General features: G+C 44.0%; 2 protein-coding genes across 8 annotated transcripts; one reads left to right on the top strand and one right to left on the bottom strand.

The window, feature by feature from the left end:
• Positions 1-7,500: 7,500 nt before the first annotated feature.
• ARHGAP17 (Rho GTPase activating protein 17) lies at positions 7,501-86,009 on the top strand. 7 transcript variants are annotated; one of them, XM_058157214.1, is made up of 20 exons: positions 7,502-7,716; positions 41,922-41,961; positions 53,105-53,209; positions 53,887-53,963; positions 55,512-55,623; positions 55,790-55,866; positions 57,896-58,007; positions 63,845-63,913; positions 64,045-64,126; positions 67,258-67,385; positions 68,236-68,347; positions 69,489-69,570; positions 70,095-70,175; positions 70,645-70,758; positions 71,430-71,521; positions 76,043-76,196; positions 80,248-80,490; positions 81,627-81,775; positions 82,890-83,483; positions 85,681-86,009. In XM_058157214.1, exons 1-20 carry the CDS (start codon positions 7,664-7,666, stop codon positions 85,761-85,763), a joined length of 2,559 nt encoding a protein of 852 aa, XP_058013197.1. In that variant the 5' UTR covers positions 7,502-7,663; the 3' UTR covers positions 85,764-86,009. The 7 variants fall into 7 exon arrangements, with proteins under 7 accessions (XP_058013198.1, XP_058013197.1, XP_058013196.1 ...); XM_058157213.1 differs by having other exon boundaries at positions 85,677-86,009; XM_058157216.1 differs by lacking the exon at positions 85,681-86,009 and adding an exon at positions 84,880-84,922.
• Positions 86,010-91,054: 5,045 nt separating this feature from the next.
• On the bottom strand, positions 91,055-97,580 carry LOC131185300 (testis-expressed protein 47-like). Its single transcript, XM_058157715.1, has 7 exons — positions 97,468-97,580; positions 97,311-97,371; positions 97,071-97,174; positions 96,720-96,848; positions 95,155-95,350; positions 94,199-94,358; positions 91,055-91,696 (listed from the first exon to the last, which is right to left on the bottom strand). The coding sequence occupies exons 1-7, from the start codon at positions 97,578-97,580 to the stop codon at positions 91,659-91,661; spliced, it is 801 nt and encodes a 266-aa protein (XP_058013698.1). The 3' UTR covers positions 91,055-91,658.
• Between the last annotated feature and the right edge of the window lie 3,876 nt (positions 97,581-101,456).

Below are 101,456 nucleotides of genomic sequence, written 5' to 3'. Positions count from 1 at the left end.
TGCGCCGGGAATTGTAGTCCTCTTCTGAAAGGGGGCGTGTTTTCTGCTAGAGGACGGAAACAGCCCCTCGGCATTATGGGAATTGCAGTCTTACTCGCGAGCTTCGCGGACTATCGAGAAAGGGAACCAAAGCTCCAAGTATGCCGGGATCCGCGTGTTGCTCGTTTCCCACGATCGGCTGGCCGCTGAAACAATCCCCCATTTTCGTCATCCTGTCACATTTACGTACTATATATAATATTTTGTCGGTGTTTCTCAACCTGAGCAACTTTAAGATGTATGGACTTCAGTTCCCAGAATTCCCCAAGGAGAGCCTGGGAGCTAAAATCCACACATCTTAAAGTTACTCTTATTAAGAAACACTGCATGACAGTACAATGCATACATGAAAGTTCGCTGACAAAGCCATGTTTTAAAGGCTTTAAAAAGGGACGCTCAGGGGCTAGGACGTTGAGCTTGTCGATCGAAAGGTTGGCAGCTCAGTGGTTCGAATCCCTAGTGCTGCCGTTAACGGGGTGAGCTCCCGTGACTTGTCCCAGCTTCTGCCAACCTAGCAGTTCGAAAGCACGTAAAAAATGCAAGTAGAAAAAATAGGGACCACCTTTGGTGGGAAGGTAACAGCGTTCCGTGCACCTTTGGCGTTGAGTCATGCCGGCCACATGACCACGGAGACGTCTTTGGACAGTGCTGGCTCTTCGGCTTTGAAACGGAGATGAGCACCGCCCCCTAGAGTCAGCAACGACTAGCACCTATGTGCGAGGGGAACCTTTACCTTTCCCTAAATAACAGGGTCACGGCTGATAAGCTGGCCCGCAGAGCGGGTGCGGGCATTTAATTATACCTGTCATCAAGTCCATGTCATGTCATCAAGTCCAACAGGAGACCTACGTTGCATGTGCTGTCCATCATTCCATCTGGCAGGAGCAAGATTCTGCCTTTTCTGCTGTGGTTCCCACCTTCTGGAACATCACATCATCCCATCCCACCCCTAGCCCCATTCCCCCTCAACCCATTCCTGTTACTCTTCTGGAAAGCCTGTAAAACATGTTTTTCCAGCAACCTTGTAGATCCATGGGGATCCTTCAGGGTGGCTGCAGATGTTAGGGGACTGTTATTTTCCCACAATCTTTTTGTAACGTGGGAGTAGGAATGGATTTCCAGAGAAAAATTGCAGACTACAGGAACCAGGTGCACCAATCAGGTGACCTTGAGGACACAGATAAACCTCCAAGTGCTTCAACGATCCTCAAAAAGGATGCAAATGTCCAGCTGTCTGCAAGGAATATAAATCCTTCCATTCCTCACTATCCTGTCAGAGCTGAAGAAGCTTCTTGGATGAGAAGGAAAACGTCTTCAAAAGAAAAAAAAAAAACAAAGTCCAGTTGCTTCCTGAAAAAGCATCTTTGGAACAACCACAACCTGGATGACAGAGAATCTCTACAGACTTTTTGTAACATGCTTTTATTTTTATTCATGGGGTGTGATGCTAGTTCACCTCCTCGTGGTGCACCCTGGATAGCAAAGTAGTGTGAACCAAGACTAACAACAAGTGGCAACCAGACTATATTTCCTGGCTCTCTAGGGATAAACAACTATAGGTCTATGTATTTGTCATATGCTAAATAAAAATAAATATTTATTAATGTTCCAGAGTTTTAAAGAGTATACTATTTTAACTGTTATTGTGGTTACACATTGAGATTATTTATTTATTTATTTATTTGTCACAACTATATATAAGCATAAGCATGAAATAACTATACGATATATAAGCATAAATATAATCATAAGTATGTAATAACTATATGAAATTGGATACAATCAAAGGGAACATTAGGACAGGAACGGTAGGCTCGTTGGTGCTTTTTTTTTTTCTCATTGCCATATGTTCTCCACATTTTATTCACAGTTGGATATCTTAGATGTTGTATCTTTCTTCCTTTTTTTTTTTTTTTAGTAAAAAAGTTTTATTTTTACAATCATGTCAAACAACTCATTCAATGTACAGTTATATACATTTAGTCGGGCCTGCCCAGTCACCACCCCCCTTTTTAACACTCTTCCCTCTTCTACCTTCTTTTACTTTCCTGACCTTCCTCTCCTTCTCTTATCTACATCCTCTCCTCCCTCCACCCTACACCTTCCTTCTCCCTCTTCTACCCCTCTTCCTTCCTCTTCTCCTCTTTCCTACCAACGAGTAGTAGGCTCGTTGGTGCTCTTATGCACGCCTCTTATAGACCTCTTAGGAATGGAGTGAGGTCAATAGTAGATAGTTTTTGGTTAAAGCTTTGGGGATTTTGGGAAGAGACCACAGAGTCAGGTAGTGCATTCCAGGCATTAACAACTCTGTTACTGAAGTCATATTTTCTGCAATCAAGATTGTAGCGGTTCACATTAAGTTTAAATATATACTTACAGCCTAGGAAGTGGGGAGCTTCCCATCTGATTCCTTCACTAACTTCATTAGTGCATCTGATCTAACTCTAAATCATGTTGCATCTTATTTATTTTATTTAGTTATTTATTTTGTCACACAGTATATATAAGCATAAGCATGAAATTACTATACAATATATAAGTATATATATAAGAATGAGTATGTAATAACTATATTAATTAGATATAACAAAAGGAAACATTAGGACAGGAACAGTAGGCACGTTTGTGCTCTTATTTATTTATTTATTTTTATATTATGTATTTTATATTTAAATTTAGGCCATATGGAATAAGTTTTTTAAATAGTTTTTATTGTGATATATTGTATTGTTTTACTTGGCTGTTCACCTCCTTGAGTCCTTCGGGAGAAGGGCGGTATAAAAATTAAAATATTATTATTATTATAATATTATTATTATTATTATGCACGCCCCTTACAGACCTCTTAGAAATGGGGTGAGGTCAATAGTAGTTTTTGGTTAAAGCTTTGGGGATTTTGGGAAGAGACCACAGAGTCAGGTAGTGCATTCCAGGCATTAACAACTCTGTTTCTGAAGTCATATTTTCTGCAATCAAGATTGTAGCGGTTCACATTAAGTTTAAATCTATTGTGTGCTCATGTATTGTTGTGATTGAAGCTGAAGTAGTCTTCAACAGGAAGGACGTTGTAACAGATGATTCTATGAGTTAAACTCAGGTCATGTCGAAGGCGGCGGAGTTCTAAATTTTCTAGTCTTTTACAGGAAGGATATTGCAATAGATGATTCTGTGTGTTAAATACAGGTCTTGTCAGAATCGGCGGAGTTCTAAGTTTTCTAAATCCAGGATTTCAAGTCTGGTGGCATAAGGTATTTTGTTGTAATCAGAGGAGTGGAGAACTCTTCTTGTAAAATATTTCTGTACACGCTCAATTGTATTAATGTCTGAAATGAGATATGGTTCCAGACAGGCGAGCTGTATTCAAGAATTGGTCTAGGAAATGTTTTATATGCTCTGGTTAGTAGTGTAATCTTTCTGGAGAAGAAGCTACGCAAAATTAAGTTTACAACTCTTAAAGCCTTTTTGGCGATGTAGTTGCAGTGGGCTTTGGCACTTAGATCGTTTGATACTAAAACTTCAAGGTCTTTGACGGGGTGAGGGTCATCTACAAGTAATGTCCATCAAGCTTGTATTTAGTGTTCTGATTCTTTTTTTCAATGTGTAAGACTGAACATTTGCTGGTTGAGATTTGGAGTTGCCACGTTTTTGATCATTCCAACACAAAGTCAAGGTCTTTTTGAGGGGTAGCTGTATTGTTGGTAAATAGTTTAACATCGTCAGCAAAGAGAACACAATTGCTTATAATATGGTCACAAAGATCATTAATGTATAATATGAAGTGTTGGTCCAAGAACGCTGCCTTGGGGAACGCCGCTATTGACAGGAACAGGATTTGATAGGGCACTGCCTGTTTTGACCACTTGTTGTCTGTTTGACAGGAACGCTGTTATCCAATTGTAGAGGGGTCCGAAGATGCCGTAGGATTTTAGTTTTAGGAGAAGTCTGTCATGTACCACAGAGTCAAAAGCTTTACAGAAGTCTATGTAAATTTCATCTATTGCTTTGCCCTGATCAAGATTTGTAGTCCATATGTTTTTGCAGTGCAGAAATTGTAAATTACAGGGTAATTTTTTTCTGAAACCAAATTGTTTATTAGAGAGTAGGTTGTTTGTTTCTAGATGGAGGATAATGGATTGGTTGGTGATAGATTCCCCTACTTTGCAGGTGACGCAGCATAAAGAGATTGGTCTGTAATTTTCAACTAGGCTGGGGTCTCCTTTTTTGAAGACAGTGATGACCGTGGCTAGTGACCAAAGTTTGGGAAGGGAGCTGGTTGTGAAAGCTTTTTCAAAGATTATGCTTAGGGGTTCTGCTATATTAATGGAAAGCTTTTTTAAGAAGTATGCACATAGGCCATCAGGTCCAATAGATAGAGATGGTTTCAGTTTGCAAAGGGCCTTTTCAACATTATCTTCTGTGAAATCTATTTATGTTAGATCATTGTACTCATTGTTGGTATGACTGGGGAATGTTGGGTGTGAGCCATTACTGTTAAAAAAGACTGAGCCGAAGAATGTGTTAAAGAGGTTTGCTTTAACTGTTTCATCATTATATTCTTTGCCGTTAGATCCTTTTAGTGGTGGGATGGATCTTGTTTCTTTAAGTTTATTGTTCACAAAATTATAAAAAGCATGATTAGATTTTGTGCGCAGAAGGTCTTCTTGTTTGGTGTGGTAATTGGTGCATTCAATTTTTATTTGGTTGCATATATTTTTGTAGCAGTTTCTGAAGTTGGCTACATAGCCAGTTTTGTTTCTTCGCTAGAGGGAATTTTTTTTGGATTGGAGCTTTTTTATTGATATGGGTAATTTGTTTTTTCTGATTTTGGTGGTGATTTGTGGTACGTATAATTTAATGACTCTATTGACTTCAAGTAGGAAAACTCTATAGTGGTCTTCAGCAGTGATACAGGTTGAGAATAGATTTTGCCAGTCAAGAGATGAGAGGTAGGTGTTTATAAGGTTACAGTTGGCTTTTTTGAAATTGTAGTTTGGAATACCATTATGAAGATTTTTGTAAGGGCGTATATTGAGACAAAAGTCTATCATGCTGTGGTCACTGTTGGAAAAGGGTTCTTTTATTTGTAGTCCATAAATTGAGTTTGCGTTGTTGCAGAAGATGAGGTCAAGGCAGTTGTTGAGTCTTGTATTGTTAGTTACTGGTTGATCAAAACCTAGATTTGTAACAGCATTGTACAGGGTAGTATGGATGGGTTCAGTTGTACATTCGTTTGTTATCCAGTTAATAAGAGGTAGATTGAGGTCACCCAGGAAGATGAGAGGATATGGGCAAGAGGTAGCCCATGTTAGTAGTGTGGTTAACATATTCGCATGTGCGATGTCATAGTCAGGGGCTCTGTAGCATAGCAAGAAGCGAAGTGTGATGTTAAGGGACAGTTCGCATACAATAGTTTCAGGAAGAGCGAGTTTATGTGCAACTTGAATATTTTTTAGATTCAGTGACTTTTTGTAAAAGATAGCCACTCCACCTCCTTTGCGGGTTTCGCGATCTGACCAAAAAACATGATACTCTTTGTCTGAAATAATGGAGTCAGGGAGGGATGAGTTCAGCCATGTTTCGCATACAAATATAATGTCAAATGTACCAGTATTTAACAAGAGGAGAAATTCAGGCAATTTGTTTACAATGCTTCTTGCATTTATCAATTTGCATTTAAGATCTGCAGTGTTTGGTGTAGAGGAAATAAGGGGCGTGCGTACCTAGTTTTGGATGACAGTTGGTTGGAGGTTCTGAACGAGGGGTGGTTGGAAGTTTTGTACGACGGATGGTTGGAGGTTGGTTGGTTGAACGATGGGTGGTTGGAGGTTCTGTACGATGGATGGTTGGCAGTTCTGTATGACGGATGGTTGGTGGTTGGTTGGTTGAACGACAGTTGGTTGAAGGTTCTGTATGACAGGTTGACGGTTCTGTACGACAGGTGGTTGGAAGTTCTGTATGGGTGGTTGGAAGTTCTGTACGACGGATGGTTAATTGAACGACGGTTGGTTGAAAGTTCTGTACGACGGATGGTTGGAAGTTTTGAGATGGGCAGCTATGGTTGGCTAAATAAACATTTGCTAAGTAAACATGCTATGGTTGACTGAAAAGGTCCCATGCAACCTGCCTTTGCAAAACCAGCCTGGCTCCCCTCGGATCCCAATTTTTGGGAACATTGCTTAACTGGCTAATAATGACCTAAGTGCAGTGGTGGGATTCAAGTAATTTAACAACCAGTTCTCTGCCCTAATGATTTCTTCCAACAACCAGTTTGCCAAACTGCTCAGAAAGTTAACAACCGGTTCTCCCGAAGTGGTGCGAACTGGCTGAATCCCACCACTGCCTAAGTGCCAAAGCCCATTGCAACTACATAGCAAAAAAGGCTCTAAGAGTTGTAAACCTAATTTTACACAGCTTCGTTTCCAAAAACTCTACACTACTAACCAGAGCATACAAAACATTTGCCAGACCTATCCTTGAATACAGCTCATCCACCTGGAACCCATACCACATCTCTGACATTAATACTATCGAATGCATCCAAAAATATTTTACTAGAAGAGTTCTTCGCTCCTCTGAAAACAACAAAATACCTTATGCTACCAGACTTGAAATCCTGGGATTAGAAAACTTAGAACTCCGCCGACTTTGACAAGACCTGTATTTAACACACAGAATCATCTATTGCAATGTCCTTCCTGTTGAAGACTACTTCAGCTTTAATTGCAATAATACAAGAGCAACCAATAGATTTAAACTTAATGTCAACCGCTTTAATCTAGATTGCAGAAAATATGACTTCTGTAACAGAGTTGCTAATGCTTGGAACGCACTACCTGACTCTGTGGTCTCTTCTCAAAGTCTCCAAAATCTTCAACCAAAAACTGTCTGCTATTGACCTCACCCCATTCCTAAGAGGACTATAAGGGGCGTGCATAAGAGCACAAAAGTGCCTACCGTTCCTGTCCTATTGTTCCCTTTCATTATATCAAATTAACATAGTTGTTGCATGCTTTTGCTTATATATATGTTTTTCTTTCATGATGTGTTGTTGTTTTATGTCGATGTTTATGTATGCTGTTGTGACAAATGAAATAAAATAAATAAATAATGGGGGGTCGGGAAGAAGAGGCAGAACTTTCTCCACGAGACCAGCTCCCCCTCCCCTAGAAAGCTGCGATGCCTCAAGGGCGAGAAAGGGCCGGGGGAGCAGGTGCAAAACCTCGTCCGCCACCTCGATCCGCTGGGCGGCCTTCCCGTCCACCAGAGCAGCAGCGCAATTCCCCCGCCCAAGGGAAAAAGCGCCCCCGGGACTTGGGAGGAATGTGCCGCCGCCCTGCACACTCCTCTACCCTTTCCTAATGCTTCAAAAACCACCGGACGCGGCCTTTCTACCCTCTGGATCTCTATGGTCCTGACGGCATTTCCGGGCGCCGCCCTGTGCTCCGGAGCAGGCAGGCAGGCAGGGCGGGCGGTGACGCACCGGCAGCCGGAAGTCGCGGCGCCTTCCGGTGGGACAGTGAGGTGGAAGCCGGGTCTGCCGCTGCGGGCTCCGCTGGCGAGGCGGGCCGGGTGTCGCGCGCGGGAGGCGCGGTAATAGCGGGGAAGCGACGGCGCCGCCGCCAGCATGAAGAAGCAATTCAACCGCATGAAGCAGCTGGCCAACCAGACGGTGGGCAGGTGAGGGCGCCGGGGCTGCGAGGGCCCTTCTGGGCTGGCCGGCGGGGGGGGTGTCACGGGCCCCGGCTCCGACACCAGGCCCGGGAGGAGGCTTCGTGGCTTCCCGCCGGGGCTCGAGGCGTTGCTGTGGGAAACCCAAGAAGCTGGGGCTTCCCTGCGGAGAGGCCGGTTGGTGGGAGCCCCTGCCTGGCTCACCCACCTGGGCGGCGTTGCCCGTGGGGAGCGAAATGGGAATTCCTCGCTGGGCTTCCAGCAGCCCAGGCTGAATGGGGGTCGGTGTGTCATGCAGGCAGGTTGGAAAGGAGAGCAGTGGGGAAACATCCAGCAGAAGTTATCTTGTCTACCGGGCTGTCCTTCGTTTCTCTGCCTTCCAATTGTGTGTCGAGCAGGTGGTGATTCTGGCAGAAAAGGTCCTTTCTCGCTACTTGTTCACTCAGGGGGGAAAAAGTCATAAATTGCTTGGCTAAATTGTGCTCAGGGTCTTTTAAGATTTTAAATGCACTTGTAGTCTCTTAAATGAAAGACACTAGGCTATTATATAAAGTTGACCCAATAAGGAGATCTTGGGCTATAGTATGAGCCAGTAGTGGTTTTTCAAAGCATGTGCAGAAACTCAACATTGCAACCAACAATTTAAAGGTAATGAGGGCTGGTGTATAGACAGTGGGGCAATTAACAAATGCATTCTATAATTAAGTGCAGTCATTTCATCAGAGCCATCTGCCAAACAGGGCTTTGAACCCACAGAAACCTGTGGTGGTGGATGTTATTGTCAAATATTTCATTTTTATTTCAGAAAACACTTGAGCTGGGTAGCTGGGAGGTAATGCACAACATTCTGCAGTGCTACAGGAAACCGAAGATAGAAATACATCTTCGGTTTCCTGTAGCACTGCAGAATGTTGTGTTTTGCCTCTGTCCAGTATTTCAGCCTGCTGAGTAGAAGGTTAAATACAGAAATCTAAACTAGAGGAAGTGGGAAATGTGTGGACTCAGATGCCTTGAGCTGACCTCATTTAAATGGAGAGAGCCAGACTGGTGTAGAGCTAAAAGCCCCCACTGTAGAAACCAGGAGACTCGGTTCTAATTCTGCATTAGGCACAAAGTCAGCTGGATCCCTCTTGTTTCTGGGTTAGAAAGGAGATACCAGGCAAGCCACTTCCAAAAATGTTGCAAAGAAAACTATAAGACTTCTTCAAATAGTTGCCAAGTGTTGAGTCTGTATTGAAGGCAGACACATACAAATAGACAATGTGCCCATAACAGATAGCACTTGGTTTAGTTTGAAAGAATCAGACCTGATTAGTACTCGCATGGGAGATAATCGGGGAAACCAAGCCATTAGGCCAGATTGGGAACCTAAAGAAAGGAGAGTTTAGAGAGCTGAGCAGCATTTTAAACTTGACAAATAAGCAAAATAATGGCAATCTCTTTCTGTAACGTTACTGAGAAAATTGCATGTAAATCACCTGTTGAAAATAATCAACTTTCCACTGCAGTAATTGCTTTTTAGATAAGCCTTTCTTTCTCAGCCAAATTGAAGATAATATGTAAAGAATTTATATGGCTCCCTAACTCAAACAATGGGACTCTGGGCTGCTTACAAAAGGAAACAAACCAAGATAAAAGCAACAGGAGCAGGAAAGGGAGATGGGGACAATTATTCCAAAGACAAGTGCCTCTACAGAAAAGGCACATCTTCCAGGTCCCAACAGGTTTCAAGGAAGGACCCAAAATTTGTCCACCATATATTACAGCATACATGGGGAGAAGCAATCCCATAGATAACTAGACCCTGGGCCTAAATAGCTTATAAAGTGTATATTGTATTGTATGAAATCATTTCAGTGCTAGGAGTTCCTATATAAATATTTACAATTGGTGTTCAACTTAATCAAAAGTATTTCAACAGTAACAGTCTAATTTGTAAAAAGTTATTAATATAGTAATTTAGAGAGTTTCCAAACAGTAAAATAGCTAGTACAGATAGTCCTCGACTTATAACAGTTATTTAGTGACCATTTGAAATTAGAACAGCACTGTGAAAAGCGACATGAACGTTTTTCACACTTATCATCACTGCAGCATCTCCATGGTCAGGTGATCAAAATTCAGACACTTGGCCACTGGTTCATACTTACGACTGTTGCTGTGTCCCAAGAGCATGTGATCCCCTTTTGCAACCCTCTGACAAGCAAAGTCAATGGGGAAACCAGATTCACATAACAACCATGTTGTTACATAACTTGTAGTGATTCACTTAACAATTGTAGCAAGAAAGGTCGTAAAACGGGGCAAAATTCACCTAGTAAGAAGCAGCAAGATGATTATCCGCACAAAAATGGAAGGATCCTTCGGTTCCCACCATGGACAAATGGCTGCAGAAGCTGAAATGGCAAAATTGACTATTTTGACTAAAGAAAAGAATATTAGTGCTTCCCCAACCCCCACCCCCACGGAGACCGCTTCTGAACCTTGTGCTTGAAGTGGAAAAGAATGAAACTTTGATTTTGAGACTGATAGATGCTTATAGAAATGACTAGTTTCTATTTATATGAAAAAAGCAAAAAGGTGTGGTTTGATGTTAATGCTTTATTCTACTGCAATAGAGAGAGTCAGTTGGAAGTCAATGCTTTGTCTTTTTCCCAAACCTTCCTCACTTTTCTTTCCCCCACTGATTTCCTATTTACTTTTGTATTTTGTATCTTATTTTACAACTCTATAAAATGTTTGCTGACGAAAAGTGCTGGAGGAGGAGCTTGAGGCAGGGACATCCTGCTCCAGACTTCAGTCTCTCGGTCACTTTCCAATTAGTGGAAAAGCTAATTTTACCGTCTGCCTCCTGCCAGTTGTTTTTCTATTTTACAAGTCATATTGTCTAAACTGAGAACCTACCTTGAGAGTTTGAATATAAAATGAAATTTAAATTGAATACATGTCGAAAACATACAAATGCTACAGATACAGTATTCCAGTTGAGCAAAAAAAGTGGAAATCTTGAATGAATGTAGGAAACAAAAGTGAAGTGTATATAACTTAACAACATAACCTTTGATTACTACAGCCTTATGTAATTAAGGTAGGGTTAGAGAACCTTTGCCTGCAGTCATAAAACGCTTCTGTTGTTTTGCGTTTAATTTATTGAAGGCATTTAGTAGGAGGTATCACTTTGCATTCATTTGTATTAACATATCTTGGCCTGGAGAATAGTATGCACTTAAATATCTTTGAATATTCTTATAAATTTGTAAGTAAGCATATTCAGGATTAAAAGAAGACTTACAAAAATTTATTTCAGCTTTAGATGAGAAATTAAGGAGGGGGTTTTATTAGTGTCAGTTTAATTACTAAAACAGGAAGAAGCACTAACCATTCTCCTTTGCCCTCCCACCCATTGGGAGGAAAATCTTCAAATAAACCAACTCTCAAATGTGCCAAATTTGGTGAGTTTGGAATACCTTCAAATGACCTGAATAATTTAGTTTTAAGTGAAGCTTATTTCTACTTATTTATTATGAAGAGATCCCATTGTTTCTTCTCAAATTAAGCGGCTTGAAATAAGTTGACAATGATGTATCCAACAGTATCTCTCCATACCATCTGTAATGACTTTGTTGCTAACTGGGTGTGGAAAATGCAGGGTTCATAAAAATTTTGAACAAAATGAATGAGGGCAGACTGCAGGACAACTTTGCAGAACCTGTTTCACAGCTTCCATGGGTCCTGCAAGGGGTCCTAGAAAGTGGTAATGTCTTTATTGTTACCACAGAAGATGAAAGAGCAAATCCGGACTGTAAACGGTGGGAAAAGGGAGCACTGGGCTTCCTATTTTACAGGAATGTTGTGAGGGATGTGGTGCTAACCCCCTCCTGCTCTTCAACCCCACGTTTGGCTCTAGGAAGTTGGATTGCTGGTGACTTTAGTCATGGATAAGTGAAGTGGGCCTGGTATGTAGAACCAAAGATTTATTATGTGGTGTAGAAAGAATGCTCTCTGAAATGCTCTCTTCTATGTTTTGGGTCTTGTAGCAGCTACAACTCTTAAGGTCTCTGTGTGTGAGGAGGGGATGGGTGGGATGATTCTCAGGAATAAGTTGGCTTTGACCCAGGACTCTACATGTGAGAACATGTTGGGGACTCTAATTATGAACTGCCCACTTTGCTATCTAGAAGATCCCATTGTGACCATGTGATTGTCATTATTAGGCAGGCATTTACCGTCCTTCCAATACAGATTTCAAGATCTGTGGAGGAGCCGGTATTTTTGGCCTTCATTTGCTTTTCCCCATATAATCTCTGGCTTGACCTGTTTTATCTTGTAGTAACTGGCTTGTGATCTCAAAAGACAAAGGGCGCTGCTATTAATCTTTTGCACTTCCTAGTCCCAGTGAGGCTTTCTGCTTCCAGACAGGCGATTAATTACATTGATCCACACCAGACACTTTGTGGAAGTGGGTGAACTCTGATGGGGCTGTGTGGATTTTCCCAGCCATTTGGTAGACAGTCCCATCAGGTTCTCTCTCAAACTTTGGAATTCAGAGACAGCCAGAGACCATGTGATTGCCCCTGAACAAGGTCCTGGAAGTTCTTCAGTGAACTGCATCCCAAGTCCACTTCACTTGTCCATGACCAAAACTCTGTATAAATGCAGTTTTATTAAAACAATCTGATACTGACCGAGAGTACCTGAGACCAAAGTCACCAACAATTTACCTCAACAGATCAACAGAAGGGAAATCAAGAGAAAAAATGGCTGGTGTGCTAGCGGAGGAAGCCTGGTAGTGAATCTGACCGAATGGAATCTTCAACATGTGCAAATATGGCAGCTGGGGCAGTTATGTGTCCCTTTAGGACAAGGGCATGTTAAGCTTCTGCTCCGCAGTCTACATCGGTCACCAGATTGGTCCAATTCACGGTGTCAGTCTTCCCAGACAGAAACAGGGCCAGATGAAGGAATTCTATTTTATTGTAAGGCTACATTAACACAATCTTGCAGGCCTGAAGTTCTCACCTCCATTTTTAACCACAAGATCCTTTAGGGTGGATCCTTCTCCAACTGCTAAGCGACTGGGGGCTCCTGCCTCTCTCTTCTCCAATTGTTTCCTAGGCAGCATCTTTCCCTGTTTCTCCAAGATCAGGCACACATTCCATTATAATGGTGGTGGTTTTTTACCTTTAAAGCCCTACCTGCCTTGAGGCCAGGTTATTTGAAGGACTACCTCTAGTTACGCATATCAGTTCTGGCAGGAATGGCATGTTATGGGTCCCATTTGCTAAAAAAGTACATTTGATGGGATGACCCAGGAGAAGATCCTTTTTTCAGCAGCCCTGAGGATCCCTTGGCAACAAAGAGCCCATAAGATGGTTGCATTCTATGTGAGATTTTGGTACATTCTCCCATTATCTTATTTATATTTTGTTTTGACTGTTATTTAAGATTCGTTTATTGTTTGTATACATACATTTATTTGATCGATAAAGTGCTGTTTTCAGCTCTACTTACTGCAGACAGAACAAGCCTATTCTGAGATGCTCAAGGTCTCCTTCCTATTTGAGCGGCTGAGGGGATGGAGGTGGTGTTTCTCTGCAGCAACCACTTCACTTTGGAATAGTTTCCTTCCAAGGTTTAGTTAACACTTTAATACCATATAAGAAAACTGTAAAAATGATTTATTCCACAGAACTTTTGATTTATAATTGTCCCTATTGAGATTTTTGAACTTATGAGTATTACTATCTAATTTGTTTTGTTTATTAACCAGATTGAGGTTTTTTTTCCCAACATGGCACCAGGAGTTTTTGTTTGTATGAGGACGTTGGAGAGATGTTCAGAGATGCTGCCCTATTAATAGCTGGATGTGAAATTGGGCAGAAGATTTCAGTTGTGATTGTTGCTGCTATAACTGCTTCCTTTCTGCATAGCATCTGCCCTACCTGAGCTCCTCAACTCCAGGGTGGCTTATGGTCTGGGTGACTTCAGTCTGCCTTCTCTGGTAGAGTTGGAACTGGGCACAGGTGTTATGGCCACCCATGACACTCATGGACCGGGCCAAAGACTTTGAGGTCACCACACACAATGATGGTGAAAATTTGGACTTGGTCTTCCTGCCAGGACAGTGGCGACATGATCTGGAGTTGGGGAGATTGTTTTCCCTCCCTATTAGGGTCAGATCACTTTCTAGTGGCCTTCGAGTTTCCCAGGGCTGCTCCCTCGCACAGGGAGGTGGGGTTTATTTGATTGTTGATTGACAGAGGGGCTGAGAGAGATGAAATAGGTTAAGAGATCTTTAGGAGGAGTGAAGCCAGCTGAGCCCAAGGTCGATCTGCTGTTCAGGCCTCCTTCGCGGTGATATCTTTTGCCGCTTTTCCATTTTCATTGCATCTGCCGATAGGTATCCAGCAGGCCCTAGTTTCTCCTTGGAAAGGGGAGCTGGAGACCCATTTGTAGGACCGTTGGGAATGCATTATGTATCTATTGAAGACAGTTAGTTGCTTGGATTTGCTCCAGGATAGCAATAGCAATAGCACTTAGACTTATATCGCATTTCACGGTGCTTTCCGGCCCTCTCTAAGCGGTTTACAGAGTCAGCATTTTGCCCCCAAAAATCTGGGTCTGCATTTTACCAACCTTGGAAGGATGGAAGGCTGAGTCAGCCTTGAGCCGGTCAGGATCGAACTCTCGGAGTGAGCAGTGAGTTAGCCTGCAATACTTCATTCTAACCACTGCACCACCATAGCCAGGATGGGCTCTGGCTTTGAAGTGGGCCCTATGAAGTTGACTAAAGCACAGTCTCACAGTGTTATCTGAGGTTCGTTCTGATGCTCCTGAGGAGTTGGAGGGCATTCTAGGGCTGTGAGTTCAGCCACTGTGTGTGTTACACCCACATGGATTACTGTGGGCCGTCTCTGAAGAACTTGGCCCAGAATGTGACAGCACAAGCAATTATGGGTGTGCCTTGGTTCACCCATATTTCACCCTGTTTGTAAGCTGCAGTGGCTCCCAATAGGCTTGCAGGTACAATTCAAAATGCTAGTTGTTACCTAGAAAGCCCTTCATAGGCCCATCTCTCACCAGTTAGCTGTACCTGCCTCCTCTTGTCCGCAGAAGAGGCAGCTCCAAGTCCCATCTATTACTGTATTTAAAAAGGTTATGTAGGAGGGTCCAGGAAGCATGCTGCCTTTGCACCCACCCCCACCCCACATAAGATTAAAGTGGCCCTAACCCTCCTGGCCTTTCAGAAAGCCCTTAAAACCTGGCTATTCCCTGAGGCATAAGGTCGGGAGAACAGGTAGTCCTAGGGTTATGACACAGTTGGGACCAGGATTGCCCTCGCAAAGCAGTGTGGCCATAAAATGTGGTGTCACATGACCACATTGCTAGGTGACAACAATCCTGGCAGCCCTAGTTGCCATCATAACCCCAAGGCACACAGGTCAGTCGTTAAGCAGGAAGCCAGCATAAGCCCCAGGGATGGGGGGTGGTCTGTGGGGGAGGCGTGACATAGGCCAGGCACCAGAGCACAGGAAGGCTGGGGAAGGCGCCAACAGTGCAGCATGAGAACAGGGAGCCTGGGAGATTTATCAGACGGACTTGTGAGCTTCCCTGCAGGCCACCCCACTGATTTTGTTTGTGGGGAGCCGGCTGGGAAGGCTGCAAATGGCAGTCTTATAACTGTGGGGCACTGCAACCGTTGTGAGATCCAGTTGCCCAGCACCCAAATCGTGATCACGTGACCAAGATTGATCTGTAAAGGCTGAGACCGGTCATAAAATACCACTTGTCACAATTTTGGACAGTCGCTGAACAAGCGGATGGTAAGTTAGGATCACCGGCAGCATGAAGTCGGAGTGGTGTTGCTACTATGGTTGGGTTTTTTTCTTGGTTTCCATCCTTTTTTGCTTTTCTCTTTGTTATATTTGTATCTCTATTTTTTGTTTTACTGATATTTTTAGCTGCATCCATTATCCAGAAGTGAGATGAGCACTCCTATAAATTGAATAAAATATTTTATTGTTAGTTGTATTTGATTATTTTCATACAAGAGTATGAGGACATCCCCCTTCTCCTCCCCCCTCATTTTTCTCTCTCTTTAAAGATCGTTTTGTTAATTGTGTATCCTAAGAATGTAAATTAAAAATTAAATGTTGACTTAAAAAGAATAGAGCTGCAAAATGACAATATAGGTGTTTGTAAAATATAACATCTTTTTGTGAAAAAATCTCAAATGTATTATTGCAGCATTTAGCTAGTGAGAAAGGATAATAAAGGAGCCGTGGTGGCGCAGTGGTTAGAATGCAGTACTGCAGGCTACTTCTGCTGACTGCTGGCTGACTGCCGTTTGGCAGTTCGAATCTCACCAGGCTCAAGGTTGGCTCAGCCTTTCATCCTTCCGAGGTGGATAAAATGAGGACCCAGATTGTTGGGGGCAAGAGGCTGATTCTCTAAACTGCTTAGGGAGGGTTTTAAAGCACTGTGAAGCAGTATATAAGTCTAAATGCTAATGCTATAAACCAGGATTTCAGAAATATATTGTAGCTTCTTGGCAGAGGAAAGGTTGTGCAGCGACACAGAGGTTAATGATGGAAAGAATCTGATGCAGATGTTGGTAAAGGCACGGAAGATGTGACCGAGATTCTTCAGAATATAGAAGCTGTTTGTAGGAAGCTAAGAAGATGGCACCATTTGTGTAACCAGGTATATGAAAAAGAAAACTAAAGGTTGTTGGCTGCTGGCCTCCCTCACAGTTGGTAGCAGTGGAATCAGGAGCGCTCGTGTTTATCTAGACTTTCATGGTCTGGATCAGTCTTTCTCAAGCCTGGCAACTTGAAGATGTGTGGACTTCAACTCCCAGAATTCCTCATGCTGACTTGGGAAATTGCCAAAGGTGAGAAATGCTGAGCCAGATTTTCCACCAACAGCAGCTCATTTGTTGTGACTTAAAAGTTGCTCCCCCCCCCCCACCTGCACAGAGGCTCGATTAACTTTAGTGGACTTAATCCTGAACAGACATAGACATCTCAGCTCTTGGAACAATGTGTGGTAATCTGCCAAACTCCTATAATAGATTTGGTTTTGAGTGAAACGAGTCAATCTAAGTAAATTAATTTAGTAAGAGTGGAGGTTTAATAAAACAAGGTTTCTGTAAATATGCAAATAGTATGTAATTAGGATTTGGAATTAGAAAACTCATCAGATTCAATCCATTTCTCTCTCTCTCTCTCTCTCTCTTTTTATGGAAAGTATAGACCCGTCTAACTCAGAACCAGAAGTCACTGGAGAGAAGTACTGAGATTGGCAAGATGTTTCTTTCTTCCATGCTGTTTCCCCAGATAAAATTGCCTCTTTGCTCTACACATTTAAGTGAAACTTGTTGGGTGCTCAGCTGTTGGGCTTGCACCAGGAGTGCTGAATTCCCCCTTCTGAGAACATTTATTGGGTGACCTTGTGCTAATCACGCTCTTAGTGTAAGCTTTCTAGTTTAATACAGTTAATGAGATTAAAAGTGGCCATGCGCACAAATTTGAACACCTTGCATGAAAGTTTGGATATAAATGCAATCATTACAGAACGTTTTGTGGTCAACCTTTCTCCATTAGGAGACAATGCAAAGAAAAGGAAATAAAACCTTTTCATCTTCTTCACTTACAGTAGCTGTCTCTTACAAATTTAAAGATTGGAGTGTCTGAATATTCAAGTTATCTGGGCTGGAAGATGTTCCAGCAGTTTCAATCCCTCTGCATTTGAGTACCAAGATGAAGAGCTGGTCAGTGGAGTGTTTTATTTAAAGCTTTAAAATACTTCAGATGCCAAGTTATCAGATTTGGCTTAGTGTCAGCTACTTGACTAGTATTCCTTCCCCATTTTGTGTGTGATCTGACAGCTCTATTTGTAATTTGACCAAGGCTTGATTTGGCTTGTCAGGTATTGTTTTTCAAGATTCATACCTGATAACGTAATGACAGATTTTAACTCCTGGCAAATGCCTTGTTTTCGAGCTATGCTTTTATCTCATCCCTTCAAATAATCCATGAAGAAAAAACTGTTAAGCTTCTGTTTCTGGTTGGATTATTTCATTGCACTTCACTGTCTTGTCATGTCTTTTTTTCATGATCTTCCTCTTTCAGGATGAGAAGAATTGACTGACTGTGACTTGTTTAAAGCTTCGCAGAGCAGGAGGAAATGGAAATGAACCTGAACATTTCTATCTTTGAATTTGCTTCTAGAAGAATCTTTGAGTGGTGGGGGATTTGGCAGTCAGTTGATGCTAGAATTGGTTCCTTCCTTCTTTTTAAGCTCTGTGTGTGTGTGTGTGTGTGTGTGTGTGTGTGTGTGTGTGTGTGTGTGTGTGTGTGTGTGTGTGTGTGGCACAGTGAGATGAAGACAATCTGAATCTTACCTAAAAGATGAAACCTGCTTTTATTAGGTGTTCTTCTGGAAATTGAGAGCTGAATAATCACATTTGATTTTAGCTTTTGGGCTTTTCTCCTTCCCACTTAGCTACATCAAAAGGGAACCTACTTTTCCTTCTGTGAGTTATGATGCACCCTCTGATTTTGAAGGGGGACTGGATCAGTTTTTGCAAGTATCAGTCCAAGGTTATTAACTTGAGCCTCAAACATAAAAGCATGTTCTATTAATTTTATGTAGATATTAGTATATCTTTTTCATGTAACTTGGAACAATGTATATTTGTGAAGTTTAGTGATGAATTGTTGATTTTAATATATCCCAGCAAAGTGACTTCAGCAATCCCGAGCTTAGTCACCAGAAACCTTTGTGGAGAAAAATGTCCGGGCAATGAGACTCCGGTAAGCTTGCTCTGTTCCCAAGGAAAGCAGCTGACCATCGGGGGAGAACTGGCTGGGCAGGGAAGAGGATGAGTCGGATGAAGGATGTCCTGGACTGAGTGACCACTGAAAAGAAGCCTCCATTAAGGCAGGGTTTGTTTTAGGTTTTACTTGTGGGGAACACAGTGGAGGCAAATGACCAGCCACAAGATAGGAGCTCCGGCTTCTTAAGGTTTTCTGCCAAAGAAAAGTTGTACTGCTCTGCATCCCTTTAGGCCTGGGAATAAGCCCTGTTAGATGCAGTAGAGCAGGGGCCTCCAAATTTGGCAACTTTAAGCCTTACGGACTTCAGCTCCCAGAATTCCCCAGCCCAGCATGGCTGATTGGGGAATTCTGGGACTTGAAGTTCGTAAGTCTTAAAATTGCCATTTGGAGACCCCTGCAGTTGAACTTATCTGCGCCGGCCTGGGTTAGTTTTTAAATTTATGGGTTTTTAAATGGGTTTTAGTTTTAAATTTTAATTATGGCCAATTTTAATAAGTTTTTTAAGTGTATTTTAAATTGTATTTATATATTGTCTATTTTACTTGGCTGTGAACCGCCCTGAGTCCTTCGGGAGAAGGGCGGTATACAAATTTAATAAATAAATAAATAAATAAATAAATAAATAACTTACCTTGGAGTAGAACAGAAGAGAATTACAGTGTCAATCTTGCTTAGCCAGTTTCTCCATGGTACTTCCCTTTTCTGAAGAACATTTATCATCTTTGTCCATAATGGGGAAGATTGCAGAGCTAATTAGCAAGAATTTCTTTATCAGCCTTTCTAATAAATAATGGTTGTATTTACCGAGAAAAAATTGAAATATTTTGCCTGACTGCTGATTAATTCCATTGTTGGCCTTCTCAATAAATGTTTTTTTAAAGTTAGCTATTTTGTTAGTTCTGATATATTTGAAGCAGCTATCAGTGTAACAGCTAGTAAGCTCAAGAATTTCCTGGAGCCATAGTGTGAGTTTAACAGGTTGTGTGATCTTAGTCAAGTTCCGGTCCTTTGAATAAACAATGCTTAAGTAAACCATGATGATTATAATGATCACATTTGCTTCTGCATTTTAAATATTGGACTAGGACTAGTTTATCATGCGTGATGATAATAAAAATATGCCCATAAATTCTAAGTATTGCTTTTATATTTATATTGTACTGATATTCTGTAAGTAAAAAAAGATAAAGGAATGCCTGCAGATTTTACTCCACTAGTCGTTGCTGACTCTAAGGGGCGGTACTCATTTCTGTTTCAAGGCCATTGAGACAGCGCTATCAGAAGAATTTCCATGGTCATGTGGCCAGCATGATGTTACAGAGCGCTGTTATCTTCCCACTGTAGTGGTACCTATTTATCTAGTCACATTTGCATGCTTTCGAATTGCTAGGTTGGCAGATGCTGAGCTGAGAATGGGAGCTCACCCAGTTGAGTGGCATTTGGATCTCAAACCTGTGCTGCCAGCTTTCCAGCTGAGCAGTCCAGCATCTTAACCACTGAGCCATCGCGCCACCCTATATTATGTAGACCTGTATAATTGGCTTTAATAAAGCATTTGAGAATATAAGACCATTATTATTTAAAGGAGAAGTACTCTATCCTGAGGCTGGATGTGTTCAGCACCATACAAATTCCTTCTGCAGTTTTCCAATTTACTTAGGTTGCTTAGTCTTGAATGCAGGTTTTGCCACAGCCTTACCCAGTTCCAGAGGCTGTCTGGCTCATCCTTGCTAATTTTAACAGTTCAGTTTCTCCTACTACTACAAAGGATGATGCAAGTGCTGTGATTGCAGCCAAAGCCCAGAAAAATCTCCATTTTATTTTAACTCATGGTTTTATCACAGATCCTATTGCTGCCAAGAAACAAAATGATATTTTAAAATCTATTTAATTATTGAAAACAATGAAAGGTAAACACTGATTAACACTGGTAAACACTCAGTTATGCAATTTTACATATTTATGACCGTTGCTATGTCCCTTGGTCATGTGATTCCCTTTTGCGACCTTCTGACAAGCAAAGACAATGGGGCAGCCAGATTCACTTAACAATCGTGTTACTAACTTAACAACCTCAGTAATTCACTTCTGTGGTCATAAAACGGGGCAAAACTCACTTAACAGAAATTTCAAGGTCAATTGTGGTCGTACATCGACAACTGCCTATATTTGTTTTCTGTTCAATTGTGTCTGATTCTCAGAGACTGCCTGAATAAGTTCCTGCAGTTTTCTTGGCAAGGTTTTTTCAGCAGTTGACCATTGCCTCCTTCTTAAGGCTGAGAGAGTGACTGGCCTGAGGTTTGGTTTGTATTCAAGGTCTCCTGGTTTCTAGTCTGGTGCCTTAACTTATGACACTAAACTTATCTTTTTAATATGTTGTCCTGTTGGATAAGCAGCTGAACAAACAACACAGTAAAATTGAAAAAAATATAATTTGGGGAAGGAGCTAGGAATGAAAAAAAAATTGTGTATACTTGTGGGAGGATGTGGTATTCCTTATGTATGAAATTTTTATCAGGCCAATCAGTTACAACTTTTAATCTTTTTAATAAAAAGATACTGTAGATGGGAGGATATAGCAAAGACAAATTAAAACCATCAGGAAAATAAACATTAGGTTAATACCCTTACTTATCAGCCTTGTAAAAGTTGGTAAAACATAGTATTCATACTATTCTATATAAATGTGTGTATAAAATACTGTATAACAACCAAATTATAACAGAATTTATTCACTTCTATAAAATTTGATTTCCTACTGCCATAGAAAACAATTCTCTTTTTATTAAATCTTTTTGTTAAAAAGATTAAAAGTTGTAATTTACTGGCCCTATACAACTTCTTATATAAGGGGGGCCCCTTAGTGTCACTGTTTTATAGTTTGCAGTTTTTCTAAGTTATCACGTAACTTTTTAGTCTTTAAAGCAATTGAGCCAAGTAGCTGGAACTAAATTGTAAACAAAGTGGTATTCTCAAAAGATTTCATGGATTGAGCTTTCATGCTGCAGTAATTCATGGTTTGTTTGGTCAAAACTTGCTAACTAAACTACAGGTGACTGGGCTTATATAGTACACACCGAGCCATCCACCAGTTTAGAAACTCTGATTGCTGAGTTCAGAATTAAACAAGCTTCATTGTGCATTAAAATTAGGACTCTTGAATTGGATTTGAATGAGTAAAGTTTCTATTCTATTACATTTATTGGAGATTAATAAAGGAGAATATTTGTAGCTCAGGGTTGAAAGGAGGCTCTAAGTAAACTCTGGGAGCACCAAGGACTCCTTACTGGAGTTTGGGATAGACTTTTGATATGCACCAAGACAAATTCCTTGTGTGTCCAATCACACTTGGCCAATAAAATTCTATTCTTTTGTCTAAATGCAGACAAGGCTTAAGCCTGTTGTGTTTCCTTGCCTATCCAGGGACCCATTGGGGTAATGGATTATGCTGATGCTGACCTCTGAAATTGGTGTTTACAGCTCTGCCTCCCACAGCAGTTTCATGCTGATGTAGGCAGGTGAGGCAGGTGGACTCTCGGTATCACTGAGAAGTTTGTCTGTCATTAAGAATTACACAACCAAGCAATACTTCATTGAACCATTTGCCTTTCAGGCTGCCTAGCAGGCTTTCTTTAGGGAATTTTCTCACTTGTATATCAGGGGTGTCCTACCTTGGCAACTTTAAATCTTGTGGACTTCAACTCCCAGAATTCCCCACATGCTTTGTCTCCCCTGAGCTGCCCCTTGGTAGCTTTGGGCAGTGCAGCATTTCAGCCTCCTAACGCCATAAATCCAGTGCTGCTTTCACTTGCCCAAAGTGGCCTCAGCTCAGCCAGAACAAGAGCAATTCCCTCCTTTTGGACGAGGGATCCCAGTGGATGATGGCTTAATCTGACACCAAGAGCCTGTTTCTCAGAGCATCTTGAGGTTTCCCTTCAGATCTCAGCCCCTCTGCACTGCAAATCATGGCTATGAAACCAGGTATGACACATAACACTTAACTATGATAAAATGTAGAGGAAGCAAGGCCAGCAGCCAGAAAGGCTCGCCCCGGGCTACAGGTCTTGCTCAAAGATGCTGAAGGGTGATGGGAAGACCTTTAAGATTGGTTTTCCTAGATGGGCCTGTTTTTATAGGAGGGGTCTGCTTCCCCTGAACCTGGGAGTACAGGTAGTCCTCGACTTGCAACCATTTGTTTAGCGAACGTTTGAAGCAGCATTACAAATAAATGACTTAATGACCACTTTTCAGACTTATGAATGTTGCAGCATCCCTAAGAGCACATGATCAAAATTCAGATGCTTGGCAACTGGCATGTACTTACAACAGTTAAGCTGTCCCTGGCTAATGTTATCCCCATTTGTGACTTTTGACAAGCAGAGTCAAGGGGGGAAGCCAGACTCAATAACAGCGTGATTCAATTAACAACTGCAGTGATTCACTTAACAGCTGTGGCAAAAAAGAAAAAGGTTTAAAATGGAGCAGTTCTCACTTAACAATTGCCTCACATTCACAGAACTTTTGGGCTCAATTGTGGTTATACGTTCGTTAGAGTTTGCAGCAATCCAACCATCACCCAAGTAAATAGCTCAGCAGGATTCATGTTTAAAAGAAACTTCTTTGTATACAGTAATATAAAACATGATTCATGTATACAATACCCATGCAGCAGAAGCCAGAACCAGAACTCAGAATAAGCTATATAATACAGAGGCTATATTGCAAGGACAAAACAACTCTTATATACAAATCAGTCAAGCTAAGCCACGCCCAGGCTTCGAGCTGTCTGGGTCACCAAACAGTCCCCATTGGCTGACCTGTTACTACGTCTATTCCAATTCATGAACGCTCATACACTGACAAAGTTGAGGACTACCTAGAAACATGTTTCACATGACTGGGGAGCTGGTTACAGTAATGAAGGTACTATTGTAAGTGAAATGCATTCCACGCCTATTATTTAAAAATTAAATTTTTGCTGCTTTCCGGTATAGTGATTGTTCAAGTCCTTTGATTCCAGGATCATTCACTTGATGGTCAGCCTGGGCCATCTTAAGGCACAACCTCTGTTGTTTGGGAACTGGAAGTAGAGCATACAATTGCACGGATTATTAGAATAGAATAGAATAGAATAGAATAGAATAGAATAGAATAGAATAGAATAGAATAGAATAGAATAGAATAGAATAGAATTTTTTATTGGCCAAATGTGATTGGACACACAAGGAATTTGTCTTGGTGCATATGCTCTTAGTTAGGTGCTATGTGATGCCATAAACCAGCTGTGACATGAAGCTGCTTGCTTTCCTCTCACATTTCATAAGCATAGAGCTAAGAGATTTCAGTTAAGTGACCTCTGCTTTTCTGGAATTTAGGGATAAGACCAGTAGGAAGAGAACAGTAGGAAGGCACTCTAACATGCTTGTAGAATCTGATTTAGAACAATACCAAGAGCTCTTAGAGGTTTTTTTTAAAGTTGTAGGCATGAAGGCAGACAAGGATAAGAGGGGCCTTTGAAAACTTCTTTTTTTCAAAAGATTTTTTATTTTTTTAAAAAACAAGACAAGCAAACATAAAAACATCTTCAATCCAATTACTGTGTGTCGGTGGGGTGGTTACATATCTCTTGTGCACTTTCAACATAAAAATATCCTTGATTCGTCTTGTATTACATTACCTCCATCTAATATCTGATCCTTTAATTAACCAATGGCTATAACCTTTTATACTCTCATTCCATATACATGTCCACAAATAAATATTTTATCTGATAACATCATTCATTCCATCATTCTAAAACCACTCAATTTAATATTTCAGTTAATAATAGTCTTTCTCAGATCTTTACTAACATAACTTTCCTTCTAGCCATTGATAAAATAAATCCCATATCTAAACTTCATGTGACAAGATCTCTGTTGCAAACCGAGCTGAGCTTTTTTCCAGAGCTAGTACTTACTACCCTAGCTCAAACCTGCACCAAGAATAGGAAACAGGAATGGCATCACCCATGAAAAGAATCAGGAAAATTAAGCTTTCTGCAAGAAGTGCCTTGGCAGCAGTTTGACTTTATAGCATTCAGTACAATCAAAGCAGGATGGCTGGCTGTGAATGCTGGCAGAGTGACTAGTTATCCTGAAAATTATTTCCAAAGGCATTCATTTATACAAGTAATAGTTTTGTAAGCTGTGCCCATTTATTTCCTTTGAGAGACAGGTCTGATTCAGTGAACAGGGGAACTAACATAGAACTCGAATAATAGAGCTGGAAGTCTCCAGTCTACAACACAGTCCTTTCAACATTTCCATGAAGGCAGCACACCCATTTGCACTACTCAAGTGACCCTGGCGACACAGATAAACATCCAGGTGGCCTCAACGGCTCTCTAAAGAATGCCAATGACCAGCTGTCTTGCAAGAAATATAACTCCTTCCATTCTCCACTATCCTGTCGGAGCTGAAGCAGCTTTTTGGATGAGAAGCGAAAAATCTTCAAAGAAATAACAGAAAGTCAAGTTGCCTCTTGAAAAAAACACCTTTGGGAGAGCTCGAAGGGACCTTAGAGGTCTTCCAACCCCCTGCTCAAGCAGGAGACCCGATACCATCCCAGACAAATGGCTGTCCAATCTCTTCTTAAAACCGTCCGGTGATGGTACAACCACAACTTCTGAAGGCAAGAGTTCTACTGGTTTATTGTTAATTGCCTTCCTTTGTGGATTTAGAGCTGGAGGCAAATGTGGAACTTTATGAGACAGGACACAGCTAAAGTGATGAGTCAGAGTTGTCTTCCCAAAGTTTTTAAAGGATGTGCATTACAATCCTATGCCATTAGTGCTTCCAGAGGAGGTTACCAGTCATTGGGATACAAGGGAAAGAGTGGGATGTACTAAATTCAAGGGTTGTTCTAGGAATGCGGAGAATGAAGTTCAAGTCCATCTTCCACCTTTGCAAAAATTTGACTCTCAGTTTCGCTTACAAACAATTTTCCCAAACAAAATTCCCATTTTGTTTGGGAAAATTGGTAGAAAGAATGCCGTTGAACCTCTGTGAACTCTTGGAGGGAACACATGCTGGGTGAGCAATTCTAGGAATTGAAGTTGTCACATTTTAAAGGCGCCAGGTTTGAAAAACAGTGTTTTAACTAATAAATGACTATCTGTAACCCTGTTGTGGGGATAACATGAAGGGGGATTCCCCTGAAAGCTGCCTTTTTTTTATTTTATTTTGTCACAATCATACAATCATCAACATAAACAGTAACCCATCATGAGAGAAAAACTATATATAAGTAAAAGTATACATATAATACTATAATGAAGGGAACAATAGGACAGGAACGGAAAGCACTTTTGTGCTCTTATGCACGCCCCTTATAGTCCTCTTAGGAATGGGGTAAGGTCAATAGTAGACAGTTTTTGGTTGAAGATTTTGGGGTTTTGAGTAGAGACTATAGAGTCAGGTAGTGAGTTCCAAGCGTTAGCAACTCTGTTACAAAAGTCATATTTTCTGCAATCAAGTTTGAAGCGGTTGACATTAAGTTTGAATCTATTGTTTGCTCTTGTATTGTTGCGATTGAAGCTGAAGAAATCTTTTACAGGAAGGATATTACAATAGATGATTCTGTGTGTTAAACACAGATCATGTCGGAGTCGGTGGAGTTCTAAGTTTTCTAAGCCCAGGATTTCAAGCCTGGTGTGGTATAAGGTTGTTGTTTTCGGAGGAGCGAAGAACACTTCTAGTAAAATATTTCTGGACGCGTTCGATAGTATTAATGTCAGAGATGTGATATGGGTTCCAGACAGATGAGCTGTATTCAAGAATAGGTCTGGCAAATGTTTTATATGCTCTGGTTAGTAGTGTAGAGTTTTTGGAAAAGAAGCTACGTAAAATTAGGTTTACAACTCTTTGAGCTTTTTTTGCTATGTAGTTGCAGTGGGCTTTGGCATTTAGGTCATTTGATATGAGAACTCCAAGGTCTTTGACAGGGAGGGGGTCGGAAGTAAGGTAATGTTCATCAAGCTTATACTTGATATTTGGGTTCTTTTTACCAATATGTAAGACTGAGCATTTGCTGGTTGATATTTGAAGTTGCCAAGTTTTAGACCAATCGGAAACAAAGTCAAGGTCATTTTGAAGGGTAGAAGTATTGTTAGTGGTATTGAATAGTTTGACATCGTCAGCCTTGAATTCCTGGAGCAGTTTCCATATAAATAAAATCAAATATATAAAGAAGGATGTGTGGGGAAGAAAAAAAACCAAACTCTGGCATTAGCTCTTAAGTTAGCCTGGTAATGAAAACCATTTGGATTTGGGAAGAGCAAAAAAAGGCCTTTTTTCAGGGTGTGTTACATCGCCTCCTGGAAGAGCTGGTGGTGTGACCTTCCTTGAATGTCCATCTGCTGAGGCCTCAGAAAAGCCTCCTGCCTGACTGCCTGACTGCTTTGGTTCCCCCCCCACCCTGCCCCGGGAGTTGCTGTCTATTCCTCTTGAAAGTGTAGCTTGTCTCAAGATGCCATCAGCAGGCTATGGGGGAGGCTTCGCTCTTAGTGAAGAGGAGGTTCCAGGGAAAATGTTTGCAGCAGCAGCTTTCTAAAGCAGGCTCTCAAAGGCATCATGAAATATGCTTTTTCGTCCCCTCCGCCCTTTCTGGAAATCTTGCAGACTTCGGTGTTTCCTTGTCTCCACCCTATTGGTCTCCTTTACTGCCCTCTCCTTGCAGTGTAGTTTCAGCTCCAGTCCTTATTCCTGATCCTGAGAATAAATTCACACATTTTTCTTTTTCTTTTTTTTAATTGAAAAAGTTTTTACAAACAAACAAACAGTTTTCCCCCTTTTCCCCCCTCCCCCCCTCAAAACCCCCTTCACCCCTCCCTTCACCACCCCACCACCCCGTTTCCTGGGTCAATCACAAGGTATTGTTACACATAAACCAAACATAGAGTAAGATTTTCCTTTCTAATCCAATTAACCTCATCCGAGTCTTTTCATTTCCTAACCTCCCCCATAACATTCTAAAATAATACATCCTAATTATTCAAAGGCAATCTGATATCTCTTAATCTGATATCTATTTTGTATATAATCAATCCATTTTTTCCATTCAATTAAATATCTTTCCTGCGTATTGTCTTTCAAAAAGGCTGAGATTTTTGCCATCTCAGCCAAGTTGATAACTTTCAATATCCATCAATATTGTAGGTAATTCTTTTTTCTTCCAATATTGTCCAATCAGCAGCCTTGCTTTTGTTATTAAGTTCAAGATCAATTTAGTCTCAGTCACTGTACAATCCGTTATAATTCCCAAAAGGAAAAATTGCGGCAGGAACTTTATCTTCTTCTTCAGTACATTTTGAATAATCCACCAAATTCTTATCCAAAAGGCCTTAATTTTCTTGCAAGTCCACCAAATATGAAAATATGTAGCATCATCACACTCACATCTCCAACATTTTGCTTGGATATCAGGATACACATTTTTCATTCAACTGATTCTTGCTAGTTTATTCCAGTTTTAAGATGACCAAAAAGATCTTGCTTTAAAATTGATTTGATTAGAGAAGACATTTCCAAATCTCCCTTTTAATTCTTTCTGCATCTCTATCTCTAGAGGCTTTGGGGTTTTTTTAAAGTTATATTTCCAGTTTTGTTTTCATTTCCGCAATAAAATATTCAGTTCATCTGACGTCTGATTAATATTGGGAAATCTAGGAATGGATTTCTTTAAAAGGTGGGGAAAGTGGGTATTTTTTAAAAGATTGTCAGATTTGAAAGGAGTAGAGGCAGTGTTTAATGTTTAGGGGAAAAAAACCATCAAAGGGTTTTTGGGAGAGGAATGGTGGACTGAAAATTTATCTGAAAGCAATACAAAGAACAAAGAGCCAATGAGTAGACTCCGGTAGTTCTTTGGAACCTCTTTGGATAAGGTGGTGAGGACAGGAAATTGCCCACCTTGGTCCAACAGCTGCTGCTCATGAGGAGACGGCAGCACAGGGATCTCCCGTGTGTTTGAGCACTGGGAGACAATGAGAATAGCCATCTTGCTCACAACATCTTTTAAAGGGCACTTAAGTTTGCTAATTTCACCTGCTGTTCAGAACCAGCAATTGATTATTAACTGTTTTAAAGTTATTTGAGACCTTTGGAATGACAAGTTTGAAAATGCCAAGTGACTTTGCCTTCAATCCTGAACAAACAAACAAAAAATTAAATGTAATGTTTCTATGCTAGGAATGGAGGAGGAATAAGCCCTCTCTGTCCGTCTTCTGCCAACTACCGTCACTTGCCTGGTGCAGTTCCTGGTCACAGATTGGTTCTTCCATGCAGGCTGCAGCAGCTCAGTGTAGGGTTGCCGTTGCTGTGGGAATGAAAGCAGCATCATGAGCCTGGATGACTTTAACTAGATTACTTTGCGGAGCTCTGCACTTCACTTTTGGGAGTTTTAATCCAGTTAGAATGATGGGTTTCTGAGAGCTCAGGGATGTGTGTTTGCTGACGGCTTGTCCGAAAGTTGTGTCCTTGTGTGTATCCCTCTTGCTTAGCAAGTCAAAAAACAGGCCGGATCTTGGAGATGCGGAAATGCGGAGTGCAGGGCCTCAAGGAGCAGGCCAGACAAAATGGAATGTTCTGAATAAGATTTCCCCAGTCCTGGCAGAAGCCCTGCTGGAAAGGCGAGCAGCTGGGAACTTTGTATTCTCCCTTGCTGCTTATCTCAGCATTAAAGGGACATTGATTGAATGCCGGATTACTGCCGCCTCCAACGCACTATGATGTTTCCTGGTCATGTCTGTATGTTATCATTCATAAAAATTGTAGTACTAAAAATTAGTGTAGCAAAATCTATAATTTTCTAATCATGTTTCTACAGGATGAAAAGCACGTTAAAAATGCAAGAAATGAAAATGCTAGTAAAAAGCAGACTGTCAATCTACAAGCCATAAAAGCAGTAATATCTGGAACTCTTAGGAAATAAGGATGTATGATTTTTATGCCTTCCTATGGTGCTGAACCAGCTCAACCAAGAGTCTGGAGCCAGAGTCAGGCATGCAGATGCTAGTGCAATGAATACAGGTAGTCCTTGACTTACAACAGTTCGACAATGGCACTGAAAAAGGTGACATGACTGTTTTTTCACACAACTGTTGCAGCATCCCCATGTACACATGATCAAAATTTGGACTCTTGGCAACTGGCTCATATTTATGACGGTTGCAGCTCCCCTGGTCATGTGATCACCTTTTGCAACCTGCTGATAAGCAAAATCAATGGGGATCACTTAGCGACTGTTACTGATTTAACAACAGCAGGAATTAACTTAACAACTGTGGCAAGAAAGGTCATAAAATGAGACAAAGCTCACTTGACAAATGTCTCATTTTTTTTTATTTGCATTTATATCCCGCCCTTCTCCGAAGACTCAGGGTGGCTTACACAGTGTTAAGCAATAGTCTTCATTTGTATATTATATACAAAGTCAACTTTTATTGCCCCCAACAATCTGGGTCCTCATTTTACCTACCTTATAAAGGATGGAAGGCTGAGTCAACCTTGGGCCTGGTGGGACTTGAACCTGCAGTAATTACAAGCAGCTGTGTTAATAACAGACAGACTTAGTCTGCTGAGCCACCAGAGGCCCAATTTAACAACAGAACATTTAGACTCAATTGTGGTCATACATCAAGGACTACCTGTATGTCTTAGAGAAAAGCAATGAATAAAAGAAGCACAAAGGAGAGAACTAACTGCTCAAGGCAATTTATCTCCATCCTTGGTGGGCGATGACCATTGGGGGAGCTGGTCCCAACTCTATAGAAGTATTCCAGGACAAAGGGGCACAACTCCAGCATAGCATATGGTCCCCAAAAGCCTCAGAGATATTCCAAAAGGAACAAGGGAAAGTTTATTAAACACATAAAGGACTATGGATTTTTTAATAACTTATTTCTTTAAACCACACTAAAAACCATGCATGATACCATTTTCTCTTTGAAAAATACCCTGCTGGTATTTTTTTCATGGCCAGCATGAAAAAAAAATCCTTTGGTTTACTCTTGCCTTATCTGGTAACCTGCCTGACCCATGATGCTTGTGGTTGGGGAATAAATGGCTACCTTGACCATGGGTACATGAGCAGCATGGAAGGAGAAAGACTGGCTCTAAATGTCTGCTGGGTCCCAGACATTTACTCCTAAATTAAGATTACAGTGGGAAGTCCACTTGAAGATGGAATTCAATGGAAGATTGAGATGGACAGCCATTGGTCCAGAATGGTATAGGGCAGGGGTCTGCAAACTTGGCTCTTTTAAGACTTGTGGACTTCAACTTCCAGAGTTCCTCAGCCAGCTTTGCTGGCTCTGGGAGTTGAAGTCCACAAGTCTTAAAAGAGCCAAGTTTGCAGACCCCTGGTATAGGGCAGGGATCCCCAACCCTCAGTCAGCACAGTCCCCATGCCAGAAACCCATCTGCACAAGCAAGCAAAACCCCATCCACAGGATGCAGGCAGCATACAGAACCACACTCCCTCTGGTCTGTGGAAAAACTTCTCTCCATGGAACCAGTCCCTGGTGCCCAAAAGGTTGCAGGCCACTGGTATAGGGTCTCCCATTTGAGAAGGGGGTTGGTTAGAAGACCTCTAAAGTCCCTTCCTACCCTGTCGTTCTATGTTCCTTTAGGCACAGTGCCAGATGTTGCAAAAAGCAGAATGGATAAAAGAAGCAGCTGTTGTGGGGGAGCAGCAGCCATAAAGCTTGTCTGGTTAGTGTTCCAGATAGAAGAGGCCAGACAGTTGGATTTTGGCATTCAAATTGGCTGCTGTCTAGCATTGTGATGGTTTCATTTTGCACTCAGCTTCCTGGGCCCTGCTGGTATTTTTAAACTAAATATTGCCTAGTTCCTCTCTTCAATGTACTTAAGATGGGAAATGGAGTTGCTTCCTGAAATAAGACGTCAACCTTCATGCTTGTGTCTTCAACTTGGAGTGCCTCGTTCCCATGTGCATATCTTAGTTTAGGAGGCTGTTGCTTGATGGCCCGTTTTATTCTCTACGTTCCTCCCCAGCCCTGAAAAAAACTAGTGCTCTCAAAAGGATGACATGCCTTCCTCACCCAGTGCCATCAGATTCTGTTCTTGCTCAATTTTATGACCTTTGAGTGACTCAATATACAATTTGGAATTTTTCTCTTTACAGATAGCCCAAATTTTTTTTTACTTTTACCAAGATTTCACAACAGGCTTTGTGAAATTACACTTTCACATTTACTTTTTCTCAGGCATATCCGCTGACTCAGTGCTCTGTTTGCAAAAGCATGCAGTGATTTTTAATTTGATTTCTGTTTTCTAGGTATCATTCAACCCACCAGTTTTACAGCACTGATAACTTTCTGTCCAAATTCATAGACAACCCTGTACTTCCGTTTCATGTGCCATACAGAACTCATCGGCAAAATGCAATTCACTTTAAATTCCAAAAGTGAAGGCATGGACACGCCTCGATTCAGCTCAGTTACAAAGTTTCTTGGGGGCTTCCATACCATGATGTGCTTTTTAATATTGTCTTGATTGACCTTCCTCTTGGAAGAAGACAATGGGGAACAAAAAAGTTAGGGAAATTCTGCTTAGTTACTGCAATAAAATGTATGCAGGGTGTCCTTGAAAACAATATTCACAGACCATTGATTCTAAATACTACATCCAAAACCTTGTATTACATTTGGTTTGTGATACAAATCAAATTGCAGATACGCAAGAGTCTTGAATGATCTTTGTTTTATTATGTTTTTCCCCCCTACATGAGCCTTTTCACTGGTCTTTTTCAGTTTTCTGCTATTTTCAGAATGATGGAAGTTGAACATTGGCCACTTTATTATTATTATTAATAATAATAATAATAATAATAATAATAATAATAATAATAATAATAATAATAATAATAATAATAATAATAATAATATTTGTATACCGCCCATCTCCCGAAGGACTCAGGGCAGTTCACAGCCAATAAAACAACAGAAAAACATATAATACATATAAAACAGCAAAAAGAATAGACAATTAAATTTAAGTTGATGCCTTAAAACTTTTAAATACAAATTTAAAACCCATTTAAACCCCTGATTTAAAAACCCCAATTTAAAACTACGTTCAAGCTAGTCCTGCTCTTCGAAACAGCAACGTCTTCAGCTCGCGGCGGAAGGACCTGAGATCGGGGAGTTGACGAAGCCCCAGAGGGAGCTCGTTCCAGAGGGTAGGGGCCCCCACGGAGCCTGTTATTAAGAACACAAAGCCTGCAATTACTGCAGGTTCAAGCCCGGCCCAAGGTTGACTCAGCCTTCCATCCTTTATAAGGTAGGTAAAATGAGGACCCAGATTGTTGGGGGGGCAATAAGTTGACTTTGTAAAAATATACAAATAGAATGAGACTATTGCCTTATACACTGTAAGCTGCCCTGAGTCTTCGGAGAAGGGCGGGGTATAAATGTAAACAAAAAAAAAAAAAAAGGCCCTCCCCCTGGAGGTCGCCAGCCGACATTGTTTAGCTGACGGTATCCGGAGGAGGCCCTCTCTGTGAGAGCGCACTGGTCGGTGAGAGGCTAATGGTGGCAGTAGGAAAGTCCTAATGGGAAAGTCCCCAACTAGAGGTCTTCTCCATTTCAATCGAGATTTGAAAAGGTTCCTCTTGGAAGTTCTCTTGAGTATATTTTGAAAGTCTGGGTCAAGCCAAAAATTTTCCTATTTTCCCACAATGTTGTTTCTGCGACATTTCTATGCCCTGCTTAGCTGCTGTATTTCCTGCAGTTACTCAATGGATTCTGTAAGGGGAAATAGTTTTAAATCAAGGGAATCGAAGGGACGTTTGAATGCCCAATGTTCAAGATGCTCGTAATTCTCAAGCCGACCTTTGGGTTATTTAGAGTGTAAAGGCTTGCCAATTTGTTGTTCAGAAAATGCAGTGGGTGAAATTATAACTGAAAGACTAAGAAGGGGCCTGTCAGGTGTCTCTCATTGGAGGTGGCAGAATCCCCAGGTTAACATCCTGGATTTTTGAAGCCCTGCAGGGAATGTTGAGCTGTTTGGATGAAGAGGGTCCCACACCCCTTTTTGCTTGGTGCAAAGTTGCCACCCTTTATCTTGGTTTCTGCACAAAGCTTCAGGTGTTTCCATCTCTTCCTGCCTCTCCTCTCTGGCCTGGCAGCAAACCAAGTCATTGTACTGTGGAGAGGAGGGCACCTTCTCCCCTGAAGCCTGGCCTCCCCCGGGGCGGGCGAGAGGGATTTCTGGCCTTCCCATCTAGTAGCTTCACACTCACACTCAGAGAGAGGGGGGGGGGGAGGAATGGGTGAAGGCTTCATATTCCCTGTTTTTGATCATAGATCTTCTGTTTGGGCTTTTAGTCAGTTTTATGTTTTCAACTTGTAACCCCTGCATTGGATGCAGTTTCCTTCAAATCCTTTTCCAATGTGTGCATCCAAGATACACACACATACACACAAACAATAAGAATACGAATTGTGATTAAAAGAGGGGAGGGGAGGAAGCAGGATGCACAGAGAAGGAGGTGGGATCTACTGTTGGTCCATCAATCACCTCCAGCATAATACTTCCCTACTGGATCTCCAGGCTAATCAGCAGAAGTTCAATGGGTTGAGGGCAGATCTCATCTGGAGTGGGGGCAGGATGCTCCAAAGGACCTCCATCATGGCAGAGAAGGCTCTTGTCCTGGACCATCATCACTGGAAGCTTTCAAGAAGAGACTGAACTGCTATCTGTCAGAAATGATGTCTCCTGCTTGGGCTGGGGGTTGGACTAGACGACCTATAAGGTCCCTTCCAACTCTGTTAATCTGTTACCCTGCCATACCCTGCCATACCTTGACTGACAGGATCCACAGCATGCTTCCTCTGCCAGCATGAGTCTGGTCTTCCATTGGGATATCCTGGTGCTCCCTCATCCAAGCACTAACCATGTCATGGCTACTTAAAATGTTGAGATCAATTGTGTGTTGCTACCTAGCTGGGCTTATTGCACTTGGCCATATGAAAACGCTGACTTAAAAAAAAACACCAATTACTCTGGACACCAATAAACTTTCATTTATTCTTCCATCTCAACCAAATTTACTTGCAGTGGTTCCATACAGATGTTAAATAGCAGGGAAAGAGAATCAGTTCCTTTGAGATCCAGCAGGTGAGAGTTCACCAAGTTGTCTTCTTCCTCTATTGCTACCAAATAATGTGCAACCTTAAGTAAGGTGTTGCATAGCAATCTGCTCCAGCCACACGGTTCCAACCTTCAAGACTGCAGATGCAGCCCAGTGGCAACTAATTGAAAGCAGGCTCTTTCCACCTGAGCAGAAAGGAAACTCCCCAAGCAGCAGAGGAAGGAAAGGTGAGCTCCTAATTGACAAGATGATTTTGGAAAAACTGCAAGAGAAGGAAGACCAACTTAAATGTAGCTTGGATTGATTACAAGAAGGTCTTCGACTTCCTGCAATATGATTGAATAATCAAATGCCTAGAAATAACAGGAGTCAATAGAAACATCAGAAGCTTTGTACAAAGATTGATGGCACAATGGAAGACACAGTTGCAGGTCAACAGTGTCAGAATGGAAGAGATTAAGAGAGGAATGTCCTTGACTCACTGTCATCACTACTGTTTGTCATTGCACTGATTCCTCTGCCGCCATTACTGAACAAGTCAGGCCATGGCTAACTATCATAAAAAAAACAAACATCTGGAAGTCTGTTCCATCTCCTTTATATGGACGGTTTGAAGCTGTGTGGACTAAAACCCCCAGAAGTAGAATCATTGCTCATCACTGTCTGTATATACAGCCAGAATATTTCAGTGGAGTTTGGACTGGACAAATGTGCCACCCTCACCATCAACAGAGGAAAAATAGTGAAAATTGAAGGAATCAAGGTTTCCTGTGGAAATAATATCAAACGTCTGGATGAAGACAACCACTATAAATACATGGGCATCCTTCAAGCTGACAAATTCAGACATAATGAAGTCAAGAAGAAGCTTAGAAGTGAATACATGACAAAGTAGCAACAGTGGTAGATTGGAATACCTGCCAGCAATACCATTTACCTGCAAACAAGAACAGGTGGGACCACAAAATAGATAAAGTAATAGAAAATGGAGAAGCTAAAGGGCTCTGGGACTTTAGGGTTCAAACAGACAAGCACCTGTCACATAACACTCCAATTGCCAATAAAACAGAAAAGTCATAACGGTACCTGAAGACAGCAGAAGAGAAGAGAAGAGAAAGAACTGGGGAAAACCACAAAATACAACAGCTAGAATGACTGTAGCAAAGGAAAGCAGAGATGGTTCCAGTAGTGATAGGTGTGCCTTGGGTCCAGTCCCAAAACAACTGGAGCACCACTTTTGAACACCGTCAGCACTGACAAATTCACCACTGGTCAGTGGCAAAAGGCAGCTTTTCTTGGAACAGCTGACCTCATGGGACATACCTGTAGCACTAGGAAGGAGCATATATCTGCCTATATCCAAGGTGCTTGGGAAGGACTCGATGAGTGGATAAAAATGCCAAATCCAGCCTAAACACCTGACTGACTGATGAACCATAATAAAATAATGAGAGCCTGTTTAGTGTGGTGGCTAAGATGCTGGCCTAGAAACCAGGATGTGGTGAATTCTAGGTCTCCCTTGGTCAAGAAAGCCAGTTGGGTGACTTTGAGCCAATTACTCCCTCTCAGCCCAACCCACTTCACAGGGTTGTTTTTGTGGGGGAACTAAGAGGCAGCATTAGGTGTGTTCTCTGCTTTGAATTGACTATACATATAAAAAGAGAGATAAACTAACAGTGGTAGCCATAGTAGTAGCAATATAGTATTACTCAGAACGGGATGCAGCTACAAGTATCTACTATTAAGATCCAAGAGCTGCTGACAGCAAATAAATGAGCAGGGCTGCAAACATGCCCATACCAAAGCTCTACAGTCCTAAAATGAAGACAGGGTTACAAGCAGAGCCTTCCTCATAACCCTTATTCCCTCCCTCTAGCCAACTTCATCTGTGCTAAAAGGAAGGGGAGGACTGCTGGGTCTATGGCGCTCTCCCAGTTGGGTTATTTGGTTGCAGTTGTTTCCTTACCCAACTAGGTAACATCATCAGTGCTAATGAGAGTGGGGTTTGCTCTCGTTGATGTACAAGTGACTTGCCCTATCAGTATGGGTAGGTGTGTTCCTGGTGGTTCCTTGAGTAAGCTGCAAGTTTGCTGTTTGATAGCTTGTCTGAGTTGGTAGCTCCTTGATCGGGGTATCGTTTCCTGCTTGATTGTTGGTCTAGTATTAGCTTTCTGACTGCTTATTTGATTTGATTGCTATTATTACGGTTTCCTGATAAGAAACTCTTTGTTAAGTATCAGTAATCACAATGTTTTATAAAAGTGATTCTTGAATTGCAATACCAACAGCATCATTGATTAGAAGTAAGAGAAATCTGTTTTGTACATTTGGATAAAGCCACGTCTGATGTAAAAGCCTAACTAGACTTAGGTTACTTCTGTAAACTCTTCAGTTAAGACTATTTTTCCAAGACTGAGTTCTGAAGAGATGCAGAATGCATGGCTCTGGGTGAGATGGATTGATATTTTCACTCTTTTAGCATTGGATCAATTCTGGCACATGGCTCTGGCAGCTTGGTTTTGCTTTCTCCCTTTGCCAGATAGTTGCTGACATTCTGGAGTTCTACCAGTCTAGCAGCTGGATGGTTTCTTAACCATGTAAGCAGCTGATCAGTTGGCTTGTCTGTATTTGCAGGGGAAAGCCTCTTAATATTTACAGAAGGGTTCTCTGCATGCTGATAGCGTCTCTTTCTCTTTTGATCTGGCAGCAGGCACACCTTATTTGTACTCTTAGCGATTACAAAAGTATGTGGGGAACTTCCTTGGTGTTTTAACAATTTGTCTGTTTCCAAAACAGCATATTATGGATGCTTGTACAAGTCAACCACTTGTATGATTTTGAGACTGAAAGTTACATGCTTTCCTGGTGAGTCATTCTTGAGGGGAAGAGAATACTTTCTCTTACCATTGCAGTGTAGTCTGTTCTCTTCTTCTTAACATGTTTATTCAGATATCTTCTCCTGGGTTTCAGTGGGATGCTTTCAGGACTCTGTGCTTGTGATTGTATCCTTGGATAACACTTCAAAGTATGCTTCCTACATATAAAAGTAGATCTGTTGGCTTCAGTGACGCTCCTAACTTGTACATCGTGCAACATGTTTTTTGAAAGAATGGTGGTGCTTCCAGAATCGCAAGAGAACTCTGCATTGCCTTGTGAGATTAATCTAAAGAGCTTGGCCACTAGAAAAACTTGTTTTTAATGAACCGCCAGTGAGGTTATTGAGATGTTCTCTTGCTGTCATACAGATGGAAGCAATTTGACGTCTGTATGTCAGTTCTTATAAACATTTTTGTTCCAAAACGGGTTTTACATATTTTTGAAAGAGGTCATTTCTACTAACTCACATTCCAAGTGCCTCATGTGCCAGAGTCTGAGAGAGACGATTTGTGAGCAATTTAACTTTGGGTTAATCCTTCTGGGGAAGAGGAGGACAGTGGATGTCCTTAAAGCCAAGTTCAAGGGTTGCCTTCTTGTATTGAGCTCTGAAGAGACCTAACTTACTTTCCAGAAAACTTACAATAGCTGCATTTCATTCCATCAGAGTCCAGCCAGTGTTGTAACTCAATGGCAGCACTGTATTATTTGATAAGAATCTTTTGCGAGGCTTGCTTCCCTTTTGAGAATTATACTTTCTATAGTCTAATTTTGCATTGCAGGATATTTGCTAACCAATACTCTTGGTGGGGGGAGTAGTGGGAGGTCATAAAATCTAGCAGGCTTGATGGCTGACAGATTTAAGAGTTGTAAGCCTAATCTTGCGTAGCTTCTTCTCCAAAAACACTACACTACTAACCAGAGCATATAAAACATTTGCTAAACCAATTCTTGAATACAGCTCGATTGTTTGGAACCCATACCACATTTCTGATATCAATACAATTGAATGTGTCCAGAAATATTTTACAAGAAGAGTTCTCCACTCCTCTGAATACAACAAAATACCTTATCCCGCCAGACTTGAAATCCTGGGCTTAGAAAATTTAGAACTACGCCGCCTTTGAAATGATCTGAGTTTCTCATAAAATCATCTGTTACAACGTCCTTCCTGTCGAAGACTACTTCAGCTTCAATTGCAATAATACATGAGCACACAATAGATTTAAGCTTAATGTGAACCGCTCCAATCTTGATTGCAGAAAATATGACTTCAGTAACAGAGTTGTTAATACCTGACTCTGTGGTGTCTTCCCAAAATCCCCAAAGCTTCAACCAAAAACTGTCTACTATTGACCTCACCCCATTCCTAAGAGGTCTGTAAGGGGCGTGCATAAGAGCACAAACGTGCCTACCATTCCTGTCCTAATGTTTCCTTTTGTTATATCCAATTAATATAGTTATTACATACTCATATATATGCTTATATATTGTATAGTAATTTCATGCTTATGCTTATATATACTGTGTGACAAAATAAATAACTAAATAAATAAGATGCAGCATGAGTTAGAGTTAGATCAGATGCACTAATGAAGTTAGTGAAGGAATCAGGTGGGAAGCTCCCCACTTCCCAGGCTGTAAGTAACCGAATATGGCAGACAGTTAACACTGTTTTGAGGGAGGGTATCACGTTGCCTGCGGGACGTGGTGGCTCAGTGGCTAAGACCATGAGCTTGTCGATTGAAAGATCTGCAGTTCAGCAGTTTGAATCCCTAATGCCACGTATGGGGTGAGCTCCCATTACCTGTCCCACAGCTTCTGCCAACCTAGCAGTTTGAAAGCACGTAAAAAAAATGCAAATAGAAAAATAGGGACCACCTTTGGTGGGAAGGTAATACCATTCCATGTGCCTTTGGCATTAAGTCATGCCAGCCACATGACCATGGAGATGTCTTCGGACAGCGCTGGCTCTTCGGCTTTGAAACGGAGATGAGCACTGCCCCCTAGAGTCAGCAATGACTAGCACATACTGTATATGCTAGGGGAACCTTTACCTTTATCACGCTGCTTACCTTAAGGGAGGTCTGTTGTGCCCAGTCCTGAAGAAATCCGCCAATGATCTGGCCACTTTCTCCCAATCTTCAGTTTTCCCTTTTTATGGATGATTGTCAAGAAGGTAGCAGGACATTGGCCACAGAGGATGCTAGAACATGTGTATTGTGTAGATTCCTATCAGCCCGGATTCAGGCATGGTTGGGGTATTAAAAGGACAGGATTGCTCTAAGCAATTATTTTTGTCAGGACCTCAATTTTTAGTTGTGTGCAGCATCTGGTCCTATTATACTTCTGAGCAATATTCATAACTATCAACTTCTGGGTCACCGGCAATGGCTGGAGGCTGGAATTTCCATGCCTACCTGAGCAGGCAGTTTCAGTCAGTAGTTACAGGAAGGATAGGCTATAATCCTTGATTTCTCCAGAGGGGTATGGGAGGGGTTCCATACGACTCAGTGCTTCCCCATGTAATTGAACATCTGCATGAACCCTGTTGGGAGGGGTCACCTAGTGGCACAGTGGTTAGAACGCAGTATCGCAGACAAACTGCCCACAGCGCAGAGTTCAATGGTGACAGGGCTCCAGGTTGACTCATCAGCTTTTCATCTTTCCAAGATGGGTAAAATGAGGAGCCAGATTGTTGAGGGCAATATGCAAATAATGCCAAGACTGAACACCACCCAAAGAATGCTGTAAAGCACTACGGGGCGGTATATAAGTCTATAAGTGTTATTGCTATTCTGTTTATATGGGGTATCATTGGTATGCTGATGCCGTCCAGCTATGCGTTGCCAGTCCAGGTCGAACTGGATCTGCTGTAGAAATCCCCAACTGGAGAGTGTCAGGGTCCAAATGGAACTGCTGTGCATCAACCAACATCTCTGCAAACTGATAACAACATCATTCCCTGGAGTTACTCTAGGTAGGGGAGGGGAAAAAATTGGTTCATGACTTGCAGTCCTGCTGGATTTGTGGCTCCCATTCAAGCAACAAGTAGGTTGTAGCCAGGACCTTATGGACTAGCTGAATGAAACTCTCTTCCACAAGAGCATTAATTGCAACAATACAAGAGCAACCAACAGATTTAAACTTAATGTTAACCGCTTTAATCTAGATTGCAGAAAATATGACTTCTGTAACAGAATCATCAGTGCTTGGAATACTTTACCTGACTCTGTGGTCTCTTCCCATAATCCTAAAAGCTTCAACCAAAAACTTTCTACTATTGACCTCACCCCATTCCTAAGAGGACCATAAGGGGCGTGCATAAGCGCACAAACGTGCCTACCGTTCCTGTCCTATTGTTTTTTTTCTTTTCTTCTTCCTATATATATATATTGATGCTTATACCTCCTAATATTTACTCATATATATGTTTATATACTATATAATCCTTTTTATATGATGATGTGACAAAATAAATAAATAAATAAATAAATAAGAGTTTGTTCACAGGTGTTCTGCCACCTTTTTACTACCATGTGCAAGAATTTAGGAATATGGTGCCTTTGAACACAAACCTAGGGCGATGGGTCCTTCCTTCCTTCCTTCCACCAGGAATATCCACCGTTGGTTCTTCTCCAAACTTTCGTGGTTCAGCAGTGAATGTTAGTGAAGGAGTTGATATTAAAACAGTTGGAAACCTGAAACCCATAACCCTTTTATGGGTACCATACATACATTGATCTGATTTGTTTTAATGTAAACTTGAAACTGTACTCAAGTAAAATAAGAGATTCTGCTGTGCTTGATATATATCATTTTAAGGACAGGTTGCTGACATTTTAAAACACTCCCCTGAACCAGAAATACTTTGCTGGAAGCACCATGTTCCCATTTTAAAAGGCAGAAAGATGGAAATACTGAAAAAACTCTAAAGTGCTGATATGGTTGAATTTTTAAATTTAAGTTTCCGTAATGGGCAGTGGAAGAGAGAGAGAGAAAGACACTCTGGCTGGAAACAAGGAGCACAAGTGGAGTTCAGAGGCTTCTGTGAAAATCTACTGGTTCCCAGGGAAATTGCAAATCTGTACATAAACAACTTGAGTTGGAGCCATCTGGAAAGTTAATAGGAAGAAAAATATTGCCCTCACTCTCTTGATTAAGTGACACAAGATAAAGATTTTATAATATCTGTTGCTTATGTATCACCTGTGATAGAAGCACACACTGCTTTCCTAATCAACAAGATTACTATTTCTAGATAAAATCCATGTTTGGTCTACCCTGCTTACCTTATCCTTAATATATGTACAAAAATGCTCAATGGCTTTTTTTCTTCTTTTATAGAGCTGAGAAAACTGAAGTCCTCAGTGATGACCTGCTTCAGGTAATTGATTAATGGTTCTATTTAAATTCCTGTAATAAGGCTGCCTTTGGGGATTTTTATTGCTGCTTTTTCGAAATGTGGAAAGTGGGAAAAGCAAGTATGTAATTTAAAGATAGACGAGGCTTTTTTAAAATTGCATACCAGTGGAAACAGGGTTCAAAAAAGTTAGCTTAGTCTGAAGCTGTCGAGAAAGTGAGAAATAACTGTTTTGAATCTTATTGGCTTATTGTAGAGTGAAATATTTTGGTGCTATTGGAGCATGAAAGTGTCTCTCTACCCATTGGGGGGAAAATGCATTTGCAAATGTATGTCTCAGTGAGATATTTGGAATTTTGTTCTTCAGTATTTTTCCCCTCAAAAAATGTACTTGTGTGTTCTCCAGAGGAGGGTTGTATCGTAAATATTATCTTCCTTTCTCTTTATCCTCTCATTTTACTACTTCTGTTAAGCTGCACCAGGATAATGAACTGGCATTTAAGATGTACACATCTGTAGATGTGAATATTACAATATTCCTTTTTGTGGATAAACAACATTATGTGATATATAGAAAATGAACAAGTAAGTAATAGTGAACCAAAGAAATTATAGGTGGTTTTAACAGTCACTTGCTCAAACTTATATGAGTTGCCATTGTTCATTTTTCCTGTCAAACTCAACTGTTTTGGTTTTGCATACATTAATTCTTGTTCTGACCTAGACTTCCTGAGTCAGTAAACACACGAGTAGTCTCAAAAACCTGTTTTATTTAACAGCTATGAATTCTGCTCATTTACAGATGAGTCCCAAATAGTTGTAAAGAGTGCTTGGGATAAGGCTGATAATCACCCACCTTTATCTCCCTTGACACGCTGCCAAAGGCCTAATTGGCAAAGCCACACAAAGTCCAGAATCAAACAGAGCTTCAGACTTTAAACTGCACAGAATTAACAATGTTGCTTCCTGCAAAGGCCCACGTGCCTTTGCTCCTCTTTTAAGTCTTATGGGAGGGGCCATCATCTCCAAACCCTACTCCCGAGTCGTCCCTTTTGTTTTATCTGATCTTGCCTTCTGGCAGCTCTGCACATGCATGCACTGGGCACAGGCTCCTCCTGTTGCTCTGCCTCGCTGAGGTCTGACTCTGGAGGCTCCGGAGGCAACACATACCTCCAGATGGCCCTTTCTCTGCCTCCGATGCAGAGCCCTTGTCCGAGCCTTCCCCAGACTCCAGGACTGGCCCATGGTCCTCCGCAGCTCCTCATTGTCCGATTCTGCTGCCAGCTCCGCAGACTGCTGGCGGACCATAACAATTATCAGATCTATACCCCTTATTCTATCTAATATTCCCTGCAAATTATTTAGGTCAGGAGTGTCAAACTCACGGTGTCAAGTTGTTGTCACATGACATATCATGACTTTTTCTCCTTTGCTAAAATGGGGGTGGGCGTGGCCAGCACATGACGCATCCAGCCTGCAGGCCGCAAGTTTGACATCTCTGATTTACATCCTCAGTCATAGCATGGGATCAGCTACATACAAGAGTACACACATATTTCCATCCCCAACCAGTGTATTTCTAGTGTTACCATAAGCATGTATTAAAAGTATGTTCTGTCCCCCCTTCGCCTCCGTCCGAGTGATGGCTTAATTAGCCAGCACTATCAGCTCTGGCATCAGAATAGCGAGCATCTGCCAAGTGTCTCTGTTCAATCTCCCTCGACGCCAATGAGTCACCCAGGAACAAACTTCAGCTCTTAGTTAATCAATTGATTTGCCTGCTACGATGAGGCACAGCAGTTTTTGCTGCCTTTATATCCTGTGGGGTGTGGCTCCATGACTCAGCACTTCCTAGGCCTGCCCCACCCCTGCTTCTGTTGTTCCCTCCTCTCCTGCCTACGAAACCTAGGGTCCAACCAAGCCTGATTGCTATCAGCTGGGTCTGAAGGCGTGGCCTGGGGGGGGAAGAGTCAGGGGACGGAGGCCTCATTATCTCTTCCACCTGGCCTGCCTCTGGCTCCTGGAGCTGAGCCAGGGAAGCAGGTGCTTCCGAAGTAAGTCCTGACGGCCCTTCCCCCTCACTTTCCAAGTCACTTTCTGGCAGGAGGCCCGGCTCCAAGTCATTTTCTGGCAGGAGACCCGGCTTGGGGGGCGCAGACACAACAATGTGTTTTTGTAGAATTTATTATAAATCTGTAAATAAATTAAATAACCAAGAGGACATCAGAGATCCTTGCCTTATTCCTTGCTCAGTGCTGAACAATTTTCAAAACATTCCGCTGATTCCCACACACATTTTCTTTCCATCACATTCCATTCTTGCTCCATTCAGCAAAGAACTTTCAACTATATATTTGTTTGAAATATTACATAACTCAACCACATTCAACTTGTTATATGCTCTCTCTAAGTCAGGAAAGGTCTAGTAAACTTTCTTTCGCATACTAGCACTTTTCTCAGCAATTCACCGAAGAGCAAAAATCCACAATATTCTTTCTAAACGTTGCTAATTGCATAAAGATGCAACATTCTTACAACTTTCCTGTTTCAATCACCTCTCATAATCTTTTTTTTTATTACTTTTTTTTTTAACATTACAAACAAAAAAGAAAATACATTATTCCACCCTTGTGCTATACATAAAAAAAGGAAGATTTGGGTCTTCGGATATGTCCTCATGATTGCCAAAATCCACGTTCTCGAGGTACATTATAGATGTAGCTGAACATAATGGTGATAAAATTGGTATAGGATCATTGGACATTTTTAAAGCTTTTGATTCCGTACAATGGGAAGCTATTAAAGTAATTGTGGAGGCTTTAGGCTTTGGTAACAAGTTTATACATGTTATTTCAAAATTGTATCAAAAAAGTAGTGCAAGAGTGAAGGTGAATGGAATATTAACTGAAGAGATAAAATTAGAAGCAGGTACGAGACAAGGATGTCCCTTGTCCCCAACACCTCTCATAATCTTATGATTAGATACATCAGTCTGAGATATTATTCCACATCTAACCTTGCAACCATGCAGATTTGAATAGAATAGAAATGTGAGCTGAAATTCAGAGAATGCAGACACCTTTATCAAGTCCAAGCTTCCATGTTGTCCCTTTCACGCACACGAAAATCTCCAAGATGCATCTAAGGTTCTGCTCAGAATTTTCAGCTAAATCTAGTTGAACTTTGGAAAGGAAGAGTTGATGGGCAGAGCTTCCTTTACAGTCCTGCCTGTTGTGGTTGTGCATAGAGGGGGATTTTCTTTCTTCCCTCAGATGTTGTTGCAGATTCTGGATATTGTCTTTGCTAGCACTCAGGTTTTTCACTGTTTCTTCCAAAAGACAATCAAGGCAGCAACTCCTTCTGGAAAACCTGTCAAGTACTTAACAATCTGGTACCCCTAACCAGAAACGTGAATAAGCATGCATTTATATTTTTCATATTATCCAAATAAAATTGGCACTAGAAGCTGTTCCAGCAGCAGTACCAAATATGTGTGTCAGCCTCTGAAAAGCTGAGACATATATTTGGTAGGATTTTAATTGGGGATTAAAGCATTAGTTACTTCTGTTATATTTCTAAAGTATTTCCATGCAGTAGAAAGAGAAGGTTCCACACTGTCAATTCTCTCCTGTTTATTCTGTGCATTTATAACTTACTAGATTCCATCTTAAAAATTTGGTGATGTTCACTTTATAAGCGTCAAGTGAAAGCGTTAAGCTCTTTTCTTTGAATAATGTTACATTTTAGCTTTCCTTCATGTATTTTTTCACGTATCTTTTCTTTTATGTACACTGAGAGCATATGAACCAAGACAAATTCCTTGTGTGTCCAATCACACTTGGCCAATAAAAAAAAATTCTATTCTATTCTATTCTATTCTATTTAAGTTAGGTTATGGTCTACCCAAATCAGAGGAGCAGGGAAAAGATAACAGATTTGTCAATATCCCTATTTAAATATCTGCATTTTTTTCTCAAGTTTTCCCTGCATTCTCCTATTTTGTTGCCTTGGTAATCCTAAGAAATATTTGGAGGCGTGGAGATGGAAGGAAGCCAGGAATTCTCCTCTCCAACTATTGGCAAAGGCTTTTTGCAGGCATGGCTTTGTTGGCTCTGTGACACCCAGGCGGAATTGCTTATTCATCCACTTGCTGGGCAGAAACTTCCAAGTTTTGTCTTAGGCCCAACCTCACACGCTGTGCCTTTTGCCAAATGTTTCTGTTCTTTGGCATATTCTCCCAAGCGTGTTCATCGTTTCCAAAGTCCTTTCCAACAGAAGGAAGTATGTCATATGTTTCTGTAAATACACTTAAATGGCTTATTGGTCTCAAACATAATATCTGCAAACAGCTCTGACTAAGAGGCGGGATGCACTTTTTGGATTGACAATTTGCTAGTCTGTGATAAGAATTTATTGATGTGGACTGACAAACACCATCCTGCACGATCAAACAAGCACCCGGGTCCAACTGTTTTCCTGTCTTCATTTATTGTGTCTTGCCATCTTTGCTTTGGCCTTCCACACAGGCGTTTGCCGTCTAATGATAATAATATTTGCAATCTATGGCTGTGAAGGTTGGACCATAAGAAAGGCTGAGCGCCAAAGAATTGAGGCCTTTGAACTCTGGTGCTGGAAAAGACTCCTGCGAGTCCCTTGGACCGCAAGGCGATCCAACCGGTCAATCCTAGAGGAGATCAACCCTGACTGCTGTTTAGAAGGCCAGATCCTGAAGAGGAAACTCAAATACTTTGGCCACCTAAGGAGAAGGAGGGAATCACTGGAGAAGAGCCTCATGCTGGGAAAGATTGAGGACAAAAGAAGAAGGGGACGACAGAGAACGAGGTGGCTGGACGGAGTCACTGAAGCAGTAGGCGTGAGCTTAAATGGACTCCAGAGGATGGTAGAGGACAGGAAGGCCTGGAGGAACGTTGTCCATGGGGTCACGATGGGTCGGACAGGACTTCGCAACTAACAACAACAACAAAATAATAATAATAATATGGAAGGAGTCGTGTAGGAAAATAGATTAAAATAAAATCATTTGTTCAGCAATAATTTTAAATTACAGTTGGAAGCCAAAATAACAGAATTAAGTGATTCTTAACCATAGTGGGTTTTTTACATTTATTTATTTTATTTTGTCAAGCATATATAAGATAACAGATAAGAATGTAAACATGATTTTGAATACATGAGAAGGATCCGAGTAATTGTGGAGTTCCTGGTGCTCCCTGAGCTTGCTTACAGATGCTTCATTACCTGACTAGGTATCATCCATGCTAATCAGTGTGAAGAACATGGTTGTGCCCTGTGAAGAGGGACAGTTGTGTGGAAGAATGAGCTGGGTTCACTTTAAGTTTCCTCACCAATGGTGTCCCCTGGTCTTCAACTGAGAGCTGTGGAAGAAGCTGGGCAGGAAGATTCGGTTCTCGCTCCACCTTTGTTGGTGGGGGGGGGATGACTGTGAGCCATTTGCTCCCCAGTTGCAGCATTTGGCTCTACTAGTGGGGGACACACACACACAGCTCCAGTTTGGGAGGAGCCCAGCCCCACCTCACGACCCACAGCGAGTTTCCTCTTCTGCCTGAGCTGCTTCGCTTCACTGGACTATAGCTAGATTCTCCAGAATAGCAATCCCCCTGGGGGTGCTGTCTCCTCCCTCTGCTTCTCAGAAAGGACCTGCTGGCAGATGGCAGGGCTGGGTCTCCCCATCTCAGCATTATCAAGCAAGGGCATCATTTAGCGGGGGTGGGGTGGGCAACTACAGCAATGGCCTGTTGACTCCCAGAATCTCTGAGAACTGCACAAGTCTTTGCCAGGTTTGGAGACCCTGTTATAAGACATTTTTTTTTAAAAAAAGACAGCATTTAAAAGTCTTAAGGAGATTCCTATAGATGCAGCTGAACCGGAGTTTTTCAGGTTTGCTCAAATGAAAATGTTCCGGAAGGCTTCCATTTAATCTTCCCCACTCATAAAAACATAGCAGGAAAATAAAATGAAATTTATATGTGGAGATTCCCAGGCAAACTTGGTGAACGCGCTTTAACTTCTCAGACCTTTGGACAAAAGCTCTTTAAGAGAATGTGCGTTGCTTATCAGTTGTGTCTTGCCAACAGCCTCTCTTTTACAGCACAGGTTCTTCTACACAAAGATTTTGTTGTGTGATTCCTCATTCATATGGTTTTTGGTAGACTCCCATGATAAAGGCCAGATTCATGCATCATGGGAAGCTATAATAACATTGACTGGCATTGATTTTAAAGTAGCATGCTGCAGGAATCCTGCCCTGGGTAACTGTGAAGTGTGAAAACAGTTCAGTAATTCACTAAATTAATATAATATGTGAAACCAGCCGGTCTTTTATTTTGAATCCTTTCCTCTATTACAGCTTCCATTCCCACCCCACCCCCTCAAGGAAAACTAGGCTGCCAGGAGCCATCCATCTGGAAGCGTTCAGTTTCTTAATTAAGAGTTGTATATAGTTTCACCCCCTCACCTGGCAGTTCTCAAAGTTCAAGTTCCCATGTATGTGTATGTTATTTTCCCCTTTTATCTGTGACTTTACGATATTGATACTGTTAGAATAGAATAGAATAGAATAGAATAGAATAGAATAGAATAGAATAGAATAGAATAGAATAGAATAGAATAGAATAGAATTTTTATTGGCCAAGTGTGATTGGACACATAAGGAATTTGTTTTGGTGCATTTGTTTAGTGTCACAGCTGCCAGTTCCCTAGCTGAGGTTGGCCTTCATAGCCATCAAGTTCTTCCCTTCATAGGTTGGCCTTCATAGGTTGGCCTTCATAGCCATCAAGTTCTTCCCAAGAACCTAGGTGTCATGTACCAATGTGCTCTATATGCGGATCCAAGCACTGTGACATTTTGTAATTGAGATTTTGTGGTGATTTTGTCAATGCACGGATGTTCTAAGTGCTGCCTAACATATGGCAAGCCAGAGTGCTGATCGCCACTGGGACCATCGTGGTTGGATTATGCCATATATTTTCAGTTTTGAATACTTTGTGATCTTCAGTTCTCGTATTCTGCTATCCTCTGGTATTGCCACATCAATTGTCCACTTTCTTCTTTTGAATCACACTTAAATCTAATGTGTTATGTAAGTCATTCACAGGTTTTATTGCTATTCACCTTCCCCTCTAACTGTGGTAGAAATTGACCATATAATGCTTTTCCTTCAGATGTTTTGGGATTGCACCTAAGAGCCAGAGCACTTTAGCTTCTCCATTTTCCAGTCATGTTTTTATTATTTCTATGTTCATGTTTTGTTTCCTGTTCATGTTCAGTAAGTTCCAATATTTAACATGCATCATCAATACTTGTCCTTGGCTCTTTTACATGAACAGGGAATGCACGTGTTTCATTCTTTGACTGTTTGACTTGAAGTAAATATCTGCCTCAATTCTGCAAGGGAGGTATTAATCTATCAATATCACTACAGGGACGTCATGCATTGTGAATAGCCTTTAGCTTTCTTCTTTTTTCCTTCTTTTTTTTGGCCCAAACTGTCCAGTTCAGCTTGTGTCCAGTTAATAATTCCAGCAATGTATTGTATGACAGATATGGCTCAGGTATGGTTAACTTTAATGGTGCTTCCACCATTCAATTTTATCTTCAGCACTTTTCCCACTCCTTGGATGTATTCTTTACTAATCACATTTTTAACTTCTTCATACTTGATGTTATCCAACTGTAAAATGCCCAGATACCTCCAGGCTTTGTTCTGATGGATTGGACATTCAGCATTTCAATCCATTAATGTTTGTGACTTTACCCCAATTTATTGCTATTGTAGCACATTTCTTAGACCAAATTTCATTGCTATACCTGTACTTAAAATTATTGCAGTATTATTATACTATATATTATAATAAGTAATATTGTATTGTTATAGTTTGGCACACAGTCAGCCAATGTTTAGACCAGATTTGGGATCTTTATCTACCTATTAAGTCCTTTCCAAGGCCCTGGAATAGGCAGATGTTGTCTGATGGTGTATTGTCACAGGATAGAAACTGTTCCTAGTGAAGTTATGAGCTGTCTTTTGCAATTGATTGATAGTGCTCTTGTCAGTGCCTCTCATAGTCCAAGTGGTGCTCCAGATGTTTAGAATTGCACCCAAGACCAGAACATTTTAGCTTCTCCATTTTCTTCGTCTATTTGTTGATTCTGCGAGTTCTTGCCCGCAAGCAAATGGTATTTCTTGCAGATCTTCCAATGCCCCACTCTGTTGTCCTGCTCTTGTTTGTAGGCAGTCTGTGTGATCTTCTTGTAGCAACTAAGTAGATCACCGATTGTTCAGCTTCTTTGCAGAAGCAGCATTTGCTGTCTGTTGCTGTCTTCTCAGTTCTGGTTTTATATGTTGATAAGGTTTGGTCTTGTGGAATTAGCCCCTCTGTCTCTTTCTTCAGCTTTCCTACTCTTTCCTGCCCACTGCCAGTTTTTGCTTTTGCCTGCTTTTTTTATGTACCGGCCGTGTAATATTTGCCCTGCCACGTCTCTTTCCTTCTGTTCTTCATTTGCTCTTTCTTTTGGGCCAGTTTGGTCTCTCTAGTACTCAGTAAGCCTTCATGGCATAGTAGCTTCACTGCATCTTCTTCACTGTCCTTCAGAGACTCGTCATCATCATATTATTATTATCATCATCAACATCATCATCATCTATTCGCAACAGTATGAAGTCACAGCTGCCAGTTCTCCAGCTGTTGTTGGTCTTCATATGCACCAAGCATCCTTCAATAACCTAAGATGTCATAACATGTCAGTGTAGTACTGGGGTGTCAAACTCGACATGCCACGTTGCCATCACTTGGCATTTTGTGACGTTTTTCCCATTCGTGGAGCTGGGGCGGGCATGGCCTGCGGGTGACGCATCCAGGCTGCCAATTTGACACCCCTGATCTAGGATGTCCTAACATGTCAGTGTAGAATATTATTATAGTGTACAGATAGTCCTCGACAACACTTCGTTTAGTGACCGTTTAAAGTCACCTTTAAATTGCAATTTGCATACCGAGCAAATAGATCAACAGATGATGCTATTAATATGGCTCTGCACTACATCCTACAACATCTTGAGTCTCCAAAGACCTATGCAAGGGTCCTTTTTGTAGACTTTAGTTCAGCATTCAATACCATCATTCCAGACATTCTTCTAACTAAACTAAACCAGCTACAAGTACCGGAACAGACTTGTAAGTGGATCACAAGCTTCCTAACAAACAGGAAGCAGCAGGTGAAGCTAAGCAAGATCACATCAAATACCTGTACAATTAGCACAGGGGCCCCCCAAGGCTGTGTGCTCTCCCCACTTCTCTTCTCTCTGTATACCAATGACTGCATCTCCAATGATCCATCTGTTAAGCTACTGAAGTTCGCAGATGACACAACAGTGATTGGTCTCATTCGAGACAATGACGAATCCGCATATAGACGAGAGGTCGAACGACTAGCCTTGTGGTGCAACCAAAACAATCTGGAACTGAACACACTCAAAACCGTAGAAATGGTGGTAGACTTTAGGAAAAACCCTTCCATACTTCCACCTCTCACAATACTTGACAACACAGTATCAACAGTAGAAACCTTCAAATTTCTAGGTTCTATCATATCGCAAGATCTCAAATGGACAGCTAACATCAAAAACATCATTAAAAAAGGACAACAAAGAATGTTCTTTCTGCGCCAACTCAGTAAGCTCAAACTGCCCAAGGAGCTGCTGATCCAGTTCTACAGAGGAATTATTGAGTCTGTCATTTGCACCTCTATAACTGTCTGGTTCGGTTCTGCAACCCAACAAGAAAAACACAGACTTCAGAGGATAATTAGAACTGCAGAAAAAATAATTGCTACCAACCTGCCTTCCATTGAGGACCTGTATACTGCACGAATCAAGAAGAGGGCCGTGAAAATATTTACAGACCCCTCGCATCCTGGACATAAACTGTTTCAACTCCTACCCTCAAAACGACGCTATAGAGCACTGCACACCAGAACAACTAGACACAAGAACAGTTTTTCCCCGAAGGCCATCACTCTGCTAAACAAATAATTCCCTCAACACTGTCAGACTATTTACTGAATCTGCACTACTATTAATCATCTCATAGTTTCCATCACCAATCTCTTTCCACTTATGACTGTATGGCTGTAACTTGTTGCTGGCAATCCTTATGATTTATATTGATATATTGACCATCATTTGTGTTGTAAATGTTGTACCTTGATGAACGTATCTTTTCTTTTATGTACACTGAGAGCATATGCACCAAGACAAATTCCTTGTGTGTCCAATCACACTTGGCCAATAAAAAATTCTATTCTATTCTATTCTATTCTATTCTGAGAAAAGTGAGTTATGACTGTTGCAGCATCCCCATGGTCACATAATTAAAATTCAGCCACTTGGTAATTGACTCATATTTATGACGGTCCCGAGGGGGGTTTCATGCAATCCCCTTTTGCGACCATCGGACAAGCAAAGTCAATGGGGAACCAGATTCACTTGAGAACTGTGTTACTGACTTAACAACCGCAGTGATTCACTGAACAACTCTGGCAAGAAAGGTCGTAAAATTCATTTAACAACTGTCTTGCTTAGCAACGGAAATGTTGGGCTCAATTGTGGTCATAAGTCAACAACTGCCAATATTGGCTTAGTATATTATTCCAGGCTGCCCTTTCAACACACTTTATTCAACGCATGGTGGCGGCAAACCTACTCAATACTCCTGCTCGTATTTTTCTCCCAGCAATGACTCTGAAACTCACTCACTCTCTCTGAGTGAGTGACCCAAAGTCACCCAGCCGGCTTTCATGCCTAAGGAAGGCCTGGAAGTCACTTCCTTCTGCCTTCCAAGCCGACACCTTCATCACTGCACCAAAGTGGCTCTCACCAAATACTTTAAAGTTCTAAATAAAAATGTGAGCATGTAATCGGGTATGGAATACAACTCACCCTGCGCATGATACATAGAACTGAGGAAGGAGCATTAGGTAGCTGCATAGCTTGGGGGATGAAAGGGAGCAGACCGAAAGGACAGATGAAAGAGCAGTTACATTTGGGCATACAGGTAGTCCTCGACTGGCGATTGTTCATTTAATGACATGCCTCGCTTTATCCTGTCCCGTTTGCTCTCCGGCTAGATTGAGCGGCGTCTTGACAACGTGAGGTCCGTTTGCCACAATTCCTGTAAGCGGCTCGTGATGTGTTTGCAAGGACAGTATGGAACTGAGGCTGAAAAGAGACACGTGAGTAGCCCTTCCCTGTAGATTTCCCCTCTCCAGCCCCTTCCTGTGCGTCCCTATTTCCTCTCTTCCCGCAGGATAGCAGAATTGGCCTTGGTGTTCTTTTTTTTAAATTTATTTACTACTTTGTATTGCTCTAACATGCAAAAAAGAAGAAGAAGGAACTACAAAATACGAAGCCAAAAATAACGAAAAGAGAAAGAAACCCCTGCAAAGGAAGCCTCCACCACTGCCCAGTTGCTTTGCATGGGCTCCCAGCTTCATGCAGGGTGAGCCCTACAGGCCCTCACCCAGCACAGCCTCTCCTCCTCAGAGCGGCTTCCTTCTCACCAGATAGCGGTTCTGGGCCCTCGTTTCCGATGCACAGAGCAGCTTCGAGAGCCTAGCAGAAAGGCCTGCTTTCGTTTGCAGGGCAACCCACGGCTTCCCCAGGAGAGACTGGCAGAGTGTGTCCTTTGCATGCCCCATGTTGTTTGTCATACCTACCTTTCTGGAGCTGACATTTCTCAAAGTCTCTGTCCAACCATCAGAGCTGAGCTTTCTTTCCTCCTTCCTGCGATTGTCCCCTGATTTCTCTCTCAGGTTGTGCGTGTGAGCTGGCAGGTGCCACGTTTCGTCCTGACTGTTAGGAAGTTTGGAATATTTACCTTGCTAGGAGCTGCCTTTCTTTTCCTTTGCAGAAGAAGCTTCCCCTCACGACTTTCGCTCAGAACATGCAGGAAGGTGCCCAGCAGCTCAGTGAGGAAACGCTCCTGGGGTAAGAGCTGAACCTCCTTTCTGGAGTTGCCCATCATCCTTGGGCTCTTCACAAATTGAGACACTGCAGTCTCTGAGGGTCAGGCTCACTTTCCCCTTTCTGCCATGTAAGCTGTCACCTCACAAAACACAGTTGCTGAAGAAGCCATCTTATAGTCATGGATTCTTAGAGCAAGAAGCTGTTTTCATGTGGCTTTTAGCAAAATGGCAAGTGGCTCTAAGCATTGCGTGTCCCAAAGACAAGGTGCATCAATCAATCAATCCGAATTGCCTCAAGGCTGTCTTTCATATGGTCACCCCTTTACCTTAAAATGTCCTCTGAGGCCCTTTAGATGCCCCACCAGCAAAGACTGTGGATGAAAAGGGGGGCAGGGCCTGGCTTATGGGTGGAGTCCAATTCCTTTCCTCAAGGAATTGGTCTGGCGCTCATTGTGGGCCCACTGTTAATAAAGCCTGTCCTGTTTGTTTGGGATTGAAGTTTCTGTAAAGTTGCTGCTTATTTACACAGTTTTCCTCCTCTTATTGGTGGTTGCTTTTATATTTATTGTTTTAATGTTTTCAATTGTAATTTGTGTCGCGAAGGTTCAGTCCAGCCGGAAAAACAGCTCAGCAATCATAAGTGAACAAAGTGGCCAGCCCTTAACGCCTAAGAAGTCTTCAGCTTTCTCCTTGCTAAACAGCAGCCAAATTTTCTCTTCTCCCTGTGCAGGGAGTCCTCGACTTACAATCACAATTGAGCCCAGAATTTCTGTTGCTAAGCAAGACAGTTGTTAAGTGAGTTTTCCCTCATTTTACAACCTTCCTTGCCGCAGCTGTTAAGTGAATTACTGCAGTTGGTAACACAGTTGTTAGGTGAATCTGGCTTCCCCATTGACTTGGGTTGTCAGGAGGTCGCAAAGGGCGATCCCATGACCCTGGGACACTGCAGCCGAGCCAGTTGCCAAGCATTTTAATTTTGATCATGTGGCCATGGGGATGCTACAACAGTTATAAGCGTAAAAAATGATCATAAGTCACTTTTTTCAGTGCCTTTGCAACTTCGGTCACTAAATGAACTGTTGTAAGTCGAGAACTCCCTGTATATGCAGCAGACCATATTTTTTGCACACTTTTGAAACCCAGAGGGGCAGAAACGGCTTAATCTTTTGTACCTCTACAGCCATTCTTCCCGTCTGATGATTTCAGCCTGAGAGACACAGTTGGGTTAGCACAGTCTGGACCAGGAGTCTCCAACCTTGGCAACTTTAAGCCTGGAGGACTTCAATTCCCAGAATTCTGGCTGGGGAATTCTGGGAGTTGAAGTCCTCCAGGCTTTAAGTTGCCACGGTTAGAGACCCCTGCTCTGGATGGTTCCTTTAACCTCCCCTTAGACTCCTTTTTCCACAGGCACCTCTGAGAGTAAAGGCTCTCCCATCCATTCACACCTTCCTGAGCTGCTTGAGAAATGGTTGGAGAATTGTAACAAGTTAAAATATGCAAAATAAATTTTGCTCCTTCCACTCTTTTGTGCAAACCGAATTAAGCCAATGATGGTTTTCTTTGTTTGTAGGAAAATGCTGGAGACTTGTGGAGAAGCGGAGAATAGACTTGCAATGGAGCTCTCTCACCACGAGATGCAGGTTGAAAAGGATGTTTTGGAACCACTGAATCAACTCAGCGAGGTAAGCGGCTCCAGCTGTCCCCATCGGTCCTGACCCAGGCGTCCCCGCATTCTTACCAGGAAGAGTAATAAAAGCAGCAACTTTTGGGGAGGGTGAGAGGGTTGGATAAATATAATAGTTGTATAGTTAGTGTCAAATGTCAGTTTCCTGTTGTCTCTGCTTGCAGATGGAAATCCCCAATATTCAGAAACAGAGGAAGCAGCTTGCTAAGCTGGTCCTAGACTGGGACTCTGCAAGAGCTCGGTAAAGTACAACTCTCCTGTTCCTTTTTATGCTCAGGAAGTCTCAGTTCACCTTCCTTGCCAAGCACATTTGCTCCAGAATTGACCTGAGGAATCCTTGGCACTCTCTGAGCTTGGCTGTTAGTTTGCAGATGTTTCATTACCAGGGTGGATTTGATTTAAATAAGTCAATTTAAATCTCTAGTAAAAAGGCTTGATTTAAATCAACTCGATTTAAATTATAATTTATAAAGAGCAACGGTCATCTCCATCCCGTAGCAGCTCCTCCTCTGACCTGCTGTTGACTCACCGACAGTCCCATCATTGCAGAATATGCAGCCTCATGATACATAACTGAGCTCCATTTCATGCTGAATAAATTAAATTATAAATGTATCTTAAATAGAAAACTATATTTAGACAGATTTTTATTCCAAAAGCATTTTATTAAAATAAATTTGATAAAAATAAAAATAAATTTGATTTAAATTAAAAAAATCCATTTTTAATTTTTTTTTAATCATCAATTTTTATCCACCCTATTCATTACCCAAACTAGGTAACACCATCCGGGGACCTAATTTGGGTAATGAAACATCTGCAAGAAAGCAACCAAGCCCAGAGAACCTCAAGGACCCCTCATTTCAACCGTGAGCTACAAAGATTCTAGTTGATCTTCACACCACATCCGGCCTTCGGAGGAGAGAGAGACTGCCGTGTCTCCTCACTTAGCTTAGCTGCCCTGGAGATTATCAGCTCCCATCCAAAGTCAATGTACCTATAGGCATGTTTGCGCCATGAGTAAAAGAAAGTGTTTCAGTGAGGTGGATTTATTGTTCACTACGGCAACATTAACTCTCCCATAATATGGTAATCTGGCACAGAAGACAGCTTTCTGCTCGAGTAGCCAAGCGGGCTCCCAACTGAATTCCAGTTGCCACAAGCCCTTACCCATCAGCCACACCATCTCTGTGCCAGAATGCAATAGAATGGATCCTCTACTGTCAGTAATGTTGTCATGCTTTGAATAGGAGCCCACGTACATTAGCAGTAGCGTGGCTTTCTAGGTCCCACATCTATGTAGCATGCAGTTGGCGTGACATGTTTACTTAGTTGGCGTAAAAGACCAGACATCTTCCCCATAAGTTCTGTCTCGAGGATATATTCAGCTCATGGACTCTATTTCTTCACTTCCTGCTTGCCTCTTCATAAGTAGTTTCATTTGAGGATCCTGCTCTGTACAAGATGCCTCTGCAAGGAGAACAAAGATTCACTATGGAAGAACAGGACTTGGGCAGGGTGGCTAGAATAGAATAGAATTGAATTCTTTATTGGCCAAGTGATTGGACACACAAGGAATTTATCTTTGGTGCATATGCTCTCAGTGTACATAAAAAGACAAGATACATTCGTCAAGAATGTTAAGGTACAACACTTAATGATAGTCATAGGGTGCAAATAAGCAATCAGGAAACGATCAATATCAATATAAATCATAAGGATACAAGCAATAAAGTTACAGTCATAAGTGGAAGGAGATGGGTGATAGGAATGATGAGAAGATTAATAGTAGTGCAGACTTAGTAAATAGTTTGACAGTGTTGAGGGAATTATTTGTTTAGCAGAGTGATGGCCTTCGGGGGAAAAACTGTTCTTGTGTCTTGTTGTTCTGGGGTGCAGTGCTCTATAGCGTCATTTTGAGAGTAGGAGTTGAAAGAGCTTATGTCCAGGATGCGAGGGGTCTGTAAATATTTTCACGGCCCTCTTCTTGATTCGTGCAGTATACAGGTCCTCAATGGAAGGCAGGTTGGTAGCCATTGTTTTTTCTGCAGTTCTAATGATCCTCTGAAGTCTGTGTCTGTCTTGTTGGGTTGCAGAACCAAACCAGGCAGTTATAGAGGTGCAGATGACAGACTCAATAATTCCTCTGTAGAACTGGATCAGCAGCTTCTTGGGCAGTTTGAGCTTTGGAAGTTTAGGAAGACCATTCATCCTTCATAAGTGTTTTCTCCCCTGGAATTCTTTCTGGATGTTTGCTTTCTCTTATACAGGTGGAACCAGGCCCACAAAACCTCAGCTACTAACTTCCAAGGGCTCCCATCTAAGATAGATTCCCTCAAGGAGGAGATGGATGAAGCTGGAAATAAAGTAGAGCAATGCAAGGTGTGTTCTTAAGTGAATTTTTGCTCCAATGTCTGATGGAGAATTGATGGATGCTTGGAGAAGTTTTACATTTCCCTGCCTAGTAAAATGGAGATTCTCAATCATCCAGGTCACGGCTGTATCAAAGGCGTTTTTTTCCAAAAAGCAGCTGGACTATCTTGAGTTTTTTTCTTTTAAAAACATTTCAAAGGAACTGAAACTTCAAAGGAACTGAAACTTAGAAATGAAGAAGCTTCTTGGAAACATTTTCAAAGGAAAAAAAAATCTAAGAAAGTCCAGTTGCCTTTGGGGAAAAGCACCTTTGGGACACTCAAAACACCCAGGACAGAAGGCCATGTTCTTGATTTTCAGGGGAATTGTCACCAAAAGGATTTTGCACCTGGAGCTTACTTATTGGTGTCTTTTATGCCTCTCACAGCAGCCTAGCAGGTGAATTCCATTCAGGACAGAGGAAGAGGTTCCTTGCCTGACTAATGCCAGCCCTGGATGAGAACTGTTCTTGGCCTCCTGAGAACGGCATTCCTCCATCTCAACAGTTTTAAGACTTCAATTTCTAAAACTCCACATACATCTTAAAGAATGAATAAATCATTTATTCTAAGAATAACGAATCTTAAAGCATTCTGGGAGTTGAAGTCTCTGAAGTTGAGAAACCCTGCTCTAGAACTAGTAGGAAGGAGCTTTTCAGTCAAGCTGAGTTATACCGCCCTTGAGGGGAGATGGGCAGTCTAGAAACAAACAAATACCCCCATTAGCTCTTTTGCTTGCTTGGGTTTGCTGTCCAACGTTATATTTGAATTGCTGCAATTCGGCGCTCAATTCTCCTCATAACTTCCTTCAGAGATGCTTTTTCATACAGTTCTCCCAGAATTGGACTTACCCTCAGTTAAGAGTGGCATTGGTCATCTGCTCAGTTTTTACACTTCTCTCCCCAAAAGTGTTCAGGTCAGGTGATGGATGGATCTGTGAAGGCAACAAAGTGGCTCAAAGTCTGCCAAAAGTGATTTTTTTTTTAATTTGCATTTATATCCCGCCCTTCTCCGAAGACTCAGGGCGGCTTACGCTATGTCAAGCAATAGTCTTCATCCATTTGTATATTATATACAAAGTCAACTTTTTATTGCCCCCAACAATCTGGGTCCTCATTTTACCTACCTTATAAAGGATGGAAGGCTGAGTCAACCTTGGGCCTGGTGGGACTTGAACCTACAGTAATTGCAAGCAGCTGCTGTTAATAACAGACTGCTTAGTCTGCTGAGCCACCAGAGGCAAAAAGTCCCCTCTCGATACCAGCGATTCCATTGGAATCTAAGCAGCTGCAAACATCACTTGATAATTGGGATCCAGGGAGAGGTAAGAATCTTATAATGACAACCAAGCTGTCCATGGATCATAATTTACCCAATTAACCTTCTCTAATCTTGCCAAATATTTACAGCCTTAAGATTAGAAACTACACCCACAGCTGTGATCAAGAGCAGATGTCAGCCAATCTCTGTGGAACAAAGCCGGTGTTCTTGTGTTTGATTTAACACATTACCACTAAAGTCTCCATAAAATGAAGGGCAGACAATCCATTAGTCCAGATGAAGAAAAAAATACAGTGGCTAGCAGCAAAGATACAAATGTGAACCATTTTGAATTTTCAATATTTCTGCATAAATATGACCTAGAACATGGTCTATCGTCCACACAGATCCTAAAGCTAGGTCAGGGGTCTGCAAACTTGGCTCTTTTAAGACTTGTGGACTTCAACTCCCAGAGTTTCTCAGCCAACTTTGCTGAAGACCTCAGCCAGCTTTGCTGAAGTTGAAGTCCACAAGTCTTAAAAGAGCCAAGTTTGCAGACCTCTGACCTAGGTAAAGAGAACCCAGATAAACAAATGAGTTAAAAATGTACACCTGTTTGTTCATTTCTTGAGGAAAATGATCCAAACTCCATATTTGTGTATGGCAAAAGTATGTGAACCTCTCTAGGATTACCAGTTCATTTGAAGGGGAAGTTAGAGTCAGGTCTTTCAGTCAATGGGATAATAATGAGGTACAAGTGTGGGAGAGCCTGCCTTCTTTCGAGAACAGAGTTCTGGATATTCACTATCAAAGTCTGATCTTCACACCATGGCTGTATGGAAATGTATCATGGTGTAATGGAATGTGAGAATGACCTGGAGGGAAGAGTTGCTGCCCAGAGAATGATCAGAAGAGAGAGAGAGGGACAAGTGGCTTAACAGTCAGAGAAAGGGATTTAGGAAGGACCCACCCAGATTAATCAGGCTATAAAAAGAGATGGTAGCAGATTTGTACTTTCAGACTGGCAAGATTCTGTTCATTGTAGCTTTACAATAAAATAGAATTAGCCCATCTGGTTGTGTTTCCTGCCTGGTTTACCTGGAAATGGCTGACACCTGGCTTGAACCAAGGAGATTTTTGAGGACCTTTTGAAAGACAGTTGATGCTCACCAGGCTGGAAAAGGTTACAAAATTATTTCCAAAGAGTTTGGACTCCACCAATCCACTATTGGACAGATTATATATATATAGAGGCAGTTCAACACCATTGTTACCTTCCCCAAGAATGGTTAACCAACCAAGATCACAGCAAGAGCAAGACTATAATACTCCAGAAGGTCTCAAACCCAGGGTAACCTGTAAGGAACCAACTCAAACTGGTGAATGTCAGTGTTTATTACACCACCGTCAGGAGAATGCCGAATAGCAGTGGTGTGTATATCAAGGTTGCAAGGAGAAAGCCATGCATCTCCAAAAGGATATTGGTGCCCATCTGCTGTTTGCAAAAGACTGTGTGGATAATCCAGAAGGCTTTTGGAAGAATGTTTATTTATTTATTTATTTATTATTCATATTTGTATACCGCCCTATCTCCCGAAGGACTCAGGGCGGTTCACAGGCAAATAAAACATTCATATACACATTAAAATAACCATTAAAAAACTTATTCTAATGCCAAATTTTAAAATATAAATATAAATATTAAAACCAATTTAAAACCCCTATAAATTTAAAATCTAGGCCAGTCCTGCACAGATGAATAAATGTGTCTTGAGCTCGCGACGGAAGGTTCGGAGGTCCGGAAGTTGACGAAGTCCTGGGGGGAGTTCGTTCCAGAGGGTGGGAGCCCCCACAGAGAAGGCCCTTCCCCTGGGCGTCGCCAGACGGCACTGCCTAGCTGACGGCACCCTGAGGAGTCCCTCTCTGTGAGAGCGCACGGGTCGGTGAGAGGTATTAGGTAGCAGTAGGCGGTCCCGTAGATAACCCGGCCCTATGCCATGGAGCGCTTTGAAGGTGGTTACCAAAACCTTGAAGCGCACCCGGAAGGCCACAGGTAGCCAGTGCAGTCTGCGCAGGATTGGTGTCATACGGGAGCCACGAGGGGCTCCCTCTATAACCCGCGCAGCTGCATTCTGAACTAACTGCAGCCTCCGGATGCCCTTCAAGGGGAGCCCCATGTAGAGAGCATTGCAGTAATCCAGGCGAGACGTCACGATGGCGTGAGTGATCGTGCATAGGCATCCCGGTCTAGAAAGGCGCAACTGGCGCACCAGGCGGACCTGGTAAACGCTCTCCTGGAGACGGCCGTCAAATGGTCTTCAAAAGACAGCCGTTCATCCAGGAGGACGCCCAAGTTGCGCACCCCTTCCATCGGGGCCAATGACTCGCCCCCAACAGTCAGCCGAGGACTCAGCTGACTGTACCGGGATGCCGGCATCCACAGCCACTCTGTCTTGGAGGGATTGAGCTTGAGCCTATTTCTCCCCATCCAGACCCGTACGGCCTCCAAGCACCGGGACAACACTTCGATAGCTTCGTTGGGGTGGCCCGGTGTGGAAAAGTACAGCTGGGTGTCATCAGCGTACAGCTGGTACCTCACACCGAAGCCACTGATGATCTCACCCAGCGGCTTCATATAGATGTTGAACAGAAGGGGCGAGAGGATCGACCCCTGCGGCACCCCACAAGTGAGGCACCTCGGGGTCGACCTCTGCCCCCCTGTCAACACCGTCTGCGACCGATCGGAGAGATAGGAGGAGAACCACCGATAAACGGTGCCTCCCACTCCCAATCCCCCCAACCGGCGCAGCAGGATACCATGGTCGATGGTATCGAAAGCCGCTGAGAGGTCTAATAGGACCAGGGCAGAGGAACATCCCCTATCCCTGGCCCTCCAGAGATCATCCACCAACGCGACCAAAGCCGTCTCAGTGCTGTAACCGGGCCGGAAGCCAGACTGGAACGGGTCTAGATAGACAGTTTCATCCAGGTGTAAGGGAAGCTGATATGCCACCATACTCTCTACAACCTTCGCCGCAAAGCGAAGGTTGGAGACCGGACGATAATTACCTAAAACAGCGGGTCAGGAAGGCTCCTTGAGGAGGGGTCTCACCACCGCCTCTTTCAAGGCGGCCGGGAAGACTCCCTCCACCAAGGAAGCGCTCGTAATTGCCTGGAGCCAGCCTCGTGTCACCTCCTGAGTGGCCAGCACCAACCAGGAGGGGCACGGGTCCAGTAAACACGTGGTGGCATTCAACCTACCCAACAACCTGTCCATGTCCTCGGGAGCCACAGGGTCAAACTCATCCCATAAAATGTCACCAAGACCACCCTCAGCCGTCTCACCCGCGTCACCGCAATTTTGGTCCAGACCATCCCGAAGCTGAACGATGTTCTGAAGATGGTTGCGAGCCAAATATACATTTTGGAGTTGAATGAAAAATATTGGTTGAAAGGCAAATCTTTGCATTCCAGGATAAGAACCAACAAATGTGATGGTGGCAGCATCGTGGTTTGGCTCTGCTTTCTGTGTCTGGACCAGGATGACTTTCATCATTGATAGAATTAGGAATCCTGAATTGTATTACCAAATTCTAGAGTCAGAGAACTCTGATTTGAAGCTCAAGAGAAAGTGGATCATGCAACACGACAATGATCCCAAATATCCAATTGGTAGGACCAAAGAATTGTTAAAGCAGAAGAAAGTCAATGTTTTGGAATGGCCGAGTCAAAGTCTCAACCATAATCTTATAGAAATGCTGTGAGAGGGTCTGAAACGGGCAGTTTGAGCAAGGAAGCCCACCAACATCCCTGTTTTATGTTACAGAAATATTGAAAATTTAAAGGGGTTCACCAACATTTAAGCATCACTGCATGCTTCCTTTTATCTGATTTTTAATAAAGTGTAGTGTGTAGTTTTGTTTATACTTTTTGCACAAATTATTTTGATCATGTAAAAATGGTAGGAAATTTTAAGCCAATATTGAATCAGTTTTCCTGTATTAATTGTATTGGAGGCAACGGACTGTGATTATACACATTTAAAATAGGCACAGGAGACAATGAATGCAAGATACAGAATTCATTTTTTTCTGAAAGGGAAGTTTTGGTAAGGCCATTGATTCCTGGACCTTATGCTCCTCCTTACGCAAGATGTGGTCATTTTCACGAAGAATGCAAAGGACCCAATGGGATTGTGGTTTGCCTCCCTTTTCATGTCCTAACTTCATTGTCCTGGAGGCCTGATTCAGGATCTGTCTGCCTGTTCACTTTACTCAGCCAGATTTCTGTGCCTATCCCAGAGGGCTGCTGGGTAAGGCAGTGGTAGGGCGTGTCAAACTTTTCAACTTTCAATTTCAAAACATTATGGGTGACATGCCTTGGGGATTGTAAAGATACTTTGGTTACTTTAATATAATTTAGATGTGCTTGGTAAGTAACTACAGAAATGCTATAACATTTTAACCTTTCGTTTGTTTCATCTGAGGCGGTGTCTTCTGTTGCTAACATGCATCTTTTTTTTCCTACACCCCTTCCCAAAATCTCCAGGACCAACTTGCTGCAGATATGTATAACTTCATTTCCAAAGAAGGTGACTACGCAAGGCACTTTGTCTCGGTGAGTAACTGCTCCCCGGGTAGCCTACCTTATTCTGGGACATGCATTTTACCTGCTTAAACCTTCTGTCTGTTTGCTGTTCTGTTCATTCAGTGCTAACTTTTGTTTTAAAATATGGGTTTTGTTCTCAGTTATTAGAAGCTCAAGCAGATTACCATAGAAAAGCATTAGCAGTCTTAGAAAAGGTGCTCCCTGAAATCCAGGCCCATCAAGGTAAAGTAACTCCATGCTCTGCCTCCTGCTTTGCCTGTGCCATCTCTGCACTCTTCCTCCTCCTCCTCCTTCTCCACCTCCCAGTTTACTTCGCCCCCTTTCCGCATGCTGTCCTTCTTGAGTGAAAACACCGGAGTTTTCTTAATGATGCTTAATCTTCCCAAATTATCCCTTCCTTTTACAGCTGCATCCCTGAAACCCTCCCAGTTCCCTCTTAATCCACTAACCAATCCCTAGGAACTCGTCTGAAGCTCCTCCAGAGCATTACCATTCCTTGGACAGGTGAGGCATGACAGCCCACTCCTTGGCCAGTTGGCGGACCCATTGTCTCTCTCCCGGTACCTGGTGCTTTTCCTCAGTCACCTTTTTGGGAATATGTGAAGTTCTTGGCGAAGTCTGCTCTGATCAGCATCTCTTCCCAGAGATGTTGGATCAAAGCCTCCTGCTTGCAAAAGTTTTTGTGTGGAGTCCTGCCCTTAAAGATGGCACATGAATGCACATGCAAAACAGCCTTCTTAAAACATGGCTGCTGGGAAGCCATTGCGACTTCCCAATCACCGACCTCCAGAACAATTTAGCAGATCCTGCAGGGAAGAGGAGGAGGAGCTGTTTGACCTTGAAGCTTTCAAAGATAGAGGAATCCCACAAGTATCCCAATAAATAGCTGGTTAGCTGAGCTACCGTTGTCCTAAGAAGGCTGAATTGTTTTTCTATCTGCTTTGTTTGTTTTTTTAAATTTATATGCCACCCGGCTCACTCTGAGAAGCAACTTTGCCATCATATAAAATATACTGTAGGCAGTTAACAATAAAAATGGCAACAAATATGAAATCACGTAAAAATCAAGTAAAATATATAGTATTTAGTTTCTCAAGGTAAATTAGTCGTGGCTGTGGCTAACTAGCCCTGAAATGACATGTGTACTGCTAATATTCTAAACTTCAAAAAATGAAACACTCCTTTACAAGCCACCGATGAAGGCCATAGGTTTCATAAATTCATTATGTGAAGCAGCGTAATGAGGGAGGGAAGTTACCCTAAACAGTGGCAGGTTCTGCCTTCCAGGGATGGACTTTGTGGTCCTTTTGAGACTGCCAAGCAACAACTCCCACCCTCTGACCTTGCAGTTGGGGCTGCTGGCCTTTGTAGTTCAGCAACATTAGAAGAGCATTGTTGTTGTTGTTGTTTTCTTGCCTTGCTGGGCACCAATGCTGAAGGTTGTGATACAAGCACAGCTTTGCAGAAAGCATTATTTCAGGGTCTAGTTTCTCTCAATCTGTTCCATCCCAGCCTATTGGAGAGGTTTAATTCAGGGCTGCATGGAGCCAGGTGGCTTCTGTGGCACCTTCCAACGCTGCTTCGGAGTGGGCCATCAAGTATTCACCATTTTTGTCTGCAGGGGGTTGAAGACAGCATCCCATGTCTCGGAGAGCTTCCAGACTTCTCCTTTCTAAGTTCTTCCTGAATAACTAACCATCTGCTCAGGCGCCTCTGTCTTAATCTCTTGATTTGGAAGAGAAGAGAATTGAAAGGGTGTTAAATGTACTAAACAGACTGGAGAGAATTGAAATTATTTCTCTGGGCCATTTGGCAAAACTCACATCACTCTCCAGATTGTTTAATTGAGAAAATATATTTATTTTTTTATTTATTTACTCGTTGCCCAATCAGCTTGAAGCTCAGGGTAACCTATGCAATTACAAACTCTTTTTTTTTTAATTGCAACTTGGGACTTCCAGCAGCTCTGGTCAAAAATAGTCCAAATGGTCAGGCACGTGCACACACGCATACAGACATACACGCCTAACCCAGAGCCTCAGAAGGAAACCTGGGCTTCAGAGCAAAGTTGAAGTCACCCATAATTGGGTGGTGGCTGGATTGCCAGCAGTTGGATTACAATATTGCAATGGAAAAAGCTGTTGAACAGCTTTCTAGGAGCCCTGATGGCCCAGTGGTTGGAATGCAGTATTGCAGGAAAACTTCCCACTGCCAGGAGTCATCTGTCAAAAATGGTGTAGGGCAGGGGTGTCAAACTTGCCACAACATGTCGCGTGACATATCACAACTTTCCCCCCCTATGCTAAACTGGGGGTGAGCATGGCCAGCATGTGATGCCCGCAGGCCGCAAGTTTGACACCCCTGGTTTAGAGTCTCCTGCTTCAGCGGCGAGTTGGACTATATGACTTATAAGGTCTGTTAATCTGTTAAAGAGCTCGATCCTGACCGGCTTAAGGTTGACTCAGCCTTTCATCCGAGGTCAATAAAATGACCCAGATTATTGGTGGCAAGAGGCTGACACTGTAAACCACTTAAAGTGGGCCGTGAAGCTCTATGAAGCGGTATATAAGTCTAAGGGCTATTGCTATTTCTGATTGGACAGAATTGTCACCATCTTTTTTCCTGGGAGGAAACTCTGATCACAGAGAAATCACCTTTCCTTTCAAGAATAGCTCACCTGGGCCACGTAATTCAACGAGGGGTGGCTCTTCCTGCCTTTAGCTACCTGCTCTCACCCCTGTGGCAACCCACCCTGCTTTTAGCATCCCTTGCCACAAAGACCTCAAGGACTGGCAACCATAGCAAGAAAAACTGAGGAAGGTTTACTGCTTAATTAAATTACCTGATAATTGACAGCATGCCTCAATTGTTGTTGCAGCCAACATCACTATCTTGTTTTAGTTCCTGGTCCCAAATCACATGTTTTCTAGCAACTGTATTATGTTTTCTGACAAACTGCAAAAAAATCTCCCTGGGTTGATTATCTGTCATTCGATTTTGCTCCCTAAGCATGGTGGTTGTGGCGGCATTCTGGCATTCACCTAAGCAGTTCCGTTGGAAAAGCCCAGCCCAGCCCCACATAGCATAGCAGCCAACTCTCTTGGTCAGCTGAGAGCCCCGTCCAATCCAGCCACCTCAGCCTGTATACTTCTAGATTGATCGCTCGCAGGCTGCAGACTTGGCTTCTGGTTCTTCCCGGGGACAAAATTTAAAGGGCTCTGCCATCAAATGGTTCAGTTCTTCTTGTATGATGCCTAAGGACCACCATACTGCAGATCACTTCCCCCCCCCCACATTCTGGATGGTGGTTTCCCAGTTTTGTGGCTGATTTTTATTTCTGCTTCTCTAACTAGACAAATGGACTGAGAAACCAGCTTTCGGGACCCCCCTGGAGGAGCACCTCAAGCGTAGCGGCCGAGAAATTGCTGTCCCCATTGAGGCCTGCGTGATGATGCTCTTGGAAACAGGCATGAAAGAGGAGGTGGGTGAGGGGTCTGAGTTGTCTTGGGCTTCATATCTAGGCCGATTTGCTTCCCCTTCAGGCTCATCCATTCGCCTTCTCAAACATGGGTGTTGGAGCAGAAAGCTGCATGCAGGTTCAACATCGTATTTTGGTATTTAGGAACTTGGTCCCTACCTCTGTCTGCATCAGGTGTCTTTCAGCCTTGTCCCCAGGACATACAAGAATGGATGCCCTCCCCCACTCCCACCCCCAAGAGCCACAGCTTCTTGCAGCAGTGGTGTGAGAAGGAGCCCACATTCCGTCTCAGATTTTAGAAAGTGTTGGAACTGTTGACCAATCAGGATTTTAGGGGGAACAGACTTAAACCGCAACAAGAAGGGACATACAGGATGTCCGAGTTGAGGTCAGAGTTCACTTGTGAAAAGCTGTCAGCTTTGTGGCCATCATTGTAGCATCCATTTGTTCCGGGGGGGGAGGCGGGGGGGGGATGCTCCTGTTTTGAAGCACAAGTTCTGTTCACAGAATATTCCAAGAAGAAATAGGGAAGAGTCACTTAGCTGAGATAGGTTTTCGAGCTGTCTTTTGCCATAATGGCCTAAGAAGGACAGAACTTTCTCCCAGCTGATCCTCCTGTGTCTGAGTGGCTTAAAGAAATGGCATCACGTTCCATCAGGATCTCGACGGCCCCAGCTCAGCGTGTCCCCAAGTGGTGCACGAGCTCAGCCAAACTGACTCTGGTTTCTTCCCGGATGTCTTGCAGCATCAACGTCTTAGAAGGGAGATCTTTTTTCTTGAAATGGGGAGTTAAGCAGTGTGGATCCCAGAGGGACCTTGGCTAAGGGAATGGTGTGTTTCCTCTCCTCCCCAGGGCTTATTCCGCATTGCTGCTGGAGCCTCCAAGCTAAAGAAGCTAAAGGCAGCACTGGACTGCTCCTCCTCGCACCTGGATGAGTTTTATTCAGACCCTCATGCTGTGGCTGGTAAGTGGACCCCAAAAGAAGAGAGAGAGAGAGAGAGACGGACAGCACTAATGGGCATACTTTTTTGGTGGCTTCAAAATTGGCCACAACTGAGGTCCTCCCCATTGGTTGCTTTTCTCCATTAGTTTCTGCCCCACTTGGTGAATTTGTTCCAGACTATTTCTGCTTCTTCCCCCAAAAGTGAGATATTCTAGGGGTCCCCCTGTGTCTATCATACTATTAAATGTATTAAATGTGTGGCCTGAAGCATGACTCTGGGTGGGGGACATTGATTTCCATCTGTTACCTCTTGTCCTGCTTTCGGATGCTTTGGTGAATAGGTTAAATCCCCCCACTTTCTCTGTGACAGCCCTTCATATATTGGGACACTATCCTATGGCTCCTAGTCCTCCTGTTTGTTAGACTAGACATTCCTGCAACCATTCTACATACATTTTAGCCTAATGATCAGTCCCCTAAACATCTATGTTGCCTTTCTCTGCACTCTTCCTAGACTCGCAACATCTTTTTTATATCATGAAGACCAAATCCTGACACAATATACCAAGTGTTGTTTTACCAGTACAGTATAAAACAGTAGTATCTCTTCACATGATCTTGATACCATCCCTCTGTTGATGCAGCCTATGACTGGTTTGGCTTTTTAGCAGCTGCAGCACATGGCTGGCTCATACTTAAGTGGTTGTGTGCAAGGACTTCTAGATTCCTTTCACTCTTACTGCTGTTGAGCCGACTGCCACCTATTTAAAATTTAGTTTTCTGCCATTTAAAAATCAAGTGTAGGAGCAAATGATAGAAACATATTTTTAAACATGCTTTTTAAATTATAGATGTGGGTTTAAAAGAAGGGGTTTCACCTCAACTCCTCTGGGCAGGAGATAGGTGGCCCTCCTGGGTAGCTGCACTGATCATCTTGTTGTAAACTCAAGAGCTGCTTGGATTCTTTTGTAGCCTAGCTACGGCATGTCCGTTGTTGATCAGAAAGGTCGGCAGTTCAGCGGTTCGAATCCCTAGTATAGGTCTCATGCGTGAGCAGGGGGTTGGACTTGATGAGCTCCAAGGTCCCTTCCAACTCTGTTTTGTTACAGCTGCGGCACTCAGCCTGCTTTGCTTTGACTCTCCCTCCTTGTTTTTGCTTAAGGGGCTCTGAAGTCCTACCTGAGGGAGCTGCCGGAACCACTGATGACCTATGCCCTTTATGAAGAGTGGACCCAGGTTGCAAAGTAAGGCTGGTTTCTCCGAGGATCTCTGGTTTTGCCTTGCTGATGCTTGAAAAGGCTTTGACGTTGTGCTTGAAAATCACTTTCTTGATTTTCTCCTTGAATTTCTTTCACTGTTCTTTTTAAAGCAACAATGTTGTGTTTTCATATTGTTTTATCTTTTTTTTTCTGGCTTACTGTTGTAAGCTGCACAGAGTAGCCTCACAAAGAGATGGTTTAAAAATAAATAATGATCAGACTTCTGTCTCAAGCCTACATTGACTAATTGGTATTTTGTTTTTCTGATATTTTTCTTATGCATACAGAGCAAGATGAGCAGCAAATAAATTTGATAATAATAACAATAATAATAAAAACAGAGACTACTGTTGCATTATTTTCCTGCAAACTGGTTAATATTTCTAAGCAGATAGGGTAGGATATTCCAATTTTAGATTTTCTTCGGGAACAGCAGATAACAGCTTTGTAAGTAAAGTGCAAACCTATCCCTTAGGTGAGTTTCAAGAGAACATTTTGTTTTCCCTCAGCATCCAGGACCAGGATAAGAAACTGCAGGACCTGTGGAGGATTTGCCAGAAATTGCCAAAGCCTAACCTGGCCAACTTCAGGTAAGTCAAGTGCTCGAAGGCTTTCCAAATGGATCCGTCTTCTCTCCTTGGCTTTAAAACGGAGAATTCCAGGATGCAGAAGCTCAAAGAATGTGCTCATTGTAATAGTATGGCCTCCCTTGGAAATGGGGTGGTCTGCATTTTTGCCACGTTTAAGTTTGCAGTACAAACTCTAGTCTAGAGAATGCAGATCATAGAAGCCAGACTGTACCAATTGTCAGTTATGCTCTGGGACATGAGGCAATGGAAGGGGCTCTGAAGTCCCATGAGTAAGCCCTCCAAAGAGTTTCCCACTCTTATTTTTCTGCTCCTGTCCAGACAAGAATTGAAATTCACAATGCTTTTGTGGAATTTTTGTACCGTATTTCCATCTGGGACAGTCTGAGCTGAATATCTTGGATTTCAGTTTTCCTGTGACCAGTGATGCCTTTGTTTCTCCATAGAGCCTAATACTGATTATTCCTTGCAGGTATTTAATCAAATTCCTTGCAAAACTCGCACAGTTTAGTGATGTTAACAAGATGACTCCTAGCAACATTGCTATCGTGCTGGGCCCAAATTTGTTGTGGGCCAAGAATGAAGGGTAAGTGTTGAATTCTAATACTTGAATTGCCAAATCGGCCAGAATCGGCCAATCACCACTGGCCGTTCTACTTCTGTTGTCTTTAGTAGCTCTTCTTCGGCTAGGGTTTCCTTGGCCAAGGAGCAGCAAATCTTAAATATTTGTAGGGTTATATTTTTGCCTAGCTCTTGAATGGAAAAGGTCCAGCACAAACTAAATCACTGCATAAAAAGTGAGTACTGAGTATTTCTGTGCCATTTCTTCGTTTTTGTGCAAGAAAGATTAATAGCATGACAAAGAAGGTTTTTATTATTCAGTTCTGCAAGTCCTAAGATTAGTTAAAAAGTTGAGCTCCGCAGATTTTCAGAATGCAGGAAGAACCGAGGGGCCAAAGGTAACACTTGAGAGTACGCACAGTTTCGCCTAAAAGCAACACAGGGGAAAGCTCTGTCCCATTGGTGTGTAAAAGCCTCAGGCAGCATCTTCAGAAGAACTTCTCCTGAAAGCTGGGCAAGAGAAGAAGCCCCCAGAGGGAGTGGCCCTTAAACCCCTCAATTGTGCCCAATAAACAGTTGGCAGCCACCTAGACATTCCACTGGGCATCCATTGATCCCTGTGTTTGACCCCAGTGAGCAGGATTGCTTCCTTGATTGCTGAGAACATCTTTAAAGCCACTGGTCTTCTCTCCCCAGGTCTCTTGCAGAAATGGCAGCAGCAACTTCAGTCCATGTGGTCGCTGTTGTTGAACCCATCATCCAGCACGCGGCCTGGTTCTTTCCTGAAGGTAAAGAAAACAGTTTTCCTTCTCAGTGTGTAATCTCAATTGTTCTCCCTAGGAAAGCTGGTAAGCTAATGGTAGGACCGCTGTGCTGTTTGCTTTTGATATTTTTGCATCCTTGTAAAAGCCCATGTAAAGTACTGAAAAGAATGAGCATGGAAACATCTTTTGTTTTTAAATACATTTTTGCTGAACTTTTAAAGAAAAAATACATAAAGATGGAAGCAGGATAAATAGGGGGGAAATCCCTTGTTGAATCCACAAGTCTTAAAAGTTGCCAAGTTTGGACACTCCTGCACTAAAGGCAAGAATACGTTAGACCAGTGATGACTAACATTTTTGCCATTGCGTGTGAAAAGCGCGGGGGGGGGGAGAGTGCAGGGGGGTTGCGCATGCTTGTGCCCACACCCATAATTCTATGTGCCCCGCCCCTCACCCGCACATGCCCGCATGACACTCACCCACAAGACCTGTATCACAGACAAAAGCCAGGAAAAGCTCCAGGCCCAGACAAGATAACTCCTTCTTGCTTAAAAGTCTGTGCTGACCAATTGGCCCCCATCTTCACCCATATTTTCAATAAATCACTAGAGATGTGCTATGTTCCTTCTTGCTTCAAATGCTCTACTATCATCCCAGTGCTGAAGAAGCCCACCATCAAGGAATTGAATGACTACAGACCAGTTGCTCTAGAATAGAATAGAATAGAATAGAATAGAATAGAATAGAATAGAATAGAATAGAATAGAATAGAATTGAATTTTATTGGCCAAGTGTGATTGGACACACAAGGAATTTGTCTTGGTGCATATGCTCTCAGTGTACATAAAAGAAAAGATACGTTCATCAAGGTACAACATTTACAACACAATTGATGGTCAATATATCAATATAAATCATAAGGATTGCCAGCAACAAGTTATAGTCATACAGTCATAAGTGGAAAGAGGTTGGTGATGGGAACTATGAAATGATTAATAGTAGTGCAGATTCAGTAAATAGTCTGACAGTGTTGAGGGAATTATTTGTTTAGCAGAGTGATGGCCTTCGGGGAAAAACTGTTCTTGTGTCTAGTTGTTCTGGTGTGCAGTGCTCTATAGCGTCGTTTTGAGGTTAGGAATTGAAACAGTTTATGTCCAGGATGTGAGGGATCTGCAAATATTTTCACGGCCTTCTTCTTCTCTAACATCTGTAGTCATGAAAACCTTTGAAAGGCTAGTGCTGTCCCACTTGAAAACAATCAGGGATCCACTGTTAGACCCCCTGCAATTTGCATGTGGAGCAAATAGATCAACAGACGATGCTGTTAATATGGTTCTGCACTACATCCTACAACATCCTGAATCTCCAAAGACCTACACAAGGGTCCTCTTTGTAGATTTTAGTTCAGCATCCAATACCATCATTCCAGACACTTCTAACTAAGCTAAACCAGCTACAGGTACCTGAACACACTTGTAAATGGATCATAATCTTCCTAACAAACAGGAACCAGCAGGTGCAGCTAAGCAGAATCACATCAGATACCTGTATAATTAGCACAGGGGCTCCCCCCAAGGCTGTGTGCTCTCCCCACTTCTCTTCTCTCTGTATACCAATGACTGCATGTCTAATGATCCATCTGTTAAACTACTGAAGTTTGCAGATGACACAACAGTGATCGGTCTCATTTGAGGCAATGATTAATCCACATACAGACGGGAGGTGCGACCGGAATAATCTGAAACTGAACAACTTAAAACCGTAGAAATGGTGGTGGACTTTAGGAGAAACCCTCCCATACTACCATCTCTTACAATATTAGACAACACAGTATCAACAGTAGAGACCTTCAAATTTCTAGGTTCGACCATATTGCAAGATCTAAAATGGACAGCTAACATCAAAAACGTCATCAGAAAAGCACAACGAGGAATGTTCTTTCTGCGCCAACTCAGAAAGCTCAAACTGCCCAAGGAGCTGCTGATTCAGTTCTACAGAGGAATTACTGCATCTGTCATCTGCACCCCTATAACTGTCTGGTTTGGTTCTGCAACCGAACAAAACAGACACAGACTTCAGAGGATAATTAGAACTGCACAAAAAACTATTGCTACCAACCTGCCTTCCACTGAGGACCTGTATACTGCACGAGTCAAAAAGAGGGCTGTGAAAATATTTACAAACCCCTCGCATCTTCAACATAAACTGTTTCAACTCCTACCCTCAAAATGACGCTATAGAGCACTGCACACCAGAACAACTAGACACAAGAACAATTTTTTTCCTGAACACCATCACAAATAATTCCCTCAACACTGTCAAACTATTTACTAAGTCTGCACTACTATTAATCTTCTCATCGTTCCCACCATTCATCTCCTTCCACTTATGACTGTAGCTTTGTTGGTTACGATTTATATTGATATTGTTTCCTGGTTGCTTTAGTGGGCTATGACGATCATTAAGTGTTGTACCTTATGATTCTTGATGAACGTATCTTTTATGTACGCTGAGAGCGTATGCACCAAGACCAACTTCCTTGTGTGTCCAATCACACTTGGTCAATAAAAAATTCTATTCTATTCTATTCTAAATTCTGTCAGATTTACTTTTAAAATAACAAGTTTATTCTAGATTTTGAATTGTATTCCTACAATTTGGTGAGCCATTCTTAGAAGGGATGAGACATCCTTTCTAATAAAAGGCATAAAATATCTTCGCAGCAGTTAGCATGTACAAAGCTAATCTGGGCTATTTTGTGGGAATATGGGAATATATAATATAAATGCTGAAGTTGAAAAGGATTACTTTTATTCACCTTTTAAGATTTGCTTCATTCTGCTGTGAATAATTTTCCAGAATTGTTGAGCTTTACAGCAATGCCAATTGCAGAAACAGGATCCAAGCTAACCTTTATATTTTAAACAATTTTTAGAAAATGAATTGTCCACTATATCATGATTGGATTAGTACATGAGTTATAGAATATCTAATACCAATTTTCTCGTGTATAACATTTAATAGATTTTTTTTATTGGCCAAGTGTGATTGGACACACAAGGAATTTATCTTGGTGCATATGCTCTCAGTGTACATAAAAAGAAAAGATATGTTCATCAACAATTCTAAGGTACAGTTTAATTGCAGTTTAATTAATTACATTTAGTATTCTTCCACTGAGATTTGCATTTCTATTACTGTACCTAAATTCAACATGTTTTAGTTTCTGAGTCATGTGAGCTTGGAAACATCTTAATATCTGCACTCAGCTACTGGCTAAGTCTCTAGAGGCGTTCATTCTACTGAAACATTGAACTTATAGCTTTTATTACAAGTTTTGGGTGCCACTCTAATTTTTTAACTGACAGGTTGTGTTTATTAATTTTTATGCCACCCATCTCCACTATAGCAATAACATTTAGGCTTATATACCACTCCACAGTGCTTTACAGCCCTCTCTGAGTGGTTTACAGGGTCAGCCAATTGTCCCCAACAATCTGGGCCCTCATTTTACCCACCTCAGAAGGATGGAAAACTGAGTCAATCTTGACCCGGTCAGGACTGAACCCCTGGCTGTGGGCAAAGTCAGCATGCAATACTGCATTTTAACCACTGTGCCATCAGGACTGTAAGGTGACTAGGTGGCTTACAAGGTTTAAAACAAGCAGAAAAATAATTAAAATATTAAAACTACACAGATTAAGATTTCAACTCTAAACTGAAAGCAGAACTAAGAGACGGGCAGGACAAGATCTTCTTACCCTGTCAGGGGGGCAGTTCTCACCTCCTGTGGTGGAGTGTTCCACAGGGATGGAGCTACAGCAGAAAAGACTCTTCTTGAACCCGCTGCTGGAGTCCTTTAGCAAACGGGATCCGTAGCAGGTCTCTCTTGGTGGCGTGAGTGGGGCAGGCTTGTCCCATTGGGGAAAGATGGTTCCTCAGATACCCTGGACCCCTGCCATGTAGGGCTTTAAGGAAACAACGAACATCTTGAATCGGATCCAGAAGCAAACCTGTAACCGATGCAGCTTGTGCAGACGTAGCGACTCCGGGACTGTCTGTGCTGCTGCTTTCCCACTGCTTTTAATCTGAAAAGGGAAATGAAAATGAATTTACCTTAAATACTTGCAAGCAGAAGCCATAAGGCAGAGGTGTCAAATTCAAGGCCCGGGGGCTGGATCCGGCCTGCGGGGCCACCCTGGAAACAGCAAAGGACTGGCCCGCGGTGCCTCTGCCAGTGAAAATGGAGCTCAGGAGGGCGGCCTTCCCAAGCTCCATTTTCATTGGCAGAGGGTTGCAGGAGGCCGTCGCAGCCAAAAACGGAGCTCGAGAGCCCGTTTCCGCTGGCAGAGCACTCGGGCCCCCACAGGCACCCCCGACATGAGTGACGTTCAGTTAGCTACAAGGTCAAACCCAACCCTGATGCAGCCCTCAATGAAATCGAGTTTGACCCCCCTGCCATAAGGTATTTTTGTCCTCTGAAATTAAGTTCTTGGCCTGAAGGTGGTGTTTTTTGGATTCTCATTTTTATTCCTGAATTCACAGAGCTGGATTTCAATGTGTCCGGAGCATTTGTGGGGCAGCCGGCTGTGAACTCCAACCACCTTCCTGCAGGGAGTGACTATGATTCCGGGACCCTGGAGCGGAAGAGGCCGGTCAGCATGGCTGTGATGGAAGGGGAGCTCCTGAGGAAGGAAAGGTAAAGGGAGCCTTCCTCATCCTGTGGTTGGGTTAGCAGTGCCTTCCACACCATTTGTTGCTGTTTAACTTAAGTTAAAGGTGTCTGAAGTTCTTTCAGAGGTCACAAACTTGGGTTGAATCAACAGTTGCTTTCCTGGCAAATAAGAAACCGAAGATTTCTTTGTGTAATGAAGAAAAACAGATCAGATTGTTATTATGAGAGAGTCCTGTTGGCTCTTTCAGCCCTTCCCCGCCCCCCAAATGTTGCATAGTGAATGAAGTTTGAATTGTTGGCAGAAACTGGCACTCATTTCTACGTTAGTTGGCACTCACAACAATCTTGTGCCTCTGAGAATGACTTCATGCTATATCTTAGCAGCCAGTCAGAGAGGTTCCTTCCAAAGTGGTTTAGAGCCGGGATCTCCAACCATGGCAACCTTGAATTCTGGGTCTGCCCCAAGTCTTAAAATTGGAGACCCCTGGTTTAGAGTATTAAAAACTATGGATGGTGTTCCTTTCAGTCACCAAACCTGGAAGGTACAAGTGTATCCACTTGAGTACCAAGGTACCCCCATGATCGCTCAGGGTGTCAGGCCCAAAGGCATCATTCCAGGGAACCTGGAAACTTCTTTGAAAGAGCCGCTGCTTAAGTGAGCCACCAAAGGCATCTGATGGGCCTCCTTAAGGGATTCTGCAGGCAGGCATTGCGTGCGTTGACAGGCTTTCTGGAAGCCTCTGTCAGAGAGGAGCTGGGCATGCCTGGGGCCATGGCCAGCCAGCCCTGAGTGGTGCCTTTCCCCTCCTTACTGCAGCCTAAGGAAGATCCAAAGGTAACGTACGTGCCGTTCTTTCCTTCTCACCGTGTTCCATGCATGATAGAAGCCGGAGGGAGATCTCACGCTGTGGAAGCAGTAAGAGCAGACTCCCCTTGGGATCCGCGTAGGGCCTGCAAGAAGGGGTCCCTGCTGGCAGCTCTCACAATAAACGGTTACAGGCTCCTGGTCTCTTGCGGCCCCTTTTGAATAATCCACAACAATCCAAAGCTTGTTTGTCATGCCAGTCGCCTTCCCAGAAATTCTACCATGTCTTTGGAACACCAAATTTCAGTCTGGAAATTTGCTGCGACTTTAGTTTGAAGAGTGGTTAGCACAGGTCGCTTATCTGTGTGCTTTGGGCTTCCCCGAACACTGTTGTATCCTGACTTCCAATGTGAGCCACTTGGCTTTTCCTTGCCTTACTAGCAGCTAGATCAGGGATCTCAAACTCCCAGCCCAGGGGCCACACCCAGTTGAAGTCCAGGCATCCTAAAGTTGCCAAGGTTGAGAAGCACTGACTTAGACGCAAGGCGGCTGCAGCTGCTGGCTGGCAGAGATGGCTCTGGCCATAATCATCACAGATGCTGAGTGTGCTGGCTCTGGCAATGGCGGCGGGTAGTTCGGAGGTAGCAAAAATCCCTGCCCACCACCCCCACCCCGACCATGCCCAGCTGAGCCACGCGATCATCAGAGGGGTTTTTTTTTTTTACTTTTAAAAACATTTTTTTCTCCGGCCGAACAAATGCTTTTAAAAGTAAAAAAAAAAAGCCTCTGATGATCATCTGGGATTATCAGAACCTTTTAAAAGCATTTTTTTACAATCCCACCACAACCAAGCCCCGCCCGTAGAACCGGCAGTAACAAATTTTACATTTCACCCCTGCTCTGGGTTGAGAAGGGTCGGTCTCCTGCACTCCCATCCTGCCTCCAGGCCCTGCCTCTGCCACTATTTATTTTATTTATTTATTTATTTATTTATTTATTAATCAAACTTATATACCGCACCATCTCCCGTAGGACTCAGGGCGGTTCACAGGCATATTAAAACAGTATAATAAATAAACATTAAAACCCAGTTAAAACTAAATATTATCATGGCCTGGTCACTAAAACAGTAAAAACCTATAAAAACCCCATTAAAATATGCTAAAACCTTTTATCTTAGGCTAGTCCTGCACGCTGAAACAATAGAGTCTTCAGTTCACGTCTGAAGGTCCGGAGGTCGGGGAGTTGTCGTAATCCTGGAGGAAGCTCATTCCACAGGGCTGGTGCCACCACAGAGAAGGCCCTCCCCCTGGGGGTCGCCAACCTACATTGTTTGGTCGACGGCACCCTGAGGAGGGCCACTCTGTGGGAGCGCACAGGTCGTTGGGAGGCAATCGGCGGCAGAAGGCGGTCTCGAAGGTATCCCGGTCCTAAGCCATGGAGCGCTTTAAAGGTGGTAACCAAGACCTTGAATTGCACCGAAGACTACGGTAGCCAGTGCAGGCCGCGCAGGATAGGTGTTATATGGGAGCAACGCGGTGCTCCCTCTATCACCAGCGGCCGCATTCTGGACTAACTGGAGCCTCGGGTGCTCTTCAAGGAGCCCCATGTAGAGCATTGCAATAGTCCAGGCGGGAAGTGGCGAGGCGTGAGTGACTGTGCGCAGGCGTCACGGTCAAGGAAGGCGCAACTGGCGAATCAGGTGGACCTGATAGAATGCTCCCCTGGCGGCGGCTGTCAAATGATTCTCTAAGGACAGCCGATCGTCCAGGAGGACGCCTAAGTTGCACTCCCTCCTGGGGTCAGTACTTCCTCCCCACAGTCAGCGATGGTGTAAGCTGACTGTGCCGGACGCCGGTACCCACAGCCACTCTGTCTTGGAAGGGGCCAGGCGCTTTTCCACTGCCTCCTGGCCATGCTCCAGGCACAAACCCACCACTGCGTAAGTGAGCCTCACTTTCAATAGCAAGTGAGCTATTGAATAGCAACCTGAGCACAGCCCCACAGCTGTCAGCCAGCCAGTTAGCCAAAATGAAATGCAGAGAAATGGCTGTAGGGTGGTGGTTGTGTGTGTGCATGTAATTATGTTTAGTGACATATGTGGCCCTCTTTCTTCATGAAAAACTTTTTTAATAAAATGAAGTATGCAAAGACTTCGATGCCAGTCTGAGTTTGAGGTCCCTGAGCTAGACAAACATTTGCTCTACATGGTCTGTGTTGGATTCATCAGTAACCTAGTTTTCATGTTTTTGTTTCTGCGCATTAACTAGGGTTGTATGTATTCTGGACTTTTACAAATTCAAACATCTAAAACAAGAAAATGAATAATTAAGCCACACGTATTAATGCTAGTTTGTTTACCTCAACCTGTTTTAAATCATTTTGCTGCCAGTATATCTGGGGAAGGCAAACAAATTCTACGGGGCACTAAAGTCTGAGGCTCAGTTTATGCCTCCCCTCTGACTGAGGACAAGAAGCCCGACTTCTTGGTGCTGACGAAGCTGGATTGATTATTTATTTATTAAATGTACCTGTCGAGTGACTCTAGGCAGCTTTCTGCTGTTGTTGTGGCTGCCATTGTGATTGTTGTGATCTCCACTGAATACACACAGCCCTGCCATTAATACTTAAAGAGGTACCGACGCATGTCTGTGACTTCACCAGGGATGTTCTCAGCTGGAGTGTCCCAGGCATTTGGACCACAGGGGGATGATACCAAAAAGGCCCTGCGGGTGGAGCTGCCTGGCACCAACAAACTCTCCCAAGATTTCCAGAGAAGGGAAATCTTTTCAAACCACAGCAGAATTCCTGGAGCTTCTTAACAAGGGATGTAGTGGGCACATATTAGTCTGCCCGAAGATAGAATTGTCCAGTATGGATATGCTGTGTGTCTGCATCACTCTCACTCTCACTCTCTGTCTTGGTCTCTCCCTCCCTCCCTCTCCCTCTCCCTCTCTCTCTCTCTCTCTCTCTCTTTCACACACACACACACACACACACACACACACACACACACACACACACACCCCGAAATGAACATTGAATAATCAGTCTTGCTGGTCCTGAATGCCTGTCACACTCTTCCTAGATGAGCCAGGATGTGTCGCACTTTTCAAACTCTGGCTGGCAGAGTTTGTGTGTTCCTTGCTGCTTATCTGCATGGCCAGCAGCAGGGACTCACCTTCTGTCTCCCAAGTAGTTATACTGACTCTTTTTGTGTTTACGTGTAGCCCGCCTGCATGGAGTGTTTACTCTCTCTCTCCTCTGTAGCTTTGGTGTCAAGGTTATGGACTTCCAGGCAAACCCCCGGAGAGTTGGCACTGTGAATAGAAAGCACACAGCCCCAGCTTTCCAGCCACCGCTTCCGCCCACGGAGGCTGGCCCGCTGGCCCTGGCCGCGGCGGAGCAGCACCCACAGGCCCCGGGGGCTGAGCCTGGCCTGGCGGGTGCTTCCTCTGCCTGCCTGCCTGGCTCAGCAGAGCATTCTCACAGCCAAGGCACGGAGGACAGCAGGTAAGACGGGGGGCTCAGAGAGGCAGGCTCAGGGTGGGCCACGGTCCTGCTCTTCTCTCCCTGTCGTCAGTCCCCAAAGCAAAAGGGAGACGCTTTGCAAGGCTGGCCTGCTTTGTTGCCCCACGGAAGCAGAATCATTGTAATCCTCCTGCCTTAAAGCAGGCAAAGCCGCCCTCCTGCTTCCCTCCCGAGGTGTTGTTCAGAGGTCATGCCAGAGCCCGCCCGAGTCAGGGAACATGCCGAGATGCACGGCAGAGCCCAGCTGCACCCCGCAAAGGTAGGGATCCTCCCTCCCGCCTGACCTGGAGAAATGGTAGCTTGTTCATCTAACCCACTAGCTAGAACCTGTTTGTCTCGTCTTCGTAGGCTGTGCACCCACCCCGGTCAGTGTGCCACAGTGTTACTGGGCTTTAGCTTTTCCTTCCACGGGGAAGGTGAGGATGTGGAAGCGGGGTTGACTGGCGGTGCATGCTCCTTCTGAGGAAGCTGGTTTTCTGCACTGGAGAAAGAGAGGTTTGCTCCTCCTCCAAAGCCTTCCACCAATTTGTCTCTGGGCCCAACGGCCTTTGCTGGACAGCCTACAAGCGTAACTTTGGGGAGAAGATACGGAAGGAGCTGCTCAGAGAAGCCTTGCTATCCTGAACAAGCTCCCCAAAATAGGTTGAGCAAAGACCAGGTGGTGGGAATGTAGCAAAGCAAGAAATGTTGGTGGTTAAAATCCGTGCAAGGGACCTGAGTGAGGGTCAAGGACTGGTGAATAGCTGAAGAGATGCTCATTTGGGTTTGTGGGGAATCGCAGTCTTTGGCCCAGAACCTTCATGGTAACTCTCAGAGGAACTAGAGGGACGTCGCTCTTGCATCTTGAAGATCCCTCTCCTAACTCTGTGGTGCTTGCAGTTGGTATGGCTAACCTTGGTGCTCTGCTGCTTTAAGCACTTCTGAATTTTGTTTCCTAAGCTGTGGGGAATTCTATGGACCCCAGACAGCTGGGTCAAGCAGGCCAGCAGTGAGTTAGGTGCCAAAGGGGGTCTGCCTGCACTTTGCACCTGTTTAATGCAAAAAGGGCCCCACGTCTCATGAGGAGCAGCTTCTGGCCCCCGGCAGGAGCCTTTGATCCAGGTCTTTCTCTCTTGCAGCTCTTCCAAGCCAAAGGACTCGGTGCCCTCAACCACACCGCCACCCCCCAGAAATGGAGGACCTGCTCAGCCTCTCAGCAGCGCCAGCCAGTACTCGGTTGGGCAGCCCCAGAGTACTGCTGGGCCCAGCCCACACGCCCTCAGGCGAGGTTTGTCCTTTAGCAGCTGCATTGGCAGCCTGGTGGGTTTGGGGGCGGGGGGGGGGGCAGTCAAGACTAAAGCTACCGTTTTTTTCCTGAGGAACAATTTTTCAATCAGAGTTTGGCCACTTTGAGCCAGCAGGGAGACCGGAGAGGAAGGGATTTCAACACTGGCCTTTTTCCCCCCATTTTGCAGGAGGGCCGGGAGCATGTTTTGCATGCCACTGGCTACTTTGGCTATTTCACACCACCAAGAGAATACAGAACTTCCTCTGAAATCAGACAGTTAAATTTGCCTGACTTGGAGTCTGAAGTTACTCAAGTGATCAATTCTTTGGGGGATAAGATAGATTGGAGGAGGAGTAGAGCTGATAAGGGAAACAAGAATGCAGAAGAGTACATGAAAAGATTTTGTTTGTTTGTTTGGAAAATGTATGTAGGCACCCATGTGTCATATACATGACTCTGGTGCAAAGTAAACACACACACAAATACAACAAAATAACCCCAAACATAACAACAAAACTCACTTCACTCTTCCTGGTGGTGCTGATGGAATGGGTACATTAGATTAGACTGCTGGGTTCAGACTCATTGTGGCCAGGGAAGCATAGAGCAGGCTGGGCAGGCAGGGACGGTTCTACCTGGAGCCACAGAGGGCAAGAGGGGAGAAGCTCTGTTTTCTGGCCCTCTGGCACTGCATTATGCTCTGAGATCAGGGGTGTCCAAACTTTGCAGCTTTTAATCTTGCAGACTTCAGCTTCCAGAATTCCCCAGGCAGCTATGTTGGCTGGGAAATTCTGGGAGTTGAAGTTCACAAGTCTTAAAGTAATCAACTTTAGAGACCCCTGCTCTTAGAAAATGGAAGGCCAGTAGGCATTTCTCAAGGAGAGGACAGGAAGCATCCCTCTCTTGAAAAGAGGCTGCCAGGCTGGGTCTTCTGTGGTAATACAACCTCCATCCAATTTCAAGATCCCCTCGAAATTTGGTGTTTCTCAGACGGGGGCCAGAGGTCTTTTTCAGCCCGGGTGCCAGGCACTTATTGTAGCCCATGAAGTAATCAGAAGCTTCGTGCCCAACCACAATCTCAGCCATGTCTCTTCCTTTTGCTCTCTCTTTTCAGCCGTCAAAAAACCTGCACCAGCCCCTCCAAAGCCAGCAAACCCACCTCCAGGACAGCAAGGGACCCCGAATCCCACTCCAGCCCCCAAGCCCCCCACAAGGAGCCCTTCTCCTCCCAGCCAGCAGTCAAACCAAGGGGGCGCTCAGCCTTCTGCTGCCCTGCCCCAGATTTCTGCCCCCCGGCGATACTCAAGCAGCCTCTCCCCGATACAGGCTCCCAACCACCGCCCCCAGCCCCCTACGCAGTCCGTAACACCACCTCCGCAGACCAAGGCTGGTAGTTTTGGACCCTCCCCTTCTGGCCCAGAGGGTGGGTCAGAGCCGCTGTCGCCCACCCCACCACATACCCCTACCCCGCCTGACACGCCCCCCCTGGAGAAGCACAGCACCACCTGCCCATCCGCCCAGCCTTCGGCCCAGGACATTCTACCGGCTCAGTCACCTCCTCCGTCTGGCACGCTACCGAGGCCCCGGCCAGTGCCCAGACCTCGCAACCGTCCCACGGTGCCCCCTCCGCCTCACCCTCCTGCTCCTCATCTGTCTACAAACGGCTCTCTGCTGGGTCCTCCGACAACAGCGTCCCATATCGTGACCGGTAAGAACACTTTCAGCTCCACAGGCCTGGGCTTTGATGGAGGAATGCTCTCTCCCAGTGGGGACGGCCAAAGGAAGCCCCCCTCCAAAAGCAGCTACGGCTGTCGGCCAGCCCTCCATGGTGGGATTGCAGGGCCCAGTTTCTGTCCCTTGAGATTAGCAAAGTCCATGGACGAGATAATAAAGGCAGATTAACTGGATTCATATTAGTAGCTAGTCTACAGCATCATTTCAGAGAAGAAATAGTGGACATTTTTTTTTTTTATTTACATTTATATCCCGCCCTTCTCCGAAGACTCAGGGCGGCTTACATTGTGTAAAGCAATAGTCTCATCCTATTTGTATATTTATATACAAAGTCAACTTATTGCAACAATCTGGGTCCTCATTTTACCTACCTTATAAAGGATGGAAGGCTGAGTCAACCTTGGGCCTGGTGGGACTCGAGCCTGCAGTAATTGCAAGCAGCTGTGTTTAATAACAGGCTGTCTTACAGCCTGAGCCACACCGCGGCCCTATTGGAGTAAATGTGGAATACGTGAGCCCATTTCAGTGTTCACATCAAAGTTTTGGCTTCCTTTAACTGAACAACAAAGAAATCCACAAAATCCTAATTTTGTGTTCTGGGCTTTTGCGTATCATCTTTTGCTAGTCCCCATTCCTTCCCACCAACGCTAACAGTGCAGCCTTCCCTCTGATTTTCCTCTGCCGTCAAAATTATTTTCCTTCACACTGAAGAACATTCCAAGATGTCAGGTTTCCTTCCTGTGTTGTTATAGTGGCACAGCCAATGATCAGGAGGGACTTAGATCAGGAAAGGCAGGTTTTAGCCATTTTGCTCATCTTTCCTTGCTGCCCAGACACTGGTGGCCTGGTGGCCTTTTCACGCAGGCTGCGTTCAGAAACATTTGAGAAAATCTCAACATTGTTGTTCGTTAGATGATGGGAAGACTGGCTGAATTTTATCCTACTCAGATTGTAGATGGCAGACGGGGGGGAATAGCCATTTATTCTTTGATTTAAGCCCCGTCCCCTGCTAGCTAACAAAGTAATTTTCCTGTTGGTGCAGCGCATACATGACTCGTTTATTGCAGGTTGCATCAATATTTACCAGCTCTTTTTATTTCTTAATCTGGATTGGGCGCTTTTTAATAACGCTTAATGTTAATTTTAAGCAGCATATTAGGACAAAGTCTTGACTTCTGGCAGAATGAAACAGCGCATGCCCATCTCTTAATTTTAGCAGATTCTAACATATTGATCTACAGAACCCTTGCAGACTTGTAATGGCTACTGGAACAAAACAAGTTTCAGCTGCCAAAATAACCCTTTGAATCTTTAGGTTGTAATATATCTACAAATAATATTCTAATTGAGAATTTTATTAAATAATCTAGATGTTTGAGCTGCCTTATTCAATAGGAACTGAAATTGGAAATGGTAAGAGGAAATCGAGGCCTTCCGATTGGCCGGATATGTTGCAAATGTTACATAATCATGGATGCTGCTTTTGTTTCTTACTAACTAGTCACCGTAACCTGGCTTGCTTGCACCTGGACTAATCCTGCATGTGAAAGGAGTGATGCTTTTCTTGTCCATTGTTTGTAATGTTGATCTCCATTTTAATGCATTCTGGTCTACTGCCCCTCCCTGATCCATATTTGTCAACCTTTCATCAGCAGACAATATAATAAATTTCTGCTTTTCAAAATCTTCAGAGCTTCATAGCATGTTCAGATAGAAGTAAAAGGTGCACACACAGAGGCACATGTAAACTGTTCTTTCTTCAGCATCCTTGTGCTGACAAATTTGCAGTCTGAGTCCTCTCCCACAGAGAGCTAAGTGCAACCTTGCAGGTCCTTGCCAGTCCTGGCACTGGTTGCTGTTCCCTTATAGTGTGAGCAGGGCACCTCTACTGCTGCACGGGCCTTAAACATTCAGAGTAAGAAGAATCTGAGAGAAAGGCCTCTTGTATGGATTGGAAGCTCAGGTGAATTATGTATTCTTAATAAAATACATCTTGGTGTGATCTTTGAATAAGTAGCTGTTGCCCCAAGCAAGTTGGTGTGCATTTTTTTGCCTAGTTGCAGTATTGCTGCCCAAGAGTTTTGGCAACCGTGACATCTAATCTTTTATGTGTAGAGAGCCTCAGCTCCAAATATTACCTAATTTGCTGGATGTGACCTTGACTTAGAAAGAAGATACAGCAGACAGAGCATCTTTGGAGCAGATTGGAGCCTTTATCGTTCCTCACCTGCAGACAGAAATCTTGCCAAACTAAAGCAGCTACTTGCATCATGTAAGATCTACTGGAGAACATCTAGGGAGGAGCTGCCTTGACCCTCTTCCTCCCAACCAGACTATCTAAACTTAGTCCCTGTCTCTTGGTCCTCTGGCCTGTACCTGCTCCCTCCTGGGAATCCAGACAACATTCCACCACACCCACAGAGGCTAAAAACCAGGCAATCTGGTCGATCCCCTGCTCTGTCTCATGCCCCATTGTGCATTAGCAGCAACCCTCATCCAACCCTATGGAAGTTTGGTGTTTCTCAGACGGGGGCCAGAGGTCTTTTTCAGCCCGGGTGCCAGGCACTTATTGTAGCCCATGAAGTAATCAGAAGCTTCGTGCCCAACCACAATCTCAGCCATGTCTCTTCCTTTTGCTCTCTCTTTTCAGCCGTCAAAAAACCTGCACCAGCCCCTCCAAAGCCAGCAAACCCACCTCCAGGACAGCAAGGGACCCCGAATCCCACTCCAGCCCCCAAGCCCCCCACAAGGAGCCCTTCTCCTCCCAGCCAGCAGTCAAACCAAGGGGGCGCTCAGCCTTCTGCTGCCCTGCCCCAGATTTCTGCCCCCCGGCGATACTCAAGCAGCCTCTCCCCGATACAGGCTCCCAACCACCCGCCCCCCCAGCCCCCTACGCAGTCCGTAACACCACCTCCGCAGACCAAGGCTGGTAGTTTTGGACCCTCCCCTTCTGGCCCAGAGGGTGGGTCAGAGCCGCTGTCGCCCACCCCACCACATACCCCTACCCCGCCTGACACGCCCCCCCTGGAGAAGCACAGCACCACCTGCCCATCCGCCCAGCCTTGCCCAGGACATTCTACCGCTCAGTCACCTCCTCCGTCTGGCACGCTACGAGGCCCGGCCAGTGCCCAGACCTCGCAACCGTCCCACGGTGCCCCCTCCGCCTCACCCTCCTGCTCCTCATCTGTCTACAAACGGCTCTCTGCTGGGTCCTCCGACAACAGCGTCCCATATCGTGACCGGTAAGAACACTTTCAGCTCCACAGGCCTGGGCTTTGATGGAGGAATGCTCTCTCCCAGTGGGGACGGCCAAAGGAAGCCCCCCTCCAAAAGCAGCTACGGCTGTCGGCCAGCCCTCCATGGTGGGATTGCAGGGCCCAGTTTCTGTCCCTTGAGATTAGCAAAGTCCATGGACGAGATAATAAAGGCAGATTAACTGGATTCATATTAGTAGCTAGTCTACAGCATCATTTCAGAGAAGAAATAGTGGACATATTTTTTTTTTTTATTTACATTTATATCCCGCCCTTCTCCGAAGACTCAGGGCGGCTTACATTGTGTAAAGCAATAGTCTCATCCTATTTGTATATTTATATACAAAGTCAACTTATTGCAACAATCTGGGTCCTCATTTTACCTACCTTATAAAGGATGGAAGGCTGAGTCAACCTTGGGCCTGGTGGGACTCGAGCCTGCAGTAATTGCAAGCAGCTGTGTTTAATAACAGGCTGTCTTACAGCCTGAGCCACACCGCCCTATTGGAGTAAATGTGGAATACGTGAGCCCATTTCAGTGTTCACATCAAAGTTTTGGCTTCCTTTAACTGAACAACAAAGAAATCCACAAAATCCTAATTTTGTGTTCTGGGCTTTTGCGTATCATCTTTTGCTAGTCCCCATTCCTTCCCACCAACGCTAACAGTGCAGCCTTCCCTCTGATTTTCCTCTGCTGTCAAAATTATTTTCCTTCACACTGAAGAACATTCCAAGATGTCAGGTTTCCTTCCTGTGTTGTTATAGTGGCACAGCCAATGATCAGGAGGGACTTAGATCAGGAAAGGCAGGTTTTAGCCATTTTGCTCATCTTTCCTTGCTGCCCAGACACTGGTGGCCTTTTCACGCAGGCTGCATTCAGAAACATTTGAGAAAATCTCAACATTGTTGTTTGTTAGATGATGGGAAGACTGGCTGAATTTTATCATACTCAGATTGTAGATGGCAGACGGGGGGGAATAGCCATTTATTCTTTGATTTAAGCCCCGTCCCCTGCTAGCTAACAAAGTAATTTTCCTGTTGGTGCAGCGCATACATGACTCGTTTATTGCAGGTTGCATCAATATTTACCAGCTCTTTTTATTTCTTAATCTGGATTGGGCGCTTTTTAATAACGCTTAATGTTAATTTTAAGCAGCATATTAGGACAAAGTCTTGACTTCTGGCAGAATGAAAGAGCGCATGCCCATCTCTTAATTTTAGCAGATTCTAACATATTGATCTACAGAACCCTTGCAGACTTGTAATGGCTACTGGAACAAAACAAGTTTCAGCTGCCAAAATAACCCTTTGAATCTTTAGGTTGTAATATATCTACAAATAATATTCTAATTGAGAATTTTATTAAATAATCTAGATGTTTGAGCTGCCTTATTCAATAGGAACTGAAATTGGAAATGGTAAGAGGAAATCGAGGCCTTCCGATTGGCCGGATATGTTGCAAATGTTACATAATCATGGATGCTGCTTTTGTTTCTTACTAACTAGTCACCGTAACCTGGCTTGCTTGCACCTGGACTAATCCTGCATGTGAAAGGAGTGATGCTTTTCTTGTCCATTGTTTGTAATGTTGATCTCCATTTTAATGCATTCTGGTCTACTGCCCCTCCCTGATCCATATTTGTCAACCTTTCATCAGCAGACAATATAATAAATTTCTGCTTTTCAAAATCTTCAGAGCTTCATAGCATGTTCAGATAGAAGTAAAAGGTGCACACACAGAGGCACATGTAAACTGTTCTTTCTTCAGCATCCTTGTGCTGACAAATTTGCAGTCTGAGTCCTCTCCCACAGAGAGCTAAGTGCAACCTTGCAGGTCCTTGCCAGTCCTGGCACTGGTTGCTGTTCCCTTATAGTGTGAGCAGGGCACCTCTACTGCTGCACGGGCCTTAAACATTCAGAGTAAGAAGAATCTGAGAGAAAGGCCTTTTGTATGGATTGGAAGCTCAGGTGAATTATGTATTCTTAATAAAATACATCTTGGTGTGATCTTTGAATAAGTAGCTGTTGCCCCAAGCAAGTTGGTGTGCATTTTTTTTGCCTAGTTGCAGTATTGCTGCCCAAGAGTTTTGGCAACCGTGACATCTAATCTTTTATGTGTAGAGAGCTTCAGCTCCAAATATTACCTAATTTGCTGGATGTGACCTTGACTTAGAAAGAAGATACAGCAGACAGAGCATCTTTGGAGCAGATTGGAGCCTTTATCGTTCCTCACCTGCAGACAGAAATCTTGCCAAACTAAAGCAGCTACTTGCATCATGTAAGATCTACTGGAGAACATCTAGGGAGGAGCTGCCTTGACCCTCTTCCTCCCAACCAGACTATCTAAACCTAGTCCCTGTCTCTTGGTCCTCTGGCCTGTACCTGCTCCCTCCTGGGAATCCAGACAACATTCCACCACACCCACAGAGGCTAAAAACCAGGCAATCTGGTCGATCCTCTGCTCTGTCTCATGCCCCATTGTGCATTAGCAGCAACCCTCATCCAACCCTATGGAAGTTTGGGATCATTAAAGCTCTTCCATAAGAGCCAGGTGAGGCCCGTCCGGTGCCCATCTAAACTTTGCACTTTTGATGGTCAGACAGGACCAGAACTTAGTACACAGAGCCATGACTGGATTTGCATCTCTGATGGTGAGGAAATGTACATTAGCAGATGCAACTCCATTTTGCAGTCATTCTGCATTGAAAGGGAAAGGATACCTGGCCATCACACCAGAGCTGCACATCTGTGGAAATTGAAGTCCCACCTGCATGTCAGATGTCTTTTCACCTTTTCATTGAGGGAGAGGGAAGAAGAGGATGGTATGCCAGTGTAGAAAAGCCTAGCTCGTGTGCTCATGTTTCTTGAATTTTGAAATGGGGAAGAGAGCTAGGTAGCCATGACAGGCAAGTCCCACCCTCCCAAATTCTTACAACATCACTGTTAGTGCTAATGGGTTCTCTGCCCACTTCCAGGTCCCATAGGGTTCTACTCTTTGCAGGTCCACTAAAACCCCAGGCCCAACCAGTTTTGCCCAGAATGTGGCAAATTTGGACAAATGAACAAAATTCTGTTTTCATTGACCTATTTCTTCAAATTATGCTTCCCTACTAAAGCAGTTTGTGCTTTTCCAGAATTACCTAGCTGGGTACAGACAGTTGGACTTCCAGCTTGTGACAAATCAGTTTCCCTGAATGACATGAAGAAACTTTGGCTGTCTGAGAATAAACTCTCTGTTTTTCAGGAGTTATGCTGCTCAAATTTGAAATTTTAAGGTGACGGCATATCCTGTCACCACTGAGAAGGTCAGGCTCTTTCCACAACAAAGTTACTAGCCATTAGGGCTCACATGATAAACTTGAATAAAGTATGTTGTTAGGGGATTCTGAAGTCAGACGTTGAATTGTAATTCCTGCTCTCCTTTGAATTCAGACATTTTAGCATAGTATTGGCAACAGAGGGGGAGTCTTGTGGATCAGCAGCCAGTCCTGAATTTATCTTTCATCATTTGTACTGTGTGTGTTTGATGTCTTTTCTGCACAGATACCAGTTCTGAAGTTAAAGAGCAATTAGGGGGCATCCCTAGCGTGGAACTTCCTGCCACAGAATTGGGGACTTCGGCGAATCAGAATTCACACAACCACCTTGTGCTTGATCTCGATCATGATACTGAAAGCACTGCTTTGTAAAAAAGAATAAAATCACTCCAAAGCAGCCTTTTCTATCCCAATGAAAACCTAACCAGTCCAGGATTCAGTGAGGAGCTTTAAAACAAAGAAGAAGACAAAGTAAGAATGGTACCACTGCCTGCTTCATGTCTTCTGAGAAGACATGTGATCTTTAAAAGGAGAGTTTAATGACCTGTATCCTGAGAAAGCTGCCTAAGCTAACATTGGGTGTTCTGGCTGTTGCTAAACCTTATATGAGAAGCTTGATTGCTGCTGTTAACCAAGACGGCCCTTGCCGGAAAGTTCCAAGAAGAATCCAAAGCAATGCATGTGTAATGGAAATCATAACCCGTTCAAGACCTCTTATTCTTTGTCCGTATCAAAGAGAGGCGTGCAAGAGACATGCTATCTCTGATATGCTGCAGACTACGTTAAAGTATGAACCAAAAAATTGCTACAGGTGCAGAAGATGACTGCTGGTTATCGGTCACTTTTCTAAACGGTGGATGTATTCTTGTGCCTTGATGGACTTGACACTGTAGAAGGAAATGTACTGTCTCTCTATTTCAGTGCTATTCTTTTTTAAAATATGGTTCTTTACCCCTTTATTTTTCATAGATATTTGTATTAACCCTTCTGCTCTGGTTTCTGTAACTTCCATAGGCTGAACTCTGGAAAATGTGTATTGCTATAAATGAGTTGAATTTTGAAAGTTATTTTGGATATTTTGTTGGGTTCATCTGCCAAGTAAAATTATTCTCTTTTTTGTCACTGTAAAAACAATTTACTGTAATTTTCCTACTCAAAGAGTTGTATTTTTTTCTCTAATCCACCAGTGAATTAAATTGCTTGGGAAGTGAACCAGAGTCACCCCAGAAAGAAAAAGGGAATAGTTAGGCAAGAACCTGGAAGATGCTAGGATGTACAGGCCACTGATAAGCATTTGCCCATCATTGCTCCCCTCCCCAACTACTTTTAGTCACAAGGAGTCAAGACTCAAAGAAAGAGAAGTTCAACAACTAGAGAGTCACTAATCCCTCAGCCCTGCTTTGAAAGAACACCAGCACACCACTCTCAAGTCTTCCTGACAACTTTATTGCTTGCTTTGTTTTCCCTCTGCATGGGTGAAGAGATGGACATTAAAGTTTCAGGCCAACTCCATCCCAGGGCTTTGGGATTTGTAAACACATCTTTAGACACATTGGTAGGTAGCTTGTCCATAGGGTTTCATGTAGACATATGAGTAGGAGTAGGCCATACTATTTCTGGGGAGGAGGGAGTGAAGTGGAAGAAAAAGGAAACATTATTTTTCCAACAATTTTACATGCAATAACCAGAAGAGCATCTGTATTTCCTTTGGTGCACCCATGTTGTGGGTGTGTACATGTGCAGTCTCTCCCCGGGGACTAATCAGAGTGCATACATATTGCCTTTGTGTCTCGGGTTGGCTAAAGTGGAGAGGTCTTGTGTGTGTGTGTGCGCGTGCACACACTCTGTAGGAGTTGGCTGAATGTGACCAGGAGGCTGAGAATAGAGCCTCTCCAAGCTTCCCAGTCCCTGCCCAAAGCCATGGATTTTTTCCCATAATAATCCCCAGGAGCCTGCCTGTTACAGTCATAAATCATGATAGTTGTGACCGTCCTGATTTTACAACCATTTTTGTGGCAGCTATTACACAAATCCATTGTTCCCTATGGGGCATTTGTGCCAAAACCTAGAAGCGAACGCCTGTTTTCAGCGAAAACATAAATTGCAGTCATGTATCTATGGGACATTGCGGATGGCCATAAATGCAAGCCAGTTGCTGAGTGCTCAAAATTCGGCCATATGACTCAGGGAGGAGGGCTGGATTTTGAAACTTTGGAACCAGGTCATAAGCATCTTTTGGGAGGCCCATCCTAGCTTTGACTTAGCTTTAGTCCTAAGGCGAGGACTACCAGTATCATGCACAAAGCTTTTTGCAACACAGTTGGGCTAAATGTTTGGTTCTCAGCATGCTTAATTACAGGTCATCGTCAAGGTAAGACTCGTGGAGCCTGCCCTTTACGGTTGCATGTTGTGATAGCTGTGAAGCTGCATGGCGGAATTCTGGAAGTGGCCGCCATTTTGTCCCAGCCACACAAAATGGCAGCTGTGTTTAGGTCACCGCTGCGCAGCCGGGGACAGACTGCTTCATTTCGCTGCCTTTACAAAGTCTGCACAAGGCTCGTTCAGAAGCCTCTGCACCGTTGTGGAGACATTGTTTAAGGCAGCAAAGGAATCCGTTTTTCCGGCAGCCGCCATTTTGTCTCCGCTCACAAGCGGGCAGCACAAAATGGCTGCCAGGTTCAGGTCTCCTCTGTGTGGCCCAGGGATGTCGCGGGCTGCCCTCCTTCTGTGACGTGAGGTCTGGAGAGCTTCAAAAGGTGAGTGTGGGGAGCAGAGCCAAGCACTGTGCACCCAATGGGGTGGGATGGGATGGGGGAGAGAAGCGCATCCACGTAGCTCAGGGGTCTCCAACCTTGGCAACTTGAAGACTTGGGGACTTCAACTCCCAGAATTCCTCAGCCAGCAAAGCTGGCTGAGGGATTCTGGGAGTTGTAGTCCCCAAGTCTTCCAAGTTGCCAAGGTTGGAGGCCCCTGCTGTAGCTGGTCGTGAGGGAAGAATTCCGGAAGTGGCCGCCATTTTGCCCTGCCCTCCTTCTGTGACGTGAGGTCTGGAGAGCTCCAAAAGGTGAGTGTGGGGAGCAGAGCCAAGCACTGTGCACCCAATAGGGTGGGATGGGATGGGGGAGAGAAGCCCTGCGGCATCCACGTAGCTCAGGGGTCTCCAACCTTGGCAACTTGAAGACTTGGGGACTTCAACTCCCAGAATTCCTCAGCCAGCAAAGCTGGCTGAGGGATTCTGGGAGTTGAAGTCCCCAAGTCTTCAAGTTGCCAAGGTTGGAGACCCCTGCTGTAGCTGGTCGTGAGGGAAGAATTCCGGAAGTGGCCGCCATTTTGCCCTGCCCTCCTTCCCCAACATGAAGTAGTAAAATGTGGCCGGATTGGCATGTGTGGAAGAGGCCCAAGTGGAGTGGGATGGTGGGAGGGGTGGTGTGGGGGTGCTGCAGTGACCCTGAGGTGGGTCATAAAGCTGAACGACCACAGGGCCCCTGCAGCCACCCTACTTTGAAATGGCCATATGTAATTTGTTAAGCACCCTGTGGTACCTCAGGGACTGCCAGTATACTCTCCTTAAGAAATTCAATAAGTTCCTTTCTTATGCCGTGATCTTTGCATCAAGCATTTTCTTTGGGGGCTCCCTGTTCTCCATCTACCCACCTGCTTTTAACCGAAAGGTGTTAAAAACAAGACAGGTCAGGGATGGAAGGATAAACTGAATATATTGCCATGGTCATCTAATTGCGCTGAAAGTAGAGCTCTGCAAACTTGGCAACTTTTAAGGCTTGTGGACTTCAGCTTCCAGAATTCCTCACCCAGGATGGGTTTTCTTAATGGCTGGCTAGGGAATTCTGGGAGTTGAAGTCCACAAGCCTTAAAGCTACCTATTTTGTAGACCCTTGCCCGAAAGCTGCCAAGCACCAGCTTTCCAAGCATAAACTACGACGTCTGTCTACGGTCTGTTTACAACCGTCTTTAGTTTCAAGCAGAACCTACAGCTTTCTAGCAAAATGGTGACTTTCTTCCTGTCGACCAGGGGCTGCCTCGGAGCCTGGCCAAGGAGGGCGACTTTCCTTTTGGGCTGTGGATTGTCTCTGTGGCTCCTCCCTGGGCAAAAGAGGTACCTGAATCCATTTGTGGCTGCAAAGGGTTTTTGTACATCTTCAGAAATTCCGCTGGGCTCAAACATTCTTGGCTCCTGCACAAATACTGGATTGTTTCTGCTGGGATCAGCAGCTCTGGCACAGCAGTGTGGAGGCACTCGCCCAGGCCTTTGTTGCCCACCTTGAGAGGAGAAAGGAAGCACAGCGGATTTAATCCCGTGGCATTTGTTCTGGAATTAGTGTATACGTTGATTTGGTCAGGCTTTTCTGCTTTAAGCAATGCTGCTCAGACAACTGACCTTTTCAACGCTTGGCCTAAGACTGAAGAATAGGAACTGGGAACTGAAAGGAAGCTCCCAGTTTGGATTGTGCAGAATTGACTTAAGTCGAGTCATCAATATATATATATTGGGTACTTTTTTTAAAAAAATAATCCTGCCAGTAAACAAAACACGAGAAACCAGACTCTGTATCTCCATGACCAGGATACTGCTCTTTCAAAAAAAAATCAATAGTTTTTTTATTAAAATTATGTTCACATAAATCACATTAATGCATCAGAACCCCAAAGAGCAGGGTTCAAGTAAGAAACTAAAAACAGAATCCCCATCATGCCCTTGGCACTAACTCATGTATGTCCCCAAGTTCTTCCCTGCATGTTGGTACTGTTAACTTAGAATAAGTCAAAACTGGACCAGTGCAAGCCCCTAACTAGGTGTAAGAGTGAAAGGCCAGATTTCTTCATCAGGATTTGGTGTACCTATGCTATCTGAAGACATCTCAGAGTTTTGGGCAAAAAGCTCGAGAGATTTTCTGGCTACAGAAGTGTACATTTCTACCAACTTTGTCCCAAATGAAGAAGATCCACTGTTGGAATGTATTATCCTTGGGTGCAGCCAAGTCTATTTTGGATCAGGTGCTGGTCCTGGGGAAATGAACCTGATGCCAGAGAGAGAACTGAAGGGATCTGCTCTCACCTTGAGTGTTGCAAGATATACTCCCATCTTGAGAATGAGTGTAAGACACTCAGTAATAACTTCTTCTGTGGTCTGGCTCTGGGTAACATCTTCCAAAGTTACAGGCACCTCCACTTTGGTGGCATTCCACTGTGAGAAAAGTCTGGTGGGGATGTTATGAGACATTACCAATATCTTAATATCTCGTAATAAAGCCCTAAAAGGGAGAAAGAAACCATATTAAACCCATAGGCCTGCATACACATTATGCACACACTTGCATCCATGCTCTATCAAAATCAAGATAAGGCTTGCAGCTACCTACCAGTGAGGGGTCACATCAGAGGCACTGGCTACATTGCCCATGGACATGGGAGGTTGCCTCCCTTCCTTCCAAGTATTTATATAGCACTTCCTGTTCTAAAACTCCTGAGGTGGTTTACAATAATTATGAAAACATAAGGTAAAAACAGGATAAAAACTAAGTGGAAACAATCCACAAGAAGCTTCTAGGAAAGGCAGTATAAAAATAGAACTTTTTCAGAGAACCTAACAACCAGTTCCTTGGGACAAGATCCTTCCAGTGACAACCGAAACCCCTGTCTCTTATATATGCAGGATGTTTTTTGATGCAGGATGTTTTTATTCTAACTGGATATTGAACTTTTAATAGGTTGTCATGTTAGCCATCCAGATCAAGAGAGAAATCTAGACATTTCTCTGCTCAGAAATCCTTGCCCTATGAATCAGACCAAGCCTGCTCCTGATCCAACCACAGGTCTTCTGGAGCTCATAACCTTCCTCTCTTGGCTGAGCATCCTAGGTGTGCTTTCACCTGTGTCTGAAAATAGGGTTGAGGAATCTGATGCCCTCCAGAAGTTGCTAAATGCAAGAAGTTGCCCATCCAAGATGCTCAAATTGCCCAGGAACTGTAAACTAAGCCTAGGAACTGTAAATTAGTGACCTTTGATTGGACACCGACTCCCCATCCCTTAGATAAGGTGACATTTTCTCCATTGTGGGGTCTTTGCTGCTCTCTCTGGTTGTTTTCTTGCAGACATTTCATTACCAAACTAGGTAACATCCTCAGTGCTACCATAGTGGGGTGGGGGAGGGGTTCTTCCCTATCTTATTCGCACACCCAAATGCTGGGAGGGATGGAAGGCTTTTCTTTCCATTGGTGCTGCTGGGTCTTCTGCTTTCTGCTGCTTCTTTTCTTAGTTTAGGGGCGGGGGGTTGGCTTTGCTTTTAGCTGTTTTAAAACCATCAACCATCTGTGAGGACTGGTGAAGAGGTTATGGAATGCTCTGTTCGTCAGTTTGTACTTTGCATTTAACTTACTATAAATGCATTTTTAATTTTTTCACCTTGCAATGTTTTAATAATAAAAGCACAGATAAAATATATAAATACGTGGTCATTAGGTGCAGGCTTTCAGCCAACGGCATCATCATTCAGACGGTCCCTTTCCAACCCAACTGTGCAGGGAGACATGGGCGTCTTCCGGAAGTCCCTCTGCCTCATGGCTGAGATGTCCCCCTCTGCCTCCCCACAGCTCTCCTTCCTGGAGGACTTGCTTGACTTACTCTGCTCCCTGTTGTTCGAAGAGGGACAGGTCCATGAGGATGTGGTAGAGGGTGCCGCTGGAGGCCTGAGGGAACGGAAGAGCATCAGGATATGAGGTTCTGAAGCTGTTTCCACTCAATTCTGTTATTCTGTATTGGAAGTGATGTTTTCACAAACTTCTGGTGGGGAGTTTTCTTAATTCTGCAAGTGACCAAACTACATTGTGTCTGTAATATTATCAGTATGAATGATTACGGATTGGTGTTTAAATTAGATGTAGGTTTTGTCGGCATTTATTATAAATCCCTACACAATTCAACTAAAGGATTTTTCATTTTCTTCTGATACTCTTAAATATTTGCTTAACCTACCTCCAGAATGTGGAGTATGCTCTGGGAGTAGATGAGAAGGACCCCGGAGGCTGGTTCCCCCAAATGGAATCGTGAAATCTTCTGGAAAAGCTGTTCGTGATAATCTTCAAAAAGGAAGCAGGAAATATCAATAGAGAGATCAGCTCAGAACCCTCCCCCCCACCCCGAGAAGCAGATGGGGTGGGAGGAAGGGTAGGAGTCCAGTGCCTGCTGGATGGGGCTTGTTCCCATCTTTCTCACTGGTGTCAGCAGGACCTGCTTCATCCGCCTAGAGGCTGTGGAGGAGACACGAGTGTCATGCCTGATGATTCAGAGATACACCATCACAGGTTAATAGATTAACCTGTCTCAAAAAAACAATTTCACAATTGAGCATGTGATGCAAAAGGCCAGTTACGAATTAGGTTCGTTCGCGATCTGAGGCTCGTGAAGATAGCAGCTGGTGTTCCCAGCCGAGATGCCGTTTGGGCGCTTGCCGGGCTGCGTGGACGTCGGCCCCAGGTTGGTCATCATGTCAGCAGCCGAGAGCGAGGTCTTTGGACCTCGGTGGTCTCTCGGCTGCTGAGAACGGGGCTGAAGTCCTGGGCGAGCAGCGGATGGCGGCGGCCATTTTGGGGTCGGGGTGACCGTTCCGGGCTGGCTCTAGTGATCCCCAGCCGTGAGTAAATGCTGGCGGCAGTGTGGTGAGCCGTTCGGGCTGGAACTTTGGAGGGCCTGAAGATCGGCCGTTTCTCCCCCCCCCAGCTGACTTTCGGGCAGGTTTAGCCCCCGGCCGCAACTCTCAGCAGCGGCAGGATTCTGGGCCGCATTTTCTACCAATCTATTGAGTCAGCGGACTACCGGATGGCGGTGGCCATTTTTGGGGTGGGGTAGCCGTCCCGGACTGGCCTGGTTCGTTCCCCGACGCTTATAATGTCGGTGGCAGTGTGGTGGGCCACTCGGGCCGGAGCTTTTGAGGGCCCGAAGATCGGCCGTCTCTCTCCCCCCCCCCTCCCCAGCTGACTCTTGGCTAGGCCTAGCCTTAGCCTTTGCCATAATGTCCATCAGCGGCTTGAGTTTGTGCCGCATTTTTCATCAGCGGCACACTGGCGGTCTGTTCCGAATTTCCATCTGCGGCATGCTGGAGCATGAACTCAATATGGACCCAGCATTATTAATGGCGGCCATAGGAATGGCGGTGGCATTGACGGCATTAGCGGTACTGGCGGTTCTGGTGCGTGCAGTATTTCATCTGACCACCGAGCTGCACGAGCCCCTTCCCCAGGATGGAGTTAACCTGGGACTCCGAGGGACATTATTCCACCTTAGCGGTCGGCAGCCGAGGAGGATATTATTGTACCAACTTTTATGAGGGAGGCCATTAGATTTGGCCTGATCTCTGGTCCCCTTGGCTGTTTCCTGGATCATCTGGACTTGGGCCGGTTTTGTTCCCCGGATTTCAAACGGATTGTGGGTTTGGCACTCTAGCCTCCCTTTCTCCGTCTGTGATGAGGGCAGGGGCGAAGCAGACAATTCTATTGGCCCAGAACTCGTTTAATATCTATGCCGGCTTGGGATGTACACTTTTTGCCGTCTTAAATTGACATTCTTTCATGAGATATTCATCCACTGACCTATTACGACTGCGAGGTTCCCCCCCTAGGTTATCGAGAGCCTACCTTAACGAAGGGTTTTGGGACCCAGAGAGGTGGCATGCGGCCAAGAAGAATTTCTGGGGGTTTTTAAATAGGTTTTTAAAGAGGGGTTTTTTAAGGGGAGGGAGGGATATGACAGGTGGGGGGAAAAACCTGTCGGGAAGGGGTTTAGCCCCGGTGCTTGTTCGCGGCACTACGCCATCTGGTCCGAAGGCAGAGGGGGATGGGTTCGTTCTGGGAGTAGAGAGTTGTTCAATCTGTACGGTAAGTAGGAGAGGCAGATATGGCGGAAGCGGGGGGCCATATCAAGTCTTGGGAGCACGTGCTCGCTGTCTCAAAGCGATCACGTGCTCCGGCCCCTCAGTCTTTACCGTTCCCCGGGCGGTCATGGTCCTCAGAGCCTTGGTCTCCGGTTGATGTTACGTAATGCTCGGTCCGTGGTCAATAAGGCCCCCCTGATCTGCGATCTTATTCAGGGGGAAGCCGCGGACCTTATGGGCATTACAGAGACCTGGTTGGGCCCGGAGGGGGGGGTTCCCCTCGTGGAGTTATGCCCGCCAGGTTTCTGAGCATTTCATCATCCGAGAGCCCAGGGTAGGGGTGGGGGGGTAGCGGTTGTTATAAGGGAAAGTCTAGAGCCGAGGGAGACCACTGTACCTCAGATTGCCGGTTGTGAATCCCTCTTTGTGAAGTGGGGCCATCGGAATCAGCTGGGCTTGTTGATCACGTACCTGGCTCCTTGCTGCGTGACTACAGCCCTACCCGAGTTGTTGAAGGTGCTCGCCGGGGTGGCGGTTGAGACCCCCAGATTTATAGTCATGGGGGACTTTAATCTGCCATCGACGGGCTTGTCAGCGACGGCGGCTCGGGAGTTCCAGGCTTCCATGACGGCCTTGGACCTGATTCAAGTAATTGATGGCCCTACGCACATAGGGGGAGGCACACTGGACTTAATTTACATCTCTGGACAGTGGTTAAATGATCTGGAATTAGATAAGTTAGAAACATGGTCAGATCATTTTCTCCTTCGCCTAGATTTTCGGACCGCTACCCACCACTGCAGGGAGACGGAACCAATGCGTTGGTTCCGTCCCAGGCGCCTGATGGACCCGGAGAGGTTCCTGATGGAGCTTGGGCTGTTTCCTGAGGACCTGGCCCACGGCACAGCTGAAGAACTAGTTGCGGCCTGGGAACGGGCTGCGGCTGGAGCTTTGGACTGTGTCGTGCCCTTGCGGCCTCTGACCCGGCGTAGATCTCGGCCGGCCCCTTGGTTCTCCGAGGGGCTGAGGGAGATGAAACGCCGGAGAAGACGCCTAGAGAGTGTCTGGAGGTCCAGCCGTTCCGAAGCTGACTGAACACTATTAGGTCTTATTCTAAGACCTACCTAGTGGCAATGAGGGAGGCGAAGCGTTCTTACGCTTCCACCCTCATTGCGTCAGCAGATAACCACCCGGCCGCCCTGTTTCGGGTGACCCGCTCCCTCCTACATCAGGAGGTGCGGGATGACCTGTTGCAGGGACGTGCCGAGGAGTTTAGTGGTTATCTATACGACAAAATCGTTCAGCTCCGGGATAGCTTGGACCGAAATTGGGATGATCCAGGTGAGAGGGCGGAGTTGTGTCTTGTGAAGATTGTTTGGGATGAGTTTGACCCTGTGGCTCCCGAGGACGTGGACAGGCTGCTGGGGAGGCTGCACACCACAACATGTTTACTGGACCCGTGCCCTTCCTGGCTGGTGCTGGCCTCCCGGGAAGTGACACGAGGCTGGCTCCAGGGGATTATCAATGCTTCTTTGTTGGAGGGAGTTTTCCCTGCCGCCTTGAAGGAGGCGGTGGTGAGACCCCTCCTCAAGAAGCCTTCCCTGGATCCAGCTATTTTAGGCAATTATCGTCCGGTCTCCAACCTTCGCTTTATCGCGAAGGTCGTAGAGAGTACCGTGGCACGGCAGCTACCCCAGTACCTGGATGAAGCTGTCTATCTAGACCCGTTCCGGTCCGGCTTCCGACCCGGATACAGCACGGAGACAGTTTTGGTCGCGTTGGTGGATGATCTCTGGAGGGCCAGAGACAGGGGTTATTCCTCTGCCCTGGTCCTGTTAGATCTCTCAGCGGCTTTTGATACCATCGACCATGGTATCCTGCTGCGCCGGTTGGGGGGGTTGGGAGTGGGAGGCATCGTTTATCGGTGGTTCTCCTCCTATCTCTCCGACCGGTCGCAGACAGTGTTGACAGGAGGGCAGAGGTCGACCGCGAGGCACCTTACTTGTGGGGTGCCGCAGGGGTCGATTCTCTCGCCCCTCCTGTTCAACATCTATATGAAGCCGTTGGGCGAGATCATCAGTGGCTTCGGGGTGAGATATCAGCTTTACGCTGATGATACTCAGCTGTACTTTTCCACCCCGGGCCACCCCAACGAAGCTGTTGAAGTGCTGTCCCGGTGATTGGAGGCCGTACGGGTCTGGATGGGGAGAAACAGGCTCAAGCTCAATCCCTCCAAGACGGAGTGGCTGTGGATGCCGGCACCCCGATACAGTCAGCTGCAGCCGCAGCTGACTGTTGGGGGCGAGTTATTGGCCCCAAAGGAGGGAGTGCGCAACTTGGGGGTTCTCCTGGATGCACGGCTGTTGTTTGAAGATCATTTGGCGGCCGTCTCCAGGAGAGCCTTTCACCAGGTTCGCCTGGTTCGCCAGTTGCGTCCCTTCCTTGATCGGGATGCCCTATGCACAGTCACTCATGCTCTCGTTACCTCTCGC

Source organism: Ahaetulla prasina, chromosome 14 (assembly GCF_028640845.1).
Source record: "Ahaetulla prasina isolate Xishuangbanna chromosome 14, ASM2864084v1, whole genome shotgun sequence".
Taxonomy (NCBI): domain Eukaryota; kingdom Metazoa; phylum Chordata; class Lepidosauria; order Squamata; family Colubridae; genus Ahaetulla; species Ahaetulla prasina.
The sequence above is the reverse complement of the archived record's forward strand: the minus strand, read 5'-3'. Positions and strand labels throughout refer to the sequence as shown.

What these genes read in the sequence shown, in the direction of transcription:
- ARHGAP17 (XM_058157212.1), top strand. Translation starts at nt 7,664, where the DNA reads ATGAAGAAGCAATTCAACCGCATGAAGCAGCTGGCCAACCAGACGGTG. An exon ending in AGACCCTCATGCTGTGGCTG is followed by an intron (nt 68,348 to 69,488) that starts GTAAGTGGACCC and finishes TTTTTGCTTAAG; the next exon opens with GGGCTCTGAAGTCCTACCTG. An exon ending in TTGTGGGCCAAGAATGAAGG is followed by an intron (nt 70,759 to 71,429) that starts GTAAGTGTTGAA and finishes TTCTCTCCCCAG; the next exon opens with GTCTCTTGCAGAAATGGCAG.
- LOC131185300 (XM_058157715.1), bottom strand. Translation starts at nt 97,580, where the DNA reads ATGACCAACCTGGGGCCGACGTCCACGCAGCCCGGCAAGCGCCCAAAC. An exon ending in AGCAGGTCCTGCTGACACCA is followed by an intron (nt 97,175 to 97,310) that starts GTGAGAAAGATG and finishes TCCTTTTTGAAG; the next exon opens with ATTATCACGAACAGCTTTTC. An exon ending in GCATACTCCACATTCTGGAG is followed by an intron (nt 96,849 to 97,070) that starts GTAGGTTAAGCA and finishes CTTCCAATACAG; the next exon opens with AATAACAGAATTGAGTGGAA.